The sequence below is a fragment of the Felis catus genome, chromosome F1 (assembly GCF_018350175.1).
Source record: "Felis catus isolate Fca126 chromosome F1, F.catus_Fca126_mat1.0, whole genome shotgun sequence".
Taxonomy (NCBI): Eukaryota; Metazoa; Chordata; class Mammalia; order Carnivora; family Felidae; genus Felis; species Felis catus.
In genome coordinates, this window is record NC_058384.1 from 65,491,150 (window position 1) to 65,634,876 (window position 143,727).

At 44.2% G+C, this 143,727-nt stretch overlaps 7 protein-coding genes across 8 annotated transcripts; 6 read left to right on the forward strand and 1 right to left on the reverse strand.

Moving 5' to 3' along the window:
• The first annotated feature begins 19,855 nt into the window (after positions 1–19,855).
• LOC101096536 (olfactory receptor 6K3-like) lies at positions 19,856–20,806 on the forward strand. Its single transcript, XM_045048395.1, has one exon. The coding sequence runs from the start codon at positions 19,856–19,858 to the stop codon at positions 20,804–20,806; it is 951 nt and encodes a 316-aa protein (XP_044904330.1).
• Positions 20,807–24,813: 4,007 nt separating this feature from the next.
• On the forward strand, positions 24,814–26,123 carry LOC101096786 (olfactory receptor 6K3-like). Its single transcript, XM_045048639.1, is given in 3 exon segments — positions 24,814–25,240; positions 25,243–25,769; positions 26,025–26,123. Coding segments are annotated over 3 exon segments (1,038 nt in total). The 5' UTR covers positions 24,814–24,828.
• Positions 26,124–31,781: 5,658 nt separating this feature from the next.
• Positions 31,782–32,883, forward strand: LOC101097042 (olfactory receptor 6K3-like). Its single transcript, XM_006943103.3, has one exon. It carries the CDS (start codon positions 31,936–31,938, stop codon positions 32,881–32,883), a length of 948 nt encoding a protein of 315 aa, XP_006943165.3. The 5' UTR covers positions 31,782–31,935.
• Positions 32,884–42,877: 9,994 nt separating this feature from the next.
• Positions 42,878–43,909, forward strand: LOC101100439 (olfactory receptor 6K2). The gene is given in 2 exon segments (XM_011291102.2): positions 42,878–43,485; positions 43,488–43,909. Coding segments are annotated over 2 exon segments (960 nt in total). The 5' UTR covers positions 42,878–42,947.
• A 10,279-nt stretch (positions 43,910–54,188) lies between these two features.
• Positions 54,189–120,302, forward strand: SPTA1 (spectrin alpha, erythrocytic 1). Of its 2 annotated transcripts, XM_019822344.3 has the most exons (52): positions 54,190–54,499; positions 55,486–55,725; positions 57,507–57,632; positions 59,549–59,689; positions 60,409–60,555; positions 62,589–62,722; positions 63,276–63,420; positions 65,565–65,719; positions 66,685–66,820; positions 66,921–67,022; positions 68,474–68,611; positions 69,205–69,315; positions 70,812–70,889; positions 71,037–71,192; positions 72,560–72,764; positions 74,449–74,630; positions 76,248–76,491; positions 77,973–78,095; positions 80,909–81,126; positions 81,938–82,030; positions 84,151–84,288; positions 85,057–85,208; positions 85,326–85,512; positions 86,999–87,100; positions 88,076–88,167; positions 88,942–89,086; positions 89,850–90,031; positions 92,008–92,107; positions 92,222–92,419; positions 93,218–93,361; positions 94,201–94,304; positions 94,911–95,073; positions 95,335–95,466; positions 95,967–96,104; positions 96,272–96,376; positions 97,671–97,879; positions 99,235–99,355; positions 100,104–100,225; positions 100,973–101,105; positions 104,804–104,902; positions 105,842–106,004; positions 106,650–106,726; positions 109,899–110,108; positions 112,578–112,874; positions 113,909–114,021; positions 115,192–115,209; positions 115,698–115,749; positions 116,721–116,908; positions 117,817–117,870; positions 118,255–118,401; positions 119,013–119,157; positions 119,671–120,300. In XM_019822344.3, exons 2-52 carry the CDS (start codon positions 55,489–55,491, stop codon positions 119,794–119,796), a joined length of 7,227 nt encoding a protein of 2,408 aa, XP_019677903.3. In that variant the 5' UTR covers positions 54,190–54,499; positions 55,486–55,488; the 3' UTR covers positions 119,797–120,300. The 2 variants fall into 2 exon arrangements, with proteins under 2 accessions (XP_019677904.3, XP_019677903.3); XM_019822345.3 differs by lacking the exon at positions 112,578–112,874 and having other exon boundaries at positions 54,189–54,499; positions 119,671–120,302.
• Positions 120,303–125,339: 5,037 nt separating this feature from the next.
• LOC101100692 (olfactory receptor 10Z1) lies at positions 125,340–126,748 on the reverse strand. Its single transcript, XM_003999608.2, has one exon. The coding sequence runs from the start codon at positions 126,297–126,299 to the stop codon at positions 125,340–125,342; it is 960 nt and encodes a 319-aa protein (XP_003999657.2). The 5' UTR covers positions 126,300–126,748.
• Positions 126,749–138,943: 12,195 nt separating this feature from the next.
• LOC101089999 (olfactory receptor 10X1) lies at positions 138,944–139,876 on the forward strand. The gene has a single exon (XM_023247470.2). It carries the CDS (start codon positions 138,944–138,946, stop codon positions 139,874–139,876), a length of 933 nt encoding a protein of 310 aa, XP_023103238.2.
• The last annotated feature ends 3,851 nt before the right edge of the window (positions 139,877–143,727 follow it).

Genomic DNA, 143,727 nt, shown 5'->3' on the forward strand with positions numbered 1-143,727 from the left:
GTTGAAAAACAATTTGGCCGTCTCTCACAGAGCTGAAGGCATAAATGCTCGACAACACAAAATGTTCACACCTAACGAATGATTAATTTGTGTCCCATTAACACGAGATGGAAGTATGTATTTAGAGCTGCAGCCACATAGGTTGATATGAATGATTCTCAAAAATATGCTGAGTGAATAAGCAAGTTGCGCAATAACACCTAAAATATCATCCAATTTACACAGAGTTAAATAGACAAAACTAAACACTGTGTTGTCTTTGACTGCATATCCACGCACTTACAGGGTAATGAACACAATATCCAGGTTAACGGTGATACGTAGCATTTGAGGGTTTGGGGGCAAGGATCGGATTGAGGAGGAGCGTTTAGTGGACTTCAAAGTTATTAATAATGTTCTTTCTTACCTGGGGTCATGGGTTCGTGTGAATGAGAGGTAAAAATGTAAAGCAAAATGGACATAGAAAGGTAAACTACTCTCTAAAGAAAAGCAAGAAGGGGGAAATGAAGGCCGTGTGGTAGCCCAAAAGCAACCATAAGTAGAGGGTGAGTATGTATTTTAAGATGAATGCATTTGAACATATTTATAAGCGGAAGGAGCAGACAACATAGAGAGGAAGCAGTGAGAAGATTCTTAAAATTAGTGAATTCACTCATTCATCCAATTATTTTTTTAACAATGTATCCATTCATCAAGTGCTTATCAGGGGTCTGTTTTAAAATACCACCTTCTTGGGGCGCCTGGATGGCGCAGTCGGTTGAGCGTCCGACTTCAGCCAGGTCACGATCTCGCGGTCCGTGAGTTCGAGCCCCGCGTCAGGCTCTGGGCTGATGGCTCGGAGCCTGGAGCCTGTTTCCGATTCTGTATCTCCCTCTCTCTCTGCCCCTTCCCCGTTCATGCTCTGTCGCTCTCTGTCCCAAAAATAAATAAAAAACGTTGAAAATAAAATAAAATAAAATAAAATACCACCTTCTTACATGCAAACATTTGTTGAATGAATAAATAATTTTGCTATAATTGATGGGTGCCACCTTAAGAAGGTGATTCTTTAAAATTATCTTAATGTTTATTTTATTTGTAAGAGAAAGAAACAGAGACAGAGTGCGAGCAAGGGAGGGGCAGAGAAAGAGGGAGACACAGAATCTGAAACAGATTCTTGAACCCACGAACCATGAGACCATGACCTGAGTTGAAGTTGGATGCTTAACCAATTGAGCCACCCAGGCGCCACCTTCATAAGGAGATTTATATTACAAACAGCATGTACTACAAATGTTTAATTAAAGCTTCATTGTATGAAATGAAATGAAATGAAATGAAATGAAATGAAATGAAGTGAAGTGAAGTGAAATGACATGGAGTGAAGTGAAGCGAAGTGAAGTGAAGTGAAGTGAAGTGAAATGAAATGAAATAAAATAAAATAAAATAAAATAAAATAAAATAAAATAAAATAAAGTAAAATAAAATACTACCTTTTTAAAAACTAGTCACTGAGTCAACAGTGTCACCCTTACTCTACCATGTATATTCCTTTCACTATCAGGGTTGTTGTTTTTGCTTTAGTTTTTGTTTTTAACTCAAATCCATTTTCAAATTCTGTTTCCTTTCTATATGTACTGCTGCCAGTCCATTAGATTTTTAACACTTCATACCTGTTTTATATGTCTTTTTTGTAAAAGAATAAAAATCATCTTGTGGTGTACGTTTTTTCTTCCTCTGGCTTTGCTCACCTGGAGGTAAATGTTAGACTCACGTTTTAGTTTAAATAAAAGAGAAAAAGAAAGAATGAAAGTATCCTTCTGGTTGTATTCCCCACTCATTATGTGGGGGAACTTGTCAAATCCCAGGTCTCTCCAAGGGCTAGCTCGTCAATACCTCTTTCCAGTGGCAGGAAAGGCATCTGCCACTGAGACCATCGAGGCATGCCACATACCCTCCGTGGGACCCCTTTGTTCTCACTCCTGCCACTACTGCTAATGGCTGTGTGATCCCCGGGATGCCTCTGAAAAGTTCTGCTGAGCCTCGCTGGGCATCTGCTGGCAGATTCTTCTATGTTGTTCTACAGGGTTGCTGTGTGTCACTGAACTACTCTGAAGCTGCTTCAGTGCAAAGTGGAGAAAACCTTCTGCCTTTGAACCACATTTTGTTAGCTTCACTCCTCTTGTTCCTCATCCTTCTTCTGTCTCGGCAGATAATTTCTATATAAACAATCCTCTCACCCTTTGGACAAGAAAGGAAACCAAGTTTTCCTTGCCATGTGGTGTCTAGCCAGACTCAAAGACCTGGCTTCCCAAAGGTGTGGCAACTTCACGAAAGGGGAGCATGGCAGCCAGGGTTCCCCTAATTAACCACAGGGGACATGGAGTTGCTTTCTCTGGGACCAGAGAGAACCTTTCTGAAGAGAGCCCTTCTCCCACTGGACGATCCCCTGAGACGCCCGGGGCTGTGCTTGCAGTCATAACTCTCCTGTTTGTAGACTGCACAACCACGGAGATGAGGACATTCATCAGACAGAGGTGGCCCCTGGGTTCTGGAAGAGGTGGCTTTGGGATGAGGGGTGGGCTCTGTACTTTGGTGTGTGCATGGGTGGCATTTGGGGCTGTGTGTTGGGGAATTTTATTTTTTCTGTTCGTTTTCAGTGCAGACCTGTGGAAGCTTGGTCTAGGCTTAGCAGCATGAGTGAGGCAGGGGGAAAGGCCCATAGCTCAGGGATGAGGGGGTTGGCGGATTTCCCAGGACTGCCAATGGTCATAACAAACATCATTGAATTTTGTCTGGGCCACTAGCTGTATGACTCTCTTAGCCTCCATGATTTCTGGGTTAACTTCTGATGCAGGAAGCTTGCGTTTTATTTAGTGGAATCAGAAAATGCCCTCAAGGTAAAGCAATGCCGTGGCAGCCAGAGGAGCCTAGTCGTTGAGATTCTAAAAGGGAGCTCCACTCTTCCGGAAAATACACAAGTCCAATTAGATACGATTGGAAGGCCCAATATTGCCTTCCTATATGCATCTCCCTTCCTAAAGACTCAAGTTTCTGAAGACCTGCCAATTTTCCTCTTTTCCACGTTTCGATTCCCTAATTCCAAAATGTACTGGCCCCAGAGCAAAATGTTAGTTTCCCTATTGATCTCCCCGCTGCCTCCGAAAGAAGAATCCAGAACATTGTAAAGTGTTAACTTCTGTCATGAGGAGTTTATACAGGGAATGACAGAACTGAGAGATCTTGGGATGTCAAAATGATTTAAAAGTCTCATGTGCATTCACATTATTTATCATGCTAGGATGTTTAGGCTTTATGCGGCAGCCTCTACGATTCACCTCCACGTCTGTTTTCAGACACAGTATTGACAGCTTTGCATTTAAGAAAGATTATTCCAGAATCTGAGTGGACGGTAAACTGGGACAAATCAAGTCTGAAAACAGTGAGTCTAGATAAGAGTAATTGAGGCAAGACACCATCAGACGCCTACATTACTTTTGCTTGTAAACTTCTGTTTTTTCTTAAGTAGACGTTTTGTTTAAGAAAATCAAAGGGAAATTTTGCCTTTCGTATTTCTCCTGTTTCAACATAGGTTTAATATTCTGCTGTATTTACAAAAAGGAAGAACGAAAAAAATTAAAAAATATTTGGCTGCCATACACCATGCTGACTCTCCGTTTGTTTAAACCCTCTGAAATTCTGCTTTCAGAATAACTTTATCTATTTTTTGTACCTATTGTCAGCTCGCAATTGCCTTGACTCTTTGGGATTGATATCAGTTGTTTTCTCCTTCGAGGTATTTATTTTAATTTAAAAGTTTTGAGATATGACTGGCACTTAACATCGTGTCAGTTCAAGGTGTGCGTGCCGGCGTGATGCACTTGTAGACTGCCGTGTGATTCCCGCCGCAGCTCGATTAACATCGCTCCCCCGTCATGCGACTGTGGAGTCCCCATCTCTGACAACTTCACCCCGAGGTGGTTTAATACAGCGAAGGCACGTCTCAGACTTCCGCCACACATACAAGCATTTAAGGGCAAACAGGCGCAGAAAATATTATCACACCTGTTCTTCGAAGTTCATGGAAGTCCCAACTTTCTTCTTTTTTTTTCTTTTTTATTACTGAACTATAATCGACATCCGGTCTTAGGTTAGTTCGGGGTGTGCGACACCGTGATCTGACACCTGTATGCGTCACGCAGTGTTCACCGCGGTATCTGCAGCTACTTCCTGTCACCATACACTGTCAATATGACACTGATTGTATTCCCTATGCTCTACTTGTCTTTCCCATGACTTATCTGATAACTGCGTGTTAGTGCCTCTTAATGCCCTTCATGCAAATCTCTGTACTTCAGGCTCTCTGATTATGAGAAGAAAGAAAAAAATCAAAGACAAAGTTAATCAGACAAAGTAAAGACAAAATTATCAGAACTCTTTCTGGCAGAAAAGCTAACCTGGTGAGATCAGGTGATGGACCGTCTGTTAAGGGAGGGGCACAGAAATGTATGTGTCATGGTCCTATTGCTATCCCCTCCCCTCCAGCCTCAGAGGCCGCTTGGCTTGTTGTGTTATTTTATCATTTCAGATGAGGGGGTAGGTATATTTCCCTCCAATCTACATATCTTGGTCACCTGGTTTTTTTGCTACTCCCCCCCCCCCAAATTCTAACATTCCGTATGCCACGGATTCTCAACTGGGGCGATTTTACTCCCTCTTCTCCCCTGCAGGGACACTTGGCAATGTCTAGAGACATCTTGGTGATCATGACTGGGGGAGGGGTCCATGCCACGAACACCCAGGAGGTAGAGGTCAGCATTGCTGCCAATCGTTCTACAATGGACAGGGAAGCTTCCAGCCTTTCACCTCCAGCAAAGAACTATCTGGTCCGAAATGTCAGTTGAGGAGATCTGCTCTATGCTAATTAATGAACCCTATAGTGTGGATACAGACATGGATATTTGACGCTCTTACAAAACCTGTTCAGTGTGGACTGCCAATTAGTCTTCGTTTAAAAATTTTTTTTAATGTTTATTTTTCAGAAAGAGAGAGAGAGGGAGGCACAGAATCTGAAGCAGGCTCCAGGCTCTGAGCTGTCAGCACAGAGCCCAACGTGGGGCTCAAACCCACAACCTCTGAGATCGTGACATGAGCTGAAGTCAGACGCTCAACTGACTGAGCCACCCAGGTGCCCCTAAGATACCCACTTTAAATGATCTTATTCTTACCCACAGAGGGGATCATTCTGTCACAACTCATTTTGTGTCTCCAACATTTCATCTCCAAACAATAAAGATGTCTACCGACTTAAGTTGTTTCTAATTTACTAGTATAACAAATACTCCAATGAGTCTTCGTATACAATATTTTACTCTTCAGAATATCTTCCTTGTGCTATTTTGGTGAAACGGAGGCTTTAAACAGTCTCAAGAGTCTCAATAAAAATTGCCAAAATGCCATTGAGAAGAGTCTGTACCAACTTAAGTGTCCGAACAGCAAAAATCACTTGCCTAGTTAACAGAATAGTTGATCACATATGGTGTCATAATTACTGCTAAGTATTTGCAAATTAGACAGGATCACCTTATAGCTTGCAGAGCCACTCACAGACACATGTCGGCACTGACTTTGTGACGTCTCTGTCATCTTGTCATCATCAACCCCATTGTGCTTATGGTTCACATTGTCTGAAGAATTCTGGAGTAGGTAGGTACTCTTGGAAGCTTGAAGGTCAAGTAGATGACCTACATAGGTTTGGGACCAAAACAAAAAATGTACACATCATGTAAACACATGTATGTGTCCCTTTTTAAAATTAACAGCACTATATTAAAATGCTCTGGGGGCGCCTGGGTGGCGCAGTCGGTTAAGCGTCCGACTTCAGCCAGGTCACGATCTCGCGGTCTGGGAGTTCGAGCCCCGCGTCGGGCTCTGGGCCGATGGCTCAGAGCCTGGAGGCTGTTTCCGATTCTGTGTCTCCCTCTCTCTCTGCCCCTCCCCCGTTCATGCTCTGTCTCTCTCTGTCCCAAAAATAAATAAAAACGTTGAAAAAAAAAATTAAAATGCTCTGTGTTGTGTCAGGCTGTATTAAAATTTCACACCAGTCTCACCTCAGTGTCCTTTTTCCTTACTGTTTTTCTGCCCCGGGTTGTTTCTCCCTGCCTCTCTCTCTGCCGTGGAATTTGTACTCACCATTACAAAGGCCACACACATTCTATCCCCTGGGATAAAGGTCTCTGCCTTCTCCCCAAACGACACTAGTAATTTTAGGGACTGAGGTAAACGTCTCTAGAAAAGTAAATGTTGGCCCAGCTGCTGTGGGAAACAGACCAAGGACACAGGGCAATTGTCAGGGGTTTCGTGAAGAGAAGGAAGGCAGCCAGCAGCTGGGGGAAGAAGAGAGACGTGTCAAGAATGGAAATGTCAGTAGCATAGCACACAAGAAGCAGATCTCAGTCACCTCCATCCCGGTAGCTGGATGAATTCTCGGGCCCATTTGGGGGTGCCGACCTGGAAGAAGAAGAGCTCACCTTAACCCCTCAACCCTTGGAAATGCAAATCCTTTCCTATATTATTGTGAGCTTTTTGAAACTCAAGAAGAAAGTTTTCTGTGTGAAGAAAATGGTACAGAAGTTTCTCTGGTTATAAAATCAAACTACATTTATTTGAGGTAAATATTTAAGAATCTAGTCCTTTGATATTTGAATTACTGCTTAAAAATCTTAGTATTCCAGGGGCGCCTGGGGGGCTCAGTCAGATAAGCGTCCGACTTCGGCTCAGGTCATGATCTCTTGGTTTGTGGGTTCAGGCCCCGCGTCAGGCTCTGTGCTGGGAGCTCAGAGCCTGGAGCCTGCTTCAGATCTGTGTCTCCCTTTCACTCTGCACTCTCCCCCCCAACTTGCTCTCTGTCTCTCTCTCTCAAAAATAAACATCAAAAAACATTTTTAAAAATCTTAGCATTCTATTTATAAATCTAATAGATTTTATCCCTCACTATTAAAGATGTTTGACAACTATTTCATCTGATTGATAAGCTTGGCGATTAAATCCTTTTAAACATTTCAATGATATACATTATTTTGTTTTTAAGAACCTCAATATTCTAACTTAAATAACAAAGCCTCTACAGTTTCTAAAAATCACCTTTATAATAAAGAAATAAAAAATATGACTACTGCGATATCCTTTTTTAAAAATGTTTATTTACTTTCAAGAGAGACACAGAGAGAGAGAGCATGAAGGGGGGATGGGGGGATAGAGAAAGAGGGAGACACAGAATCCGAAGCAGACTCCAGGCTCTGAGCTGTCAGCACAGAGCCGGACGTGGGGCTCAAACCTGTGAACCTGGAGCTTAACCGACTGAACCAACCAGGCACCCCTAATCCTAAATTCTTTTAAGTGTTTCCATCCTGTGATAAACATGGTGAGATCCCAATTTTAAATAACAAGCATAATATTTTGAATTTTATTAACTATAAATTTTACCTCAATAGAGTTGATTTTTAAAAAGTATAAATTACTTGCTCTATTACAAATTTAAAATTCGAACTAGAAGTTAGATTTGGTATTCTAATAGGTCAAACTGTTTTAAATAATGCAAATACACACAATACTAAATGCATAGACTTTTCTTAGGGCAAAAGAGAAATAATAGTTTTGATTCTATTACCTGTTTCTACAGTTGGCTCTAAAATCTTTCTGGGCTTAAAAGATGCTAACCCACTACAGAAATTATGATATGACCCATTTCTTTATTCCTGCAACAATTATTTACTGAGGCTACTATGCCAAGAACTGTTTCAGGTGCTTGGGATACAGTTGAGAACAATTTCCTGCCTTTATATAGCTAACACTGTGGTGAAGGGAGATGTTTTTTAAAATACATATTGGGAGAGAGCCAAAGCATAAGAGACTGTTAAAAACTGAGAACAAACTGATGGTTGATGGGGGGTGGGAGGGAGGAGAGGGTGGGTGATGGGTATTGAGGAGGGCACCTTTTGGGATGAGCACTGGGTGTTGTATGGAAACCAATTTGTCAATAAATTTCATAAAAAAAAAAGAAAAAAAAGAAAAAGCGAAAAAAAAATAAAATACATATTAATAGTAAACCAGAAAATTGGCAAATTATCTGAAACAATGTCCTGTGGGAAAAAGAAAAGAAAATATTGCAGGACAAGAGGGTCCGGTATGGGTAAGGAGATCATAATTTTAAGCAGAGTGGTCACGTTGGACCTCATTTAGTAGGTCACATTTGGACAAGGATTTGGACAAGAAGTTAGTCGTATGGTTATGTGGAGGGAGAATAATCCAGGCAGCAGGTAAACCTGGTGAGAGAGCCCCAAGGTGGGCAAGCACTGGCCTGTTCAAGGATTCAAGGAGACCACTGTGGTTGGAATGGAGTAGAGGTGGAGGGAGACCACTGCAGGGAGAGTGCAGGGAAATAAAAAAAGATGGAACCTCTAGGGCCTCAAAGGCTATTGTATGTATTTACAATTTCCTAATTTATTCTGAGAATGGGGGCCAGTGAGAGTTTGGAACACAGGAGAGTTATCCTGATTTAGAATTTAAAAAAACAAAAAACATGGCTGCTTCCTGTTGAGAAGACAATGAAGGGAGATACGGAGAAAGCTGGAGTCCTGGGGAGGATATTGCTACAATCCTGTGAGAGATGATGGTGGCCTAGGTCAAGATGGCAGCAATGGAGGTGAAGAAATGTGGCTGAATTCTAGATATAATTTGACAACAGAGCTAACAGAGTTTTCTGATGGATTGAAAATGAAGTGGGAAAGGGAAGAGTCAAGGATGACCAACTGGGATGGCAGAGATGCCATTAACTGAAACCAGAAGGGGATGTTGGGAGGGGAGAAATCATAAGTTTCGTTTAAGCATAAGTGGACTTTTGAAAATCTACTAAAAACACTGGGCAGGTGGGCTCATGAGCTAGACACTTGGGAGTGAAGGCCAGGATGAAGACATATGTGGCCATCATTAGCGTATATCATGTATCTAACGCCGTGAGACTGAAGGAAACCACCCAGGGTATGAGTTTTGGGGCACTCCACTGTTACAGATTTGGGGGAAATAGGGACAATCAGAAAATGTGACTCAGAAAGAGTGCCCAATAGGAAGAAAAAACCAAGTGTCCCCAAAGCCAAATGAACAAGATAAAGGAGGAAGAAGTGATTGACTTTGCCAAATCCTGCAATAGTCAAGTAAAATGAAGACTGAAAATTGGCCATGGACGTAGTCACCTGGAGGCCACTCTTGAACTCAATGAGAGAAGCGTGCATGAAATGTTGCAGGGAAAAACCCGAACTGAGTAATGCCATAGAAAAGAATCGAAGAGAAATTGGAAATTTCAAGTACAGATCATTCTTTCATGGAGTTTAACTGCTGATGAAAGCAGAGAAGGAAGGTATTAAGGAACAAGTGGGATCACGGAAATATTTTAATTGTGATTCACAATAAAGAACGTATTTTAAGTCACAATATAAGATCCACAGTCATACATATTCATTTCCATATTTGTAACAAAAACACTTTATAAAACAGTACTTACACTTACTCCATTCAGTGTTTCTTGTCTTTTGTATTCTTTTTTTTCTCCTTATTCTATTCCATTAACATTGGAACTGATTTCACCACCCATTAACGGTCGCAACCCTTAGTATGAAAACAAGAAGAACTCTAACGTAAGGAGTCTTTAACTCTGATTACACCTGTTTATGTGTGTGTTTCTGTTTATTTGTTTTAATTTTATTTGGTTAACATAGAGTGCAATACTGGTTTCAGGAGTAGAATTGAATGATTCATCACTTACATACAACTCTCAGTGCTCATCACAAGTGCCCTCCTTCATGCCCACCACCCATCTAGCCCATCCCCCCTCTTTCCTCTATCAACCCTCCATTTGTTCCCTGTCATTAAGAGTCTCTTGTGGTATGCTTCCTTCTCTCCTCTTCCCCCCCTTTCCCATATGTTCATCTGTTTTGTTTCTTAAATTCCATATATTGATGAAATCATATGGTATTTGTCTTTCTCTGATTTACTTATTTCACTTAGCATAATACATTCCAGCTCCATCCACATCATTGCAAATGGCAAGATTTCATTATTTTTGATGGTTTAGTAATATTCCTTTGTGTATACACCACATCTTCTTTACTCATTCACCAGTGGATGGATATTTGGACTCTCTCCATAATTTGGCTACTGTTGATAATGCTGCTATACACACTGGGGTGCACCTGTCCCTTCAAATCTGTATTTCTGTATCCTTTGGGTAAATACCTAATAGTGCAATTGCTGGGTCGTAGGGTAGTTCTCTTTTTAGTTTTTTGAGGAACCTGCATACTGTTCTCCGGAGTGGCTGCACCAGTTTGCATTCCCACCAACAGTGCAAGAGGGGTCCCCTTTCTCTGCATTTTCATCAACACCTGCAAAGCACATTTAATCTATACAGTTAATGCAATCCCTATCAAAATACCACCAGCATTTCACAGAGCTAGAACAAACTATCCTAAAACTGATATAGAGCCACAAAAGACCCCGAATAGCCAAAGCAATCCTGAAAAGGAAAAACAAAACTGGAGAAATCATGATTCTGGAGTTCAAGCTATATTACAAAGCTGCAGTCATCAAGACAGTATGGTATTGGCAAAAAAACAGACACATAGATCAATGGAACAGAATAGAAAACCCAGAAATGGTCCCACAACTATATGGTCAACTGATCTTTGAAAAATCAGGGAAGAGCATCTAATGGGAAAAAAAGATAGTCTTTTCAGCAAATGGTATTGGGGAAACTGGACAGCAACATGCAGAAGAATGGAAGTGGACCACTTTCTTTCACCGTAAACAAAAGTAAATTCAAAATGGATGAAAGACTAAATGTGAGACAGGAAACCATCAAAATCTGAGAGGAGAACTCAGGCAACTCTAATTACCTTTGTATACATATTTCACAGGTTGTTTCTATGTTTACTTTTGTATTTAATTATAGTTTCTAATTTATTTGTAAGAGAGTATTGCATGTTATTAAAAGCCACGTTGTACCTTAAAAAATGATAGTTTAAATGTGAGGAAGAAAATATACACTCTCCAACAGTACTGATGAGATGTCAAAATGGCACAATCTTTTCTAGAGTGATTTAACAAAATGTGTCGAAAGAATTGATAAACATCGACATCTATTCAGAAGTAATGCCAGAGAAGGCTTCTTTGATGAAGTATCATTTAAATTGACACTTGAAGACTGAGAAGGAATCGGCCAGGAAAGTACGTAAGGGAAATCATTTGTGCAAATGCCCTGAGGTGATTAAACAGCTGAGTGCACTATAAGAACCAAATGCAGATGTGCAGATGGGACAGAGGAAGAGTCACGAAATGAAGGCTAGAGGCAAAATATGCAGAACCTTGGAGGTCATGTTGTAAGATACTGGAATGTATCTCAATTGCCAAGTGAGGACCCTGGAAAGATTTAAGTAAGCAATTACATTCTTAGAATCACATTTCTATTGTATCGATAGTCGATCAGAGTGGAGCCAAGGTACAGGTGGAAAGGTTGGTTTAAGAAACCGTATCAATTGTCTTTCACTACAGAAAGGAAACATCCCCAAAATCAGTGACTTAAGACAGAAACTATTTGTCTGTTAATTTATGGGTTGACAATTTGGTCTGGAATCAAATAGGTGGTTCTTCTTGTCCTGGTTCACTCATGTATCCAGGGTCAGCGGCTGGCCAGGAACCCCGGGTGAACAGGCTGGCATTAGCTAAGACAGTTGTACTCTCTTCCCTGTGTTCTATCACCTTCCACAGGCTAGTGTGTGTTGTTCAGGCAGTGGCTGGTAAAAAACTTCTTATGACATTGCCTATCACATAGTCAACAATGCTATTGCCATGGAAACTGTGCGTTGGGGAAATGCAACAGACCTTGAAAAATGCGACTACTCTTTCAGAGAGTAAAGAGGGGGAAAAAAATCCCTAATCCAGTTGAAAGCAATTCTTCATTAAAATGTGGCTTCAGGAGTGACATCACCAAGATGATGACATAGGTTGTCCCTGACTTCACTCCTCTACACAAGAACAAATAACAACTATTCAAAAATAGGACACCCCTGAGAGAACCCTAGAGTTCAGGGGTGGGTCTGAAGCAGCCCTTCACCACAAAGACCGTGACCGGCTGCGGTCGAAGGGGAAGAGAAGTGTCTATAAATTGACCCATCACCCTTCCTTGCAGGCCAGCACATGGAGCAGCTTCCCTGAGCCTTGGGTTCCTCTAGTGGGAAAGGAGAACCAGAAAGGGGTGGCACACAACCATCAAAAGAAGCCATCAACAAAGTGAAAAGATGACCTATAGAATGAGAAAAAAACATTCGCAAACCATATATCTGTTAAGGTGTTAATATCCAAAATCTATAAAGAATTCATTCAACTAAAAAGCAAAAACGCAACCCAATTAAAAAATGGATAAAGGACCTAAATAGATATTTCTCCAAAGAAGATAAATGGAAGGGCAACAGGTACATGAAAGGGGGCTCAACATCACTAGTCATTGGGAAAATGCAAACCAAAACCAATGAGATATCACCTCACCCCTGGTAGAATGATCATCTCCAGAAAGACCAGAGATACCAAGTGCGGGTGAAGATGTGGAGAAGAGGGAACCCTCTGCACTGCTCAACCGTTGGTGGGAACGCAAACTGGTGCAGCCACTCTGGAAAAGAATATGGAGGGTCCTCAAAAAATTAAAAATGCAACTACCATATGCTCCAGCAACTCCATTTCTGAGAATATACCCAAAGGAAATGAAAACACCAACTCGAAAAGATATTTGCACTCTCATGATCATGGAAGCATTATTTACAGTAACCAAGACATGGAAACAACTTAAGTATTCATCAATGGATGAGCAGATAAAGAAAATGTGATATATATATATATATATATATATATATATATATATACATATATATATACATATATATGTGTGTGTGTATATATATATGTGTATATATATTAGAAATGTGATATATGTATATATATGACATAGGTTGTGAGATATATATATATATACGTATATATATCCACATATATATATATACGTATATATATGTATATATCTCACAACCTATGTCATATATATACATATATCACATTTCTAATATATATATATATATATATATTAGAAATGTGATATATATATATGCATATATATAGTGGAATATTACTTAGTCATGAAAAAGAGGAAATCCTATCATTTGCCACACATAGATGTAACTTAAGGACATTATGCTAAATGATATAAGCCAAACCTAGAAAGACAAGTACCATATGATCTCACTTATATGTGGAATCTTAAAAAAAAAAGAACATCTCAGAAAAGAGATCAGACTCTGGTAGAGGGGGAGGGGAGGGGAGAGGTAACTGGAGGAAAGTGGTCAAAAGGTACAAACTTCATTATGACATAGATAAGTCCTAGGCATATAATGTACAGCGTGATAACTAGAGCTAACACTGCTCTATGGTATATAGAAAAGTTCTTAAGAGGAGAAATTCTAAGACCTCTCATCACAAGGAGAAAATTTTCTTCCTTTTTTTCTTCTTTTCTTTGCATTGTATCTACTTGGGAAGATGGATGTTAGCTGGACATTTCACAGCAGATGTAAATCAAACTGTCATGCTGTGCCTGAAACTTATACAGCAATGGATGTCAATTTTTCTCAATAAAACTGGAAAAAATATGTATTTATATAATCTATTAATTCTGAGCAAATCTATCAAAGAAAGCTCATATTTTAAAAAGACTCTTGGAGTTCCTCTTACTCAGGAGAACCAATGAGAAAAGATCAGAGGAGGAGGTCCCACTAATTAATCTGTGGGGAAATGGGGTGGATGTTTTTTTCTCCGGTTATCGGGGGAAATCTCCGGTAGAGAAATCTTCCCAAGAGTATTTTAGAAACAGGTTACAACAGTCCACCTGATGAACTGAAGGGACTTCAGCCGCATAAACCCAGGAAAGGACCTCCTTCGTCTCTGCCAGAGGGTAAGAGAAAAAAGGCATGTGGGTCCAAGGTGCGGACTTGTCCTGAGTCAAGGAGAAAGTGAATTGCCTAGTGGGTAGAAGAAAAGGGCCCTTAGCCTGTGCTCCTTATGTTGACTTCACTAGCAAAATCTGGGGACATATCTGAGATTGCATGAATGGCAGAAAGCAATTGGGCTCAGGCAGGAGGAGATACATTTATAGGATTTAAAATTGGTGGTGATGGGGGTGCCAGGGTGTTTCAGTCAGTTAAATTTTGGACGTTGGATTCCACTCAGGTCATGATCTCATGATTTTTGAGTTTGAGCCCCACATCGGGCTCTGCACTTACAGTGTGGATCCTGATTGGGATTCTCTCGCTCTCCCTCTCTCTCTTCCCCACCCCCGTCTCTGCCCCTCCCCCTGCTCATATTTGCTCTCTCTCTTGCTCTCCGTCCCTCAAAAAAGAAAAAAATGGCGATGATGTTATATGTCTGGGGCATGATGGCTGAATAAGACTTTTCCCCTCAGATTTTTTCAAAATTAATTCTGATCCAGGAGGACACCATTTGACATACTGGTCTCTGTTCCCAGTCAGAGGACTGACTATAAACCAAATAAGGTCATGAATAAAGAGTGCAGACATACCTGAGTTTCAGATTCCTGAAAATCTTGTATCAGGGAAGTGAGTCAGACTGAACACAGTCTGGGCCCCCCCACCCCCTGACTAATGTTTTCTACCCGCCTTCCTTTCGCCTGGTGGGATTAGGTGAGCTCATTTTGTCTCCGTCCAGTCTCCAACAGATAAACTTCGAATTGGCACATTAATTTCTGTAGAGTAGAACATTGCTTTTGCCAAAACATAAGGACCCAGCTTCTATTAAAGAGGTTATGATCACTCACTTCGGAGAAATAAATTGAGATGCCAGAAACACAGTGAGACAATAACTGTGTCTGCTTGGGAGGGTCCAAGATGTCTCGGTTCGAAGACGGTGGTCGTGGTCACCTTTGTACTGATTTGCCAATGGAGAGAAGTATGAACCTTCTTTGCCTCTTCCCGGACTCTCTACATGTGTGCCAGGGGTTCAGCTGAGCTAAGAGAGAGCAGCAGATTGAAACAACATTGAGGCCGGATTAAAGTAACCGCCAAGCTCTTGATCCCTTACCGTGTTAGTCACTTACTGTGATAGCATGAGCTGAAGACAAAGAAAGCGCTTTCCTGCAGCGCATTTCTTATCCCCTGTGAAACTGAGCACTGATCAGGGGTCAGGAGCAGCGGCGCAAGCCCGAGGGTCATTTCAGTGTTGTGGGAGCCCTGAACAAAAGGATCCAGAAGTTTTCGGGACCCTGAGATGGAGAAGATACAGCGTGGACTAAGTCAGCTAAGTCCACTCCTCTCCCTTGTCCCCTGCAGAGGCATCAGTAGAGGTGCCTGAAGGGGACCTTGGTCCAAGGCTGCAGATACAGATGTAGGGGTACGCTTGCTGGGCTGACTGGAAACACACAAAGGGCATGACCGGCCAGAGGAGCCACAGTCCTCGCTGCCATCCCCTTAGAGTCTGTGGTGCACAGGCCAGGACCAAGTCTGGTGTCAATGGGGCGGCTTGCCCTGGGCGTCCTGCCTGGGAAAGCCTTTGCAATCGCCTGCAGTTAAGGCTGGAAATCATACAGGTTTTCTGCCAGGGGCCAGACTCCTCAGTGCATATGTAATTTTGAGGCGGAGACGAGAGTGGGAGAGATCTGTTCCCTTATTCTTATCCCTATGCCTTGGACTTTTAAGTCCTTTATTTGAAACGTTTGCATAACTTAAATCTTTTCCCTTTCTCAAGCAAAGCTGATTCCATCCGCTTGGGTCTTGGGCCAGCCTAACCTTTCTGGGACTTTCAATTCAGCCCTGTTCTTCCAACCTTTCTGGGTTTCTCCAAGCCCCTCCACTTACCTCTTCTAAGCTTCTCAGAGTCCAGAGGACCGAGAAGGGCAAGTCTGTTCCAATGGACTTCCCCAGGCTCATACCATTCTTCTTCTCTATTTGGCCTTGGCTTTATCAAGAGTGATGAGTCAAAGTTACTGCTGATGATTTCCCTACAGATGTGGGTCACTGCAACAGTCCATTCCCCCGGAACTGAGATTTTCTTAGGCAAAAAATACTTTCTTGTAAACTCTTCTGGCCTCTGCCTATTGGCCAGCTCCAAGGCTAGTTCCATATTTTCAGGTATTCATTAGAGGACCATCCCTATTTCTCAGTATCAGTTTCTGTCTTAGTTCATCCAGCCTGCTGTGACAGACGTGTCACAGACTGGAAGGCTTAAACAACACACATTTCTATCGAGCACCTCTGCAGCCTGGAAGACTGAGGCCCAGGTCAGGAAGATTTGGGGTCTGGTTTGTAGATGACTGCTCCTCTCTGAATCTTCACATGGCGGCTGACAGAGAGAAGCTATTTTTCTCGAGACTCTTAGAAGGGTACTAATGCCTCTCGTGCTCGTGACCTCATCTAATCCTTATTACGTCCCCAAAGTCCCTCTCCTAACACCATCACATTGGGAGGTAGTTCCAATGTGTGAATCTGAGCGGCAGAGAGCAAAACATTCGTCCCACAATAGTCTTAGCAATGGAATCATACAACGTGTAGCCTTTGACTTCTTTCCTTTAACACAGTGCATTTGAGACGAATCCACATTGTGTGTCTGTCATTCATTTTCATGGCTGAATAGTATTATACGGGTGTACCAAGTTCGTTTATCCTTTTACCAGTTGGAGGTCATTTGGGTTGTTTACAGTTTTATAAATAAAGCCACTATCAATATTTGTTTATAGGTTTTGGTGTGACCATAGACTTTCTTTGGGCTAAATACTTAGGAGTGGGGATGCTAGAGGGCATACATCCGTGTTTGATTTTACAAGATACTGCTAAACTCTCTTCCACAGTGGCTGCAGCATTCTGTGTTCCCAGCAGCACCTGCAGGAAAGATCTAATCACTCCACACCCTCCCAGCACTTGGCATCACCAGCTGTTTTGTTAAAAACAATAAGTTAATTGTTCTTATAAATGTGTGACGGTGATGTATCTCTTTGCGGTTTTAAGAGTTTTGAGTTTTCCTGTTTTCTGGAAATGTCTTTAGGCAGATGCATGTCTCACAAATACTTTCTCCCAGGGTGGCTTTTTTTTTTCATTCCTGAGGGCCATCAATTTTGATGAGGTTCAGTTTGTCAGTTTCTTCTTTTACATATTGAGCTTTTGATGTTAGAGCATCCACACTTTTGTTGTGACAAAGGTCATAAGGATGTTCTCTTCCATTTTCTGGGAGATACTTTATGGTTTTGGTTCTACATTTAGATCTGTGATCCATGTTGTGTTCATTCTTGGGTATGATGCAAGACTTATTTTAGCACACGTATGTCCAGTTTTCCCAGTGCCATTTGCCAAAAATACCTTCTTTTCTCTGTTGAATTGCTTGACCTTATATGTGAGTGTCTATTTTTGTACTCTCCTTGGCTCCATTGATCTGGGTGTCTGTTCTCCTGACAATATTACATTGTCTTGATTTCTTTAGCATTACAGTGAGTCTGGAAATGTATATCAGCAGTTCTGAGTCCTCCAAATTTGTTCTCTTTTATCAAGATGTTTTGCTTTGTCCCTTGATTTTTCATTTATAGTTTAGAATCGGCTTCTTGATATCTATTTTAAAAACCCACCTGAGTTTTAGCGGAGGTTACATTGAATGAATGTATACATTATATTATATATACAATCATTGTATGTATGTATACATTCTATATGCACATTCATAGGCCAGATGTTCTATAATGGCATATGTTCTATAAATGGCAGAAAAATGAATGGCAATTAATATCTTTAGAATATTTATAATCCTCTCATTTTATGAAAATGTGAGGGATTTGCATGTATAAGAATAATAAACATCTCCTAATTCTCTGTGGACACTTGATTTTCCAGAAGTTGCCGAAGTGATATTTGTCAGATTTAGTCTATATAAATAAAGCAGTTCTTAAAAGAACATTTTCAAGATATATACTTAGTTTTGTAATGAGATCTCTGAAAAATTTCAGAATGAGCCAAATATTTTCCATTGGCTCCATCTATGTTTCAAATGCTTCATTTTAATTTGGAATTTCAAATGATATTTTTTAATAAAGTTGTAAGCTTTACATTGATTCTGCTTATAAGTAATTTTTCAAGTAGTGTTAATTCAGGGGAAATATTCTGCTGCCTTCCTAGGGAATATTGGCATACAGCATAATCAAGTGTCCTAATTTCATTGTATGAGGAGTTTGTTTAATTTATTATTTTTTGTGTGAGACAGAGAGCAGAGGAGAAGGGTAGGGGGAGAAAGACAGAGAATCTTAAAGCACTCTCCATGCTCAGCACAGAGGCTGGATCGGGGTTTGATCTCACAAGCCTGGGATAATGACCCAGGTTGAAATCAAGAGTCAGACGCTCAACTGACTGAGCCACTCAGGCACCCCACGAGGAGTTCATTTTTAAAAGGCTCTAGGGGACCCTGGGTGGCTCAGTCAGTTAAGCGTCTGACTTCAGCCCGGGTCATGATCTCACAGTCCATGAGTTCAAGCCCCGCGTCAGGCTCTGGGCTGATGGCTCAGAGCCTGGAGCCTGCTTCTGATTCTGTGTCTCCCTCTCTCTCTGCCCCTCCCCCGTTCATGCTCTGTCTCTCTCTGTCTCAAAAATAAATAAACGTTAAAATTTTTTTTTTAAAAAATAAAAGGCCCTACACGATCTCAAAAGAACTTATCTTTCAAATTCCTTTGTGTTCTCAATATTTCTCTTTGGCTCATTTTCGATCCAGGTTTCTGAATTGCTGGGGAATAGTACCCAGTACACTTGATGAGATTCCTTGAACTACTTTTAGAGATCTCTTCATACTCCATGCAATTTCAAGGGACCCAAATTGTGCTGGAACGTCACATTTTGGCTCTCACCTTCTAATTCCTTGATGGTCTTTGTCAGACTATAAACAATCCATGCAGGGAGACTTAGCTAGCTCAGAAACACTCTCTGCTTCTTTTTAATATCTCTGGTGGACTGACATTTAGAAGCGTGATGGAAAGGTTTCAAGAACAGGTTTCTGAAGAGAGAACTCCCTGTTCACAGACTGGGCCCTCTTTGTTCTTCCAGAACCCTCTAAAGCTCAGTTTCTGGAATTTCTCTTCCCTCTGTGCTGGCCAGTTTCCACTAGCTTTATCTCTTCCACTGCTGGGAATAGGTTCCTACCATAGCTTCACGTTGAAATATTTCCCTAAAAACCTCACCCTTTCTCTAACTACACTCAGAATTCCTCTGTGGTCTGATAAAGGAACCGAATACCGAAAACTGGGGGTTTTCCAGAAAATGCAGAATACAACTTGACAATAACTGTGTAGACAGGAAAATAACTAAAAGTCTTGATCGTCTAATCTACAGCCAAGAAACATTAGAGAATGTATCCGGTATGTGATTCAAAATGATTTTGGGAATTCGTATAAAAAGTGATTATTAGTAGTCCCCCTAATATCTTACTTTGCTTTAGTTAGCATAGCTTATAAAGATGACCTTATGCAATCTTACTTATTTTTATTTGTCTCCTTCATTGGAATATAAGCTCCATGAAAATGGAGTGTTTTCTTCACTACTGAATTCAACAAGCCTACAGTTGTGTTTGGCACATAGTAGATACTAAATGGACATGTTTCATTAACCCAAGAATGATAGGGATAAATCATCTACCTAAAGCATTTCTTCCTTTGAATCTTATTTGAACCAAGAGATCTAACTCTTTATATTTCATCTAGGGACTGAGCTGTGTCTTTCTACCCAAAACACTTAAGGCTGTTGAGACCATGGTAAGAAATAACCGAACTTCGACAGTGACGGAGTTTCTCTTCTCTGGATTCCCCCAGTTTGAAGACGGCAGCCTCCTCTTCTTCATTCCTTTGTTCATCATCTACATCTTCATTGTGATTGGAAATCTCATTGTATTTTTTGCAGTCAGGATGGACACCCGTCTCCACAACCCCATGTACAATTTCATCAGCATCTTCTCCTTCCTGGAGATCTGGTACACAACAGCCACCATCCCCAAGATGCTCTCCAACCTCATCTGCGAGAAGAAGACCATCTCCATTACTGGCTGCCTCCTGCAGATGTACTTCTTCCATTCACTGGGAAATTCCGAGGGGATTTTGTTGACCACCATGGCCATTGACAGGTACATTGCCATCTGCAACCCTCTCCGCTACCCGACCATTATGACCCCCCAGCTGTGTGCTCAGCTCTCTGCAGGCTCCTGCCTCTTTGGCTTTCTTGTGTTGCTCCCAGAGATTGTTTGGATTTCCACCCTGCCTTTCTGCGGGCCCAACCAAATCCATCAGATATTTTGTGACTTTGAACCTGTACTGCGCTTGGCTTGTACAGACACGTCCATGATCCTGCTTGAGGATGTGATCCATGCTGCGGCCATCATCTTCTCTGTCCTGGTTATCGCTGTCTCTTATGTCAGAATCATCACTGTGACCCTGAGGATCCCGTCTGCCGAAGGCCGCCGGAAGGCCTTCTCGACCTGTGCGTCTCATCTTGGTGTCTTTCTGATGTTCTATGGCAGCGTGTCCCTCATGTACCTGCGCTTCTCTGCCACTTTCCCACCAACTTTGGACACAGTCACTGCACTGATGTTTGCCGTTCTTGCTCCCTTTTTCAACCCTATCATCTATAGTTTGAGAAACAAGGACATGAAGATTGCGATTAAGAAGCTTCTCTGCCTTCAGAAGGTGTTTAATGCACCTGCAAGATGATGTTACCTCATAGGCACCTCTCACTTTGGATGTTACTCTAAGATACTAAACCACAAAACTAGCATGTAACTCATTCGTTGTCACACTGATAGTTTATATTTATTCCATTTCTTCCCATGTTTGTTCTATTTATACATGTCTAATGTATCACAGACTACCTGTTCAGACATGCGTAGGTGGATAGATAATAGGGAGGAAATATGATGTTTAAGCCATTAAAATATATGCTGTAAACATTAATTTTATTTCTATTATGTAAGTATTATTCTTATTATTCCATAAGCATTAGTAACAACTGCAGATTATAAGATACAGTGGTTAAGAGCATAAGATCTATAGAAGAGAGGCTCACATTTTACTGGACTACATACAAGCTTTGTGACCTTAAACATGAAGTAGGTCTGAGAGGTGTTGGATACATCTGTTGCCTTGACTGTGGTGCTTATATGTGGTGTTTGCATATGTTCACACTCATCTATTGCACATGTTAAATATTTTCTTTGTATACAAAGTATACCTCAATAAAGTTGTTAAAAATAAAATAGACCATTTCATGCCACGGTAAACCATTAGAAAGGACATTTTTTCCAATTAACATTTTTTCCAGATCTTCTCATGTGATTTTTTTCTTTAGTTTGCATATAGTTGACCCATAATGCTACATTAGTCCCAGGTGTACAACATAGTGATTCAACACCTCTATACTGTACGTCATGCTCCCCACGACTGTAGTCACCATCTGTCATCATGCAGTGCTATGTTCCCTATGCTGGACCTTTTATTCCAATGGCTTATTATTATTTTGGAATTTCAAGAAAAAATATTGTAAGAAGTTAGACAAGGAAACTACATCCCTATGTCACAGGAAGAAATGTTAGACAAAACTCAAGAGAGAAAGAAAGCACATCTTCCCATCCAAAATTTGACACATAATTCCAAAGGGGATTACATGATAAAAGCAACTGGATTTGAAGAAGAAGAAGAAGAAGAAGAAGACGAAGACGAAGACGAAGACGAAGACGAAGGAGGAGGAGGAGGGGAAGGGGAAGGGGAAGGGGAAGGGGAAGGGGAAGGAGAAGGAGAAGGAGAAGGAGAAGGAGAAGGAGAAGGAGAAGGAGAAGGAGAAGGAGAAGGAGAGGAGGAGGAGGAAGAGGAAAATAACAACAACAACTCTGAGTTTTCAACAGAGCAGTGGATTGAGCACTTGGAATACAGAATAATCCTGTGAAAAGTGGTGAGACACTAACTGTAACTAGAGAGGTCAGCAGGACCCACATGGATTGTTTAGGGGAAGAGAGATTCACATGCATTTGTGGCATGAGAAAAAAAAAATGACATTTCCCCCTCACTTCACTATTGGCACAAAATCCCAATGACATGTCTGTTGTGAAATGGTCTTATTTTCTATTAACTATTTTTCAAGTTTTTCTTTCAGGTATGTTTCCTTCAAGACTTTCCACACGTGTGTGTTCATGTAAGAAGAGGAGGACCAACACAAAGTGCTCTTTGCAGGGCACCGGGTAGACTTACGAACACCTGGGGCGATAACCACAGTGGTGGAGAAAGTAGTTTGCCATGTCCGGAGATATGAGTACAATCAGGAAAAAATACTTCATGACGACTTTGATCCCGAAATCTAATGAGACGAGCGTACAATGGGGACGTTTCTGCTAGTTAACCCCGTGAGGGAAAGTGATGTTCTGCACTGGGGGACAGGGAGGGAATCCCCAATGGAGCCCGCTTACCCTTCTTGCTATTCCCTGGGGTGCCTGTGAAAATAACTGTAAGATCCCTTTTGGAGGGGCCAGAGGAGTGTCAAGGATGCAGAGATCCACACAGACAGGGGAGCCCCTGTAGTCTTGGGTAGAGGTGAGTGCAGGAGGCTAAGGCTTGAGAAAGAATTCACTCACCATGCACAAGAAAGTCATAGGCATTCCTGGGTGGATCAGTGGGTTAAGTGTCTAACTCTTGATTTCATCTCAGATCATGATCTCATGGTTCGTGTGTCCAAGCCCCGTATCGGGCTCTTTGTTAACAGAGCGGAGCCTTCTTGGGATTCTCTCTCCCTCTCTCTCTCTCTAAATAAATAAATAAACAAACATTAAAAAAAAAGCCTGAGGACTCAGAAACTTCAAATGTTGGTAGTGCATAAAGGCAAGTATAGCGGGAAACTTACTGGGCACAGGCATAAATAAAACAGGATACTCCATTATGATGCCATCCTTTGAGAGGTCAGTTTTTCCAGACTTGCTTAGGACTCTCATTAAAAGTGAATTGTCGGGAAAAAAAAAGTTAGAGGGGGAGGGAGCCAAACCATAAGAGAGTCTTAAAAGCTGAGAACAAACTGAGGTTGATGGGGGGTGGGAGGGAGGGCAAGGTGGGTGATGGGCATTGAGGAGGTCACCTGTTGGGATGAGCACTGGGTGTTGTATGGAAACCAATTTGACAATAAACTTCATATATATATATATGTGTGTGTGTGTGTGTGTGTGTGTGAATTGTCATACTTCCCTTTCCAAACAGTTTCCAAATTTCTTTTCTCACTTGTCCATGGCTGTCTTGTGGGTTTAATTCTAATTGCATCAAGAGTATGGCTTCCAAGTTAATTTATTTGACACCAACCATTTTTTTTTTACATGCCAACCCTGTTCTAGGTTACTGCCCTGAAGGAAGAGCCCAGTCTAAAGAAGGAAAAACAGGGGCACCTGAGTGGCTCAGTTGGTTAAGAGTCCAACCCTTGGTTTGGGCTCAGGTCATGATCTCAAGGTCATGAGATTGAGCCCTGAGTTGGGCTCGGCGTTGACAGTGTGAACCCTGTTCAGGATTCTCTTTCTCTCTCTCTCTATCTCTGTCTCTCTCTCCAACTCCCTCCCCACTCACTCTTGCTCTCTATCTCCCAAAATAAACGAATAAACATTTAAAAAAATAAGGAAGGAAAAGCTAGTAGTTGATGATGAAACATGATAAATATAATCCAGAAACCCCAGGGTAACAGTGCCCAATATTCTGGAGTGTTGACTATCTTCCTGACGCTACTCTAAGCCCTGAAAGTGTGTTTACACATATTGGCAGGGGCAGTGGGTTCGAGCGCTTCCTTAGAGATACGGTGCACGGATTTACATTCTGACTTCAGGCGAGCATCCCGCGGAAAAGGGTTTCACCTGTCTGTGCCTGAGTGTTCTCCTCTGTAAAATGAGCACGATCTTGCCTCCCTAGAGCATCTGGAGCATTAGGGAAAAAAATACAGCCTGTGCTTGGGGCGGTGCTTGCCACAGTGACTGACTCCATACCCAGCACACTATGCAATGCGGTTCTTGCTACTGTAAAGTGTTTGGCCATTCTCAAAGCCTTCCGTGCTAGTATTAATATTTTCTCCCGTCCGCCTCCGGCTTCGGCTCGGGTCATGATCTCACTCACGGTTTCATGGGTCTGAGCCCCCCATCGGGCTCTTCCCTGACAGCGTGGAGCCTGCTTTAGATTCTCCCTTTCTCTCTGCCCGCCCCTGCTCCCACTCTCTGCATCTTTCTCAAAGATAAATAATAAATTGGGGCACCTGGGTGGCGCAGTCGGTTAAGCGTCCGACTTCAGCCAGGTCATGATCTCGCGCTCCGTGAGTTCGAGCCCCGCGTCAGGCTCTGGGCTGACGGCTCAGAGCCTGGAGCCTGTTTCCGATTCTGTGTCTCCCTCTCTCTCTGCCCCTCGCTCGTTCATGCTCTGTCTCTCTCTGTCCCAAAAATAAATTAAAAAAATGTTGAAAAAAAATTAAAAGATAAATAATAAATAAAACACTTAAAAACATTTGGGGACTGCTGTTTCTGTGGTTGTGCCTCTGAAGGAGCAGGGAGAAAAAGCCAAATACTAGTCAGTGTGCACAAGAGTGTGAAATTAGAAAAGAATAAAACTTGCAAGTTATTTCCTGTTATTCATCCAAGTTACTTAGCTGTTCACCACCCGTTCTTCTCCGCCTCCTTGTGAGCTGGTGTGTGCCCTCTCCTTCATTCGCAGGGAGCTCTGCTGTGCATATGGGAAGGGGAAACCTGTCAGCCGTGACTGAATTCATCTTCACTGGCTTCCCGCAGCTCCAAGATGGCGGCCTCCTGTACTTCTTCCCCCTACTTTTCGTCTACACTTTTATTGTCATCAGGAACCTGATGGTCTTCTTTGCTGCCCGGCTGGACACCCGTCCTCACAACCCCATGTACAATTTCATCAGCATCTTCTCCTTCCTGGAGATCTGGTACACGACAGCCACCATCCCCAAGATGCTCTCCAACCTCATCTGCGAGAAGAAGACCATCTCCATTACTGGCTGCCTCCTGCAGATGTACTTCTTCCATTCGCTGGGAAATCCCGAGGGGATGCTGTTGACCACCATGGCCATTGACATGTACATTGCCATCTGCAACCCTCTCCGCTACCCGACCATTATGACCCCCAGCTGTGTGCTCAGCTCTCTGCAGGCTCCTGCATCTTGGGTCTCCTCATCCTGCTTCCTGAGATTGTGATGATTTCCACACCGCTTCTCCGTGGGCCCAACCAAATCTGTCAAATCTTCTGTGACTTGGTCCTCACGCTGAGCCTGGCCTGTACAGACACGTCCACGATTCTGGTTGGAGATGTGATCCATGCTGTGGCCATCATCGTTACCGTCCTAATCATTGCCCTGTTCTCTATCAGGATGGTCACTGTGGTCCTGAGGATCCCCTCTGCTGAGGGCGGGCAAAAGGCCTTTTCTACCTGTGCAGGCCATCTCGCTGTGTCCCTGATTTTCTTAGGCCACGTGTCCCTCATGTATTCACGATTCAATGCCACCTACCTCCCAGTCCTGGACACCACAACTGCACTGATGTTTATTATCTTTGCCCCCTTCTTCAATCCCATCATCTATAGTCTGAGAAACAAGGACATGAAGAACACGATTAGAACACTGTTCACCTTCAGAAAACGTTCGACACGTTTGGAGGTTAATTCTGAGCCACAAATCTCCTCCCCCCATCTTACTGTTTTCTGTAACAGATTTAAAAAAAAAATGAAACCACTCTATACATAGTTCTTTGTCACACTGAACTTTCTGTCTGTTCTCCTCATTATTTTCCCTGATATCTAGAAAAACACATTTATACTCTAGGTCATAGCTATTAACACTGATGTATATACGGTCAAGAACCTTATTATGGGGTTGATTTGCTTGCTTTCTTCTGAACGGTTGTAATTAAAGGAAAGCTCGCTCATCACTCCAGAAGCTGGCCGTGTGCTTCAGGCAATAGATCTTGGGAAAGTTCTCTATTTCATTATGGATCATGGATTACCTGATTAGGTTTGTTGGGAGTAGATATCTTTTTTTTTAAGTTTTTGAAATTAATTTATGTATTTTGAGAGAGAAAGAGAGCACAAGCAGGGGGGAGGCACAGAGAGAGAGAGATACTGTATCCCAAGCACTCCCTGCACTGTTAGCACGGAGCTTGATATGGAGCTCAAACTCACGAATGGCGAGATCATGACCTGAGCCAAAACCAAGAGTCAGATGCTTAACTGAGTGAGCCATCCGGGAGCCCCGGGAAGCAGATATCTTAAAATAATAATAATAATAATAATAATACTTAAGGAAGTCAAGTATACTTTCATTTTTAGTTGTGCAATTAGTTCTTCATTAGAATAATAAGGGTATACATTTAGTAAGACTAAATGATTCCTGTTGCCAGACATGTTCATAAGAAACCTACCATGTAGGATACTGTTGACACATATACACTTCAGTACACACAGATACACACAGAGAGGAACGTTAGCTATTGCTGGTCTTCCCGGGACTAAGCATCTTCATTTTCTTCAACACAAAAGTCTTCTTTGCATCTATGGAATGGCCACTTCAAATAACATGATTCATTTGACTTTCTAACCGAACAGCTCTAAAGAAACTTTTCCTCTCCTTGCCATATCCAGTGCTGTTGCCTGAAGTTTCTATCATAATTCATGCACAGCTCTTATAATTATCTTCATAAAACACACGTACAAAAATTTTGGTATAAAAATAGCAATTTTATCCTGTGTACTGAAATTTCCTTCCCCAACAGTCCAATAAAACAGCCCAAACCACGTGGATATTAATTTCTTTAGAGACCCAAAAGGCGCACAAAACACGAAACAACCCCACCTAGCTTACATCACAAGCATCCTTCCAGAGGGGGGGAAAGAAAAAACCTCTGTAAGTCCTGAAAAACAAAGAAAGGTGAAGTCAATAGACAAAATGTAAATAATCTCTTAAAGTCATAGTATATACGACACAAAATTTAAGGGAATTCAGTACAGGCAAGAGAAGGCCCTATCTGGGAAATATTTTGCAGGAATCTTTTTTGATAAAAGTGTTGGAAATTCCAGGGGCGCCTGGGTGGCTCAGTTGGCTAAGCGTCCAGCTTCAGCTCAGGTCATGATCTCGTGGTTTATGAGTTCAAGCCCCACGTCAGGCTCTGTGCTGACAGCTCAGGAGCCTGGAGCCTGCTTCGGAATCTGTGTCTCCCTCTCTCTCTGCCCCTCCCCTGCTCACGTTCTGTCTCTCTCTGTCTCTCAAAAAATAAACATTAAAAAAATTTTTTTTCAAGTGTTGAAAATTCCAAACAGAAGTGGGATTTTGATAGATATGCATTGGGATGGGGGCTCATGAATGGGTATCTGGAATGTTTCTGTTTATCAAGTGGGGACTTTACCTCTTCAACTCCTGGGTTTCCCTTGGTGGATGGCACGTGAAGTGAAGTTGGGACATCTTTGCCTCAAAAGTCCGAGTTTAGGATTCCACAACCAACAGAGAAGAGGCACGTTAGTGGCTGTGTGTCATCCACTTGGTTCGAGTCCCATCAAGGAAACCAGTTAAATTAAAGGGCCGCTGACAAAAGCAGCTGGAAATGGAGAGGGGGCCTGGGATGCAGTCACATACACACTTCAGTCCCACTCGGCCTCCGCAGCCAAACCCCGTGATTTTGAACTTGGGCCACGCTAATCGTAAATAACGAACAAACAAAAGCAGATAAGGAGGCAAGAAATTATCCAACAACACCTGTTCTCGACTTAGGATTGCACTTCACGGCTTCACCGTAGCCTGGCCAGAAAATTTGTATTCCTGTTCCGTGGGCAGCCAGAATTCAAACGGTCATATCCGCATTCCTGAGTTTGCAGGAGCAGGCATTGGAAAGACAAATGCACCACGAGGGCAGGAGGATCCACAGAAGTGGAGGACGTGTGACGCATCCCAGTGGCACCCCCACATACAAACGCTTGCTATTGTCAATTAGGTATCGGATAACTTTCCATCCTGAAGGAAAACAAATAAAAAGGTTTAAAAATGCTTCTGCCAATCTAAAAGTGTACTTATTCCTCCAAGTGTCACAAAGGGCTTCATATACCCAACTGTTTATATTTTTCATGTGGTACATTTGAAAAAGAGCAGGGAGAAGAATTTTATTTTTTTATTTTTTTATTTGTTTGCTTCAGAAAGCAACAAATCAGAGAATCAGAGAATAAAGAGGCTGTGCAAGTATGTTTCTCCACGTTGCTACCACTGGTGCCTGTTTGCCAACTGGACGTTCACTTGGGTTGCAGTGGGGCAACTCTTGACAATTCAAGTCCACGGTGAAGGCTGGTCTGTTAGGTTTAAAAAGGGGGCACTATGGTCATTCAACTATTTCCATTTCTAGATTTCCTAACACCTGGATAAGGACAAATACAGACAAATTAAACATTTCTTTTCTCTTTATTTAAAAGTTTTATTTATTTATTCTGAGAGAGAGAGAGAGAAAGAGAGAGAGAGAGAGAGAGAGAGAGAGAGAGAGAGAGAGATGGAGAGCATGAGAGGAGATAGGGAGAGAGAGAGAGAATCCCAAGCAGGCTCTGTGCTATTAGCACAGAGACCAACGCGGGGCTCAAACTCACAAACTGTGAGATCATGACCTGAGCTGAAACCGAGAGTAGGACTCTTAACCAACTGAGCCACCCAGGCACCCCAACATTTCTTTTTCTTAAAGTAAAGTAAGTCACTTTCCGTTCTTGTTAATTTATGCATTTTCTCATAGAAATAATTTTATTTCTAGAAACAGATGAACCACAGATTATATCTGTAAAGCAAACTTGCCAAATGTTGCTGATACTAAAAATCAGGTTAGTTTTCATGGGGGGGGGGAATAGACAATCTAGATAAAATTGCATATTCAAGGGAGCATATAAATATTTCTTAGCGATAAGATTTTGGTACTACACTCGAGAGAAACATGAAGGGAAAAAAATCTTCCCTGATAATTTTCAGTGGTTAAAAATAAACATATCTTACACAGTCGTCGTTAATATGAATTTATTTTTATAAAGTATTCTAAGTCACCAAATTCCATGATTAGAGATGAGAAGTCCTTCTTCCTAACATTGTGCATTCTTGAGCCAGGCTCCGTAACCACATTCACACGAGAGACGTGACCCCATCGCTTTGCTACCGTATCAGGAAACTTCTAAGATATTTTCCGTAAGAATGGTGAATAGAAAACGAATTAATATACGTGTTGTTGTATTTGGCAATGTTTGCAACACACTGTGAACGAAGTGGTATACAAGACCAATCTTTCATATATTTGTGGGGAAAAATAGAAAATTAAAGAATTCATCAGAATCCATAGGAATAATTTGAAGGAGAGCCCCGTATATGTTGCTGGAAGGAAAAAGGTGGGGGGGGGGGGTCCATCGTCTTCTTTAGTACTGGCTCACTTTTCCAAACGACATGTTTTCCCAGAAATTGTTTTCTTTTTTCTTCGCTACTTTATCCATGATACTTAACGTGCCAGTAAATCACCTTCAATGCTGTTCCTTTTTTAATTTTTTTAAAATGTTTTTATTTATTTTTGAGAGGGAGAGAGATGGAGCATGAGCAGGGAGGAGCAGAGAGAGAGGAAGACACAGAACCCAAAGCAGGCTCCAGGCTCTGAGCTGTCAGCACAGAGCCTGATGTGGGGCTCGAACTCGTGACCCACAAGATCATGACGTGAGCCAAATTTGGATAGCTTAACTGGCTGAGCCACCCAGGCACTCTAACACTGTTCTATTTCTTGTGTGTTTTTGTGAGGGTAGAGTCCTATCAAAGCTGTTCTTTGTATGGAACCCTCTCAATTCCATACTGAGATGGGAACTGACTGGTTAAATCATGACCAGTAACAAGAAAATGGTGGTAACAATGGTCACCAGGATCTGTGAGTCTTCCTTGGGACACTGCTTCTCCTCTGACCTGAAGATCTAATGAGAAGACAGGGCAGGGATGTCTGATAATTGACCCCATGAGGGAACAGATTGCTTTCTACTTATTACCGAGGGATAAAACCTCAGTGGAGTTCATTTTCCCTTTGGTGTCTTTGGTAGGATGGCTATAACAACACTTCCAGAGACAGTGAAAGAACATTCGGCAATGCAGAGACCCAGGGAAAAGGAAGAGCCCTCTGGTATTTTGCAGAGGTGAGTTTAGGGTCACTGAGGGCTGGGGAGAAATTATCCATTTTCTTTGCTAAGGATGAAACACATTCTAAAGACTCGGTGAAGACCTGGGGAGACTTGAATTTGGGCATTGGACTAGGGCTTCTGAGAAAGTTCCATCTTTGGAATTCTGGGCTCTGCATATTTTCAATCAGAAATTATATCCAGTTATTCAGACCATGTGATGGTCCAAGACATGAATGCTCATCCTCTCTTCTCTACCTGCCTTGATTCTGGATTTTTCTGGCTTTAATGAGTTTGCAAGTCAGATCCAAACCTAGTCATTACAAAAGAAGCTACTTTCAAGTGCTTAATATATACTAGGGGTCGTGAAAGACAAAGGCTCATCCTGCCCGAATGGAAGCTCACAGTCTAGTGAAGTTAAACAGAGAACAAGAATTGCAGTGAAACTTAATCAAGTTAATGGTAGGGGCCCTGCCGAAGACACAGAGATGAGAATAAACCCAGAGGTGTATGTGTACATGTGTGTGTGCGTATGTGAATGTGGGGAAGGACATGAGCGCACTTCTGACAGGAGGCAGTGGCTGAGCTGAAACCCAAAGGAAGCCAGTAGCATCCTGGTGAAGAAAAGCGAGTCTGAATGCCTTCCCAAAAGAGTGTTGGCCTTCACGAGGCAATGATCTCGGGGAATTGGAGGTAGACCCTGAAATCTGCCATCGTGCAGGAGGAGGGAGTGGCGGGTGGGGATATGCTGGGTGTGCGGATCTGAAGTCTGGAAACACACCTGTGCTGGAGACAGAGGCTTGATGCCTATGTATTGTTCATCCACAGACAGCAAGGAAAGACAGGACTTCAGGGGCCACAGCAGAAACTTGCCATACATAGCCATGTACCGAATGGGTAAAGAAGATGGGTCCATAACACATAGAAGGAAACAATGATATAACGAACACACGAGAAGAAGCCTCCATATAGGAACAGGGCGAACCTGGAGTGGGGTTGCATGAGAGCCAAGGGAGAAAAATCTTCAAGTAGCGGTAATCAGGAGTTTCTGGCACAAAAGGGTAGGCATAGTATAATAACTGAAACATTTATGTTGCTTTGTGGTTATCATGTCACTGACACATAGGACAAAATGTCTTCTGTAAGTGGAAGTAAAGAAAGAATTCACACAGCAAATGGTTGAGGAGTGAACAAGATCTGAACGAGATACTGTTAATATTACTGTTTCAGAAAGCCGATCTCGGAAAGAAATGAGAACAGATATTGATCATGAATGCCAGGGGCGTTGATACATTAACTCATGTAATACAACTCCAATTGGACAAATAGGTTTTCACCTACAGAAGAAGATGCTGAATCTCAGAGAGATTGTGGGACTTGCCCATTATCGCCCAACTAATAGGCAGCAGGATGAGAATTCAGGCTCAGTATGTTCGATATGTTCGATTTGAACCCTGGCTGTACTAATCATTAGCTATACTGTCTCCCAAATAAAGATTGCAGATACAGGCAAGCCACTGGTCATTTTGAACAGAGGAAGTGTCAAAACACACGCAAAAAAAACGCCACGTAACCAAAATACTGTTTATGTTTACACTGCATCGATTTCCTTCTCTGTTAGTTGGGTATAACCTCTCCCTTATTCACAGGAAGCTCTTCTGGGGATAATGGAGAGTGAAAATCTATCAGCTGTGACTGAATTCATCTTCACTGGCTTCCCGCAGCTCCAAGATGGCGGCCTCCTGTACTTCTTCCCCCTCCTTTTCGTCTACACCTTTATTGTCGTTGGGAACCTGATGGTCTTCTTTGCTGTCCGGCTGGACACCCGTCTCCACAACCCCATGTACAATTTCATCAGTATCTTCTCATTTCTGGAGATCTGGTACACCACGGCCACCATCCCCAAGATGCTCTCCAATCTGATCAGCAGCCAAAAGACCATCTCCTTGACTGGCTGCCTCTTGCAAATGTACTTCTTCCATTCACTCGGAAACACTGAAGGAGCCTTGCTGACCATCATGGCCATCGACAGGTACGTTGCCATCTGCAACCCTCTTCACTACCTGACCATCATGACCCCCCGACTATGCGCTCAGCTTTCTGCAGGCTCTTGTGTCTTTGGTTTCCTCATCCTTCTACCTGAGGTTGTATGGATTTCTACCCTACCTTTCTGTGGCCCCAACCAAATCCATCAGATCTTCTGTGATTTTGGTCCATTATTAAATTTAACCTGTACGGATGCCTCTGTGATCCTAGTGCAAGACGTGATTCATGCTTCGGCCATTCTGATAACGAGTCTGATTATTTCCCTTTCGTACATCAGAATTGTGGTTGTTATCCTGGGCATCCCTTCAGCGGAGGGTCGTAAAAAGGCCTTCTCCACCTGCGTCGCCCACATTGCCGTCTTCCTGATGTTTTTTGGCAGTGTGGCCCTCATGTATCTCAGATTCTCTGCCACGTATACGCCATTCTGGGACACAGCCATTGCTGTAACATTCTCTGTCCTTTCTCCCCTTTTCAATCCCATGATATACAGCCTGAGAAATAATGATATGAAAGATGCTATTAAGAAGCTCCTTTGCCCTCAAAAGGTGTTTCGTGTACGTGGTAGGTAACTTAGGAAGCAGTCTTCTATATGGATGGAACTTCTTCGCAAAATACCGACCCCACAAACACGAGAACTGAAAAGAATTATGCAAGTAGTCCAAATTTCTTCTCCATGAGTTGGTGAGAAGACTGACAGAGAAACTCCTATGAGGACTTACAGAGACGGCAAAAATACCGTTTTCTTTTCTGTATCTCTCATTTTGTGCATTTGATTTTAATTTGCTCTTTTACTTCAAGGTGGTTAATTGTATAAATATTAATAATACTCATAGATATTACCTTTCTTTGGTATCGAATCTCTTTACAAAGCTCCCAGTGACCTGATGGAGCCCATGGAGCCCACTCCCCATGACACTAAGGTGACGGGTCCAAGTTCTTTCTGGAAGCTACTGGACATTAAGCAGAAGCAAGAGCCTCTGGCACCCAGACCATAGACTGGATCCCCCATCTTTGCTTCCTTTCCAGTCAGCCTTGCTGGTATTTTTAAGATCTACATACTGGGGTGCTCTGTATGTGACGCTGTTGTGAACAGGGGGGTCACGGATGATGTGCAGTTGTGTTAACCCCGTAACTGTGAAAAGCAACTGAGTAGATCAGATCCCTCCCCATGGGAACTTAGCATCTCACGTAGGATCAGTGTGAGAAAATGTTGACATAATAAATGCATATGTTTACATCTATAGGCAATGAAATTTATTGATGATTTAATCCACCCCTCTAAGAAATTGTCTCTTTTCCGATATCAGTGCTAAAATATATATTTCGTGTAGCAGTTTTCCTCTAATACCTATGTGACTTGGTAATAAAAAGTGTTTAATTCAAAATTATATACTAAAACTTATTCATGTTTCTACAAAGTACTTAGAGCCATCAGTTTAATTATGGCAAAAATTGGATTGGATATGCAAATTATTTCTCTCTTTTGAACGTTTATATTGTTTCCTGGCTATCACCATTCTTTTTTTTTTTTAATATTTATTTTATTTTTTAAGAGAGAGACAGAATGCGAGCAGGGGAGGGGCAGAGAGAGAGAGGGAGACACAGAATCCGAAGCAGGCTCCAGGCTCCGAGCTGTCAGCACAAAGCCCGATGCAGGGCTGGAACTCAGGAACCATGAGATCATGACCTGAGCCAAAGTCGGACGCTCAACCGACTGAGCCACCCAGGCGCCCCTGGCTATCACCATTATAAATATGGCAATTATCTTTTTTTTTTTTTTTGCATAAAGTTCTTTCCATTTTCAAAAACTTCTGTCTCAAGATAAATTTCAAGAAGTTGACTCATTAAAGTAACATGCGCTGATATGTTTATAGCTGTTGGTAAAAATATTGTTTTTGCAAATGGTTGCACTAGTGCATCGATGGGGCACTTTCGGTACAACTTTGATTACATGGATTAAGTAAGAAGTCGAGCTGCTCTGCGAAGCTGCCAATTCTATCACGGACAAGGCGAAATTGTAGCACGACTGTAATAAAGGGTAGTGATAAGTTGCAGTGATCAACTGAGTTATTGGTCCCGATTCTTCGCATCCCCGTAACGGAATTACAAGTTCACAAATCTTCAGGGTGGGTGGCGTATACTTTTCTGCCCCATAACTTTGCATTGCCTGTTTTCTTTTTCTTTTCTTTCTGTCTTTTACTTTCTTTCTTTCTTTTACTTTCTTTCTTTTTTTTTTTTTTTGACTATTGGGGTGTCAGTGGACATTACGGGGGTTGAATCGATGCCTTTGTGGTTGGGTTCGCTCTGGTAGCTGCTTTTCTGGCAGGGTTGGACTCATGAGGCCATGTGCCTGGGAGGCCCTGGTGCAGAGAATTAGAGACATGGGGGGCTGACCTGCCCAAAGTCTGGTGCCTGGAGTCCAGAACCAGAACCCAAAGCCAAGAGTCCAGCCTCAGTCACCTTCTTGCAGCTGACGAGCAGACTCATCAGTAGGAGGCTAAATGATTATTGTTTTAATATCCATGTGTGAAACACTTCACAAGTTACTGCGTTCTGCTGTGCGTGGGCTTTGTTTGGCACCGTGCCAGCCCGGAATTGTCGAAATTTAATAACTAGTCCTTACTGTCTGAATCTTAAGATTGTCTGTTGGGTTGTAAGTATTTTAGAATCGTATTGTTAATTATTTCTTAATAATTCTATAATTTTCAGAAACATTATCTGCATCAAATGTGTAATTATTTAACCATGCCACCTGGTTGTGTGTGTGCATATGTGTGTGTGTGTGTGTGTGTGTGTGTGTGTGCATGCGTGGGAAAGATATTTTACACATTAAATGGATTTTTGCGGGGGACGCCTGGGTGGCCCAGTCGGTTAAGCGCCAGACTTCAGCTCAGGTCATGATCTCACGGTGCGTGGGTTCAAGCCCCACATCAGACTGTGCTGACAGCTCAGAGCCTGGAGCCTGCTTCGGATTCTGTCTGTCTCTCTCTCTCTCTCTCTCTCTCTCTCTGTCCCTCCCCTGCTTGCGCTCTGTCTCTCTCTTTCTCTCTCAAAAATAAATAAACATTAAAAAAAATTAATAGATTTTTTTTTTATCATTTAGAAACAGAGAAGGTGCTGGAGACCTGCAGTGGGGGGTTGGGGGGGGATATGCAGGTGGGCCATTCTTTGGAAAGACCAGTCTTTTTTCTATACCATTTTCCTCACCGTTTTTGTGGCTTATAGTCATCTTGCACTTGATCAGTATTTGGAAATAATGTTACAGCATTAAAGATTTTTTAAGGTAGAATAATAGTTAAATACAAAAGCTTTTAAAACAAGGTGAAAATAAAAAAACATATGCACGACATATTGAAGAATTGTAGAGATTCTACTTTTGTATTCTTTTTTAAAAAAATATTTTAAACTTTATTTTTGAGGGATAGAGCATGAGCAGGATAGGGGCAGAGAGAGAGAGGGAGACACAGAATCGGAAGCAGGCTGGAGGCTCCGAGCTGTCAGCACAGAGCCCTATGTGGGGCTTGAACTCATGAACCATGAGATCACGACCTGGGTTGAAGTTGGATGCTTAACCGACTGAGCCACCCAGGCACCCCCTACTTTTGTATTCTCATCGTTTGTTATACGTACATAAGCAAAATGTTTTGTGTTTGTCCAAACATAGCATAAAGTTCGTATGAATTCTCTATAGTAGTCTCTAATTAGAAACTGCTGTGTTAGGTAAATTGGTGAGCGTGTCTTTTTCTGAAACCATAATACCATTTCTTGTTGCATATTTGTTTAGTTTATTTGGGGTGAGAAAAAAATCATTTTCCTTAAAGTAAAAGATTTCTTTAAAAGAAGAACAAAGAAAAGAAACTTGGAAGAAAATCAGCATCAAATATAGACAAGTAATTTAAAATAAGATAAATGCAAAAGGCTCATAATCACATAAAGAGATGCTTAAACTCTGGGGCACCTGAAGCTCAGTCAGTTAAGTGCCCTACTCTTTGTTTTGGCTCGAGTCATTATGTCACAGTTCATGGGTTTGAGCCCCGCATCCGGCTCCATGCTGTCAGTGTGGATTCTCTCCCTCTTTCTGCCCCTCCCCTGCTCATGTGCGCTCTCTCTCTCTTTATCTCTCTCTCTCTGAAAGAAAGAAAGAAAGAAAGAAAGAAAGAAAGAAAGAGGCATGCTTAAACTCTTTATTAAGGCTCAGTGTTGGAGGGGATGTAGAGACAAAGAAACACACATACCCAGCAGGTAATATAAACTAGTGTAGCCATTCTGGAGAAAATTCTGGTAGAACTTAAACTCGAGTGTATCCTCTCTCCTAGTAATCTTGCTCCTAGGAATGTGTCCCAAATATATTTTCACACGTGTTAATAAATCAACATGCGTGAAGATGTTGGTTGGATGTGGGGAAGTTGGAAGCAATCTGTGACCTATGATGGGGAAGAGTTGCTTTAACTAAGATCAGTGAATATTTCAGAGGATCATATAGGTGCTAGATGGTGTGAACTCAATGAACACAAAGAAACCTACATAACTAAAAAATAATGCTGAGTGAAAAAAAAAATCAGCAATGCAACGAAATCAATCTGATACAATTGATGTGAACAAAAAGCACATGTACACAAAACACAAATGCTTGCTTCGCAAGGAAACATACCTACGCAAGATATCTTACGATTACAGTTAAGTAATTTAAATAGCTGTCTATGGAGAAAATAGGAGGAAGTATGAAAATTAAGGAAAATAAATAAAAACGTATTTCCATATAAATTTCTCTGTCTCTCTCTCTCTCTCTATTTTTTTTTTTCACAAAAGCAGATCACTGAGGCACCTGGTTGGCTCAGTTGGTTAAGTGTCCGACTCTTGATTTTGGCTCAAGCCATGATCTCACAGTTCGTGAGATCAAGCCTTGCATCAGGCTCTGCGCTGATGGCACGGAGCCCGCTTGGAATTTTCTCTCCCCTGTCTCTCCGCCCCTCCCCACACTGTTTCACTCTCTAAATAAATAAATAAATAAATAAACTCAAAAAAAAAAAAAAAAGCAGGTCTCATGCCATCAGAGTTAACAACACATTTGTATGTCTTTCCAAGTCACAGCACAGAGGTCTAGTATTTCCATATCAAACCAACTGCAGCATAGTATGTTGTATTATGGTTGTACCCCTTATCCCTAAGGCTGCAGATTTAAGTTTATTTCAATCACATCTAAGCATAAACATGTCACAGTGAAATCATGTCACAGTGAAAACGGCATGCATATGTGTAGACTGCGATCTTGTTGCAAGATTAATTCCTAGAAACACAGCTGCAATATTCAATAATATTCAGGATTTAAAAATGAAATAGTGCCAAATCACCATTCTCGATATCCTAAAAATTTGTATAGTCAGCAACATTGAGAGTTTACATTTCAACACATTACCTCGTGTAGCATGTATCCCTTGGCATATTCTTTGTCAATCTGAGACAAAACAAAAGGAATGCAAACACGTTTATTTGAGAATCACTGGAATAATACCACATATATTTAATAACCAGCGCAGATCTTTTCTGTTTTTCCTTTTAACTCTTAATTGTTATGTGTCGACAATTTTTCTTTTTCTTTTTTTTAAATATGCTTTTTTTTTTTTAAGTTTGGTGATTTATTTTGATGGGGCACCTAGGTGGCTCAGTCACTTAAGCATCCGACTTCACTCAGGTCATGATCTCACAGTTCATGAGTTTGAGTCCTGTGTGAGGCTCTGTGCTGACAGCTCAGAGTCTGGAGGATGCTTCGGATTCTGCGTCTCCCTCTCTTATCTGTTCCTCACCCACTTGTGTTCACTCTCTCTCTCTCAAAAGAAATAAGCATCTTAATTTAATTTTAAAGTTTATTTATTGGGGCACCCGGGTGGCTCGGTCGGTTAAGCGTCCGACTTCTGCTCAGGTCACGATCTCACGGTCCGTGAGTTTGAGCCCCACATCAGGCTCTGGGCTGATGGCTCAGAGCCTGGAGCCTGCTTCCGATTCTGTATCTCCCTCTCTCTCTCTGTCCCTCCCCCGTTCATGCTCTGTCTCTCTCTGTCTCAAAAATAAATAAACGTTAAAAAAAATAAAGTTTATTTATTATTTTTGAGAGAGAGAGAGAGAGAGAGAGAGAGAGAGAGAGAATCCCAAGCAGGCTCTACACTGTCAGTGCAGAGTCTGAGACAGGCCTCAAACTCATGAACCGTGAGACTATGACCTGAGTCATGATACCAAAGTAGGAAACCAAGGGTCGGTTACTTAACTGACTGAGCCCCCCAGATGCCCCTACATGTTGACAACTTTAATACTGAGTCCTTTGTTTCACAAAATTTCATTCATTGAATAAATGGATACGTATTTCATTGTTGTTATCATGCTTCAAAACGTTAAAAAATAATTTATACTTTCATATTGTAATTTAATGTCATTTATGAAAATAGTGGATTGTTCCAATAAGTCTAAAATGGCTGCAACTATATAAATTTCTTAGACATGATTTCATGTACTACTTGAAGGGAACCATTGCCTGCGTTTGGAATCGATGATACAGAATTAAATGTCATCATGGGTTGTCAAGTAAATTTGTTTCCATGTAAATAACCAATACCTTTTATAGAGTCTCCTAAAACAAACACAATGCTTAAAATTATACAGAATTTTAAAATTCGACTTAATTTCCAAATTAGTATTTTAAGGTGAACAAGGACATAGCAGATCCTGTTGGCTCGGTTGCCTAATCCAGGACCCACACCTAAACCTATTTTGCCCATGTCTCTGAAGGGGTTCCGAGTATGGAGATGTTGGCAACAATTTGCTAGGGTTTCTGGGAGAGCTATTGCTGGTGGAGTCCCAGCCGCACAACTTTTTTGCTGTGAGTGTGGAAACGATGCCTGGCACTTACAGATCTATTTTGCAACCTTAAGGAAAAGTCCAAGAGAGTGACTCATCTATTTGGGATCAAATAAGCAAGGAGCATTCCTAACTGATACAAATATAAAGAGTAGTTTAATTATAGAGTAAGAATTAACAAGCAGTCATTTTTTGAAGTACATGTTAGCATCCAGTTGAACTTGTCAATGAGAACACAAAATTTTTAGGAGAATGTGTTATTAACTGTCAATTCCCATGTCAAATATACTAAAAGAAAAATGTCATTTCCTACAATTCAGATTTGGGTTCCTAACAGCTGTTTTTAGTAACGGAACCAGAACTTATTACAGAGGAGTTTAGCCCATAACACAGAGAAGGAGAAATTCAAAGAGAGAATGGAATGTCTTATAGCTTAAAAGCAAATTTGCTTTTTCCTAAATTTGGCTTCATGGCTGGAAATAAGTAATCGGGATGGAAGTCTGGATCTCGCTTTTCATTGTTCCACCAATCCACTCCTCTCTGCTGAATCAACTTCCTTCAAATCCAAGTGTTGGATTTTCAGTAGTTTGATTCATTTAAAAGTCAACCCAACCAAAAGTACTACAGAAGAGGAAGTTTTTAAAAATACATTCATTCTGGGGCTCCTGTGTGGCTCAGTTGGTTGGGTGTCCAACTCTTGATATTGGCACGGGTTGTTACCTCAGAGTGGTGGGATCGAGCCCCAGGTCAGGTTCTGCGCTGAGTGTGGAACCTACTTGGGATTCTCCCTCACCCTCTCTCTCTCCCTTCCCTATTCTCTCTCTAAAACAAACAAACAAACAAACAAACAGACAGACAGACAGACAAACTTAGAAAAATACATTTATTCCAATGCTTCAGGCTTCCAGACTATCTCATTTGTCCTGGACTGGAGTTCTCTGGGAGTTCCCTGCGACTGGGTTCTCCTAATTACCAGGCTGAACTGTTTTTCTTAATTGGAGCTATTATGGGAATGATTGTTTTCTTAGTTATCTTCATTAGCCTATGTAAAATCCCCAGGAGAGTCTGTCTTCCCATGCTTGTTATGCTCAGAAAAAGATACACACATACATACATATGGGGCTGGGGCAGAGAGAGAGAGTTCTACAGGAAGCATCAGATCTATAAATCCCTACCTGGTGAAGGAAACGAAGTTCAGTTGGAGGACTCAGGGTAGAAACACAGCAGAAAGGCAAAGGCAGTTGGTCTTAGTGACTCTATATGGCTGGCAACATCAGGGTAGAGAAAGATTGAGTCTTCTCAATGTTTGTCCAACTTTGGAGTCCAACAGCAGGAAGGTCAGTGAATTAACTAATTTGGGGAAATTGAAGCTACCTAGGAAAAGAATAACCCACCTGCATAAGAATAGATAACCTTAGAGTGCACGCAGATACTGTGAATATCTGTTGAGATTATTTGGAGCAAGGAGAAATTAGGAGAAAACGTTGTAAGGCAAGTTCATACAAAGCATAAAAGTTTCCCAGGATTAAATATCAAAATATTAAAATTTCCCAGGAAACGTGTGGGATGTAAATGGGGCCAAAGCTTACGTGATTTTTGCTTTAAAACAAGTGAGCATAGTGATTAATTTCTGAAATGTTTCAGGTATCAATGCTTCAGGAATCCAATGAGATTTCCAGTTAGCTGTTTGGCGTTAACATCATTAACATTTGCACTAGATTTAGGATTACTAACTTTTGGATGAAGATAGGTGTGGGTTCAGTGGCTTCAACGTCAGGAATTTATTTTCTTACAATTCTGAGAACTAGAAGTCTGAGATCCAGGTTTGGGCAGAGTTGCTTCCTCATGAGGTCTTTGTGGTTTGTAGATGGCTGTCTTCCCCCTGAGTCTTCCTGTGGTCCTCCCACTGAAACTGTCTGTGTCCACATCTACTCTTCTTGGATGTTCATCAGTCATATTGGATCAGGACCCACCCGAGTGACCTCATTTTGATTTAATTATCTCCTTAAAGACCCTTTCTCCAAATAGAGTCACATTCTGAGGTCCCAGGGGTTAGAACGTCAACATGTGAACTTTGGGAAGATGGAATTCAACCTGTAACAGGTGGAGAGAGCAGGTTTGTGTCCAGGTGAGACCTCTACGTGAGAGGGTTCTGAAGAAAATGTGGATCACCGGAGAGAGACCCACAAATAAGGAATTCTGGAGCCACTGTAGTGAATGAGAGTAGAAGGCCAAAAGAAGTTGATAAGCAATCTTGAATAAATAAAGTCTCTGTGTGAGAAAAAAATATGGAGTAAGAAATAATAAACAAAGATAGAAAAAATAAACAAAGATAGAAATCTGGGAGGTGGAAGACAGAATAGCCAATGAGGGAAATCAGGATAGCATGATGTCAAAAAGGCCAAAAAGGAAAGACGTTCAACGATCAGGTGATTGACCTTTGGACATTAGTGGCAATGAGGAGACGGGGGGTGGGGGGCACTGGATTTTTAATCAGAAAGCCACTGATACACTTTAAGAAAAGAGATGTAGAGCATTGAGAGCAGATCATTGATTCAGAGGGTTTCAGGAGCGAATGAAGTCAATAAATACATATTAACGTATTAGGGAAAAATGATGTTGATACAAAAGAAATAAATAGTCTGTGTAGAGATAGTACTTTTCTCCCACGATAAGATTTGTGCCCATTTGATAGCAGAAAAGAGAGAATCAATGAAGAAAATAAAACAAATGTTTTCAAAAGGGAATAAATTAATAGGACCATATCCTGCAATGCCTTGAGTTTAAATTGCATTTCACAGAGCCTCCAGCCCCCCCGTCCACCTCCGCTCCCCATACAATCCCCCTGGAGCAGCTCTGCATTTATGGCTTCAATTAGCCACTTTCCATGAACTACGTCATTTGACCAAAGTCTTCTGTCACAAAACACACTTGAGATCCATTTTTTTAGAAGAGGGGGAAGGGAAGGAATGGGAGATTGTAGAATGACCCATCGTTTCTTAAAAAAAAAAGATGAACGGTGGTTTTTCTTTTCTGAATATTCTCTGAATAATTGTTAAATACATATTATGTATATTATGCATATATATATGGAGGGATGAAGGGAGAGAGAGAGAAAGAGAGAGACAGAGGATGTCTTATTTAGAGGCAGAAAGGGAAGGAAGAGGGTGAAATTCACCAGTGATGGTTTGTCTTTGGCATTAGAATATTCAATGAAATCATATGCCAAGAATTAGATGAGGAATTGGGAGTTTGAGGAAAGAATTTTAAAACCGTTTTGGGGAGATCGTTGGGGAACCAGTAAGACTTGAATACAGAAGAAACATCACCTAGCTGTTCCCTCACTGCCTTGTCTAATTCTTTTTTTGTCTAAACACACCTGACCAGTAGGATTAGCATCACCTAGAAATGTGTTAGGCATGCAAATTCTTTGGCCTTATCCCATATCGACTGAGTTAGAAACCTTCAGGATATAGACCAGCAATCTGTGTTTTAACAAGCCCTCCATATGGCCCTGATGCATGCTAAAATTTGAGAATCACTGGTCTAAAATGTTGACTCTGCTTTCTGCCTGGATATTTTTCCATACTACAACCTTAGTTGTAAGCATCTATGGAATATGGACTATTTCTTTCTTTCTTTGTCTTCCTCTGCATCCCCAGTACAGGGATCTACACGGTGCTGGCATTCGGTAGGCATGTTTACTTCCTGGCCAATAATCGTAGGCACCTCCTACAAGGCTTGAGTGAACTGGGAGTTGGAAGTCCTTGTTTTCAACTAGAAAATGGAGAGCCCCAATCAAAGTGCCGCTCAGGAGTTCATCTTCTCTGCTTTCCCCTATTCCTGGGGAAGTTCTGTCACCTGTTTTATTCCACTGCTCTTCATTTACACCTTCATTGTCATTGGAAACCTTGTCATCATCACAGTGGTCCAGCTGAATGCTCCCCTCCACACACCCATGTACTTCTTCATCGGCACCCTTTCCTTTCTGGAGATCTGGTACACCACAGCGACCATTCCAAAGATGCTTGCCAGCCTGCTCGGTGAGAAGACAATTTCCTTAAATGGTTGCCTCCTGCAGATGTATTTCTTCCATTCCACTGGCATCAGTGAGGTTTGTCTCTTGACAGCTATGGCCTTTGACCGCTACCTGGCCATCTGCAGCCCTCTTCATTATCCCACTATCATGACCCCCAGGCTGTGTGCCCAACTGACTTTAGGTTGCTGTGTTTGTGGCTTTATCACACCCCTCCCTGAGATTGCCTGGATCTCGACACTGCCATTTTGTGGCTCTAATCGCCTGGAGCATATCTTCTGTGACTTCCTCCCGTGCTACGCCTGGCCTGCACAGACACACAAGCCATCGTCATGATTCGGGTGGTGGATACTGTCCACGCAGTGGAGATTATCACAGCCGTAATGCTCATTTTCATGTCCTATGTTGGCATTGTGGCTGTAATTGTACGTATTCGGTCAGCTGAAGGCCGCCGCAAGGCCTTTTCCACGTGCGTCTCCCACATCACTGTCTTTTTGCTTTTCTTTGGCAGTGTGGCCCTCATGTACCTACGCTTCTCGGCCACCTACTCCTTATTCTGGGACACAGCCATTGCTCTGGCCTTTGCAGTCTTGTCCCCCTTCTTCAACCCCATAATCTACAGTCTGAGGAACAAAGAGATGAAGGAAGCTATAAAAAAACACTTGGGTCAAGCTAAAATCTTTTTTCATAAGACCGAGGACCTCAAGTAAGATCTAATTATTGGACGTCTATGTGGCCACTGGTGCCTTTTCACTCTCAGCTCTGTGATCTGTCCTTTCCCATCAGCTGTTTACCGAGACTGGTCTTACAGAGGTCACCAAGAAACAGAATTCCCTAATAACTGAATTCAATAGTTTCTTTTGCTCTGTACCCAACTTGACACATTTTTTTAGAGTACGTAATTCATTCATTTAAATTAAAGTCAGGTAGCACACAGTGTAGTATTGGTCTCAGGGATAGAACCCAGCGATTCATCTCTTACATACAACACCAATCTCATCTTGACAAGCGCCCTCCTTAACAAAGTCAGATAAAAACAAATATGTCAAGTGCATTGAGGAGGGCGCTTGACATATCTTTGGATCCGACTATGATAAGTAAGCTTTCTGCCACTCACTTTAGTCAAGATAAGTTGATTTGCTGGAAATGATCTGGGTAAACATTTAATTTTAGCATTGTCAAAGTATTTGTTTGTAAGATATGGTAATGGAAAAATTATCTTCATAAGACTAAGTTCTCTCCATGGTACTACCAATGGATACAGTTGAAAAATAACCCTAATTCCTAACTTGAATATTTATTATTGATAAATAGCCATATAGACATATTTCAGCAGGTCTTATTATGACTCCCCTGCTCCTTTTGTACCTTAGCAATGTTGTGCACGGTGAGTTCCGGTCTGGGTCAATAATGAGTCAAGGCCATCTTCGTGTGCTTGCGGCCAACTGTAATGTGTGAAGCTAGTGGAGGCCATTGTGGTCAACAGTAAATCAACTTCACGTACATTGGTGACCATGAGAAACTAGGAGAATGGGCAGGCCTCTGTAGAATTGACAGGGGATGAGACCCAAAAAAGTAGTTGGCTGCAGTTGTGTGGTGGTTCAAGACGATGACAAAGAATCTTAGAGCAAGAAGTTCACTAAATAATACTTTAAAAGCAAAAACAAAATGAAACAACACAAACAAACAAAACTTGGCCTTCAAAAAAGTGAAGAAATACAACTAATCTATTCATTAATGAATCAGTATTTTTTTTCATAGTAAATTGAAAAACTTAATCTTTGTTTTCAATGTCATAAAGGGTATTGTATTAATTAAGCAACAACATCGATAAATACTTATTGAATGGATAAACCAGTATGGCCATGCTGAATGATCCAGCCCACCGATCGCTGGTATTGAGAAACTCTTCCCTTTTCAATCTCTTTTCCCCTGGCTTTGAGGATGGTGGGCTCTTCTTGTCCTCCTTTGTTTGAGGGCTCTGTCTTTCTGACTTTTCTTACACGTTTCATAAAGGGTGATTTTCTCCAAGGCTCACCCCTCAGTTAGAATGTGATGAAGTGCTGCTTGGGTGGCCCAGTTGGTTAAGCGTCTAACTCTTGGTTTCAGCTCAAGTCATGACCTTGAGTTTGAGCCTCGTGTCGGGCTCTGTGGACAGGAGAAAGGGGAAAGGGCTTCTGAGAAAAGGCTAATACTATCTCATAAAGAGCTCAGATGGAGAAGAAAAGGTAAATGAGAGAAAAGCAAAAGCCATAGGTTGTGGGTGGAGATGTCTTGACAAGGGAAGTCTTCAGGGAATATTTGGCATAAAAAAAAATGAGGGAAAAGAGAAAAAAGGAGATCATTAGTGTTGCTGGGTTCAAGTAATGTATCTCTGTCTCACGTTCTTCCAGAGAAATCAGGAATGGAATTACTTCACTGACTGACTGACTACTTATTTTAACTGAATTTTCCCAAGTATAATATTGTTTGTTAGAGAATTGATCCACATAAATCTCCAGCATGGGAAAGGGTTACACGATTTTCTTATCTGTTTTTTCCACTTTTCAATTTTATATTATATAAACCTTTCCTAGATATTATCAATGTCCCTAAATATTAATATAGCCTAAAACTCTCTCACTTACATCTATACTTTTCCACCCCAAGCTGCTCTCCAAAGTGAGGCTAAGTTATTTCTTAAAACTTAGATCTGACCACTTCATTACTTTGTTTGAAATCCTGTGATTAGACCCACCCTACTCCAGATTGTGAGTAGAATTTTACTAAGTAATGTGTGTGTGTGTGTGTGTGTGTGTGTGTGTGTGTGTGTGTTGAATAAAGAAAATTCCAAGAGGAGGGAAAAACAAAAGCAAAAGAAACAGGAAAAGAAGGTTCATGGGGTGTGTTGACATTCATGTGTTACTTTGTAACACTGCTCTTAGTAAATCTTGGGGTCAAGTGGCTTCTGACTTGGTCAGCACAGGAACAGCCAGCTCATTCTTGTTAATTTTAAATATATTTCTTTTCCCAACAAGTGTGCTGCATTTATTAACCTTACTTTCGCTTCTAATAATAAAATAACATTTTATATCTTCACGGCTGTAATTATATTAATAATAACAATATTATATTAATAATAACAATAATACAATTTTCTACTTATTGGGCTTGCATTATATACAAGACATTGTAATAAATGTCTCCTGTATATATGTTACTTGATAACAATCCTAAGCGATGGGTATTACTATCATTCTTAGTATATAAGTGAGAAAACTGTGGCTCATAGGGTTTAAGTGATTCGTCTAAGGACACACATTTAGTTAGAGGCCGGACTGTGATTTGCACCCCGTTCTATTATTTCAAAAGCCTTGCTCTAGGGGTGCGTGGGTGGCTCAGTTGGTTAAGCCTCTGACTTCAGCTCAGGTCATGATCTCCTAGTTCATGAGTTCGAGCCCCACATCAGGCTCTGTGCTGACAGCTCGGAGCCCGGAACCTGCTTCAGATTCTGTGTCTCCCTCTCTCTCTGTCCCTCACCCGCTCACACTCTGTCTCTCTCTGTCTCTCAAACATAAATAAACATTAAAAAAATTTTTTTAAAGCCTTGCTCTTAACCACCATGTTATATTCCTAATATTGCATCGATGGTCCTGAGAAAACAGTGACATTCTGAGGACTTGCTTCTCAGAAGCTACTCAGCAGAGACCATCCCTGAGGTTCCCGTAGGTGCTATTGAAATACTTCACCTATTTCTTCAAGAAATGTCTAAAAATTATCTACCATATGCAGGGGAGAGTGATGTGTGTTGGAATAATGCTGGGACGAGGCACATTCTCTGATGTCTGGAAGCTCACGGACCGGGATCCAAGTTGAACAAATGCAAGGAGGTGAAATATTTACTTTGCTTTTCCTCATCCAGTAAGCAACCATTAAACTTCGTCCACATTAAAAAAAAAATCAGCATGCATAGGGTTAGCAAGGGTCTTCCGTAAGTGGTGGGACAGCATAGATTACTGTTATTAATTTACTGTTATTAATTATTACTGTAATTAATAAATTACTGTTATTAAAATATGGAGCTGGCTTCACATTTGTTCTCCTCGTTTGCATGGTGGAGTTCAGCTGTGGGACTACTCCTTAATCACAAAACAAGGTAAGAATAAAAACCCGTTTGTATTCAGGAGGATATTATTAAGGTGCCGGAGAATAGAACACAGGATGCTAATTCTCAGTAGCTTTGTACTATTAGTCGCTACTGCAAATCTAACGACTTGCATCGTTTTGATACTTAACTTCTGCCTGCTCAGCCCATGCACCTTTGACCCCGTGCTGTGTCATTCTTGGGAAGCTGCTACAAGAAATCAGAGATGTTGTCCACACTGAAGAACAACAGAAACTGCTACAACCGATGATGAAAAAGAAACACACAAGAGTTAGGGAAGGTCATCAAGAGGACGGGACCTATGACCTGGATCCCGGGGATGGGAGGTCCAAACCCCCTCCCCTGTCCTTGGAATGTGGGTTCCGTTGGCCCTTCCCCCTCTTGGAGGCCGGCCAAGGACCCAGATGCTCACAGCTGCTGGCCAGTATATGCAGCTGAACCCTGTTAATGCCTCACCATAAACTGTTAAGACCCTGGCGAGTGGGTACAGGAACCTGTAGCCGCCCAAGACAAGCCCGGTATGTAAGTTCCCTTTGCTTATTATACCCGCCACCTACCGACCTGGAGTGGCCCACCTCTTTCTGGGTCTCTCCTTGTCCTCCAAATATGGGGACTGGTCTCAGATTACACCTGCAGAACTCCCCGCGGTGGGGTGGGGGCTTGCAAACCAACACAGAGATGCTGTCGACTTTATCCTGAAAAGGTACTTGTCCTCCAACACTTGGAATCTCGGAAGAGGCTGCACTGAGCACGAAGGCCACCTGTCACCTCCCCCATCCTGGGCTGCCCCCAAAGTTTCAAACCGCGGCTGCTACTTCTGGGAATTGATCATACATAATTGCTAACCAACCTACCACCTTGTGGCCCGAGTTGAATGTTGGGATCAAATCCGAAGTATCTCCTGGGGCTTTGCTTCCATCTCGAGTCAGTGCTGGGGGCAAAGGGGAGGGTTACTTAGAGGGGACCTCCGTGCCTCCCTGCAGTGACCCTGCATCCACATTGCGAGGATGAGCCACGAGCCCTCCTCCTGCTTCCCACCTCATCAGTGTGCTTTTTAGAGTTTACTATGTTTATTATATATAATTACATACTGAAAAACCCTCATAAGTAATTCAGCATGTAATTTGAAGGTAATTATGTTCACTGTTAATGTTGTCCCGCATTTGTTTTAATTAAAAAAAATTTTTTTTAATGTTTATTTATTGAGACACAGACAGAGACAGAGCGTGAGCAGGGGAGGGGCAGAGAGAGAGGGAGACACAGAAACAGAAGCAGGCTCCAGGCTCCGAGCTGGAAGCCCAGTGCCCCATGCGGGGCTTGAACTCACAAACAGTGAGATCATGACCTGAGCTGAAGTCGGACGCTCAACCGGCTGAGCCACCCAGGAGCCCCCCTCATTTTTTTAAATCTCAGACATCTCATCTGCATGGATTTACTGAACAATTCATTACTGACCAGTTCTTACACATGAGGCATTGATAGTTTCTGAACAAAAGAGTTTCCACTGAAGCCCTGGAGAGAGGCCTGTAAAGGCACAATAAAAAGAAGTAATAACAAAATTCATAGAATCATAGCAGAAGTAGTAACTAGGCGGGGTGCCTGGGTGGCTCAGTCGATTGAGCGACTGAGTTTGAGTCAGGTCATGACCTCACAGTCCATGAGTTCGAGCCCCGCTTCGGGCTCTGTGCTGACAGCTCAGAGCCTGGAGCCTGCTTCCGATTTTGTGTCTCCCTCTTTCTCTCTGTGCACCTCCCCAGCTCGTGCCCTGTCTCCCTCTGTCTCTCAAAAATAATAAACAAAAACGTTAAAAAAAAAAGGAAATAGAAACTATGCTTGCAGAATCAAGAAAAACTTCAAAGAGAAATCCTGTTTCTTCTGAGACGTGCAGAACCTTTACTGTTTGTTTATTTACCTTTAGATGTCCATCCACATTCAATTTAGGAAAAGTTCTTGACACAAACCAAGGACAGACAAGGGACTGCTTTTAAGGAATACCTTGCTCTATTTCATCCCCAATAATGGTGGCATAGAACTTTCTCTGTGAGGAATGGAAGCTGCTTCCTAGGCAGTGTCCTCTCTTATTCCAAGTAAAATCAGGAGCTGACACACCCCGAATGTATTTGGGGTAAATGTCTTTTAAACATTGGTTCCGATTGAACTTTTGACACTTAGATAAAGTTATCTTTACTCTTTCTTTCTCTTTCTTTCTTTCTTTCTTTCTTTCTTTCTTTCTTTCTTTCTTTTAGAAAAGATTTATCAAGTGTCTATTGTCTATCAAATAAGGGTTGTTTCTTGCACCTTGAAGGTAGATATTTATCGCATGTCTTACCAGGGTGTTGTCCTCTTGGTGGGAACATATGGGCAGTTCAAGAAATCAGAGCACCACTTTTCTTTTGGAGTCTCTGGCTATCATCGCCTTTCTCTGAATGCCCCAGGTGGCTGACTCTCGCCTCTGTTCACATGACACTGGCAATGAGGAGGCTCATCTCTGGACCAGATTTTGGAAAGACCATAAAGCGGTGCTAAGTTTTCTCCAAAGTCACCTCAAAAGTAGCTCTGACATTCTTTTCACTGAAATTCCTCTGAACCCTTCGACACCAACTGATCAGAGCGCCGCATTATCTTTTAATTTGTTTCAGAAACGGGGAAGAGAGGCCGTAGTGGAAACTTTGACGTAGACATGAAACTTCCCTTTCAGTGACCGATTTACAAACGTCCCCATTCAAGTGGCTTATATGTGCAATTACGAACTATGCTTACGTCTTTTTGTAGAAAATCCGGTGTTACTGACATCACTTTGCTGTAGCACATGTATTTTGCATGCAGACAGCTCTCAGTGCAGGAGCATTAGCACAATCTTACACATGCAGTGTGAAAGTGCGGCCTCTGGTTTGTAAACTCCTCGAGAGCAGGCATCTTGCTTCGGTCACCTCTATGTTCCCTCTGCCTGCTAGAACTCTGTGTCCATGGAAAGGCTCAGTAATAGTTTGCTGAAAGTGTAAAGGGTTTTTTTTTTATTTCTTTAAATGTTTATTCATTTTTGAGGGGAGGGGGCAGAGAGACAGGGGGAGACACCGAATCCGAAGCAGATTCCAGGCTCTGAGCTGTCAGCACAGAGCCCGACGCAGGGCTCGAACCCATGAACTGTGAGATGGTGACCTGAGCCGGTCAGATGCTTAACCGACGGGGCCACCCAGGCACCCCTGAAAGTGTAAAGTTTTAGAAGAGAGATAGTCTATGCTTCTTGACAAGTTAGACGTTATAAAAAAGTTAAGGTATAGAAAAAACTCAGACGGTTCCCACACTCTCCAGGGTACGGCAGGGGAGGGCAAGTAATGGGTAAAGGCAAGGTATGTGATATATACACATACAGCAGTTTTTAAAGAATGAAATGAAGCCATGTCACAGATAGTCCACTAAAATTTCTATGACAGGCATATATTTAGATGCTAAATAGAACTTTCGCTGATATCATGGGGGCTCTAGTCCGTTAAATATAAGAACTAAACTTCATAGTTTAATCAGGGCTGTGAAGGAAATAATATGTTCAGTCTTGGCACTTGGCTCCTACTTCCCTTTATTTTAATGAGAAATAATATTTTTTAGTTGAGCTCTTCTTTGCCCCGAGTGGGGCCATGACACTGAACCTGCTATCTTTACAAGGTTTATGAGGACTTAGGTTTATACAGTTTCCTTTAGTGCTGCTGTACTCAAAGCAAATTATTAGTGGCTGGGAACATCAACCAGCTTTATGCAAGACTTTTAAATGATGCATCGCAAATCATCCTTGAAAAGATAAGCCCTTAGCTTTATGAGGGATTATCCCACAGCCCATCCCTGCCCTTTATATTCTGATTTTCAGAATTAATGATTCAGAATAAAATGTATGACCTGTAACTGAAACATAAAGTGAGTCATATAACAACACCCTGAAATAGGTAGATTAGTCATGACTGTCCCCATTATATACTTAACAAAATTTAAGCGAATTTCCTATGCTCATCAGGTTATTAAGTGGAAGAACCAAGCTTTCAAGTGAGATGTTTCAGTTTGAGATCCAAGGGTTTTGCCATTATCCCAAAGTTTCCTTCCTGCCTCAATCACATGGTTCATTGCAGAAAGAGCATGTCATAGGTTTTATTTTTCCTTATTCCATGCAGGGATACCAAGTAAAAAATAATAATAATAAAATACACAAGGGAGGGCGAGAGAAGACTGTAGTAGGGGGAAAAGAATTATATTTCTTTTATTGTAGGATTGCAAACTTGAATAATATATATCCCAAATAACTTTAGAAGATAGGCAGTGATAACAATTAGCATGGGGACAGTTAACTGCAAAGAGATCGTTTTATGTTTTTGAATTATACTATCTAATATTCTAACCCCTAGAAGAGACAAAAAAAAAAAAAGTAGAGACGTTTTAAAATGAGAACTAATTCTGGAAAAACAAAAAAATAATAATAAAAATGTTTTAAAAATAAACTAATAATGACCTTTATCCCATGGAAGAGAAGATTAGTCTTACACTAAAAGTAACATAGTTTTCCTTGTTGGTAGATGAGCTGAGAAAGTGGGACTCTGGAAAATCCACAGTCAACACGATAGGGGTGTTCGTGCCGCGGCTTGGGGCTGCTTCAGACTTTGGGGCGTGGAGCACCTCTGGGAGTTCAGGGCCCAGGAAAAGATCTGATAGCCAAAGGGGCCCCCGGGGAAGCTGGGCAGGGCTGATTAACCGCCGTGTGGAGTACAGATCTGCCCAGAGCCGATACCCACGACCCATGCAAGGGCCCTGCCAATCACCCCCACCCTTGTACCACTGAACTTGAGACTCGTCTCTGATGAAGCTATCAGGGTCGCCCTCCGCCTTCGTCTGCAGCCGCTCAGCCCTCGCTCACATACAGAGCAACACGCAATTTTAAAGACAGTACACGATTCTAAACCTCCACTCTATTCGCGTTCTTTACCTGAGTGTCTGGAATCAGAGTCTGTCTATCATCAGAGCCGATGAGCATTCTTGGAAAACTATGAAAGTGGCAAGAGGGCTCAGGGCTCCAAGGGTGAAGCCACCAGGATCTGAGATTTTCTTGTCATGATTCTCCATCCATCCCAAGGGCACCCAACAAGGGTGGCGCTCTGGGACAGCAGTGGCTCCGTCAACCTGGAGGGCCTGAGAAGATGGGCTGGGGGGGGGACATAGCTGGTAGCTGCCACACGGGCGGCCAGACTGCTGACAGAGAAGCTTGCACCAGGAGCCCTCCTGGCTGCCATGGTGGAAAAGTCACACAACACTGGGTTTTGATGCATAAAACCTCTTTCCTGACTCTTGTGCGTTTGCACATCTCTACCTGCTCTCAAGGCTATTGTTCTCACCCACTTTTATTTCATTATTTCATGGTGACCAGTCGTGCTGATGGGGCCCTGTTGTTTCCTTGGTCCCCAGGTTTTCACGTGGTTGTCGCCAGGAAGATTCTGGAATGGGACAACCAGCAACGTTGATGGATTAAGAGGAACTTGGCTAGAACAGATGGAGGGCAGGGTGGCATAACGGTGTTCCTCATGGGGACTTGACTCTTTGTTTACACGCACCCAAACTGAAAGCCATGGGATGGGATCCCTCTCAGACACCACCTCTGTTCTCATAAAAATGGGGATGATAATCCCTGCTTCCCAGAATCCTCTAACGATTGGAAGTCAATGTGAATTGATCATGCCAACATATAAATTATATGTACCTGAAGATAGGATAATTGATGGTGGTCCTTACATCTTAGATAAAAGTTTTTAAATGTCCTGTCCACCTCAACTCCAGTCACAAGTTCCTTGGTGCATGTGATATAACACATCCACTAAGATTTGTGTTGCTGCGTTGAGTACCCTGTTTGATTTGAATAGAATGAAACTGTACGGAAAAGTAAAGTAAGACTAGACGTTCAAGAAGAGAATTTGAAGCTCTCTCAGTTGTTTTGGGTGAAGAAGAGGGAAGAGGGAAATCAGAGGTATAGAACCTTGTTCTACCTTAATAGACTATGAACGCTTGGTTATTCAAGGTGGATCCAACCCGGAATGAAGTGTGGGTCACATACTTGGCTTGGGCAGTCCCCTGCTTTGTAGGAGGATCTGAAACCATCCCGGTATTTTCTCTTTGTTTGTTTCATTTTTGTAACGTGGCCAAAAAGGACTATGCCTTTGGAGAACTGTTTCTGCTTCCTTTACACTCCATTAAAAACAATTCATAAAACACGATGACTTTTATCCCACATTTTAGAACTCTGTCCCATTCTCAGATATTTTATTCGTTTGTCAAATGAGGTATGCTCATTTTTGTTCCTGAAATACGAATAAACACACACATGTCTTCCTTTCTCCATCCCTTCCATTTAAATGGTTAAGGGAACGGCTGAATGAGATTTTTAAAAACCCAGCCTGGAAGACCAGGAATACAATTTTCTTCCTATTTTCACAAAGGCTCTACGGCAAGAATTAGCATATCTTACTGATTTCAGGACTGTGAAAAATCTGCTTCTGTGTTTTCATGAAGTGGTTGAGTTGTATTTCCCAGAGATGGGTTGGAACAAGCACCTATGTGTGCCCCCAAGTTCTTGTAATTCTGCAGAGTCCAGAGAGCGGATGACCCAGAATTCCTTCATGATTTGCCATTCGCAGACAGAGCATCTAAGACGAGTCAAAGAAACAACACAGAATTATAACACGGCTTCTTTATCTTACGTCTATCTGTAATGGCTTTTGCTTTCTAACTTTTCATTTAAAGAAAAAACCCTCCTTTTATTTCCTATGAAATAGGAAATAGTTCCTCCTGAGAAACGTTTAGAGCTACATACAGTCTCTGAACCGCTGAGTCACCCAGCGACTGCCCAAGTTAACAGCTGCCTCTGCTGAACGTGTCTCCTGCCTTCTGAAGATAACAGAGACTCTAGCTGGTGGGAGTCTGGGCCCAGGGCTTTTCTTTTCTTTCTTTTTTTTTCTTTTTGACTCTTCCACATGCGTACCATTGCTTTCATTTTTATCGGAAGAAGACTAAACAAGTCCATGTGAATTCTCTCTCTCTTTCTCTCTATTCCTCTCTCTTCCGGAAACATTTTGTCTTGCCAGGTTCTTGACCTTTACGCAAAGTGAAACGCTTTCCAAAGGAAACCGTGAGTATGGAATTCTTTATGGCACAGTTTGTCATTGATATAATGAGGAAAGCAGTCCCGTTTGACCTTTCTGTACCGTCTTGGACAGAATCTGTAAGCATTGTTTCTTGGCTTTTAAGAAGTAGAGAAGATTGATTTTGACTCTCTTCTTGTGAGTATCCCGTCTTAAACCACGACCTTAAGCTTGTGGCTTTATAGCATGAAAATCTAGCGATGACCCATTTACACGGGTCCGTATACAGAGCAAGTAGAGAACTTGGAGGAAAAGAGTACACAAGAAAGATCTGGGTCTGTAGAGAATGAGTTGATTCTGTAGCCCAAGTAGTAAAAGCGATATACAGAGTAGCAATTATATTTCAGAGGAAGATTAAAATTTGAACTTGATATTCAGTGTCCTGGCAGAGGTAAGCTAGGGGAAACTGTGCCCACATCCAGATGAATGAAGGTAATCCTATGGAGATTTTTCAAGTTATTGCCCTAAACAGGTTGGTCCCACTTATGGTGTTTAACAGTATAATCTTTTATGTTGCGGAAGCCAATTACTGAGATGCTAATAATTTGAAATGTATGATAATTGGATGAAAGGTGTGCTGAACTTTTTGTTTGTAGTGTTTGTAAATATAAAGCAAGTAAAAAAGTGGAGAAGATTAATTTTGATTTAATTTGTATACAGAATGTATATATGATATATCCTAATTAATTTATATATATATTTCTATTTATATATATCTTAATTTATAGAATGTAATAGATGTTGGCACACATTTATGTGAAAAGTTGGGAGAATGTCCTGAGTGCTAAAGAATTATTAGCCAAAAGGGTAGCTAGATAAGGTTGAAATTATGTAGATACACTGGACCCCTAATAACAACAGGCTTCAAGACATCTGAATCTAAGTCCCACATGACTTGGTAAAGGCCTTGGTACATACAAAAGGGACATCACAGAGATTTGAGCACCAGTAAGAGAAGATTTTTAACTTTCAGGCTATGGAGACTAGTGGCCCAAAGGTGCTGGAAACTGCGGAGGCGATCCAGGAGAGACGGCGGGAGGTGCTGACTCGGTACCAGAGGTTCAAGGAGCTGGTTGCGGAGAGGGGTCAGAAGCTCGAAGAATCCTATCATTACCAGGTTTTCAGACGGGATGCAGATGACCTAGAGAAGTGGGTCTTAGAGAAACTCAAGATTGCAGATGATAAGAGCTACGAAGATCTAACTAACATACAGGTACTCAGTTGTTTGACTTCCCCAGAGCAGACCCTGAGATCTCCAGGGAGGGTAACATTCTTGTAATGTAAGTGCCTAGTTAGTTAACTGTCAGGAGATAATGTCACAGAAAGATCAGACTACCCATTAGGGACCATAATTCTGTTTCTAAATGGCCCGTGTCTTTCACTTCTCAAGCCTCAGTGCCTTATTTACAAGCGAAACTCGCTCTGTGAATGTATTCTTTTTTTTTAAGTTCATTTATTTATTTTTGAGAGAGAGACAGAGAGAGAGAGAATGGGAGGGTCACAGACAGAGGGAGAGAGAGAGAATCCCAAGCGGGCTCTGCCCTGTCAGCTCAGAGCCCAATGTAGGGCTCGAACTCACAAACCATGAGATCATGACCTGAGCTGAAACCAGGAGTTGGGCACTTAACTGATGAGCCACCCAGGCGCCCCTCTATGAATGTATTCTGAATCTGAAATTAAGCCATGAGCGAAACAGTGACTGAGAGTTCAAAGAATTTATGACACACTCTGTGATTTTAATATTTTGAGGTGAAGAAACGTCAGTGCCTCAGAATCAGTTGTCCTCCACCCTGCTCAGAAGGATAGGAGTAGAGTGGAATTTTCTGGGTTTCTCCCAAGGGAATATCCATGCCCTTCATAAGTCCACATGACAGGTGTCAGGAGGAGAGCTTTGGTGGAAGCTCCTCTCCTCCTTGTCCTACAGCATGCGACAGAGTCACGACCAGGAGAAAAGGTAACCTGCCTAAAAAGGGTACTTGAGGGGCGCCTGGGTGGCGCAGTCGGTTAAGCGTCCGACTTCAGCCAGGTCACGATCTCGCGGTCCGTGAGTTCGAGCCCCGCGTCAGGCTCTGGGCTGATGGCTCAGAGCCTGGAGCCTGTTTCCGATTCTGTGTCTCCCTCTCTCTCTGCCCCTCCCCCGTTCATGCTCTGTCTCTCTCTGTCCCAAAAATAAAAATAAACGTTGAAAAAAAAAAAGGGTACTTGATGTTGGAGAGGAAGCACTGGGTCAAGAACAAAGTGATATGGATTAAGTGCATCCATTTATACAGGCCAATAACAGCATAATCTGAGAAGCAAAAACATCTCAATCACAAAAAAGCCATTATTGTAATAATCACTTTCCTCATTGCGTTCAACTTTCCATAGCACTTACTTCCTCTTTTCTGAAGAGGAACAAATGTGGGGCATCTTCTCATTCCCACCAATGGCGATGGAGGGTATTTACTGGAAACTCCCCAAAGGCGATGGGAACAGGACAAAACATTTCTCTGTGGCCCTTGACTTTGAGCCTGGGGGGGCCAGGAGTGACCATTTCTTGTAGGATGTGACTCCTCCAGCCCTGAGCACGGGTCACCACTTAATCTAGGTTGTGAAGCAAGTAGTTCCGCCCGAAAGTAAAAAAAGGAAGAATATTTTTAGGACCCAGGGACGCTAGGCTTCATTAGCCATGTCCTCTGACTTCTTTTTTTTTTTTAAGTATACCCATACTTTATTTGTTTTATTTTTACTTTTAAAGTTTTAATTCACTTTTTATTTTTTACAAGTTTTTATTTTATTTTATTTATTTTTTTAAATATGAAATTTACCATCAAATTGGTTTCCAGACAACACCCAGTGCTCATCCCCACAGGTGCCCTCCTCCATGCCCCTCACCCACTTTCCCCTTCCCCCACCCCCCCCATCAACCTTCAGTTTATTCTCAGGTTTCAAGAGTCTCTTACGGTTTGCCTCCTTCTGTCTCTGTAACCTTGTCCTCTGATTTCTAAACTTCAGGGCAAGTATCGGAAGCATGAATCCTTGGAAGCGGAAATACAAGCAAAGTCCAGGGTCATTCCTGAACTGGAAGAGATCAGGGAAACCCGGTTTGCCGAGGGGCATTTTGCCCATGAGGACACCAAGGTAACTATACGACACGACTCTGGAAGAGATGAGTCCAACTTTTTATTACGTTATCAGAGTTTTCATTGATTATGCCAGGTATGCAGCTAGATGCAGCTGGCTTGGAACCGGGGTTCCTGCCTCTGATCTTCTACTGGGGTGGGGCAGGAAAAATGACCGGACGTCCTCCTGTTCCTGGGGTGGGAAAAGAGCTATGACACGAAAGCTATCCTGGGGTAGCATCACACTCCCCCTTGACCACCGCAGGATAACTTCGCTGAAGATCAAGTCCTTTTCAACCCAGTTCCACGTGTCCCAGATGACATGGCCTTCCCAAAGGTCATTTTATTTTTTTTTCTAATTTTTTTTTAAATTTTTCTTTTTTACAGAGACAGGGTGTGAGTGGGGGAGGGACAAAGGGACAGAGAGAGCATCCCAAGCAGGCTCCATGCTCATTGTGGAGCCCCACGCGGGGCTGGATCCCATGACCCTGGGATCGTGACCTGAGCCAAAATCAAGAGTCAGACGTTCAACCAACTGAGCCACCCGGGGGCCCCTCCCAGATGTCATTTCTGATTATTTCTTCTGACCTCAGGGTCCATGTTCCTTAGACTCTTCAAACAAGGGATGCTCTGCCATTTGAATCTTCTCTGAAATGCCTGTCTGTCTGTGATGCCTCCTTCTCTTCACAGCCCACGTGCTGTGACTACTATCGTAGTTCTGTACATCTGCTCCCCAAATCCCGTCTTCAGAAAGTCCTCCCTGAACACTGAGGACTGAAGAACATCACCCCTTTGGAATCCATTACTAACAGATCAACTCTTTTCTGACTTCATTCACACACTCTTCCAACATGCTTGTGTTGATAAAGTCACTTCAGGATCTCTTCTGCATGAGTGAGATCTTTCTTTCTTTCTTTCTTTCTTTCTTTCTTTCTTTCTTTCACTGAGTTTTTTTGTTTTGTTTTGGAAGCGTCAGCCCAGATTTACGTTACATATTTAAAAATTGGGTCTAGTCTTTCCACATTTGGCATACAAATTCTGGTCCATTTTACTGTCAACAAAATATGGTCAGAGAACACAGACTTTAACCAGAAGAGAACCTTATTGGAAAGAAGAGTCTGTAACGAGAAAAATCTCAAAACGTACCTATTGGTGTACAATTGAAATCGTTTTTGTGTCATTCCCAGCTTTGTGTGCCACAGATCCCCTACATCAATTACAATATCTGAGCCACGTTCGAAACCTTTTCACAACTATCGGAGTTACTGTGCTCCATCAGACTGCACCGCTATAGGATTCGGAGAGAAGTGTGGTCTGGGTGCTACCTTATGCCATGGACCAGTTGGAAAATATAAGATTCTTGCGGCCATAACACAGACGATACCTTCAGTTTTCAAGTTATGTAATACATGATCTTCTAAGCTAACCTGGCGTCAAAGCCTTCGACTGCATAGTCCAAAAATTCTCTCATGGTTTTGGTGCCATGAATCTCCACTACAAGTTAGCAAAACTGTAACTCTCACTCCTTCTGGCAAACAGTTCGTGCTAAGTTTCTTCTACGACTTGGCCAGTACTTAGAACGCCCTCTGCCTATCATGGACCTTTCCAAATCCTATCTGTTCCTCAAGGTTCAGTTCACATGAGCACTCTTCCATGAATCTTTGTGGCCTCCTGTCATGTGGTCGGCAATCGTTTCATCCTGTAAAACCTCAAAGCACGTTTACATTTTTTTCTCTCGTGGCAGATCACATCCGGCCTGGTTTAGCAGCTACTCCCGTGCATGTCGATTTCCTCCTGTAAATGTTTGTGGAGCCGTTAATGCACGGGCGGAAGACATTTTTATCCAGCCCCCCTGCCCCCCGGTGGAGCGTGCACCTGCCCCAGCTGCCCTAGGCAGGTGCGGTGTCTGAGCGGTTTTTGCCTCTCTTCCCAAAGGCCCATCTGGAACAGCTGCGCACGCTGTGGGACCTCCTTCTGGAGCTGACCCGGGAGAGGGGCGCCCTGTTGCTGCGGGCCCTGCGTCTACAGCAGTACCTGCAGGAGTGCGCGGACACCTTGGAGTGGATCGGAGACAAGGTGGGGACCGCGCAGGACACAGAGGACTTCCCGTTCGTGTCCCAGGCACCCCGCGGCCGTTGAACGCAGGCTATTCGTAAACCAGTCTGGGTGCCTGTTCCTGGACCCTGTTCCCGGAAAGTAGGAATTTTGGCAGAGATGTGGGGGAGACCACTGACATTACAATGTGGGGGGAAAGTGCTCCCGGCCTGTCCCCGGCTACTTTCCGTGCCCCTCGGCTTCTTCTCCTGAATTTTTGCTCTGACTCTGGGTCCAGGCTGGCGGTGTTGCCTGCTCCTTCCCTAAGGGCTGCCTCTCAGTACCTGTAACTATTTTTCTAGACACTGAAAGAATGATCCCGTAGTCAGGGCTGAAGATGACAAGTAAGCAAGTAAGTGCATAGCGCAGCCCTTTTGCGGATACTCAGTGTGTTGACCTGAGTAGAACCAGGATGAATTTATTTCTCATGTTCCAAAGTACAAAGGGTGCTTCCGGGAGCCTTGGCCAACCATGTCCCTGGTCTTTCTGGAAGATTACCTCAGAGAGTGCCATGCCCTGGGCCAGAGTGCTCCCTCCAGACACCCGCTCCTGCTTCTGGCTCTTTCCTCAAGGTCTCTCCCAGGCCCCACCAGCCCCTCCTTCCGAGATTTCCGGGGAGTGTGGGCAACGGTTGGGGGCATTTGAACTGCAGGAATTCTGAAACGTTTGCCGGTGACTCAACAGACTTTCCTGGTCCACAGGAGGCTATAGTGACGTCAGCAGAGCTGGGTGAGGACTGGGAACGCACAGAGGTCCTGCATAAGAAGTTTGAGGAGTTCCAGGCGGACCTGGAAACTCAGAAAAGAAAATTGGATGGAATGAACCAGTATGCCAACCAGTGTGCCGAGGTGAGATGGGGAGCAGAGGGTCAATGCAGGGAAGGGCTCCTGATAGCCAAAGCCTTCTGCCATCAGCAGGTGGGACGTGAGGGACCCGGGCATCGGGAGAAAACAAGGCTGCGTGTCCTTGTCGTAACAGGTCCGGGGCAACTTCCTCTCCTGTCCGGGTCCATCCCTTGCCAGTCTGTGCAAATAGAGGCGTGACTGGGAGGGAGAGCGTATGTGTTCACACCTGTGGGTGTGCCTGTGCACATGCGCGGAGGAATGAGACCCGCAACCGGGTAACTCCTGTGCGGAACACCAATCGGTCAACCACTCAGTTTTATGCAGCACCCTTTTCGTGGAGAAGAACCCGAATAAAGCAGCAAAGAATGTGAAATAATGGTGGGCTATTGTAATACGGACGATGTCATTATACATGATGTTTGTGAGTGGGGGAAGGAGAAGGGAGGCAGATTTACCTTCCTTTACTTAAGAAAATGTTTAAATAAGCTTTCAATATCTGAGCAGGCAAACAATTCGGTGTGGGGCTACATAACTGTAGGATGTGCCAAGAAAACCGGGAAGCCAGCCTGGTTTTATTTGTATATAAAGGAAATTTTATGTGGATATAAAGGAATTCGAAACTCCAAGCGTTGGCTATTGTGCTTTTCCGTGTGGTCTCATCCGCACTGCATCTCCAGAACCGCAACGATCTTTCTGTACTAACAGAACCGAGATTTCAGGACGAATGGGTGGGTACCTGAGGGGGGAAAGTAACTGACTCTCAGTTTTTTTCCAGGCCACGTTTCCAACAGTCTCTAAATTTTCTCTCTCCGCCACCTTTGTCTTGTTGTGGAAGTTGTCTAGTTATTCGGTGCTATCTCACAAACCGTCACAAAACTGAAAACAACAAACGTGTTACTTCTTCCGGATTCAGTGGTTCAGCTGTTCCGCTAGACAATGCTCCTGGTCCCACCTGGGTTTCTTAAGTGGCTGCAGTTTATTTGGTGGCTCAGTCGGGGCGGAGGGTCTAAAACGGCCTTGCCCCCACGTCTGCGGCCTTGGCGAGGATAACGAGGGGTTTCTCCACACGGTCTTTCATGTTTGTTTATGTGTCAGCGTTCCAAAGGTTAGAACAGAAGCTGAAAGTACAGGAACTCGTATCGTTTCTGGCACATTCTATGGTAAGCGAGTCATAGGCCAACCCAGATCCAAAGCGTGAGGAAACGGACTTCACGTCTCGAAAGGAAGGCTTCCTGGTAAAATAGCATGGCCATTTATCTAACCTACCACGGGAAGGATCAACACGGTTTAGAGCGCGTCCTCTGCTCTTTTGGACCGGGACCCACACAGCGCCAAACAGAAAGGACCGTCTATCCAGGAAGGAGAGTCTCGAAAATCCCGTCTGGAGCAGCTTCAGAATTGGGAATGGAAATGTGAAGAGACAGGGACAGGAGGAGCAGAAAGACAGACACGTGGGAACTACTCAAAAGTGCCAAGTGTCAACATAGGCTGATGCTGTTAACTTAACCTAGTATTCATTAATCTCAGTGCTTTAGATGCTTTGCAGCAATCCATGAAGTTTTTCTCCAAAATTAAATGTGGATACATGTGTGTATAATTCTGTATAATCTCTCAGTAGATTCTCGAAGGCGTCAGGACCCCAGAGGAGTTAAGAACCCCAGTAGCAGAGTTTTGGAAAATAGAGTCATATTTCACAGACAGGGCTTTTTCTTCCTTGGTTTTCAGGATTTTCAGGGGATTAGCAGGCACCAACAAGGTGGAATTCTGAAAATAACACCATGGCTGGGCAATGTGTGTTAATAAGGTGCCCCAGGGCTGCGAGTGAAAGAGACCGTATCTGGCTGCTTGGCCTCTAGATTTTGGTAATGTGGATCAGGTTAAAGCTAGGGCGCAGGGCTAAGGTGAAGATTGGGATCTGGCCAAAAGGTCGTTCTCCATGCCTGGCAAAGTACGAACTAGCGTGAAATGAGAAATGTCAAATGATTTTTGGAATAATCTCAGCTTTGCCTCACTCCCGCACTGGTCCCCTCCCACAGGAGAAACATCCCGACCTGCCCTTGATTAAGCTAAAGCAGGATGAGGTGAACACCGCCTGGAAGCGTCTCCTCAGCCTGGCTGGGCAGCGACAGGAGACACTGGCCAATGCTGCAGACCTCCAGCGATTCAAAAGGTACGAATCTGGCCCGCACATTATGGGAAAGTCTACGACAGCGCCACACTAATTGTGCCGGCCTCTGTCTGCTGCTGTGGCAATTACCGGCCAATCCCTCAAACCAAAGGAAATCATGTGCTTGCGTTTAAGGCAGCAAGGGAGAGCGTAGTTAAGACAGCTGTGACCCACCCCGTGGCCAAGCATGTGATGACTGGAGCCTAAAGCTATAAAAGCGCAGGTAAATTAGCGATAGAAAGGCTGCAGAGGCAAGGAAAGCATATTACGAACTGGATGGGAATGGAAGGTTGAGTTGGGAAGAAGAAAGACTCATGAAGAGCTGACCCAGATATGGGAAGCATATGCAGAGGCCCAATGACCAGGGAGATGCCCAGGCCCCTACATGTCAATGGAAGCCATTAAAAGCAAGAAATCTTCGCATTACTCTTCGATAGTGAGTAGGAATTCCAGGTAATTGCTGGCCGAGTGGACCAGCGCGGTCTTTGCCGTGTGTGTTGTTTGCCCTGTAATTCCTGACATCTTCTTTGTTGGAGCTCATGTGGCTGTCTGGCAGGGATGTGACGGAGGCCATCCAGTGGATCAAAGAGAAGGAGCCTCAACTCACCTCTGAGGACTATGGCAAAGATCTCATTAGCTCTGAGGCGCTGTTCCACAGTCACAAAGGTCTTGAGAGGAACCTTGCAGTCATGCAGGACAAGGTAAGCCACTGCTGGAAGAACGGCCAGCCTCCTGGGCTAGAAGAGGTATTTGCTGGCCATCTTGCCTCCAGAGGACACAGCAAGTTCATTATTTCAATGAGGGAGAAATTCCTCGGCCCTGAATATTCTTCTTGTTCTAGTTCGTGACTTATACATGGCCATTGGATATCCTTTAGTTTTCTTTAAAGATACACAATTTTTACATAGTCTTGTGTTTTTTTTCAATGAATTTTGTGATTTAAAAACAAAAAAAAAGCTACCTCCCAGAATAGCCTCCTAATCTCACTCTGTACCTGCAGCCAGGGAATCTTTTCTTTGGTCAAAACGCACTCGTCATTTCTAGCTCAAGCTTGCTTGGTTTTTTTCCTGCACTCGGTAGATAAGGGAAGACATTTCTTCTTGCTCTTCTATAAGAAACTCAGAGACACCTAGGGCACGTTACTAGGTCCACCTTTGGGTTTTCTTCTCCTTTTTTAAAAATTTTATTTATTTAAATTCAAGTTAGTTACAGTATACAGTATAGTCTTGGTTTTAGGAGTAGAATCCACTGATTCATCACTTACATAGAACACCCGGTGCTCTTCCCAACAGGTGCCTTCCTCAATGTTCATCCCCCATTTAGCCCATCCCCCCACCCACCTCCCCTCCAGCAACCCTCAGGTTGTTCTCTGTATCGAAGGGTCTCTTATGGTTTGCCTCCCTCCCTGTTTTTCTTATTTTTCCTTCTTTTCCTCCACGTTCATCTGTTTTGTTTCTTAACTTCCATATGTGAGTGAAATCATATGATATTTGTCTTTCTCTGGCGGACTTGTTTTGTTTAGCACAGTATACTAGCCCCATCCACATTGCAAATGGCCAGCTTTCCTTCTTTTTGATTGCCGAGTAATACTCCATTGTTTATATAGACCACATCTTCTTTATCCATTCGTCAGTCGATGTTTGGGAGCTTTCCATACTTCGGCTATTGTCAATAGCACTGCTGTAAACCTTGGGATGCATGTACCCCTTCAAATCGGCACCCTTGTATCCTTTGGATAAGTACCTAGTAGTGCAATTTCTGGGTTGCAAGGTAGTTCTACTCTTAACTTTTTGAGGAACCTCCATACCGTTTTCCAGAGTGGCTCCACCAGGTCGCATTCTCACCAACAGTGCAAAAGTGTTCCTCTTTCTCCACATCCTCTCCAACATCTATTGTTTCCCGCATTGTTAATGTTAGTCATTCTGACAGGTGGGAGGTGGTATCTCATTGGGGTTTTGATTTGTGTCTCCCTGATGATGAGTGATGTGGAGCATTTTTTCGTGTGTCGGTTGGCCATCTGGATGTCTTCTTTGGAGAAGTGTCCATTCATGTCTTCCTCCCCTTTCTTCACTGGATTCTTTGTTTTTTGATAAGTTCTTTATAAATTTTGGGTACTAACCCTTTACCTGAAAGCTGGAAGATGCGGGTCCCTATCCCTAGAGGAATAGACATAGACTTAGTACAAGCCCCTACTCCAGACTGACTTCCATCTTTGCTTCTTCCCCCTCACAACATCACCCATAAGTTCAACCAACTCCATGGAGTATGCACAGCAGTCAGCCCACTGAAGGGCCCCGTGTGCTGTGCCCTGACCGTAGCTCTGTCCCTGGAGCAGTTTTGTATTTTGTCTTACTTTTTTCTCCCGATAACAAAATCTCAAATCCTAGACGACATCTGATGATAGTTGAATATAATGATTCCCACAACAATATTTATGGAAACAGTGTAGAGGGTGGTGAGTGACAGCCTGAGGTCTAAACCTTGCTCCTGGTACTTAGTCACTAAATGCCTTGCACTAATAAATACCATCCCAGCTTTCGCATAAAAGGGGAATAAGAATAGTTTCTACCTCTGAGTACTATTTTCAAAAGACTGGAAAACAAGCAAACACGTGTGAAATGCTAAGCACCATAAGAAACAAACACGGTCAGTAAATTATTAATGCTGAAATAGCACGTCCGCATATTAACATAAAAGCCTCAGTGTACGTGTATTAAGTTATTAGTATTCATAGGGCTGCTTTCTCGGATCTCTCCCGTCAGACTCTGTCAGGGAGAATCAGAATGCTTGGATTTCCCACCGCGTTTCTTTCTCATCCCCTTTCTCTCTTTCTCTTTACCCAAAGGTAAAGGAGTTGAGTGCCAAAGCAGACAGGCTGATGCTTTCCCACCCTTCAGATGCATCTCAGATCCAACAAATGAAGGAGGAGCTGGTCTCCAACTGGGAGCACATCCGTGCCTTGGCGGCCAGCAGATATGAGAAGCTGCAGGCTTCTTATTGGTGGGAACCCCCTCCTCCCTCTTGCTCTCTCTCTATAGGGTCCGGGTATAACGTCAAAAGCAGAAATTAAGAGTGAAAGCGAAGACATGAGGAGGGACCCAGCCCTCCCGCCTCCTCAATGGTCGAGGCAAAAAGAAGCTTCATTTGTTAAGAGGAGCCTTCTGCAGGTTGATGTGACGGTCAGAATGGCACCTCCACTCACTGCACCCCGTCCGTCTTCTTCCACTTGCACAGTTGTAGGATGCTAGGAAGCTGCCCGGGGACCCGGAAAAGCAGCTAAAGAAACACCAAAATCCTGGCCCCAGTTTAGGCACCGAAATAAACTTCCAGGCTGAAGGGCGTAAAAATAAATCTGGAATTATTTCCTGAATGCCGTGTGGGCTGGCTTGCCAAAAAGCCGGGTACCATTTCAGTAGTTAATATTTATGATTAATCATTAAAACCCCAGAAGACAGTGTTTATCCTACTTTTACGATCCCAAAGTAACTGGTGAGCATTTAAATGTTTGACTAAGTAACCCTTTTCGTGGTTTTGTTTTTGTGAATAGGGTCAAGGGTGAGCTAAGGTGCATGAGGGCTCCTAACCCCAGCTCTGGTCCCCTTTCCTACCAGCTGCTTCCTGTTATTTACGTGTCAGGGCTTATACTTTGGCCTCGTTGGCCAAAGTGCTTTACTCCAGTTCAAGTGCTTCCGGGGTAGGTGTGACCTTGTGATGTTGGAGAAGCAGGGCCCCTGCGCCTCATCACATGACGACGCACCGGTCCGGGGAGTCTGCAGCCTGGAGTGAGGGACAGCCCACACCATTAAAGGAACAGGCAGTGCATCAGGGCAGTGGGAGGGGGGCGGAGATAAGGGTGAGGAGCATGTTGGACATCTCAGCTCAACCCAACCCTAACTCCAGGCTCCCAAGTCCGCTCACACCTACCTGGTTTCTCCTTCCAGCCCTTTACCTTAACTTCCCTGCAGGTATCAGCGCTTCTTATCTGACTACGAGGAGCTCTCAGGGTGGATGAAAGAGAAGTCTGCTCTGATCAATGCTGATGAGCTGCCCACAGATGTGGCTGGTGGGGAGGCCCTGCTGGACAGGCATGGGCAGCACAAGGTAGAGAAGAAGAGCCTCCCCAGGAGGAGGAAGGGGGAGGCGCCAAGCCCCCCAGAAGGTTTCTTGCTGAATTTTAAGACATTCCGTCTTGTGACCCTAGCACGAGATTGACTCTTATGATGACCGATTCCAATCTGCTGAGGAGACTGGTCGGGAACTGCTGGACGTCGGTCATGAAGCCTCTGATGAAGTTCTGGAAAAGGTAATCCAGTTTAACAGTGTGCGAAATTATGATACACATTTAGCCCCACTGAATCTCATGATAATATGGTAATCTCCGAACAGGACGAGGGTAGAAGTCGTATCAACCTCTCAATATTGAGATGCTCCCTTCACATATTGCTTTAGCTGAAATGAGTCATCCGAAATTCTCAGGACGTGAGGCGTGCTTCCTCACCTCTGAGCCTTTATTTCCTGAACCTACCAAGTTTCATCGACCCGCCTTCTACCTAATTCAAAACCTCCATACCATCTTGCCTTGTCATACTTGTGCTGTTTTATCGCTTTTCCATACTCGCCTCTAGACTGTAAATTCTTTGAGGACACTACCTATGCATCTTTGGATTCCCTAAGGTGCCTGGCCCACAGCTGGCTTTCTTCTCCCCTCTCGACAACCTCAAATCGCACTGATTTTTCTATACCTGTGTTTCTCAAATCTACATCAAATAACAGGAAAGCTTTACACAGTCTGAATCCCACCCGCTGAATAATCAGGTTTGCCATGATCGTCTCCTCCTGAATCGCAAGGACTCACCTCATCCCCCTGACCCCTGAGAGATTTTGCTTCAGACGCAGAGTCCCCGAAACTCCTTGGGATGATAAATAAAATAAGATTTGCAGCCTCTTTGCCTTTCATCCGATTCCAATCACAGCCTCCAGTGCTGGGGGTGGGTGAGGTTGAGATGGCCATAGTCTGAATTCACCCCGAGCTCTCTGGGAAAAATAAAAAATAGGGATTTTTGTTTTTTTAACAATTTTCTGCCAAAGGAAACCGAGATCCCTGCAAATGCACCTGTTATCCTGGGAGCCTGAGAAATCTGTGCTGCCTTTTTGCTGGACTTAGCACGGCAGCATTGCCAATAGACTGGGATTCCTTGGGCAGACGTGTGAGCAGGAGAAAAAGGCTCGCATGGGTTTGAGAATGTTACCTTTCTCTTTCCTTGGGGGTTCTTATTGGCTTTCAGAAGGGAATGCAAACTTCTCAGAACGATCATTTACGTGCTGTATAAACGTCACCTTCCTCCAGCATCCACCTTTTTTAGACACTGCACTTGGCTCTGGGGCACTTGTATTATCTAACAATCACTTGGAGTGATGATGCTGTCATGGTGTGCCCTCCTATGATCCTGGTCCCCATCCCCGTGCCCTCCTATGATCCCGATCCCCATCCCCACCCTTTAAATCCCTGTTCGGTGCAACACCTGCCACACTCTACTCCCCACTTCTTCCCATCGGAATTCATCTCTTCTCCTTCATTTCTACGTATTAAGCATATCGTTGTGCCTCTGTTGTGGCCTTTACCCTCATCTCCCTGCCACGTTGTTCACCTAGACATTGACGTCTTCAGAGAAAAGCCTGCTTCTTGTTCATTTGTGTGTCCTTCCGAAAGCCTGGCATTGACTGGGCGCTCACGTTGTCTCCTCCTTTCCAAAGATGACCATACTCACCAACGACTGGGCTGCCCTGCGAGGGCTGTGGGACCAGCGGAAGCATCAATACGAGCAGTGCTTGTACTTGCACCTCTTCTATCGTGACAGTGAGCAGGTGGACAGCTGGATGAGCAGACAGGAGGTAACGGGAGGGGACCCTTTACCACGGGACTGCCATCGGTCCCCTCACAGCTGCTGCTGAGGGCTGGGGCTTCTCCTAGGACCTGGAGGGTGATCCGTGGGGAGAAGAAGAGAGCAGCCCTTTCCATGAGGCTCTTAGAATTCCCTCATGAACAGAAGCCTAGAAAAATACCTAAATACACAGCAGAGAGGCTTTAACCGCAAGCCAACAGGAGGCCAAATGTGTATCAAATTGCTAAGGGATCAGGGATAGAAAGTTGTGATGAGTCAGGGTTAAGCAGAGATGTCCTGAAGGAAGTGAGGGGTCCTCTTGAGGCAGCGCTGGGGGCTCAGAATGGTGCCTGGATTGGCCGGGTGGATTCTACATGGACAGACCCAGAGACAGAGGTAGTAAAGGTGTGTGGGAGGATTAGGAAGGCATCCGAAGTTCCTGCTGTTTGAGGTTGGTCCCCACACACCATCCCACCATGTGCTAATCCCACCTTGCTCTCCCACCACCTCCCTTCCATCCTTAGTCCCTGTGTCAGAGGTGTTCCAAAAGCAATGATTCTCACCAGTGAGGAGAACGGAGTTGTGTCTCTCTGTCTCCTACAGGCCTTCCTGGAAGATGAGGACCTGGGGAACTCCCTGGGCAGCGTGGAAGCCCTTCTGCAGAAGCATGATGACTTTGAGGAGGCCTTCAATGCCCAGGAGGAGAAGATCACAGTAAGAAGCGCCCCCGGTGTGGGCGCCGCATCCATGTCTGTTTGCGTCATCAGACAACTCCTGTCCTCAGAGAGGACCACGTGTCCCTGCCAGGCATAACGTGAGGATTACTTTTAAAAGAGGAAACATCCAGAAAAGTATTCATACCCATCTTGCCGTCGCATTTCTTGTTCCACAAAGCGTTATTTCAAAAGTTTTTAAAGATTTTGGCCATTCGCATTTTCCGATGAATTGCAGGACTGCCTTATTTTTTCTACAGTGTGAATGGTTATTATTGGATCCACATCTGGTAGAGAACCATTACTTAGAAGTTTGAAAGGTATTTTACTTAGAATGTATTATTTATTTAGCTTTATCTTCTCCAGGAATGTCTCCATTTAGTTTTCTCTGGTATAATCTAGATGCCTAAGTAACATCTATGCATTCCTGTATATCCTCAGCTTTGTGTCTCCCATCTAATGCAACCACGGTCTTCCTGTGAAGCCTACGTTACAATGTCCCAGAAACTGGTCAACATATAAGCAGGGCTCAGACAAGTGCAGAAAGATTTTATTGTCTTTCTATGTCTTTGGCTGTCTCCTAGGCTGGTGCTGGCTTTTAACTCACACACGTCTGCATATAGGACCACAACCAACAGCAACAACCCTGACCATAAAATTCCAAGCCCTGTCTGTCAATCTTCAGTCAACCTGGAGATTACTATGGTCTCTTATCAATCCATGTGATCACTCTGTTGATTGTCACGGGTAAAAGCTAAAATAATTTATTCTTTTAAAAATGATATCATTTATAAATGTTTATTGATTTATTTTTGGGTGAGAGAGAGAGAATCCCAAACAGGCTCTGAGCTGCCAGCGCAGAGCCTGACGCAGGGCTTGAACCCACACACCGTGAGATCATGATTGGAGCTGAAGTTGGACACTTAACCAAGGGAGCCACTCAGCTGCCCCCATGCTTCATTTATTTTAAGATTACTTTCCTATTCCTGATCCCTTAACCCATTCTGAGCTCTAAAAATCTGAGGAGTTGATGAATGAATATGAGTAAACGTTTTGGATACTTGTTCCCATGCAGCTAGAGATACAGATGTATAACAGATAGGGGGAGAGAGGAGAAAGAGAGAGAGAGAGAGAGAGAGAGAGAGAGAGAGAGAGAGAGAGAGGGTGCTGGCTACCGGACATGACTATATCCACTGTGCATCCTCCTGAAAACTTCAGAATAGATCAACTATTCACCTTCAAGTGACACCAAAATGCATATACTATAAACTAGATTTTAAAAATAGTATGGAATAAATGGGTAATTAATTTGTCAGGTATACATTTTTGAAACGGAAGTTGTGACAGAGGTCGGAACTAGTACCCAGATCTCCGATCCCAAAACTTGTACTCTTCTCACACTTCCGGGCTTCCTGTCTACAGTTGGCCAAATGCTGGCCACTGACTCAGGGCCCCAGTAGAAAAACCACTCCAGTTTTTATCGTTTCTGTTTTTCAGACCTTAGACAACAATGCCACCAAGCTGATCGATAACGACCATTATGACTCCGAGAAGATCGCTGCTCTCCGGGATAGCGTACGTCCGAGGCCGCAGACGCACGTCTGCCTGCTTGTGCCGAGGGGCCAGGGGAGGCGCTGGGGGCATGGGCACTGAGGTGGGCAGTGAATCTCAGGTGTCCACATTTGGCTGTGCTGACCATGAGTGTGGTCATGGCTTTTGCAGCTCTTGTCCCGGCGGGATGCCCTACGTGCCCGGGCTGCCATGCGGCGCAGACTTCTGGAGGATTCGTGGCTTCTGCAGAAACTGTATGAGGACTCAGATGACCTAAAGAACTGGGTCAACAAGAAGAAAAAGTTGGCCGATGATGAAGACTACAAGGTAAGCGGGGTTTTCAGACCCTGGGCACACTCAGCAGGACTGAGTTTCGGGGGACAAAAGTCTTAGCGTGGAAAGGACAGTAGTGTTCAGCAGGTGAGCCTCCTTTACAGAGGAGCGTCATGAATCCCTCAAGACGCAATATCAAGCTGAAAGCCAAGAATCTGGCTTCTGGATTTCCCGTGCCCTGCTGCCTCTCACCTCTTCCCTGGCACAACTTCTAATGTCCTGTAACGTAACGGGGAAAGGGAGGGACTGTTTTTTATTCGGCTGCTTCTTGCCCCTTGGCCCCCTCTGCTGCTCTCCTGGGCACCTTCAGAATAGGAACACCCTGTGTCCGATCCCGGTGGATGTTCACGTTTACTGAAAGCTACTAGGAACCTAAATGTAACCTCAAGGTTTGACGTAATACAGAGTTACACAGTTTTCTATCTAGAAGGGAATGGCTCCTTATTTTTACTGATGAGAAACCAATACAATTTGAATTGGAAAGGGAATTTGGATTTAAATTGGAAAGGGAATTTGGATTTGAATTGGAAATTGCCCAAAGTTATACAGTTATTTAAAAGGCAGTTTAACAGAAGCGTTTGAAGCATGAATTCTGGAGAAGGTGAACCGGGGCTTGAATTCTCTCCCTGTTATGTCTCAGGTTATGCGACTTAGGAAAATTCTTGAGTTACCTCTGACCCATAGATTTCTCTACCTTGGGGTTGTGTAACATGCGTATTTTTCACTCATCGGTGTTATGTAATATAAACTATTACATACACGTATACATACTCATAAACTTCCACATTTACAGTCAAGGCTGGAATTAGTCTCTTAATTTCTAGGCCAATATCTATTCACAATATTTACTTTTCTTGACTTCATTCGGTCTTCAGTGTATACCTTGATCCTGAGCATCTTATCTGTACCTTTCATTTTGTGAAACTCCATAACCTGTGTTTGCATTCTTCAGAGGAGCTGTGCCTCCAGGGAACGGAGGGTAAACAGATCTTCTCCAGATGGGGCAAAGGGGTGAATGTTTCAAGTATCAGGACAGGAATGAGAAAAACTTGTCACTTTTCATGACGGTTCTCTGATTGTTTATACTTGCATGGCCTTATTCAAAATTAATCTTCAGGAGTTATCTAGGCTCTGTAGAAATACGTGTAAGAATCGATTAGCCACATGTGCTGTGTGGATAGATGGAGGGGATGGCCTGTGAGTTTGCTAACCTTCTCTGGCTCAGTACTCGGATCACAACTGTTGCCTTGTTTCCTTTCCTTAATGCCGTTGGGTTTACAGGGACAAGTGACCCCTATCCTCAAAATTCCTGCTCCCCATTCTTTAGATTAATAATTTCCTTGTCTTCGGTCCTGTCTCAGGATACTCAGAACTTGAAGAGCCGGGTTAAAAAGCAAGAAGACTTCAAAAAGGAGTTGCAAGATAATCAACGCCTGCTCAACACGCTGGAGAAAACTGGCCAGGAAATGATTGAGGCTAATCACTACGCCGCGGACAAGGTGACTGCTCGTGTGGCTGAGGTTGTCAGTCTCTGGAAGGAGCTGCTGGCAGCCATGGAGCAGAAAGGTGAGGAGCAAGGGTTTCGGTCAAAGGCTACTTCCTAAATTCTGAAACCTACCCTTTTCATCTCTGCTACCTTGAATGACCAACGGGAGAAGGAATGCCGTTTGTTGATCAAGGGGTTTTTACAATCCAACCCGAATTTATCACAGCATTAGATATGGACAGTTTTATGTTCTCTTCACGTATGTAGGTTTAAGTGAAATTACTTTTGTTTTCTTCACTTTGCTCCCACTTTTTTTTCTTTCTCCCGAATAAATATTCTGGAGCCATGAATCCAACATTGGCTACGCACCTAGAACTAGACTCCTTACCTCAAGTTTCACATATTTGGGTACTATAGATGAGACCAGATATTATGACCCGGGTTATTAACTTAGACATTAAGGCTGTCAGCACCACATGTGATGCTCCTGCTAAATTTATTCTTATGAATAGGGCTTGACGACTTGGTTTTTTTGCCTCCTTGAGAGTGTTCAGGCTCTGCTGTAAGCTCTTAAAAACAAATTGCCGCACATCTACTTGAATAATCTCTAGGCACCTTTAGCTTCCTTTCTCTAGAAAATCAGTTGTGAGCACTGGGTGTTGTATGGAAACCAATTTGACAATAAACTTCATATATTGGAAAAAAAAAGAAAAGAAGTTGTAGTGAATTGACACAAACAAAGAGGTTTTCCCATCAATAATCTCCTTGTTAGATGCAGACTCCATCTATAGACATGACTCTGCCCGAGTTATAGGAGAGATGTATCACGCTCATTCTGTTGGATAGCATTCTAATTTTGGGTTTAGGGGAAAATCTAACCTGACAGTAACAGTAAGACTTCACTGCTACTCCCCCCCATCAGGAGACACATAAATTGCCTCACAGATATAATGCAAATAATTGCTGTAAGGTCAAAGAATGAAGAGTTTAGTTGAGAACAGTGTGGATAATCAAGGCATTTTCTGGAAGAGATAATCGTGAGGCATGGCTCATGATGGGGACTAAGAAGGACTGGCAATGTTCTGAGAAAGACAATTATAAAAAAGACACCTCGAAATTTCGAATGGAGCCAATCCCGATTTTATCCTTCCCTGGAGAAACGCAGTACTTGGGTTTGGATTCCTTTGAAAAGGAGGCCTCATTAGAGAGTAACAAACGTCGTAGGAAAATACCCAGGATGGTTAAAATCTAATACAGGGGGACTGTAAGTCACCAGGGAATAAACTGATTGTGTACCTTTGTTTTGAGAATGAACGCTACCCTATTTAAAAACAAATGCCATCCGAGTTCTACAAATTCAAGGTGATTTTTTTTTTTGTATAACCACATCTGGGATGGTTATCTATATATTTTTTTCTCATCAGAACATCAACATGGGGCGCCTGGGTGGCGCAGTCGGTCAAGCGTCCGACTTCAGCCAGGTCACGATCTCGCGGTCCGCGAGTTCGAGCCCCGCGTCGGGCTCTGGGCTGATGGCTCAGAGCCTGGAGCCTGTTTCCGATTCTGTGTCTCCCTCTCTCTCTGCCCCTCCCCCGTTCATGCTCTGTCTCTCTCTGTCCCAAAAATAAATAAACGTTGAAAAAAAAATTTAAAAAAAAAAAAAAAACATCAACAAACTGTATCCCTCCTTATGTTGATGGAAGGTGTGCCATTGTGTAACGAGAAAGCGATGGCCCCTGTCTCAACCCGAACGCCTTCTTCCAGGGACGCAGTTGCATGACGCTAACCAGGAACTACAGTTCAAGAACAACGCGGAGGACCTAGAACACTGGCTGGACAAGGCAGAAGAGCAGGCTGCCTCCGAGGACTACGGGAAAGGCCTGGCAGACATCCAAAGCCTGCTCCGGAAACACGGCCTCCTGGAGTCCGCTGTGGCCACCCGCCAGGTGGGTCGCCAGCCCTTTGGCCGTGGTAGGCCGGGGCACCCCTACGTGCTCCGAGCACACTCGTGATAAGTAACTCTCGAAAGAAAAAGAGAGCGAGACACCAAAGGTAAAACTGCCCGAGTTTTAGCTGGTCAGCTGCCCCTTCCTCAGATCTTCTCTAACGTGGCCGTGGCGCTGGGTGCCCGTGGCCTCTGTCGGAACCCCGTGGCTCGTGGGGCTTTGTGGGCTCTCCTACCTTTGGCATCACACCCTCCGTGCCAGAAACTTGGGCTTCGTATTCCGGCTCGTCACTCACTAGTTAGGTCACCTCCGGTGTGTGTTTTCACCCGATTCTCACCTGTACGAGAAGGTTTGGACAACATTGCCTCCTCCTGTTCCGGCACCCCGGGATGCAAAGGTTGGAAATATCTCGAATCCCACTTCTTTTATGTTTTAGTTAAGAACACTGAAGCCCACAGCGGTGACGCGACTTCCACGAGGTCACAGAGAACGTTGCCAGCAGGGCGAGGACTATGATGCAGATACGTTAGGCTCTTAGTTTCGGGGTTATCCCCCTGACATCCCACCAGACTGTGACTTAAGCTCATCCACGGAGTGGTTAGAGTGTAGACACTGTGTGTGATGTTCCGGAGAGCCCGCTTCTAGCTGACTCACTTTCTCATCCCCCGGAATCCTAGCTTGTATTTTAAAATGACTGTTGTTCCCTAGAAAGTCCTACTGATCCGTCTTATTAAAATACACTTTTATGATGTCCGCTCTTTGGGTTAATTGGGACAGACCGAGTAATCTACAGGAAAAGAAAACTTGAAACAAACCCAGACCCTTTGGTTGCCCTCAGTGGTGGCGGGTCGGGGTGGGGGGGCGTTGATGGAGGTTGAAATGAGGTAACAAAAACAGCGACGTTCCTTTTGGAAGCCTCACATTTCATCCCCTGGGCATTGTTCCTGCTACACAACCAAGTTCAGCCTGGGAAGTTCCCGTGTTAGTTACAGCTGCAGCTCAGGTTGAGGGGAGAAAAGGAGAAGAAGGGGAGCCGAGAGAGAAAGGCTCCCTCTGTTCGGCTCAGGGCCACGATTTATTAACACTCCCCGGCAGTTAAGGCTCTGATTATTGTGGTTTCCCTGATTCCCTTGGCACGCTCTGTACATATTCGGTCTTTCTGCAAAGTGGCTTAAGAATTACTTTCCTATAAATAGCTCTTAGGTGAAGAAGGGGTCCTCAATCCAGCAACCCCTGCCACACTGTCTCACGGATGTGATTAGAAGTCGTCACGCGGTACCAATGGGAGTTGATTCTCCCCACGACCTCCCCATGCCATCCCCCCACACCCCTTTCTACTAAATGATGAAATTTCCTGGGGCGCCTGGGTGGTTCAGTCAGTTGAGCGTCCGACTTTGGCTCAAGTCATGATCTCACAGTTCGTGGGTTCAAGCCCCGCGTCGGGCTCTGTGCTGGCAGCTCAGAGCCTGGAGCCTGCTTGGGATTCTGTTGTCTCCCTCTCTCTGCCCCTCCCCTGCTTGCGCTCTGTCTCTCTCTGTCTCTCAGAAATAAATAAATCTAAAACAAAAAAAATTTAAATGATGGGGTTTCCTGACACCTATTCCGTCTCTCCCTCAGGATCAGGTGGACAGCCTCACAGACCGGGCAGCATATTTTGAAGAAATAGGCCATCCCAATGCTGGTGACATACAAGCAAGGCGGGAGTCCCTGGTGTCCCGGTTTGAAGCCCTGAAGGAGCCAATGGCCACCCGGAAAAAGAAGCTCATTGACTTTCTGCACCTGCTGCAGCTGTTCAGGGACACAGAGGATGAGGAAGCCTGGATAGAAGAGACAGAGCCTTCGGTGGCTTCCACCTACCTTGGTGAGTCCTTGACCATGAGTGGGCAGAGCCACGGGGGAGGTCCAGGGTGTGCAGACCGTTTGAGAGAGCTGGGACGCAATGGTGGGGGTGCTTTCAGGGTTTACTCTCAGCTTTCTCCCCGCACACTCGGGAAAATATTTTCCAGTCTTCCATAGGAGGTTTTTTAAAAAATTCATACTGAAAAGCTTACCTCCTAGAATAAGTCACAAACAGTGTTGTGAATGGAAGACCTCTGGGAAGAGCTGGAGTGCTCAGCTTTTCGCTACTTACTCTAACGTATTGCCAAGGTCATTGGCTGAGCAGCCACGGTTAGTGTTTAAGGTACCAAGTGATTTTGTTCGTAGCGTCAGTGCCTCCCTTTCGTAATGATCTGCGCTTCTGAAAGGGTAAAAGGGGGCAGAACAGCAGAGAAAGTACAGACTTCCTGTCTTTAAGGAGCTGTCAGTTCATCAGTGGGAGGCCACAGGTGGAAGGAGAACTCAGTGTCCACATCTTTGAGAAGCCGATGATGACGACAGTCTGGGAAAACTTCTGGAAGAGAAAAGACCTCTTTGAAGAGTCCATGGGCACAGTTTCTGGAAAGTCATTTAGTGGGAGGTATAAGGAAGGGACATTGAAGGAAGAGGGAGGAACCCGTGGACAGGAGACAGGGGACGGTAAAGTCAACACCTGGAACTCGGGAGCCAAAAAGGTGGAGGAAAATTAACCATGCATACCACTTAGGAGGTGCTTGTGAATGTTAACAGCAAGGGAGGCATTTATATGTCATTTCTAATCTTAACAAAGAAAACTTCAAGACAGATAACACACCATTTTCTTGGTGAAACAACCTAAGTTGGAAGATTTAATAACTTTCTGACACCCGTGGGTATTAGTCAGTGCAAGAGCCTACCTTTTAGAAAGTAATCTGATGAAAGACAATTGGTTGCAAGATATTGGAAGTTTTAGCTGAGGAGTTACTCGCCTCTCTACCTATCTTCCGAAGAGAACAGTGATTTATTTATTGTCTTTTGTAAAATGAGGAATTGAATCTTCTTAGCACAAAGAGGCAAGGGGAAGAACAACGCTGAGCAGAGTTAATTCAGAAAAATAATATAAATTTCGGGAAATGCACTCAGAGATCACAACCTCAAAAGAAGAACTTGTAGGTCGAAGAGTTACAAACAAGTAGACTTAGCCTCTTCTTTTTTTTTTTTTTTAATTTTTTTTTCAACGTTTATTTATTTTTGGGACAGAGAGAGACAGAGCATGAACGGGGGAGGGGCAGAGAGAGAGGGAGACACAGAATCGGAAACAGGCTCCAGGCTCTGAGCCATCAGCCCAGAGCCCGACGCGGGGCTCGAACTCCCGGACCGCGAGATCGTGACCTGGCTGAAGTCGGACGCTTAACCGACTGCGCCACCCAGGCGCCCCTAGACTTAGCCTCTTCTTATTCTCTACACTAGAACCACACCAGGCCCTGAAATTATTTTTCTTTGTAGGCAAGGACCTGATTGCCTCCAAGAAACTTCTGAACAGACACCAGGTCATCCAGGATGACATCGCCAATCATGAGCCACACGTCCGAATGATAACGGAGAGGGGAAACAAAATGGTAGAGGAAGGTACGATCGGTTCTGGTTGAACTGGCCAATCATCACTATGTTAAACTTAAGGGAAGAAGTTTGTTCCATTTTAGGGCTTCATGGGAATTGAAAGGTACAAATGATCCACCTTCCCCCTCAATGCAGAAATTCCCCTTGGGCATTTCTGACAGGTGCAATGATGACACAATGTTGTTTATATATTCCAATAATAGGAACCCTCCTACCTCACAAACCAGTCATTTCTATTTTCCAATTAAGCCAATAAAGAAAATATTTTATGCCAATAACCGATATATTCTCTAGGAGTTGCAGAATTTAGAATTGAAGTTCTAAAGCCCCATGAAACAGATCACACCCTTTCCCCACTTGGGAGCTTCCAGATCTGTGAAGACTTGCCTTAGGTTCCCAATGTCTTATAGTCTTGATGGCAAATAGCACCATTTATTTAAATCCCTTATTTTATAAGGGATTTATTTAAATCCCTTATTTTATATGACGCTCAAAACCAAGCATCAAACTCCAAGCAACAGTAGATTACACTGGGATTGTTTCTCCCTTGATTCAAGAATAAATTGGGGCCAGAAAAAGAATAAATTGTTGCCAGCCAGGATCCAGTTATCAAAAGTACAGTTTAAAATTCACATGGCTCTGCAAAAATTCAGATCTCAACGGTGATTCATTTGTGGTTGCTATGTTATTATAGTGATTCGCCTTATTTTTTTTTCCTTGAAATCTCCAATTGTAATTGTGGATTTTGTCTATTTCTTTCAGTTCTGTCAGTTTCCGTTTCATGTATTTTGAAGCCATGTTAATTGTGTGCGGATATATTTAGGCTTGTTGTGTCTTCTGGATGAATTTAAATCCTTAACATTATGGTATAGCTCTCCGTATCCCTGGTCATACCCTGAAGCCTACTTAGCACGACTCTAATACAGTCACACCAGCTGTCTTTGATTCATCTTTGCACAATATATATTTCTCTATCTCTGCTCGTACTCTGTTTCTTTATGTTTAAAGCAGATTTCTTGTAGACAGCATGCAGTTAAGCTTTGATTTTATGTTACACAATCTGATAATCTCTCCCTTTTATTGGGATTGTTTAGAACATTTGCAGTTAATGCAATTATCAAAATGGTTGCAATTAAATCGAGCATCTTGTTATTTATTTCTCCTTACCAGTTTCCACGGTCTTTGGGTTAATCATGTATTTTTTTGTGTGATTCCATTTTTCTCTCCATATGTGTTTAGTAGCTATAGTTCTGTGGGGTATGTGTCTAGGGGAGTTGTGTGTATGTGTGTTCAGTTTAGAGTAGTGATTCTCCACTTGTGGTTTTGTGGGTTTCATAATAATGCTAACACATTACTTGCCTTTTTCATAGGCTTTCTTTCATAAATGCACAGTGAGATTCCCTGCATGACGTGTGATAATGCCCTTTTGTTCTAACGGTGAATAGAATATACACTTGTCTATTCTTTTGTTTTAAAATTTTCCGTTTCAGTATCTGAAAGGGTGACTGTTAAATAATGTTTTAAGTTTATTTATTTATTTTGAGACAGAGAGAGAGAGAGCAGGAGAGGGGCAGAGAGAGAGAGAATCCCATGCAGGCTCTGCACGGTCAGAGCAAAGCCCACGTGGGGCTCAAACTCACGAAACTTGAGATCGTGACCTGAGCCAAAACCAAGAGTCAGACGCTTAACCAGACTGAGCCACCCAGGCGCCCCTTGCCTTCTTTTTGAAATCCATTTTCAGGAGACATAAAATTCTTGAGAGACAGCCTCTGTCTTTCCGTACGTTAAAGACACTGCTGAATTGTCTTCTGACTTTGCGGGGTTTCTGATGTAAAGTCTGCTCTCGCCACAATCTCTGCTCCCCCGTGTGGAATGTGTCCCTTTTCTCTCTTACCCTTTTATGCTTCTCATCGCTGATTTTCAGAAATTTGATCACAGTATAACCTGGTGTGCTGTTCTTCGTTTGTTGGGTATGGCAATCGCTGAGCCTCTCAGAACCCCCAAGGAAGACTGCATCCTGGAGCTGGTTTAGAGACGGGGCCACTACTGGGGTGCGAGTCTGCCAGAGCTCAGCTCACGTGTTGTAAACCCAGTGCACTTTGCTGGGCGCTGACTTTATCTGCAGCCCTGTGTGGGCCCCAGGGATGTGGGGCCTCCTGCTTTGCAGCCACCTTGTCCTCACCTGGAGGGGTCTCCTGACACACGTGTGCAAGGGGGCACCAGTCTAACCCGCGAGGGGACCTTGGCACACACCTCCGAAGCCCCATCTCTGTGTGGCACCCTTCTTCGGCCCTCTGCTCCATGGGCTCCGGCTGTCCCTCCTGCCCCAGCTCTGGTCTGCCTGCTCGGCCCGGTGTGACAGCCAGCTTCACCCTCCAGCACAGCCTAGAGACTGCCCCGTGCGTGGGGGGGCACATGTCATTTCTGCCCCTTCTCTCATGGGTCACGATCCTCTGCCCGTTGCCTGAACATCATCGGATCTTGCGATCTGCCCAGTTTTCTAGTTGTTCCTATGTACTAAGCACCTTCCGGGCAGAAGCAACGATCGGTTGGATTTTCTGTTTACTCTAGACGGTATATGTTTTTGGAACTCTGAGCAGGACCCACACCTGGGTATTCTGTTTCAGGTCCATGTGTTACAGACCACACCACCCCCCTCACCGCCACGCACATCCACCCATCCTCTATCATCGCCACACGGACTGCCCACGGTAGCGTCCTCCTACCTCCCTCTCTGTCTCTCCCAGGTCACCAAAAGGAGTGAGGTACGGTGATGTTAAGGAGGGGAGTACTCACCCTTCTTTTAACTAACTACTCCACAGGGCACTTTGCTGCAGAAGATGTGGCCTCCAGGGTCAAAGCTTTGAATGACAACATGGAGTCTCTCCAGGCTCGAGCAGCTAGACGGCAGAACGATCTTGAGGCCAATGTCCAGTTCCAGCAGTACCTGGCTGACCTGCATGAAGCCGAAGCGTGGATCCAAGAGAAGGCGCCTATTGTAGACAACACTAACTATGGGGCCGATGAAGAAGCAGCTGGGGTAAGGGGAGCATGGGGGTGGACATCGTCTAGTACGTACCAAATGGCATGAGACTGCGGGACAGCCGCACGCTCTGTTAGATTCTTTGGGGCTTCCAGAGTAAACACATTTGGCCTTCACCAGCTGGGATAACCTTGGAGTGGACACAGGTCCTAAGAGGTACACTACATTTTCCCGATCCCACAGAGATCTGTAGATTCCTTAAACATTATCTAAACCCGAAAAGGCATGACCAGAGAGCCATCCCTGTCTTGGTCCCATCCTAACCTTCTAAGGCTAGCCTTGGAATTTCACAAACCAACCATGGTTCTAACATATATGCGCTGCAATTACTTTATTGAAATAAAACCCGGCAGACATGTACCCTAAGGGTCATAATTATCTTCTAGGTCTTGCTCATTGCCTTATGGTAAGCCGGTATCGTATTTAGCAAACCTTCAGTGCTGGGGATAATTGCAGTGGGCATCTAAAGTATGCTAATGTTGAATCCTACACAGTAACGTCACTAGCTGTGATGTGTGTTGATAAAACACTTGTGCTATTTTGAGTTCGTTTTGATTAAGCAAATATATCGAAATTGTTGACCTTCTAACTCCTGTTTTCATACTCCTTGTCAATTTAGAGTTAGCAAAAGACCTCTTTATTATAGATGGAAAGTGTCTCTTACCGAGAATGAGGACAACCGATATAACCCGAGACTATAGCCCCACCACCCCCAGGAATGCATAGCATTCTTCGCGTTCTTCCTGTATTCGATTCTAACGCGTTCTTCCTGTATTCGATTCTAACGATCCCTCCTCAACAAATCCAGGCTCTTCTAAAGAAGCACGAGGCCTTCCTGGTGGACCTGAGTGCCTTTGGGAACAGTATGCAAGCCCTGAGGGACCAGGCGGAGGCCTGCCAGGTGAGAATTCTGGCTTTGAGATGCCAGAAGCCACAATCCCCACCAGAGGACACAGGACTCTCTTTATGACTGGCTTTTGCTTCCAATAACTGGGAAACAATTGCAAAGAAAATGCTAAATTCTAGGGTCCTTATCAGCAGAAATTGTAGCCTCTTCATAGCGTTTGCAGAGATTTAATCCGGAAGGGGTTCTCCTCGTAAGAGCGATCACGTTCTCATTGACGTACTCTTGTTTTCTGTTTCCCTTCCTTTTATATTCCCACTCCTATCCTTTATTTATATCTCATTCTTACAGTCCTTCCTGATTCCTTGTCTTCCTTCTTAGTTGTTTTTATACATTTATTAGATGTCTACCCGATGCAAACCGGAATAAAAAATAATCCCGACAGCAGGACAGTTCCAGTCTATTAGGAGATCAGAGATTTCAGCAAATAAGTGCATATAATAGATACGTGAACAGGAGAAAGGGTCTCAAAGAAAAGAGTGTTCCCCTCTCCTGAAATAAGAGTGTTGGAGGCTAGGAAGATCCTCACAGCTGAGGTGAACCGCTTTATCTGAGTTATTTTTTTAATGTGGTTCGCTGTGCAGACGAGGACAGGAAGGGCTTTTCTAGGCGAGAAGCACCGGGGCACAGAATGGCCAGGTGCATTTGGGATATGGCGCATGTGAATGGTGGAGAATGTGAGGCTGGCCCGGAGCCAGAGCCAGCAGTAGAGGCTTCTTCCGAAGAGGATGGGGGCGCCTCCTTGGGGTAGTGGAAGGAACAACAGAAACACCAGGAACAGCCTTTCTAAGGAGAGGCTGTGGACTCACATGCCAGGAGTAGACAACAGACGGGCGGTGTACGCCCAGTAACCATGTGTGCACAGAGCCTGCGTGCCCGCCGTCCTCGGCTGGCGCGGTGGAGCCTAAACGAGCAGACGGGTGTGCGTCTGTGTGTGTGGAGGACACGCGGTACTCGAGGGATAGAAAACCCGAGGGGCCTGTGAGGGGAGGTATACACCCTCCACTCTGATCTGAAGAAGGGGTGAGCCATTGCTTACAAAGGGGGGATCGTAATTTTTTCCTTCTCTCAGAGATGTCCTATTGGCAGAAAGTATATCGGTAGGAAATCAAATACCTTGGAGAGCAGGTTGCTTGCTAAAGAGAGATACAAGGTCTTTGATCTCAGTTTATGGTCTCAATTTATGAAATTCTGTGGCCTTTCCTGTGCTATAAGTCACCCATCTCTAAAAACAAAGGCCAGGGGACACCTGGGTGGCTCAGTCAGTTGAGTGTCCGACTCTGGCTCAGGTCATGATCTTGCGGTCCGTGGGTTTAAGCCCCGCGTCGGGCTCTCTGCTGACAGCTCAGAGCCTGGAGCCTATTTCGAATTCTGTGTCTCCCTCTCTCTCTTTGCCTCTCCCCTGCTCGTGCTCTGTCTCTCTTGCTCTCAAAAATAAATAAAACATAAAAACAAAGGCCCACATTTCCTTGACATGATAATTTAAGGGTTAAGAGGTTGGAAGGATTGGGGCACCTGGATGGCTCAGTCGGTTGAGCATCCGACTTTGGCTCAGGTCATGATCTCACAGTCCGTGAGTTTGAGCCCCACATCAGGCTCTGTGCTGACAGCTCAGAGCCTGCAACCTGCTTCGGATTCTGTGTCTGCCTCTCTCTCTGCCCCTCCCCCACTCATGCTCTGTCTCTCTCTGTCTCTCAAAAATAAATAAATGTTAAAAAAAAATTTAAAAAAAGAGGTGAAAGGATTGTCAGTGGAGGCCCAGGAAATGGAGAAGGTGATGAGAGATAGCGGGTCTTTCATTTTCTCAAACAATCTTCTGAAATGTTGGTGCATTTAATCCCTTATTACCTGCTTTACGAACTGGTGGCTTAGAACATTTGCCATGTTTCTGACAAACTACAAACTCACTTGCTCACTCTGTGTTCATGTTCCCCAGCCTGCCTGTCCCCTCTTGTATCAGGGTGGAGAATATCTCTGGGAGCGACACGTTGCAATCTCTTATGGCAACCGTGCGGGAGGTTCCAGCCCGAGGCTCTCCCCTCCGTTCAGCCCAGGGCAACCCACCACCGTTGGGTCCAACAGGTGCCTGACATGATCTGCTTCCCGCTTTCGTCCAGCAACAACAGGCTGCACCAGTGGAGGGAGCTGCCCGAGAACAGAGGGTGGTGGCTTTGTATGACTTCGAGGCCCGTAGCAATCGAGAAGTCACCATGAAGAAAGATGACGTCTTAACTCTGCTCAGTTCCATCAACAAGGTGAGTCTCCCTTCCGACCTTCTTCCCGTCGGCAAGATGGCCCTGCCATGGTCAACTCGCCCAACCTTGCCAGATACCCATGTTTTGGCCTCCAACACCTTTCTACTGCGGTCTCTCTTAAATCACTGTAATCTATTAAGTCGTAACTTTCTTCCAGATATCATGTAAGATCCTGTAGCTCTCTTTTGGGGTTACAACACCAATTACAGTGAACCAAACGAAGACCCAAAAAGCTTCAGTAATTAACCCAAAGACATATAAACTATGAATGGCAGGTCTGCGATACTAAACTGTCCCTTTCTTCTCGTCTCCTTGCTTGTCTCCCTTCCGTGCCAATGGCCCTAGTGATGGGACGCCAATGGTCGGGGCTAGGGGGACCCTGAAAAAAGAGAAGTCTTTTGTCCACTCGGTTTTCTTCAATGTGGCAGAGACGGGTCTGTGAGAAAAGTAACCAAATATTGGCTCTTTTCAAAAGAGCTCAAACAACTTTTTTGAAAAAGGAGGTTTTTGAAAACCTCCACCGTAGTTAAAGGTCTGATGTCACACGTCAAGATCCTTGATTTCGGAGGCTGACTTGAACAATCCCTGCAAGTCCTTATTTACCTCCTCCAACATCTGTGAAAATCACACGCCAGTCGTAAGCAGTGGTTTGCTTCTCTTGCCCTCGGCCTGTGCCTGTGCCTACAGGCTTCGTTTTGAGAGTTGAAGCCTCTCCTACCTGTGTTTTTCTGAGACCTAGGGAAGGAGTGGGGATCTCTCTCTCTGCAGGACTGGTGGAAGGTGGAAGCTGGTGACCACCAAGGCTTTGTGCCCGCTGTCTACGTCAGGAAACTGGCTCACGATGAGTTTCCCACGCTCCCGCAGCGGCGACGAGAAGAACCAGGCAGCATCACTGAGCGCCAGGAACAGATTGAGAAGCAGTAAGTTCTGGAGGCTGCCAACCCAGACAGTACTTGGCTAATCATTTCTTATTGGCAAAGACGCGTCTCATGTTTCGTGTCTCACGACGCCTTCCCCTTCTCCCTGGTTCCGCGCAGGTACCGCTCCCTCCTCGATAGGGCCGAGGAACGCAGATGTCGCCTGCTGCAACGCTACAACGAGTTCTTGCTAGCCTATGAGGCGGGCGACATGCTGGAGTGGATCCAAGAGAAAAAGGCAGAGAACACCGGGGTGGAACTGGATGATGTCTGGGAGCTGCAGAAGAAGTTTGACGAGTTCCAAACGGTGAGAACGAGTGACTTTCTCCTCTAGACGGCTTTCTGGAAGTGACTACTGTTTCCATTTATTCCACACCTGCCCCTAAGTGGTTGTTCAACTTCGCATTTGCTAAATATCCATCTCAGAGCTGCTGAGGGTCCCACATTTCAAATCCCTGTCTGGGTATTGGAGCTAGAAGGAAAACACAGAGGAGACTAGTCCCTGACTCAGCAGCCTGTGGTCCTTGCTGCTCCTAGACTCTTCTGGGACTGCTGGTCTCCCTGAGTTCTTCAGCACTTGCCCCACACTGCGCTGTGTTCTGGGAGCTCAGGTTGAGGGGGGAAGCTGGGGTGGGAAGGTGGGAAAACAACCTGACTTTACACTTACGCAGTTTCTTTTTTTTAAAGTTTTTATTTATTTATTTTGAGAGAGAGAGAGAGAGAGAGAGATGGAGAGACAATCCCAAACAGTCTCCAGAGCTCTCATCCCGGAGCCTGACATGGGGCTCAGTCCCACAAACCATGAGATCACGACCTGAGCCAAAATCAAGAGTTGGACATTTAACTGACTGAGCCAGCCAGGTGCCCCTACAGCTAGACAGTTTCTAAGTTTCTGCCTGCCTAAAACCCTCTGTCCTCTGTTCTCACAGATTTATTCCATACGTTATCTAGTGGCGAATATAAACCTCTCCTTTTCTTTCTTTTTCTTATGATGCCTTCTACATAGAATTCAAGGTGACATATAGATAGATGATAGATAGATAGAGGATAGATAGACGACAGATAGGTAGAAATCTGGGTAAACAGATGGATAGATACACAGGCATATGGATGGATAGATAGATGATAGAGATAGATAGATAGATAGATAGATAGATAGATAGATAGATAATAGGGATTATATGGATTGTATATACACACACAGAATACATAAGGAAAGAGAAAAGAGGACAGTGAAAGGAAGGGAGGCAAGGACAAAATTATAAAAGAACACCAAGAATGACACTCCCATGAGGAAGCTCGTGGCCTCCCACGAGGAGGCCTTTGTACAATGTAATGGACAATATCGTCCCCATAGGCATGGTGCTAAGCTCCTCAGAGCGGTTTCTTACAACATGACCTAAAACAAGCAGGTCACAGCTTAGTCTGTGAAATTCTATAGAAAGCAAAGGAATTTGTACTGGTTGGAAACCACAGTATGCGGCTCAGGGAGAGACTCCTTTAATGGCGTCACTTAATCCAGGAGAGAATTTTAAGGAATCTAGGAAATTGGATGTGCTCCACACTCCAGAAAAATAGAAGCTCCTCTTGCCAAGTTCGTGATAGCCACAGAGGGTCAGGGAGTTTAAAGGTAACTCTTCTTAGTGGCAGATCGGAGGGCATCTTCTTGTGCTTCGCAGGCGAGGTTAGCAGTATGTTTAATGTCTAGTCAAGTTGGGGCAGAGGTGAGCCGGAAGGTATGAAGATTCCTGAGAAGGGGATTTATACCGCTTTGGACAAATGTTCCCACCCAGGATCTGAAGGCCAATGAGCCTCGGCTGAGGGATATCAACAAGGTGGCGGATGATCTTCTGTTTGAAAAGCTTCTAACGCCAGAAGGAGCTCAGCTACGTCAGGTAAGTGAAGCTCCTTCCATTTCTCCTCACCGCCAGGCTGAGGTCTGGGGGTCTACGTCTCACTTAAATACATTCAGCGTCATATTCCACAGATCAGCTAGAACGGGCAGAAGGTCTCAAGCTGGCTTCAGATAGGGTCAGAGACAATAGTTCAAACAGTCTAACCATGTATATATTTAAACTGATCTGAAATCTATAGATCGCAGCACATACCTCCATCTTTTCTTACAAACACGGAAAATTCATGCCCAAACCCATGAATACAAAGAAAATGCAGTTAAGAAGCTCTGACGGTGGAAAAGGGTTAGTCAGGAAAGCTTAGTGGAAGGGACAAGCGCTGATGAGATCTGATGAAGGAAGGAGAAAACTATAGGTCAGTAGAGATGGGAGGTGGGGGCCTTCTAGACCTGATTTAGATCGGGACCTAAAATCATAAAGATTTTATAAAAGATCTGATGAACGTGAGTGGGAGGTCCGCTCCAGCTCTCTGGGTTGTCATAAACCAGGGAAGATGTGTCCTTTGCCTCTTTTATGGCGGTCGACATGGGGTGAGAGGGAGAAGGCGTGTGCATAGGAATAACTTGTTTCCTCTTTATAAAGAAGTACAGCTCTAAGTGGTTGTTTAGCTTGGTCAATCTAGGATGCAGAAATATGGTAAAAACTTCTAACTACCAAGGCAACGTATTCCATTCACCTTTTGGAGACTGTAATTAGTCTCTGCAGCAGCAAACATCGGTTGCTGGCCTAGGGTTGATGGTTCCACCCTGGAACGTCATTTGGGGAAGGAAAATGATCCCTTGCTTAACAGCATGAATGAGGGCCAAGCTCAAACTATCCAGGAAAGAAAGAAACCTGTGCAGTTTCGGAAGAGATCACGTGGAAACAGCCATGATGCAAGCCTCGTCTGGTCTTTGGACGGCGCTGAGCGACTTGCGTTAGCTTTCCAGCGGACTCCTGTGTGTCTGCTTCTTTCAGGAGTTGAATAATCGCTGGGACTCCTTGCAGAGGCTTGCAGAAGAGCAGCGACAGCTGCTGGGCAGCGCCCATGCCGTCCAGATGTTTCACAGGTGAGGAGGTACCCCAGAAAGGCCCCCAAGGCTGACGACTGCAGGGGACGCACAGCGGTCAGCACAGCACCTCTGAGACAGAGATAAGAGGGGGTTGGGCATCTCAGTAGTGGATTCCTTTCTTGGCACGCGGGATCCTCCCAGACAAGGAACTCTAATTTTCTAGTTCGTGGATCCCGGTGCATAATTCGCAGGCTGCATGATAGTTAATGCAACGGGGAGTAGACACAAGAGGTTTAAGTCATTATATTTCTGAACTAGCAGTAGGCAACAGGTTATCACATTGGCTCTGACTATCGATTCGGCCATTTTTTACATCTGATTCCAAATCTTTGTCCACACATCCATAGGCGAGTAAGCAAACAAACAAACAAAATGGTGACCGAATGCCTTGACCGTGTTTACGTGTATTTTTGAGTGTGCAGAGGAGACCAAGGAAAACGCAGACAGGTCTGGCTGCTTAGAAGGACTGAAGGTGGAAAGCCAGGAAGCAGTCAAGTGTGCACTCTGCAGCCAGGCCAGCTGGTGCAGACAGGCTCCACCAGGTGGCGGTGGAATAATCTTGGGAAAATGGCCCCCGTGGGGTTCAGTTTTGCCTATAGAGAATGGGAATGGGAATTGTACCTATGCCTCAGGTATTGGTGGGACAATTCAATGAGCCTACATTCTAGCACCTCGGAAAGGGTGATGGGGATGATGGTATGACTTCCTTGGAGCCACCTGGTCTGCCTGTGGAATCCACTGTCACTCTAGTCTTTTCCTCTCATGAACCAGAGAAGCAGATGACACGAAGGAGCAGATTGAGAAGAAGCTCCAGGCCCTCAGGGCGGCTGATCCCGGCTCAGACCTGTTCAGCGTTCAGGCCCTTCAGCGGCAGCATGAGGTCTTTGAGAGAGACCTTATGCCTCTGGAAGAGAAGGTGAGGTGTGCGCTCCCAAGCTGTCCCAACGTCCCCCCGTCTCATTTACACCTGTCCGTGCCCTCATTATTGCTTTCCTTCCCCAGTCCCACACTCTTCTACTTCTCCTTATCTTACTCCATACTTGCTTTTAGATCTGTCCCTACAGCAGGTGCACCAAAAGGACATGCCCAGGACCATGAACACAGAGGGAAAAGCATATTGCAATGACCTCTACTGTCCAAGTACCTCTGTAGTGGGTTCCAGGTGCCTAGACCATACAGAAGGCCCACAGCCTCAGACAGAGGGGGAACTGGCCACACCCAGGATAGCCTGGGCCAATCATATTCCCGTTCCCTCTGTGAGGAACTGACAGCACATAATCCCCCTCCACTCTAAAAAAAAGCCCCGGAACTTGCCAGATGCGCACTGGAATGACACAGGGCATCATGTGGCTTGGTATTATCGTGCAGAGCAAAAAGAGCACAGAAAATGTCCATATTGAAAAGACCTTCACATTAAAAGTCAGGACCCTTGGGGGCTCCTAACTGATGTTGCCACTGACCAGAAGAGTCACTTAACTGACACCTTCTTATCTTAAAAAGAAGGGTGATAATGTCAAGTTTGACTGCTTCTGGGAGTTATTGTGTGTACCCAAAGGGTTGGCATTATTTTATGAAGTAGTAAGATGTTCTTGTACCTCACTGATGTCTATTTGAGGAGTGGACATGGCCAGGGCTCAGAAGTGTTATTTTGCTGAGGTTCAGTCCTTGCACCTCCTCAGGTGACCATGTTGAGGGAGACGGCAGAGCGGCTCAGTGAGTCCCACCCAGATGCCGCTGGTGATCTGCAGAACCAGGGAATGGAGCTGAAGGAGACATGGGATGACCTTCTAGGGTGCACGGAGGACCGTAAGCACGACTTAAATGAGGCCCGGCAATTCTACACATTCCTCAACAGAGCCAGGTAAAGCTCCAGAGGCAGACTATGCCAAGTGGGGTGGGCGGTTTCCGTGTTTGGTCTCTACATAGACCTTCCAGGAGCAGTCTGAGTATAGGTGTTCTTCACGGCTGGTTTGGAGGGTATGTCCACATCCAGATCACACCTCTGGCAAGACAAAAAGCTCCAGCTCGGTAGTTCAAGCCATAGGATACCAAAGTTGGAAGGAATGTGACGCCATCTAGGTAAATCAAGTAAGCCTAGAGCATGGACGGTATACAGGGAGCTATGTCAGCAGCTGTAGAATATGGATGTTTTCTTTCTACTAGAAAGGACAGAGGAGCACAGATAACCATGGTAGAACACAACACAGCCCAAACACGCATCCTAACGAATGCGTGGAACTAGCAAACAAAGGCACAAGGATAGGAAAGGTGTACCATGTTCATGAAGCAGGGGCAGCTGGTGCAGCGGATCACATGTCAGAGGGGTCAAGACAAGTATCAAGACATAAGCTTAGATGTGTTGAGATAGAGAATTTCCATCACCTTGCTAGAGAGTCTAGACATTAGCATAATTGAGCAAATATACACTCTATCTGTGAAACAGTTTCCACATTCTGCCCCATCTCATCAGTCTCCTGGGAGGAGTGTTGGGAATTGAGGATCCAGAAAGTAGTAGCTCACAATGTAATACTTTTGGGAAAAAAAAAAAAAAGGAGGCAAGTTTTGGTAAATAGTTGCAGTTGCGCTTGGCAATCCCCTCTCCAATTCAGGTTCTCTGGAAAGCTATCATTTTTCATACAATATAAATAAATAGCATCCACAGATGCCCCCCACAATCATATATGTACTCATAGCTCTGTGTATATACAGATTCTGCTCTGACTTCAGATTCCAAGTCAAATGCTGCCTCCTTCTCTTTACGAAATCTTACTCTTCAATATGCAGAAATAATATCCCCCCTGTCCAAACAACTCTGACCTGATTCTACTTCTTTATGACCCTTTTGCTTTTCAGGCTGTTTTTGAAAAAATAGGTATTAGCTTCTGTGTTTTGTTTGTTTGTTTGTTTGTTTCTTTCAGTCTACAGTGTGAGCTCCTTGGAGACACAAATATGTCTCTTCTGCAATGTTTGGTACTTAATAAGCACCCAGTGAACCCTAGTTGTTTGACTAAGTGAATACATGAGTTTACAAGAGAAAAGACCCTTCTGCCTCAGAGTGGATGTTTGCTATTTCTCCCACAAGACGAAGGACGCTCTCTATGTGATGCTTAATTTGGGCATCACGCAGGGTTGCTAGTCAGGACGTTATTACTCGACATTACTCTCTGGGGTGATGGACTTTAGCTCTCCTTGTGATACCTCTTGACTGCTATTGGAGTAAGAAATGGGCCCTGGTCTCATCGACAGCATGGAGTGTGTGTGTGTGTGTGTGTGTGTGTGTGTGTGTGTGCGCGCGCGCGCGTGCGCGCACGCGCACGTGCTGGCAGAGCACGTACTAGATTCTTTTAGGAATAAAGTAAAAGCGAAGACATGCCTTCCTCGAGATTCCATAAAAGATTGATCTTTAAACTGAAGAAACCACTTTTTAGGGACAAGAATCATTACGAGTAATGGAATATGTGTCGGTCCAGGATTCGAGTGTCTGGGTTCCAGTCCAGATGTCTGTTTCGACTCATACTGCATAAGAACATCACTTACCTTCTCTAGGCTGACCTCCTCATCTCCAAACTGAGAACAAAATAGTTCCCAGAATTCCGTACAGGATTATTGCAAGACCTGAAAGAGATAATACATGCAAAGACGTTTTCAAACATGGAGGATTGCCATTATTAAGTCAAACAGTGAAAGGGCTGTTTGCAGAGGGCCTACGAAGCAGAGAAAGACAGATGGAAAGTGTTCCTCTAGAAATGTTTTCTAGAGAGGAAAAAGCCAAGGACAGGTAGCCCTGTAACAAGCTGTGTGGTCGTCCTGTCAATCCCAATATGTCTGTTTCTCTAGGGACCTAGAGAACTGGATGAGTGGCATTGGTGGCATGGTATCATCAGAGGAGCTGGCTGAGGATTTAACTGGCACAGAGATCCTGCTGGAGCGACACTCGGTAGGGGCTACAAAAGCCATAGGCGCCGATCACATGACCTCCCGACCTTCCCTCATCTGACGACTTTGACGAGATGTCACTGGCGTCACCAGTCTCTTCCCTTTTCCAACACAGGGGCATTATGCTGACATGGAGGCCGAGGCTCCCACCTTCCAGGCCTTAGAGGAATTCGGCGGAGAACTTGTAAGAAGTGGGCACCGTGACAGCCCTGAAATTCAAGAAAAGCTTGAAGCGGTCAGGCAAGAGAAAGGTGACTTAGAGAAAGCCTGGGATCAACGCAAGAAGATGCTGCATCAATGTCTGGAGTTGCAGGTAAAGCAAACTTCACACCGTTTAGCAGGATAGCCTCAGACCATTCCTTCTATGCTAGTGTGCATGGTTACTCCAGATGCATGCTCATTTCACCGGACGTACCACCCCATAAGCGCAAGGACATTCCTTGACTATCTGCCCCTGTATTCTCATCGTTGTGGTGTTCTCTGCTCTGATCCCTGTTAGAAGAGCCAAACAAAATGGGGGTCAGCTCTTGGCATGGGATGGGGTGATTATTATTATAATGTATTCATTGATTGAGAGTTTGGTTGATGATTCTTATTCTTACGCCACTGTGTGCGAAGCCCCGGAAACAGAAAGATTAGTGAGATAACGTCCCTTTTCTTAAATAGTGAAATTAGACATGTAGACAGCCGATTCTAGCACGGTAAGGTGATTCTTAATAAAACAAAATGTATGAATATTTTGAGGCTGAAGAAGAGGGACTGATTATAGCCAGTGAGGGAAGGTACGAGCGGGTCATTGACGACCGTGAGGGTAGTGTTTACGACAGTGTGAAAGAAATAACCAGCCAGCATCCACCAGGCACAACATATGGGAAACCTCACCCTGAGAATGGAGCCTATATAAATATATACTATAGCTTATTTGAAAACATAAGATGTGGTTTCAGGGAAGAGGGAAAGGTCCAGTAAAGGTAAGATTCGTGGTATGAATGTTTCTTGGGAGAATATAAGCACCCCTTACGGCATCTCTTATATCAGTATCGTAGGAGAGGGATAGATTCTGTCCTTGGCGCCCTGGATTGAATATAACCTCTACTTTAATTCCCCGTAGTTGTTCCATGGGAGCTGTGATCAGGCCGAGAGCTGGATGATGGCACGAGAGAATTTCCTGAGGTCAGAGAGAGCGGGCCCCTTAGACAGTCTGGAGGCCTTAATGAAGAAACGGGATGATTTGGAGAAAGCAATCAATGCCCAGGTAATAACAACCAATCTAAGAGTTCCAATAATAAATGTTAGTAATAATAACAGAAATACCAATACATACATGTCGTTTCATGCTTTGGAAATATTTTTTTACCAAATCTATTGTCCAGTTCGTTTCCATACAACAGCCAGTGCTCATCCCAGCAGGTGCCTTCCTCAATGCCCATCCCCCACCCTCCCCTCCCTCCCACCCCTCCCCCATCAACCCTCAGTTTATTCAGTTTTTAAGAGTCTCTTATGATTTGACTCCCTCCCTCTCTAACTTTTTTTTTTCCTTCTCCTCCCCCGTGGTCTTCTGTTAAGTTTCTCGGGATCCACATAAGAGTGAAACGTATGGTATCTGTCTTTCTCTGTATGACTTATTTCTTTAGAAATATTTTAATTCCCGTTTGCTTCTTACAGAAACCTCTGAGGTAGTTAGGGCAACTTGACACCGTGGCTTAGTCTTACCCAGGTCACACACGACATCGGAACGTCTTACTGCCAGCCCGGCCTTTTAAAACCTAACTTTTAGCATTGGAAGTGACTTTAAGTATTGCTTACGCCAACATCCCACCCAATGCAGGACTCACCCTCTATGATGGCCATGGGAGGAGTCTGTTCTTTAAGGGAGCTCAGTACTAAAGAGCCCATCTTAGTGTCATTCTTAATGTTTGTCTTCCTGTTGAGTTTAAATCCACCTTCGTGGCAGTCATGTACCCTCTGGCTCTGGTTCCCCCCCGCCGTGTGAAGCCACAGAGGGTGCCTCTGTTCTTTTCTAGGAAGGAGTCTGGGATTGCCCTGGAGGTCTAATCTCTAGGCGTCTGGGCTTTTTTCTTCTCCTCTGTCCAGGACAAGAAGATCACGGAGCTAGGTAATGTTGCGGAGCGGCTCATTGCTGATGACCACTATGCCAAGGAGGAGATTGCTGCTCGGTTACAACGGGTGCTGGACAGGTCAGGCCTGAGCAAGTGTTTTGTGAGCTAAGGAAAATGGAACGAAGGGACCTCTTGGCTAACATGGAGGATGGGGGTCACGCTCTGAGTCCTTCTCATTTCTAAATGCCTGAAACTGTCTTGACACTTGGAAGCCTTTCTGATCGAGAGTCACAGAATTAAAGTCATGGAAGGTAACTTAAAACAAAAAAAAATACCTGATTTAACCACTGTATCTCATATTTGAAAATAATGAGATTCTGTGACAACTAAGCCTATCAATATAATAAAACGGGTAATATATAGTAATATATGACCTTTGAAAATGAGGTCAATGGCCGAGCTGAGCAGGTGGAGGGAGTCCTCAACTTGGGGAACTCTTCTGATGGAGTGGCAGGCGTGTGATGGCAGTGAAGAAACCATGAAGGTAAGGGTTCTGCTCAGGATGGTGGGGGCCGAAAGGCACCTGAGGAGAAGTCTCTTCCTCCTTCAGTCTATAAATAATGAAAGGAGAAGGCACAGTTTGGCAAATGGCAAGATTAGTGGCTATGGCATCAAAGCTCAATATCACTTGGGCATTTGCCCTCGAGGGTCGAGGGCAGAGAGCGACCTAGCCTCCTCCTCCAGATGGAAGGCTCTCAAGAAACTACTGGTTGCTGAGCAGACAAAACTTGGTGACTATGCTGACGTCAAACAATTCTACCGTGACCTCGAGGATCTGGAGGAATGGATCGGTGAGATGCTGCCCACGGCCTGTGATGAATCCTACAAAGATCCCACCAACATTCAGGCAAGTTCGAAATGGGAATCTTGGAAAACTCTGGCATCCCCAGATTTCTGGATGCAGGGTATCTCCCTAACACTCAACTCTTCCTAATGGTTGAGATCCCTGCCCTGCCCTCAGGGGCTTCTGAGTCCAACGTGAAGGGGTGAGTCCTTCAGAAGTCACCACCTTAGTTATGACGGCACATTCAGTCTTTTCTTTTACCCAGAATGTATCTATCTCACTTCCCTAGATTCCAGGGTGATTTAGTTTCTGATTTCCTTTCAGAGGAAATACCTGAAGCACAAGGCCTTTGAAAATGAGGTCAAAGGCCGAACCGAGCAGGTGAAGGGAGTCCTCACCTTGGGCAACTCTTTGATTGAGCGGCAGGCATGTGATGGCAATGAAGAAACCGTGAGGGTAAGGGTTCTGCTCAGGATGGTTTGGGCTAAAAGGCACATGAGGAGAAGCCTCTTCCCACTTCAGAGTTTCTGTGGGTAGGGATGTGGAGCGTGTTCTGTGGTTACCGGTCTTCCCTCCGCTGCCACACAAAAGAAGTGAGAAAACCGTGAGGCTCAGACCTTACCACTTTCGTCAAACCCAGGACCTAGGGCTCTGAGAAAGCCTCAGACTTAATGCCCAAGTGATATCGTGCTGGCTTGGCGTCTTCTATCCTTCCTGCCGAGGGTTTTGCCACTTAGGCATCAGTCTGTGGAAGCAACCCAGGGCCCTTTCTTCAGACTTCCTCCCAGCACCTGCTGTTCTTTACCCAGATTGAGCACGACTGGCTTAAAATGGCCCTCAAGTGCTGGCCGACTTTGGCTAAGCCCTAACTCCTGGCCCCCTACCGAAGACTTTCATATTGTCACAGGACTCGGGATCCTAAAGACCATAGTAACCCCCAGGTTTCTTTGGGTCAGAAACAACTGCAGGAACTGCAGAGACAGTGGGACTACCTGCTTGAGAAAACAGCTGACAAAGGAGAAAAGCTCGATGAGGCGAGTCGCCAACAGAGGTTCAACACAAGCATCCAGGACTTTAAGTTCTGGCTCTCAGAGGTAATTGCACCTGGAAGGGCGGGGACACGGGAGCTTAGTAAATGTTGCCAGTTAAATGGATTGAACTTGACTCTCTTGGGGAAAGTTGGGGGACATGGTTGCCAATGTTGTTCTCCCTAAGGACAGGCTTCATCTGGAAGCTTCGCTGCATATCCCTTTATTTCCAGGCAGAGACACTGCTGGCCATGAAAGATCAGGCCAGGGATTTGGCTTCGGCCGGAAACTTGCTCAAGAAACATCAGCTGTTGGAAACGGAGATGTCGGCCCGAGAGGTAGGTGGTGTTGGAATCTCAGTCCTGTTGGCTGAATGCAAATGCTTCTGGCTTTCTTCCCTCGTCTCAGGAGGCCGTTGGGGAACGCTTTCTTGGCAAACCTGACCAAAACTGACTGGTGTCCTCAGCCAGCAGTTGTTACCTTCAGGTCAAATTCATGAGCTGCAGAGCTGTGGCAATGATCACTGCTAACCAATTATCATGAAACTGTAGATTCTAAGACTCCAGAAAGAGGGGCTTAAAGTTATCGTGTCTACCTTTGAACGATGCACGTATATAAACTCACTATCTTCCAAAGCTCATATCCGATCTGTCTTGGAAAGAAACTGCAAGTTTATTTTACATAATTACGGAGGGCAAAGAGATGAGAAGGGGACATCAGGTGCAATGAAGTTGAATTAAATATGCACTCTGGAATTTCCATGGAGAATTCCAGTGCATTCCAGTATCAAGCAGATACGTGTCTTGGGAGCAACGATAAACAGGTTGGCGGGTATTAATTTCATACTGAAGAATTTTAAAAAAATTTTTTAATGTTTATTTTTGAAGAAGAGAGAGAGAGGGCGTGGAGGGGGAGGGGCAGAGAGAGAGAGAGAGAGAGAGAGAGAGAGATTGAATCCGAAAGGGGCTTCAGGCTCTGAGTTGTCAGCACAGAGCCCAACGTGGGGCTCAAACCCACGGACTGTGAGATCAGGACCTGAGCCGATGTCAGAAGCTTGGCCGACTGAGCCACCAGGACACTGCTCATACTGAAGAATTTTATATTATCGATTTTATTTCACGGCAGAGATATGCACAGGAAGGGCAAGAAGTCAAATGCTTTCTAAGCCCAGATCTTTAGGACTCGATGATATTCCCCCACGACATCGACATCGCTAGAAGGGCAGAAAAACAGGCAGAACAGGCTGGGTGTGTTCCCGATGTGGCCAGCCTAGGAACGTTATGGTCACGTAGCTGTTCTTGAATACTCCTATGGATACATCTGCCAAATCCAGGACTACCGTGAAGAGGACAGTCCTCTTTGGACACACACTTACTCACACTCATTTTCCAGTTGGGGAGAGGAGGAAAATGCAAGGCAGAACACCACCAGGCAAAATGTGCGGTTTAAGGAATATAGTCTTGTTACTGTCTTTACCCTTATCCCATCCGAGTTAAAAGGGCGTATCATCAAATTATCTTCAAAAGCAATCTCTTCCACCCAGTCCTCGAACACGAACCAGTGGTAGTTGAAATCCAGAATGTACTCAAAGCCTGTGGGGTTCCATTCACTGAGCACCCCTGCACTTTCTAGGACGCTCTCAAGGACCTGAATGAATCAGCAACTCATCTGCTCTCCAGTGGGACTTTCAACGTTGACCAGATTGTGGAGCAAAGGGATAATGTCAATGAACGCTTCCTGAATGTCCGGAACTTAGCGGCTGCACACCACGAGACGCTGAAAGAGGCCTATGCCTTGTTCCAGTTCTTCCAGGATCTAGACGATGAGGAATCGTGGATAGAGTATGTACTACCAACTCACACTGTGTGAACGATCCAGGAGAATAGATGATCTGTTAAACAGGTTCCTATTTGCTGCTGAAATGAAGCGTGTCATTGTTTCTCAAAGTGATAGTACTTCTTAATCATGTCTGCCTTAGCCTAAATTTAACACTGGTTTTCTTTTTCTCAAATTCCCTCACTGGATGAAGGCAGAAGGAGACAGGCTTGGAGAAGTAGGGAGCAATTCACGTACACTCTGGGAACAAAATTAAGAAACCTTGTGTGTTTGTTCTAGAGGGTTCACAGTGTGTGCGATGTCAGAATGAGACAGCTGGGCCTTTACAGCTTAGTCAGCTGGCAACATCCTTGTCCTTATTCCCCGTTTATCCTGTGACTCGAAGGTGCCACTGAACTGGACACAGGACCTGCCATGGGTTGGTTACTAACTCTGCTTTCGTTGTAAAAAGTACACTTGGGGAAATCTTAGTAAATCAAATTATTTTCCCGACTTCCCATTTAACCTGCCTCCTCGTGCTCCTCTCGTACAAACCTGCTGATTCTCGCTGGTAATCAATGACTTAGGGGGAAGTGTTGTATATGGGGCAGCATGGAGGACATCTTAGAAAACTTTAGAAGCAATGAGATAATATGATCTTGTCTACGTAGCCCTGTCTTGTGCTTTGCGGCGATGTTCAAACATTGTTCACTTGGAAGCAATCCAACTGCCATGAGTCCTGTAGTATCAACTTTTTGCACCCATTCTACCTAAGTCACTATTGATATTAGTAGACAAAAATAATAAAGCCATGAAAGTCAGGTATGTGCATGGCTTCATTGATATGTGTGTATTAATGTTTTTGAAAACCAATCATTAACGTATGTTCTTGAGCAAAGAAGAAAAGGTGTGCCAGTAGTCAGGCAAGGGAATGAAAGGGAAGGCTCTTACAGCTGTGGGTACGGTGGGGATCAGTATGTTATTTTTTAATGTTTATTTACTTGTTTTGAGAGACAGCACACAAACGGGGAGAGGGAAGAGAGAGAGAGAGAGAGAGAGAGAGGATCCCAAGCAGACTCTGCCCTGTCAGCACAGTCAGATGCTTGATCTCACGAACCATGAGATCATGACCTGAGCCGAAATCAAGAGAGTCGGACACTTAACCAACCGAGCCCCAAAGGCGCCCCCAGTATGTTACTTTCCTTGGTGTTTGGACTAAGCCAGGAGCTTGGCAGAAAGCCTCTGGCACCAAATACCTTTGTGGTTACCGGAATTTGCCACCTCCTCACCCCCCAGCCACACACCCACTCTGAGAAAACCCTCGCTCTCGGATGGCCTCACACGTCTAAACTGCATTTGGGGTTTCCTTCCTTGGTCCCAGGGAGAAGCTGTTACGAGTGAGGTCCCAGGACTACGGCAGGGACCTGCAGGGCGTTCAGAACCTGCTGAGGAAGCACAAGCGCCTGGCAGGGGAGCTGCAGGCACACGAACCCACCATCCAGGTAGGAAGAGTGGAGGCGATCTCAAGCCCTCCCTCGTGCCGCAGACAAACGGGGTGAGGCTGCCTCACGCGGAGGTGGCCTGCGGGCGCACAGAGAGCTGGGCATGGAGTTCACAGGTGTTCTTCCCTCCTCTGCCTGTTGCCCCCTAGGGACAGAAGGGGTCTGTGCGGAGACCCATGTTTTCCCCTGGAAGGGGCACTTTCTTTTTTTTTTTTTTTTAATTTTTTTTTTCAACGTTTATTTATTTTTGGGACAGAGAGAGACAGAGCATGAACGGGGGAGGGGCAGAGAGAGAGGGAGACACAGAATCGGAAGCAGGCTCCAGGCTCTGAGCCATCAGCCCAGAGCCCGACGTGGGGCTCGAACTCACGGACCTCGAGATCGTGACCTGGCTGAAGTCGGACGCTTAACCGACTGCACCACCCAGGCGCCCCTGGAAGGGGCACTTTCAACACCCCAGGCACTGTTGCTGGTGTTAGGATGCAGGCTGGGACCTCTGGGAAAACTGTACTTGAGCCGAGCCATAAGGGAAGGAGACAAGTCTGGGTCCGGCTCGGCAGCAGGGTCACCCTGCGAGCGTGAATAATCCAGAAAGCGGGTCATGGAGTGTAGCCTGGTGCGAGCACTGGAGATTGTAAATGATGTGGAGGGTCGGAAGGGCTGGGTACCTCGTTGGGGGAACGATGACTAAATGGAGACAGAGGGAGAGAGACCGTGGAGTAGTGTGACATGGGGGTGTGTCCTTCAGAACATTCTGGATGCGGCAGAGAGGCTGGGAGACAAGGCTGCTGTGGGGCGAGAGGAGATCCAGGAGCGCCTGACTCATCTTTTTCAACAATGGGAGAAGCTCAAAGAGTTGGCCAGCACTCGGTGAGTTGGGGATCGGACAGAGGCCGTTGTCTTCCTGGATTGTTGGTATTGGGCTTAGCATTGGCTGCTCTCCCCAGCTCCCCGTCTCTGTTGATCTTCAAAGTCCCTGTCCAGATGTCAGTGTTCCAGTCAGCTTGCCCCCTTTTGCCCCGGGGAAGAGGTCAGGCGGCTGCCACCCGCCGGCTCCTGCGCTCACGGCTATCGTGGTTGTCCCCACATGCCAGCCATCCTTCTCACCGGGCCGTGGCCCCCGGGTCTGTTTTACTTTGTATGACCCACCCCGCTCCCAGGCTTGGCCCTATGTGCAGCCCCTAGGAAGCAAAGAACGAGGGGTAGATTTCCTCCCTTGTAGCCAGATGGCCAAAGCAAATAATTTCTGCCTATAATTCCATACCTGTTGGCGGTAGGAAGATGTGTCTTGCTGGGGAGTAGAAGGAAACATCTAGCTTTTTGTGGTGCCTTCACTATATAAGAGGCAGCACACAGAATAGAAAGAGACCTTAGCTCACTGACACTGTTCTCCAGCTGGGCACTCGTGTTTGGACGAGGCTTCCTCCCAGCAGCAAAGACTCCCAGGGAGCAGGAGATGCCACAGAACAGGACTTCTGCGGTCAGGGCCTCCCCCTGTTCACAGGAGCTCAGATCAGATTGTCCTGTGCGTCTGCCTCGTGCGGCTGTGCTGCTCAGTATAGTCCCCCGCGTGCTGGCTTCTCCCCATCCTCACTGGGGTTCACTGCCCTGTTACAGAGGGCTCCGACTGGAAGAATCCCTAGAATACCTGAAGTTCATGGAGAATGCTGAGGAGGAAGAAGCTTGGATCAGTGAAAAGGAAGCTATGGTTGCCCGAGGGGGTTCTGGGGACACACTGGCCGCTACTCAGGTGAGTAACAGGCTGAACGATTGATTTTCTTCCCTTGGATTTGAATATTTTCTTTCTTTTTTTAGAAAGCATATTTATTTATTTTGAGAGAGACAGAGACAGAGACAGAGACAGAGAGAGAGTCCCAAGCAGACTCTATGCTGTCAGCACAAAGCCCAACGCAGGGCTCAATCTCATGAACTGTGAGATCATGAGCCGAGCAGAAAATCCACAGTCGGACGCTCAACCGACTGAGCCACCCAAATGCCCCTGATTTAAATCTTTTCTTAAGTAGTCAACATTTTCATCCATGAAAAGAATCGTTTTCCTGGTGGGAGAAAACGATGACGGAAATATGGGTACTCCTGCCAATTTTAAATATGAAAAATCAAGGTCCGAGGATGCAAGCAACTTGCCCAAGATCACAGAATCAATAGTGTGTGAAGACAGGACTCAAGTCTCAATCCCATGATTCGTGAGTTCAGTCCTTCATGCTTACAGGCCTTCCCTCACAGAGGTAGGTTTCCTAAAGATTCCCTCAAATACTAATGTTAGGCTTAATTGGAAACATTCTCATGCCTGGCCACTGGTTGCATTTTCCAGAAAATCAAATTTTAGAAGGGCGACCTGGCAGATAGACTAGTTCTACAACTTAGAGACACCCTTGTGAATACAGTATTGAGTTTTCCAATAAAGAAATGACCAAGTGGTCCATGTGATCTTGAGTTAAGATGGAGTTTTAGAGCTTTTGATCTAAAGCTGATCTAAAGGTGATCATAAGATAATGATATTCTTGGGACCTTGAGGTCTCCACCTAGTAGCCTTAAAACTTAGGGATTTACCGAGAAGTCTCTGTGGAGATTCATTCACTCTTACGTGATGACATAAGCGAAGGCTCACACCGGCGATGGAAAACTTAAAACCTGCACGTGGCATGAAATCCCCACCACTAACTCCTCTCGTTTGAAACGTCTTCTGGGACATGTGCACACACTGCACATGTATGAGTGGTTTAAGCTTTCGTATCAAACATTCCCAAGGCTTTGCTTTTCAAAATCAAACCTTACGTTTTGAGAACTGTAGGTACCCGTGCAGTTGTAAGAAGTAATACAGAGAGGTCCTATGTGCACTTTACTCAGTTTCCTCCCGTGGTAACACCTGCCGGCCCTTCGACACTGACAGAGTCAAGAGGCAGCACGTCACCGTCACCATCTTGCAGAACACCGTCCTCCCTCTGCCTCCCCCTTAACCCCAGGCAACCCCTAATCTACCCTACGCCTCTGTAATTTTGGACGTATGAAGAATGTTGTATAGATGAATGCATACAGTCCGTAACTGTGGGCAGTTGGCCTCTCGCACAGCATCGTTCCCTGGTGACTCGCTCAGGCTGTGTGTGACAACAGTTCATTCAGTGCTATTGCCGGGTGGTATGTCATGGCGTGGATGTCACCTGTTGAAGGGTGTCTGGGTCGTTTCCACTTTGGAGCTGTTACGAGTAAAGCTGCTATCGATATCCATGCAGAGGCTTCCATGTAAACGTGAGTCTTCCTTCCTTGGGCATAAATGTCCAGGAATCCAATTGCTGTAGGATCACTGCATATTTGGTTCTGTAAAAAAAGTATACATGCATAAAAATATAAAAAAGTGTTCAACTGTTTCCAGAGCGGCCGTACCGTCTTACCCACTCGCTGGCAGCGCGTGAGTGATGGCGCCTTCCAGCACATTCTTGCCAAGAGTTGGTACCGTCACCATTTTTTTTTATTTTACACAATCTTATAGGAGTGTGGTGTATCTCCTTGTGGTTTCAATATTCGTTTCCCTAATGGCTAATTTTTTGTGTGCTTATTTGCTGCCTTATTTTCTTCAGCGTAATGTTTGTTTGCTTTACCTGTTGACCTTCCGTGCTTCTGTGTCAAAAATGCAAACGTTTGGCCTCGCCCAAGATCATGAAAAGCTGCTATGTCTTTTTCTAGAACTTTAGAGATTTACGTGTTCATTTTAGGTCCATTAGCTGTTTTGAGTTCACTGTCGTCTGAGATGAGGCATCGGGTGCGGTTCATCTTTGTGCCTGTGACTGTCCAGTGGCTCTTTGTTCCGCAGGTGTCCCTCCCGGCCAGCCTGTCACTTTCACACCCACTCATGCTGTTCTATTTGAAGTGCGGCTTTTGTAGACCACATATAGCTGGGTCACATTTTTAAAGCCATTCAGCCAATCTTGATCTTTCGATAGGTACACTCAGACCATCACATTCAAAGACTCATTTTAATGAAAAGTTTTTGCAGTAACATACAAATTCCAGGAATAGATTTTTATGAGGATTTATTGCTAATAATCTTCACCATTACCTTAAGATACCTATCCACCTAGCCTTTCTGTGTCATCTTTTATCAAGAAAACAATTGGTCCTCTGGGTTTGGGGGTTCTTGGACCCGTATAGATTGGCAAATATAAGAAAAGAGAGTTGCCTACCTGTCGTTGGATTTAGATTTCCTGCCCCCAATCTCATATTCTCTCTTTGTTTAACATGTGAGGAGAAGAGAAGATATTTCTGATCAACTTCTTACAACTACAAGAACCATAAAAGATATATTTAAAGTTAAGTTTTAAGCTTTGGCCTTATCAACTTTTAACACAACATTGAGGAGGCTACTTAGGACGTAGGAATATATTTGAAGGAGGGACACCTAGACTTTATTTAAAGGAAGCATGGATTAGATGTGAGGCACCTGAGCTGTCCACAGTGTCCAAGGGGAAGCACAGAAAAGATATTGGAAACAGAAGGAGATGGGGTTAAAGAGACTTTATTTCATATATTGTGTGTACGTAAAACACAGCTAAATCAGTCTATCTTATATTGTGGATCAGTATCCAATCTCCATGTACAGTTTCTGCATAAAGATGAAATATACAGTCATCCAATATCATGTAGTGCACCTTGTATTTAAAGAAATAACCATGCCTAAGAACACCTTGTATCCTGAAATTCTTTTGTTTGCAAAATGTGGCAGTTAAAAAGCGTGTTAGTCATACAAAATCCATTTCTTCCTGTGGCCCAGGCTAGTATGTGGTATAGAAGGAAAAGTGGGCAGGTGCTTTGGGGACAGGACCAGGAGGAGGCAGCCAAGCCAGCCCAGGCCCTCGAGGATGGAGGGTGGTGGTGGGCAGGGCTGCCTTGTCTGGAAAACACTCGGGAGAATACAAAGAAGGAGGAGACTCACTGCTTCTGGGCTTTGTCCACAATCCTTTCCCCATCCTACCAGCAGCAGTTAGACCCAGAGAAGTTCAAGACTGAGATTCAAAACAGCTCAGCGCCTTCTTTACCTGCCTTTATGCCCACTCTTAGTATAGGATGATACTTACTCTTTTTCTGTGAGATACAGCATTTCATGGAATTATGTACATTTCAAAATGGAGGAATCCGTGTGTATTCCCTTGACCAACACTCTCATTCCAAAGTCCAGAAAAGCTTACGTTCACCCTAGTAAGTTAGAAACAGTGTCACTGTATTCTTTTACTTCTTTCTTTTCTGGTAAGATTGCCCTTTTTAACAAGTGGAGAGCTTTGGGGGAGGCATCTAGTGGCACTGTGCAGGAAAAAGTGGACGCCCCCCTAGCGTAGCCAAATCGTTCCTGTGAGTTGCATCAACGGGAGTCAGAATATGGGTGGGTTAGATTGTCCAGGCTTGGATGTGTCGATTCTCACGGACTCATTTCCACAGAGCTTGCTAAAGAAGCACAAAGCATTGGAAAATGACTTTGCCGTCCATGAGACCCGAGTGCAAGATGTGTGTGCTCAAGGAGAAGATATTTTAAATAAGGTGAGTACTTCAGGGATTCCAGGCCAAGATCATTTTCCTAAAGGGATTGGTCCAAAGGGATTGGTCCAGAATCACGAGCAGTGCTAAAACCATACGCTGAATTTTATTTTATTTTATGTTTTTAATATTTTTACGTTTATTTATTTTTGATAGAGAGAGACAGAGCACAAGTGGGGGAGGGGCAGAGAGGGAGACACAGAATCCAAAGCAGGCTCCAGGCTCCGAGCTGTCAGCACAGAGCCCGACGTGGGGCTCAAACTCCCAAACGATGAGATCATGACCTGAGTCGAAGTCGGACGCCCAACCGACTGAGCCACCCAGGTGCCCCCATACATTGAATTTTAATAATCTCTTCCTAGCTATCTTATTTTTGTTCTGAGCACATAATTATCTGTTCAGTCGCTGTTTTTTGGAAATTCTTTTTTCTAGTTCTTACAGGCATATCTCTCAGATTTCCTTAAATCCCCTGTTGACCCTCTTACTCACCGTAAGACATTTATAAACATCTTATCGCGTGCTTTGGTTATAGAGTATTGTAAAAACATAAAGAAGTTCTTCGTGCACCTTTAGGGAAGAGGACCACACTGAAACCCCTTTGTAATTTGAGAATCATTCTTTGGTATAAATGCTTGTTTTTATGAACTCTCACTGATCTAAGTACTATACAGAGATCCTTAAACAGAGGGGACTCCGGCTAAGAAAGTCACACTCATGTGGCCCCACCCAAGAAGATCTTCTAAATGCTAGAGTGGAAGTAACCATCCTGGCACGGATGAAAAATACAATAATACGATAATTGCAGTCGACCCAGAGGAGAATAGTTACGTATTTGTAATGAGAGAGATGCCACCTTTTTATCATACTAAAGAATTCAACTTCTAGCCATGGACATCCACCAATGTGTATCTGTTCCTTCTCTTCTCCATCTTGGTGTCTCAGGAGAAAAGTCAGCACACGGAGAAGGTAGCCACCAAGATCCAGACTCTGACCGAAAAGATCCCTTCTCTGGCTAAGGCGATGGCTGTTTGGAAGTTGCAATTGGAAGATGATTATGACTTTCAGCAGTTCAACTGGAAGGCTGATGTGGTGGAGGCCTGGATAGGTATGGCATGTGAAGGCCAAGGTCCTTGGGTGTGAGAAATGCTGGTAAATTCCATCGGTAGAAAGATTCTGCAGTTTTCTCACTTCCGGTGAGAAGAGAGATGCTCCCTCATCACTCACTCCTACCCTTTCTGGACATAGTTACACTCACATGTGCATGCATGTGTGCATACACACACACACACACACACACACACACACACACACACATTCATCCCTCCCCCCCACACACACACACACAAAATCATGCTGAGGGGTGACTGAGGACCAGAATTCCATAAAACACATTTTTGGGGAATTGGTGATTTCGCATGTGATATTCAGAAGGGCAGAGCTATAGCAGAACATTCTAAAAAAAAAAATAGCGTGTTTGATTGTTTTTAACTCATGCCTGATCTGCAATTTTCCTTTGTTTTCCAAACCACGCAGAAGTGTTGGTCCCAGCTCAGCTTCAGTCAGGGCTGCACTTCGTAAGTCCAGAGAGACCACCCATCAGCCCCCCACTGCTCCCATATTCCAATAAATGACTCACTCCCGGAGTCAGGAGGTTCTCTAATGGCTTGTAGGGAATATTCCTTTTCTCCTTACCAAAGCTGATTCAGGAGCAACCGTGTTTCCCCTCTAATTAATCGTCTTTGCTCTCTAGCTGAGAAGGAAGCAAGTCTGAAGACCAATGGCAATGACACAGACCTCACTGCATCACTTGCTCTCCTGGCAAAGCAGGTAAGGACAGGGCTGCTCGTGGGCAGGTGCCCATGGTGACCACAGACCACGTGCACGGAAGCTGAACACTAGGATTATTCCATTCCCCAATTCTGTGGTTTTACTGTCTGTAGGACCTGCAATATTGTTCCTCTTTTTCTTCCCCATATGCATAATTTGCTAGTTTTTTTTTTCTCTCTCTCCCTCCCCTCAGTCTTGCTGCTGCTGGGTGTGCATCATTTTTATCAGAGAACCAGCTTTAGGGTTTTTTTTTTATTGTTCTCTGTTATATCTTTGGATATTATCCCACTCATACCTTTTTATATCTTTCTCATTTTCTTTTTCTTTCCTTGGGATTAACTTCTTTCTTAAAAAATTCTCAAGGTGGATATTTATTTAGATTATCAAATATTTAGCCACTCCTTTCCTAATATTTTGATATAAGGATATGAATTTCCCTGTAAGTAAAGTTTTAGCAGCACCTCACAATTTCATATGTTACTTTTGTTATTTTCACTCAGTTAAAATGCTTCTGTCATTTCTAATTTCTTATTTAACCCATTGGTTATCCCATATTGTATTTAGCTGAATTTCCCAACACTTGGAAATGTTCTTACTATCTTTTTTGACATTTATATCTTGTCTAATTCTACTTTGTTTTAAAAACACACCCTCTATTATTTTAGAAGCTTGGTGTACATCCAGAAAATAGTCTGTTTTGGTGAATAGTCTACGTCCAGTTGAAAAGAATGTGTACTTTGCAGTGTTTTTTGTTACCTGTCAGGTTTTGGTTGTGAATCGTGTTGCTTAAATGCTCCATTATTTCTATATATTCTGAAGCTAAGTTAAAGGTTGTGTTGACATTTAGAATTATGAGTCATCTTGATGAACTGAATCCTTTTTATTCTGAAATGTTCTTTCTAATAACATTTCTTGATTTAAAGTCTACTTTTTCACAATCTAGAGTACCAGTGTTTTTTTGTTTGTTTGTTTAGTGTTTGCAGTCCATATTTCTATCCTTTGGTTGTTTTCTTTTTTACATTTATGTCTCTATATTTTCTAATTTTTGTTGTTTAATTGATACATGTATAGAATGCAAAATGATTACCCTTGTAGCTGACACCTGCCTCCCATCACATAATTGCCTCTTCTGAGAACATTTCAGATCTACTCTCTTAACAAGTTTTAGGTGTATAATACAGGAGTGTTAGCTGCAATCATCGTGTTCTACGTGAGATGCCCAGAACTAGTCAATCATTTAGTTGGAAGTTTGTATCCTATGACCAGTATCTCCCATCTTCCCCCCCCCCCCCAGCCCATGGCAACTACCCGTCTGCTCTGTTTCTCTAAGTCCAGCCCTTCTGTATTCTACGTGTGAGTGATATCAAGTGGTGTTTGTCTTTGTCTGTCTAGCTTATTTCACTTAACGTACGCGCTCAAGTTTCATCCAAATTGTCACAAATGGCAGGATTCCCTTCCATCTGGCGGCTGAATAATATTCCATTTTATACACACATCACATCACATCACATCACATCACATCACATCACATCATCTTCTTTGTCTGTTTATTTGTTGATGGACATTCAGGTTGTTTCTGTATCGTGGCTAACACAAACAATTTTGCAATAAACATGGATGTGCAGAGTATCTTTGTATTTTAGATTGTCTGCTATAAATTTCACAGTGAGGATTGCTTTATTTATCTAATTTGATCATTTTGTTGGAAGGGGTGAGTCTATTTACATTTGAAATTTTTGTAATGTTTATTTATTGTTGAGAAAGAGACAGAGACAGAGCGTGAGCAAGGGAGGGGAAGAGAGAGAGGGAGACACAGGATCCAAAGTGGGCTCCAGGCTCCGAGCTGTCAGCACAGGGCCTGATGCGGGGCTCGAGTCCACGAGCCATGAGATCATGACCTGAGCTGAAATCAGACGCCCAACCGACTGAGCCACCCAGGCACCCCGAGTCTATATACATTTAAAGTAATGTAACTGATGAGTATTTACTTATGTTTATGATTTAACACTTCCATCCCCCATCCAACCCCTACTTTTTGGTCAGGGACTGAAATGATATGAGACATAATTTCATTTTTTGGGGTGGGGAGTTGCCTTTTTTTCATTGGCTCTTACTCAGGCCTTTCAAGGGTTTAACTAAACGCCTTTCAGGGGGGCTTCCCCTCTTTGTCTTTTCAACTCAGCGCTGTGAGATTAGCAAGGAGCCTACTTAGCATCTTTGACTTTTTGCTACCATTTCTGCTGGGCTTCTAGGACTCCTGGCCTGTGCAGTTTAGGAATCTGTAGACGCCTGGAGGAGAAAACAGACAGAATATCGAACCTATTTTTCTGCAGTTCTTTTTCCACCCTGGCTGCCCAATTCCCCAGAAACTGTCTCTTTAGCCTCCTGAGATTATCAAGAGCTCGGAGCAGCTGCATTGCCCTCAACCTCTTGGCCTGTGCAACCTGCACGTCATAGGGAAAGGTGACAGAGAATATTACTCTGACCTTAATACTGTTTCCTCTTCTCTAGAATTTTGATCCTTTGAGGTGTCGTTACCTGAGTTGCATTCTGCTGTCTCAAACAGCTGATGTTTTGTGCTTTTATCCAGCAGTTATAGTTATTCTCAAAGGGAGAATTAATCATATGCAAGCCACCCTATTAAATCTGGAAGTTCAGTATCCAGAACTTTGTGATGTTGATTTCAACACCGCGCACGCACACACACACACACACCATGAATCGTGATCTAACTGAGCCCCGCAAGAGGTCTGTTGTCGGTGTGTATACCTCCAAGATCTCTGATAGTGCGCTGTCTGCTACCAATCAGAGCACAAAACCTAACAGAGGACTCAAAAGAGTCTTAGAAAGGATGCGAGCTGGAGGAAGCATTTAGTTTTGACTCAAAAAATGCGGAAGATCGTCCCATGCTCCCGTATTCCCTTAATGTTAATATTACACCTACCCTAAGGTCTGGTTATAAAACACACATCCACTCAAACTCAGCCATACTTCCAACCACAGACATTCACTTAAGTCTCAAAGTTACGTCTCCTTCTGCTTGGTCATCACTCTAATCCTTTCCTAGACCTTGTCTTGTCCATGATAAAAGATCTGGTAGAACCCAGGTGTGACTGGCCCTGGGAATCTGGGTTGTATCTCCGCTCACAGCTTCTGTCTGGGTCTTTCCCAGGACACACTGGATGCCAGCCTACAGAGCTTCCAGCAAGACAGGCTGTCGGAGATAACTGACCTGAAGGACCAGCTGGTGGCCGCTCAGCACAGCCAGACCAAAGCCATTGAGGAGCGCCATGCTGCCCTGCTGAGGCGCTGGGGGGAGCTGCTGGAAGCCTCTGCAGCCCACAGACAGAACTTGCTGGAGAAGCAGGTTCCCCTAAAGAAGGTAAAAAGAGAGAGAGAGAGAGAGAGAGAGAGAGAGAGAGAGAGAGAGAGAGATGAGCCATAATCAGTCGTCCACTATCTGTATATTCTATTAGCCATGGAATCCAGAAATAGATACTGGAAACCCAGTTTGGGTAATCTAGAGACATTTGAGTGACTGCATGGAAAGGATCAGAAAGGCATTCTTATTTTTTTAATTTTTTGTTAGTTTTTTTAATGTTTATTTAAGAGACAGAGAGACAGAGTATGATCAAGGAAGGGACAGAGAGAGAGAGAAGGAGATACAGAATCCAAAGCAGGCTCCAGGCTCCGAGCCATCAGCACAGAGCCCGATGCAGGGCTCGAACCCACCAGCCATGAGATCACTTAACCGACTGAGCCACCTGGGCGCCCTGGCATTCTTACTGAACAAGAAGTTATTGGGGTTTTTTTTAGATTGATAGGTTGTGTTTTTTGTTTGTTTGTTTGTGTGTTTGTTTGTTTCTTTTAAGACTGACTTGTCAGTTGTCCAGCTGACTTGAGAGAGAAGCCAGGCACATGTAGTAGAAGAAGTAAGTGGGTCAAAGGGTGAAAGGTCCTAGTGTTTGAAAGAACTAAACTGACAGGCAGGAGGTAAGGCTGTCCTTGGACTTTTCTCTAGCCCAGACACAAGGAGCACTCAACCAATAAAACCTGAGTTCCCACCTTGTGTTGATCTTTCTTGGCTGGGAGACCTTGTATATGTCCCTTAACATCTCTGAGCCTTGATTCCGCCATTTATGAAATTGGATCATATTACGACTGTTTCCTGCTGGTCTGTTATGACTATTAAGAGATAACGGATCTGAAAATGCAGTGCAAACCACTAAGTTCTATGTAAGTATAAGCGATGAAAATGTTCTTTCTAGTGGTGGCCGCTAAGGTATTGGATGTTGATCATAAAAAATACCAATAATAAAAGGAAGTCAGGATGGTCAGTGACATTACTGAGCACTCCTAGGCCATAAGTATTATACCGGGCAGCAAGTTAAGGCAGGCAGGGGAATTAGGAAACAGACGCACGGACAAAAATCAGTCAGTCTGGATGCTCAGCTAACTACTCTGTTGGTATGGAACCTACAGAAATAAATCTTAAGTGAAAAATTAAATCAATTTGGGGGCAACTTTACACACATATATGCATTCTAGATAGAAAGATGCTTTACCTTCTGATTCTATTTAGCTTAATTTTTGAACTGCAAAAAGATTTGCTATTTTATTTTCTGATTATAAAATCTTTGTAAAATACTCAGGTGATCCATAATATTACAAAAATAATACGAAATACTTTATAGGTTTTTTTTTTTTTATTTCCTGTATAGGAACCAAGTCAATTTCTCTGTACTGGTCTATTTTTAGCATATACATTGCCCAAATGAGTACAGGGTAAGAGGTAATGGTGAAGTACCTTTGTAATCTCCCTTCCATTTAGGCCAATTTTTTTCCTCTTTAACCAACATATTTGGGGATGAAAACTCATTTTCATATTTGCTTAAGATAAATCTCTTGGGACGTATAAACTGCTGAGTATGTATGTATGTATGTGGGTATTTTAGAGGGAAGGAGAGAGAGAGAGAGAGCATGTGGGAGGGGCAGAGGGAGTGAGAGAAAATCCCAAGCAGGCTCCACTCTGTCAGCACAGAGCTGGACATGGGGCTTGATCCCCCAGTGCGAGATCATGATCTGAGCCGAAATCAAGGGTTGGATGGCCAACTGAATGAACCACCCAGTTGCCCCAAATCTATGATACATTTTAAGTCCAAAACTAGTTTTGATCACCAGTGTTTGGAACAATCCATGCTATTTCTGTTGTTCAGAAATTCAGAGAATTCAGAGTCATCGAGAGCATATGGAGAACGCCAGACAGTAACCTAGGAGTAAGGGTACAGACAAGAGGGTGGGAGCTGGGTTTAAGCAGGGGCTTCAAGCACGAGCTGAGCCCTGAACAAGTTCTAGAAGGAAGGCAGGAAAATAACTCAGTACAGACAAAGAGACATCAGAGAGGTGTGGATAGACTGGCCTAGCCCATAAATGATTTGCTTATTCAAACGTTCATCCATGCATTCATCTAACACTGATGTTTGCACGTTCCCTGTGTGACAGGTAGAACTGGAGCACAGACTTCAGAATAACAAATTGTGAAATCGTATGGCTGAAAATGACCCTCGCTTCTTTCGGACTCTCGGAGTTAAAACAATGCTAAGAGTCCTTCCGCCTCCTTACGTGCAGACGGTGGAGGCCTCGGCTACTCTCAACCAGGGCGCCAGGCCTCGAACTCGCCTGCCCGCCTGCTGAGCACATGGTGCTCGGTGGTTTCCGTTCTTCCCTCCCACAGCTGCTGACCCGCCTAATATTTGAAGATGGGCATTCTTTTTTTTTTTTTATATCCTCAGTCTTCTCTTTTGCTGAGGGGTTTTATCGGGCAAGATGGAGGTGACTTTTTCTTCTGCAGGCTGAGGAGCTGTTCATGGAATTTGCACACAAGGCTTCCGCTTTCAACCACTGGTGTGAGAACGCCAAGGAGGACCTGTCAGAGCCTGTGCACTGTGTTTCCCTGAACGAGATACGGAAACTGCAGAAGGACCAGGAGGCCTTCCTGGCCTCCTTGGTGGGGTCCCAGTCGGACTTCAACTATTTGCTGGAGCTGGACCAGCAGATTAAGGCCTTAGACGTGCCTTCCAGCCCTTACACCTGGTTGACGATGGAGGTGCTGGAGAAGGTCTGGAAGCACCTACATGGCATCATCAAGGTAATGGCACACGGCAGAGACATTCTTTTGCTGTGGCGAGCATGACCACCTAATTTAGTATACAAGTTGGGGGGCCTTTTGAGAAGGAAAGGACGCTATTAATAACCACGTTGGGACAGCAATGGAATCTAAGAAAATGTTGGAAATATATCCACGGTAAGGTATAGCCCTATGCCCCAGAGCTCAGACACTCTCATGCCTCCGGGTGGTGAGCAGTGATTCAGGGAGGCGAACACAAGTTCCAGGAGGTGGCTGTAAAAATGGGCCATGGAGGGGCACCTGGGCGGCTCTGTCGGTTAAGCGTCCGACTTCAGCTCAGGGCTCACGGTCCGTGAGTTCGAGCCCCGCATCGGGCTCTGTGCAGACAGCTCAGAGCCTGGAGCCTGCTTCGGATTCTGTGTCTCCCTCTCTCTCTGCCCCTCCCCTGCTCATGTTCTGTCTCTCTCTGTCTCAAAAATAAATAAAAACGTTTAAAAAAAATGGGCTATGGAAAGGCTATGTATATATGTCCACAGTCTCTAGAATTCCCCCATCCAAGGCACGCATTTTATACATACCTCCAAAGTGCCTTTTTTTTATGTGTTTGTGGTTGTCTGTCTATAGTGACATTTATCATAGAAACTGGAGAAGATCTTAAAAAGCTTAGCAGAAAAATTTCATGAAAATATCACCAATTTTAGATGGCAACTCTCATTACTACCTTTCCCTAAAGGAAGGCTGCTTTCCCTTAAAAGGCTCCTTTTATGTTCATTTAAATGAAAATCTCACCCAGAAAACAAATGAGAAGAAAGATGATTTGCCTTTATTACTAGCTTATTTGTCACTGGGCTTGGTCTTACAGATGCGTGATGGGAGCTTCCTTCTCCTTCGGGGGCGAGGAGAGGGCGGGATGACGTAGGAGCATGTACTACATGCTTCCGGAAGACAGGTTAGATCAGGGGAAGACGTGCAGCTGAGAATAGCTACAAAGCAGCTATTTTACCGCAAAGAAAGGTCTTCAGCGTTCACTCTTCTCTCTGTGATTCGGGGTTTAGGAACGGGAGCAGGAGCTACAAAAAGAGGAGGAGAGACAGGTCAAGAACTTTGAGATGTGCCAGGAGTTTGAACAGAATGCCAGTGCCTTCCTTCAGTGGATCTTGGAGAACAGGTGCGTGGTGCTGTCCCCAAACCCATGATCCCTGTGTCACCACAGGGGTGAAATGCGTGTCTGAGGAGAGTAGGGGAGGGGGGGGTCCCACAGGATTTATGGTGTTCTAAAATCACCAGATCCTGTCTGTGTTTTTCATCTGGAATTGATGGTTTTCTAAGTCAGTCTGTGCAAAAGCAAGAAACGAGAATTTCGTGCCACTGCCCGTCGTGTTGCCTTCCATGTTGTCCCCTTGATGCTCTCATTTTCCCCCCTTGCCTGTGATTAAAGTCTAAAAACCATAGCAGTCCCTTACGTTGGCACTTTACAAAGTGCTTCTATACCCGTCACCTCCCTTAACTCTCAGAGAGACCTTGAAATGTGCACAGAGCCGATTCGATTATCTCTGTCCCCAAGTGTGGGAAGAAGATCAGTAGACGAGTTGACTTGCTCCAGGTCACATGTGTACTTATGGGCACGACCAAAGGCGGAGCCTCCTGTGAACACCTGCTATGAAGCTCTCAGGCTACCCCATCGCTAAAAAGAAGCCGTGGTGAAAATCAGTGAGATAATAAGTGCGGGCTGCTTTTATTAAATGCAGAATGTCCTATACATGACAATAACATTTGTCACATCTTCCGGGGCAAATGATCTGGAAAAGAAGAGACTCGGAAGGTATAATACGTTAGCATAAATGTCAAGGTTTGTAGGCCGTCTCCAGCAGGTGGGTCAGAAATGTGGTCAAAGTGGTGGTTTCGACAGTCCGTGATATATACCGACTGCTCCCACAAACCCAGCAAGGAAAAACCAGACAATGAGCAGAAAGCAATCCTGTGTCATGGCCGAAACTCACGTGACAGAGGGCAGAGAAAGCAAAGTGCATCATCCTCTGCCTCTGGTGTGGTCCCTCCCACCCACCCCCGCCCCCACCCCCAGCAGTGTGTCCCCGACACCTCGCATGGTCACCTGACACCCGAGCTCTTCTCCATCCCAGGACAGGAGGAGCCGCACAGAGGCTCCTCTGAGGGGGCGAGACTCTGGGGACAGTGCAAAACAGGTTCCTCTTCTCTGGTTGCAGAAGATTTAGAATATTTCTTAGATCTGAGGAAAGAAGATCGTTGAAGTCATCCATGTTAACACGTGGTTTCTCTTTTCTCTCTTCTGATCGCTGCTCCCGACCTCCACGCCCAGGGCTTATTTTCTGGATGGGTCAGTATTTTGTGTTACCGTGTTTGTTTTGTCGTAGATGTGTCTGTTATATTCTGGAGGCAAACGGAGGACGCAGCATGGGGCATCTTTGCCATCGTCACCATCAGATTGAGATGGCACCTACGTGGAAGCTTGGGGTGGAAAGAGAAGTACAGGGTACATCATCCTGCCCTGTACCCCCCGAGGGGGAGACTTGCCCTTGTTAGGTTAAGGGTACGTCCCAGAGTAAGAACCAGGGGGACTACGGCAGCCTTCTCACAGGCACAGAAGAATGGGGACAGACCTTCCTTCCCTTCTCATCTGTCCAGCAACTTGCTAGCTGACAGAAGGGTTTGGTTTCATGAAAATCTGGTGGGAAAATTCATTCTGAAGAGGCCACTATAATACGATACAGAGGTAGAGAGACGTAGGCTGTCGGAATCAGTCCGTCTGGGTGAAATCTTGACCTCTGATTTTCTGAGTAACATTTTCCTCTGCTTCTTCACTAGGTCTTTGCTCAAAGAGACGGGAACCCTGGAATCCCAGTTGGAAGCAAACAAAGTAAGTAACGTTGAGCATCAGCCGAGGATGTTGCCAGAATTACAAGGAGTGACAGGAAAACCGGGAGAACTTTTACGTGAACCTTTTAGGTAGTACTTTTAGGTACATTTCCGGGCCTGAAGGTCAAGAGCTTAAGGTTCTAGCCCCAACCCTGCCCGCCATTTGCATTCTAACCATTGACTGACACTTCACGGACAAGGACATCGGTTCACTTCAATGTCCGAACCTGTACAATGGAGTTCATAATGCCTACATCATTATGATTAAGATGATGATTACGAATGAGAGCCGGGGTGCCCGGATGGCTCAGTCAGTTAAGCGTGTGACTTCAGCTCAGGTCATGATCTCAAGGTTCAGGGTTCGTGGGTCTGAGCCCTGTGTGGGGCTGTCTGCTCTCGGCTTGGAGCCCATTTCGGATCCGCTGTCCCCATCAGATCTTTCAGATCCTCTCTGCTCCTCCCCGGTGCCTGTGCACATGCATGTTCTTTGTCTTTCTTTTTCCCCTCTCTCTATTTTTGAGAGAGGTATAAACTTAAAATAAACTTAAAAAAAAAAAAAAAGAAGAACAGACACAGAAGCTCCGGGCCTACGATCTGGAGCATTCCCCAATTTCTGTTGTCATTTGACATGGGAAAATAATACGATTGAATGTAGAGGATCTCTCGAGGCGTCCTGGAAGTGCTACGCCTCTCTCCTGCAGCACGTAACTGCTGACTCTTAGACTTCTATATGGCAGGTGTCCAGAATGACAGACGTCCCATCACTTAACCTTCCCACCATCGCGTAAATGAGGAATACAGAAGCGGACCCCTTGAGCAGTTCATTTTTCACAGAGGACAGGAAGATGCCTGAAAATCATTCAGGAGCAGGCAGGGGAAACCCAAACCCATCAGCTTCTTAATCTTCTCTACCATCGCCTGGTTCGGAGCTACCCTGTGTGACCGCTCTTTCCTTTTGTCGGTCTTCTCTAGCGGAAACAGAAGGAGATTCAGGCCATGAAGCGCCAGCTGACCAAGATTGAGGATCTGGGAGACAACTTAGAAGAGGCTCTGGTCCTGGACATCAAGTACAGCACCATCGGGCTGGCCCAGCAGTGGGACCAGCTCCACCAGCTGGGAACGCGGATGCAGCACAACCTGGAACAACAGATCCAAGCCAAGTACTGTGGACCCGTGACCAGGGCTGGGCAGGGCGTGGGTGGTACTGGGTGTCAGGAACTTAGTGAGCCCCAAGGGCTAGAGTTTGGGGTACTGTTTATAAAAGAGCTGCTTCGGAGGTAGTACGCACACCATCTCCAGACTAATCAATATTCTCTTTCTCTCCCTCTCTCTCTGCTGCCCCACAGAATGACGATTTCTTTTTATATGGGAATCTATTTTGAGACAGGAGACAGCGCCCCATCCCCCTGAAGCTATTCGTCATTCAGTTCTCAGAGTCCCTTGTTCTTACGCGAGCTCTTCAGGAAACAGTCCCTTTTGTAAAAGCCTGTCTCAGATGTCTAGAATGCAAGAAATAGTCAAGGGGGAGAGCCAGAAGGGCAAAATTCGCTTGTTTTTCTAAATAATTACGTCAAAGCAGCTTGAGGTGTTGATAACAATGACAGCGTTATTATCTAGACAAGGGATTGGCAAGCTTTCCCTGTAAACAGACCAATCGTAATTGCGTCAGCCTTGGAGAGCCATGTCGTTTCTGTTGCAACTACTCACTCTGCTGTTGTAGAGACAAAGGGCTACTAATAACCCGCAAATTCATGAGCATGTACGTGTTTCAAGAAGATTCTATTTATGGACACTGGAATTTGAATTTCGTGCAACTTTCATGTTGAATGAAACACTTTTTTTAATTATTTCCAACCACGTAAAGAGGTAAAAAACCCTCCATAGCCCATTAAACTGTGCAAAAGCAAGTGGCAGGCTAGATTTGGCCCACGGGTCATAGTTTGCCAAGCCCTGAACTAGATGATCTGAATAGCATGTTATCCACCGACATCCCTCTCTCTTCCACATGGCAAGCCTTCTGATGTTTTTCCGTTTCATTTCATGGGCCAATTCATGCTTTTCCTTTCAGAGACACCATAGGTGTGAGTGAGGAGACATTGAAGGAGTTCAGCACAACCTATAAGTGAGTAGATCTTCATAGTTGACCCGTTCTTTGCTTTCCAACACATTCAGAATGAGTCTCCAAATAACTAAATTTGTCCCCTCAGTGTGGCTTGGTAAGATCTTAAATGAAGATCTAGACGTGTTAATGAGCCTCAAGTCACGGCTTTGAATGTGTCTATGAGAAGTCCTGGACTTGAGAAAATGCATTTCTCTCGTGCTCCCCATTTGACTGTCTTTACTCCATCCACCGGGTTAAAAATAGTGCAGAAACACAGGCAAGCTCTCCACTCAGCCCTCTGAGGACCTGTGGCACGTCAAAGCCTCAGCCAGTCCCACAAGAACTGTCCGTTTCTGTTCTTATCTGGTTCTCCATGGAACTTGATAAAATGGTTTTGTTCTTCAGACATTTTGATGAGAATCTGACGGGGCGCTTGAGTCACAGAGATTTCCGGTCCTGCCTCAGAGGACTCAACTACTACCTGCCCATGGTGGAGGACGATGAACCTGAGCCCAAGTTTGAGAAGTTCCTGGATGTCGTCGATCCAGGGAGGTAAGAAGGAGACTGAGGGAATGGGGCTTGGAGACCAGGGCAGAGAGTGAAATGATCCCTAAAACATGACTCTGTTAACTCATCTCGGGAATAGGAAGACACAGACTGTATAGACATGAGTTGGGCAGCCTTTTCTGCCTCGGTAGGATCAGCTCCGAAGTGCATGGCACTGATTCCAGCTCAGGCACAGCCCCTGCAATTTGCTCGATTCCTGCTTTTCACTTTTCATCTATGAATTTCAGTTCGTTCTTGAGAGAAGCATCTTTCCCTGTAAGGTCCTAGGATACCCAAGTGGCGGGGGTGGGGTTGTGTGCGTGGGGGGTAGGGGGTAGGGGAGACAGTCATGAAGGTGCTAGTTCTTTCCAATGCCAAGGATGCCACAAGACCAGAAATTGAGGCCTTCGATTCAATTTGAAAAGCTTGAAGCGCCTGGGGACTGGGGCTGGTAGAGACTTGCAGACTGTGAGGGGCATCCGGCCAGAGGGCTCCCCCGGGAGCAGAGGCTGGGGCCGCGGAAGCAGCATTGGCTTAGCTGCAAGGGTGTGGGAAGCAGGGTCAAAACGGAGATCGCAGCCCACGTTCTCAGAGAGCTGAGCCCATTCGTTCCCCAGGAAGGGCTACATCACCCTGGAGGACTACACCTCATTCCTGATCGACAAGGAGTCAGAGAACATCAAGTCCAGCGATGAAATAGAGAATGGCTTCCAGGCCCTGGCAGAGGGCAAGGCCTATATTACCAAAGACGACATGAAGCAGGTCAGATTGCAGTTGTGTCCACAGTCGCTGTGTTCCCATCGTATTCCAGAGCTTGCTTACTTGGGGCCGGGGCGGCCTCCCATTGGCAGCTACCCTCCCCCACCCACCTTTTGTCCTCTTGGCTCAGACACTCTACTGCACAACTTGTCATTTGCTTACTCACCTTTCATTTTGTCTTGTCCCGGCCTAAAAATGTAGAGTCATCCTCTAATGACTGTAGCAGTCAATTCCAAACCTGAAACTCAATTTGGAAAACTGTTTCCTATCCCAAAGTTTATGGAATGGGATAAAGTGTGTGGTCAAAGTGAGAGGGGAGCCTCTGGGTCGGGGCTGGTTGAAAAGATGGGCTGGTCTTACTCCTGGGAAATTACAGATTTCGGAGAAGGTGTGCGGTGGGAACAGGGCAGGCTGCTGCTTCTAAGTCTCTGCGGTCCCTAAGGTTCAAGGCCTATCGCCAGCCCCAAGGAGTCAGCTGTTTTTCATCCCTGGGACTGTATCTCTGTTTTGTTTCAGGCCCTAACCCCAGAACAAGTGCAGTTCTGTGCATCACATATGCAAGAATACGTGGACCCGCGAGGCCAAAGACACCTTGCTGGTTATGACTACGTGGGCTTCACCAGTTCCTACTTTGGCAACTGATAAACAGCTTTCCTGGGGTCGTAGAAAATCTTGGTGTGGTGGGAAGTACTGGGGGAGGAAGGAGACAGGCAAGTATGGGGGGGGAGGGAGATAGTCGTGTGTGTGTGTGTGTGTGTGTGTGTGTGTGTGTGTGTTACACTTATTAGAGGACCTGGAAAAATCTCAAGCTGGAGGATATAAGGCATTAACAGAGTTGGAGGAGAGGAAGCATCATGGGCTTATTTCTTATGCAACCAGTGACTACTCAAGGGTCAAGTTCTTTATTTTTTCTTGTTGGAGTCTACACATTCTTTATTACTTTGTTTTGTTCTGATTGCGGAATAATTAAATAAAATATTTCCTTTTGTAAAAAAAACCCCTCATATTTAAATATTTCTTTTTAATAGGGCAATATGAAGTAACATGTTACACACGTGAGCTTCTGTATTTCTGAGAATCACACAGCCATCTAAACATGGGCAGGTAATTACACTGCAAACAAGGGCCAGGGTGGAACGGATAAAGTCCAAGATGAGTCACAAAGAGCTTCTCTTGAGTTTTGGAACATGTCTAAATTCTTACCTTTGAGGGGTGCCCAGGTGGCTCCGTCCGTTAAGCGTCCGACTCTTGGTTTCGGCTCAGGTCACGATCTCGCGGTTTCGTGAGTTCGAGCCTGGAGTCGGGCTCTGCAGTGACAGCACGGAACCTGCTTGGGATTCTCTCTGCCCCTCCCCCGCTCACTCTGTCTCTGTCTTTCTCAAAATAAATAAATAAATAAATAAAACTCCTACATTTGGAAATGAAGATATTTGACATCCTGGAGAACCCCAATACTTGTGTCTGTAGAAGAAGAAGAAAAATGCCAGCACCTGTTTTCCTCTTGATCTGTCCCTTTTCCATACTTCTCCATGAGAGAGGATGTCAGTCTCAGAATGGTGAGATTCTGGCCAAACAGGGCTTCCTTTTGTACTCTGTGTCCTCACGTTTGCCCTTAAATTTTAATGCGATGATGAGATTATTGGTTTTGATTTCCTTCTGCCTCCCATTAGAGAATTCTAATTCTCTAAGAAGAGAATTAGTAAGAAGTAGTAGAACTGTTTCCAAAATTAAGAATTAAGGAAGAAAAACAAGAAGAGGGGGGTGCTGTCTCCAAAAGGTGTTCAGGCCAAAGCTGACGTTCTGTCCAGACTTGTGAAAGCCGATGGTGTCGTTTGCTGGAGAGAATTCTTAGGTCAGTCAGCCTTGTACCTTGTGCTAGCATCCCGCACGGTGTCCGTGGCCAGCCCCTGGATATTGCTACCTGATTATCGCCTTGTCCCAACTCATCCTTCACACAAAAGTCAGTCCTTCCTCAGCCAGGGACAAATTCTGTCCCTGGAGCCACTTAAGCGAATCTTTGGTTAAAACCAAAAAGCTATCTTTGCTGCTAATAATGTATAAAGCTTTTTACTAAGTTTTACTTAAACATTTGGAGACTACTGAACATGAAAATCAAAACGGATTTGAAGAAAAAAAACCACTTGATTATGAGTTACCAAGAATGGTTGCAGTTGACAAAAACCTAGCCCAATGGACCATCACAAACGGTATCATTAATATCACACTTACCAAGAAGTAGGGAGACCTTAACAAACACGTGCTCGTAATGAACAAAGGCAAAGGTAAGTATGGTTCCATTCTCATCCCGAGCCTCCCCCTCCCCCAAGTATCTGCAAGGCCTAAATCAGATTATTAGGCATGATGGATGATGGGTCAAGAAATGCTCTTTAAGGCAAAGGACTATTAGCATTTCATGAAAGATATTGGGTCATATTGAGGCCAGAGGAGATAATATTTATCTGATGAATCAACAAAAGACCACAAGAAGATGATGATGTCAGAGTCACATACAGCTCCCTCTGAAGTCAGATTCTGACCACCTAGGCACACAAGTACAAATGGAAATGCAGGGAGCAGCATACACAATTTTGTTGGGTCTGTAAATATTCAACTTTTAACAATTAGAACTCATATCAAATGTCCCTCGTGATTTGGGTTTAAGTTCCACCTAACTGATACTCTAGTTTTTTTTTTCAATTTTTTTTAACATTTTATTAATTTTTGGTAGAGAAAGAGAGAGAGACAGAGCTGTCAGCACAGAGCCTGATGCGGAGCTCGACCTCACAAACTACAAGATCATGACCTGAGCCGAAGTCAGATGCTTAACCAACTGAGCCACCCAGGAGCCCCAATACTCATCTTTTATTAACTTTCTGTTCACTAACTTTAAACTGGAGCCTTTGACTTAGTCCTATTAATTCTTTTCTTTACAACATATAGACTGAAGCCTGTTTCTGAGCCCCAGCCCTACAGCTACATCCGTGGGTGTTTTCATGATCCCTACTGCTCAGTTGTGTCTCTATAACTCTTCCACTCCTAAAAGAATGCTCCCCTGTACTTTTAATGCACCTCTCTGACACCAGGCATTTGCCTGGAAGCTGTCAGATTTCTGTTTCCTGTATCCAGGCCGGTTTCCCAATCTGCAATCCTCTCAAAGCCCAGGATCCGGATTCCTGCTTTCTCCAGTCAGATGCTGTGCCAGGCAACAGCCCTGTACTCCTGCTTGTCCAGTTAAATCATGGAATGCAAGATGCAGGGCACTGCTGGTCCCAGCTTCCACCAACATGAACAGGCGGCCTCAAATGATGCTGTCTGGAAGCTCCAAACAATAACAGATGGCTGTAAGGAGTGCTCTGTGCGTGGCAGGCTCTGTTTTGAAAACTTTATAACAATCTTCTCCAAAAGAGCCCTAGAAATCAGATGCCACTAGGGGTGCTGGGTGGCTCCGTGGGCGAAGCAGTCGATTTCGGTCCATGGCATGATCTCATGGTTTGTGAGTTTGAGCCCCGGGTCGGGCTCTGTGCTGACAGCTCGGAGCCTGGAGCCTGTTTCAGATTCTGTGTCTCCTTCTCTCTCTGCCCCTCCCCTGCTCTCTCTCTCTCTCTCTCTGTCAAAAATAAATAAACATTTAAGAAAAAGAAAGCAGATCCTGCTATCATCCCATTCTATGGCTGGGAAACGGAGGCACAGGAAGGCAAAGAAGCTTGCCCTAGGTCACGTGTGCAAAACGTGACAGATCAGGGCTTTAACCTCAGGAAGTCAGATTCCAGACCCTCGTCGCTTAATGGGCTCCTTAAGGACCATGAGTTGGGCACATGTGGTCGTGTTCACATCGGAGGGGCCTCTGTTTTGTTGTGTGTGTGTGTGTGTGTGTGTGTGTGTGCGCGCGCGCGCGTGCATGTGCCTGGAAGGATGATTTATTCTTTGTAAGAAGCACATGGTCACTTATTTAACCAAAGGAGGGAATTTGAATCACCTAGAGTGATTCATAAACTCTTTCTGCCTGGCCCCACCCCAGGTCAGTTGTAGGCTCTGTCTGTAGGGATGGCTCCCAGGGACACCTATTCTGAACAATCGTTCCACCCCCATGTGATTTTTACGTCCTTCCAAACTTAAGACTACTACATTTGGAAGTCAGTAGGACCTTTGAGTATTATTAATTCTTGGAACATCTTTTCCCACCACTGCTTGGTGTGCATTTAGGGAATGCTGTGCTAGATGGACTGAATCGATTTGGGAAATGAATTTGCTCAGGCAGCCTCGGTGCAATGGGGAGATTACTCCCAGCCCGGAGTGAAAAGGATGCGAGAGTACCCAACTTCTCTCCAATGACCCAGGCCCTTTCTGCCATCTGACTAACTCTCCTACCTCTCCCCAACCTGTTCTCTTCTCTGGGATCTGGCTCCCTCCTTCCCAAATTTAATTTCCACAAAGTTCTAACTGGAGTCTGTGTTTCTTCCCTGAGAACATAGAAAAGTATGAATTCTCATTTGAAAAAAAGTCCCCCCAATATGAGTTTCTCTCAACTCTTGCCCCCCCACTGCTCATTCATTGCTGAATTATGTGAATTCGGCATTTTCAAAACCTCTTATGTTTCATAATTTTCTTCAGCTTCCAGCCCCACTCTCCACGTTCTGGTCTCCATGCCTTTCTTTATGATGATAATGATGGATTTCTTACTGATCTCTTTGCCTCTTTTTTCTCTCTGCTGAGATCTGTCATCCTCTCTGCTGCTGGATTAATCTTCCTGAATCAGTTTCCAGACGCCACTCAGCTCTCTGCTCAGAGGTTTTACGGTGTCCTCTCTCCCACTGCCGAAGGCATCAAGGCTGAAGCAAGGTATTGAAGCTGCTCTCCGCGAAAAAATGCCTTCACCCAAGCCAACTTCTCAGCACCACTGGTGATGCATTTTCAGCATCTCTGGACAATTCACCGAACTCTGACACAGGCCTAGATTGCCTTGCCATTGAGACTTCAGTTACCCAATTTTCTCTTTTAGCAGATTCTTCCTTCCCACTGACTGCATTAAAACTTACCCATCTGTGAAGAACAAGTTCAAGTATCACCTTAGACACAAAACCTCTGAAATCCACCGATGTTAACCTTGAAGTCTCTGATTCTCCACGGAAATTAACCTCTCCCCAAACTAAAAGCTGATATTATGTTGCTTAGCTCGTTGTCAATAACAGCAACCGACATTTATGGGAAGATGACTATGATCCAAGTACTGTGCTAAATTCTTTACATGCATGGTTCCGTTTAGTTAGCCATGCAAAACCACCAAGGTACAACCATTTTACAGATGAGGACGTTGAGGCTGAGAAAGGTAATGTAACTTACCCAGCATCACACAGTTAGTTACAGGGCCTGCATTCAAACTCCTACCTGACAACCGTGTGAATTCATGATACCTTTACTTACCCCTAAGAATGTCTTTACTTACCCCTAAGAATGTCTGTGCACGAAATATTACAGGTGGAAAGTGTAATACACAGGACAGTGTATCCACCGCAGTTTCTACAGGACAGTGTCCGTGCTAGGGAGTGAGCCAAGCAAGGAGGTCCTTAACACCAGAGATCATGAGGCCAACACAGGGCACAAAGAAACAATGAGCCAGAGATAGATGGGACAATAATATAAAAAAAGATGAAAGGCACCCTCTGGGGGAGAGAAAAAAAAAACCTACCTTTTCATTTAACAGAACATTCAAACGAATCTGTCAAATAGATTCTCAATGAATTTCCATCTTGGAAGAGCATTATAGGTAGGATAGTCTAATTATGCAGTGATTTTACGAACATCTACAGTATCCCTGATAGGGCCCCAGCCAGCCTTGCTTTGAACTTGAAGTGCCAAGCTGCTCTCTGTTCAGCCGAGCTGGAAAATTCTTAACGAATGGGGTTTCCGTGGTGGCGGCTCTTAGGCCGAAAGTGGAAATTCAGATTCTGAGCTCAGTGGGAGTTAAGCACCATGGACAGAGCAGGAAGCCCTGCTCCGCTCCCCCAGCAGCCCTCCCCCCCCGCCCCCCCCCCTCCACCCCGGGACTGTAGGCTTCAGGATTGGGCTCTCCCAGACGGTTGGGGATGGGACAGCTTTGACCTGAGACGCAGAGTATGTGGCCGGTTGGCCTGGGTTCCTGTTCTCAGTCCAGCCTACGCAAAGGAGGCTGAGCCACGGGAGAGCCTTCATCCTGCACCCAACAACCTCCCTTGGAAGGCACTTCTCAGGGCTGTTTGCACAGCCCGATTCCTTAAACTATAAACAATAGGGTTGAGGAGAGGGGTCACCACAGTATAGGTGACCGCAATCAGCTGATCCCGCTCAAGAGAGTAACTGGCTTTGGGCCTCAAGTACATGAAGGAGGCACAGCCATAGTGGATGATGACCACTGTGAGATGTGAGGCACAGGTGGAGAAGGCCTTCTTCCGCCCCTCAGTGGAGGGGATCCTCAGGATAGCTGCCAGAATGTAGGCGTAGGAGATGGTGATGAAGGAGAAAGAGACCAGGAGGACCAGCAGGCTAAGGATGAGGATGCCCAGCTCACTCGGGCCTGTGTCCCCACAAGCCAGGCTCAGCACTGGCGGCGTGTCACAGAAAAAGTGCTGGATCTCGTGGGAGCCGCAGAATGGGAGGTGGAAAATGACCAGTGTCATTCCCAGCCCAAAGAGGTACCCACTCAGGAAGGAGGTGCCAACCAGCCGGGCGCAGAAAGGAGGATCCATGCGGCTGGCATAGTGCAACGGGGCACAGATGGCCACATACCTGTCAAAGCCCATGACGGCCAGGAGGAAGCAGTTGGTACAGGCCCACGAGGCAGAGAAGAACATCTGAGCAGCACAGCCCTCATAGGAGATGGCCTGGCCCCCCATGACCAGGCTGGAGAGCATCTTAGGGATGATGCCCAAGGTGTAGCAGGTCTCAGAGAAAGACAGGAAGGAAAGGAGGAGGTACATGGGGGTGTGCAGATGGCTGTCCAGCCTGATGACCACAATAATGAAGACATTGCTGGTCAGGGTTACCAGATACAGAGAGAAGAAGAGTGCAAAGAGCAGGAGCTGAAGCTCCCCGAAGCCGGAGAAGCCCAGGAAGACAAAGCCCCTCCAGGCGGTTGCATTGGTCTGCCCCATCCTCGGTGGTACCCTCATAGATGTGTGGATCCCTTCCCCCTTGTCTATAGATGCCCCGTTTCTTTACAAGGCAGGATGAGGTGGGTTCTCATTCCTTTGTGCCTGTTGGAACTCAAAAAGATGGCTAATTTAGACAGCCATCAAACCTCAGAAAGGTATTTATCTCATTAGAGGCACAGATATGTGGACCCATTTCACATGCACGTATATACATGCACAGGCATGCACAAAGGCACACAATGTGCACACATGTGCACACACAGACACACACGTGTACATGCACACCAGGTGCAAAGCCCTCACACATAATCATGCATATCTCCTCAGTACACCGCACGTTCACCATTAATGACCATATCCACAAATCACAAATACATCAGGCATGCTATAAATGCACATCTATTGAGATAGCACATAAATAAGTAGATGTGTGCACCACACATATATTCATACCAACATCATATATACACCCGCATAAGAATATTCACGTGGACACATACGCATCGCTTGTTAGAACGCGATGGGGGGTGGCTTAATGGACATTGTTTTATGATTCAGGCAGCAGAACCGAGACTAGAGGAAAAGTGTCTGCGTCCTAATCTAACAATCCTTCCCCTAGTGACGACTCTTCTCAGACACCGTGGGACATGCACTCCCATGAACACGGAGCTCAGCAAGAATCCCTTGTCTGTGTCGCTCTCCCAAAGTCTTTTCCATGTGAGTCCACGCCTCGCACTGGAGGAAGCATCAGAACTCAGGGAAGGGGCGGGTCCCCAGCACACCGATCAGCTGCCAGGGGCTGCCGCTGGGAGACCGGGCGGGGGGGGGGGCTCTCTACTCACCCTCACCCGAAGAGGCTCATGGGGAGGCAAGCCCTCCTTCTCAGCGACCATGCTCTACGCGCCGCCCCGCCACCCTGCCTGCAGGAGAAGAGACCTGAGATCCATCTCAGAAACTCCTGCTGTGGGCAAAAGGCGATGTTCCCAGGTTATACCAGGACAGCTTCCACACCTGTGGACCCAGGAGGTGAGTCATCTCTGCTTCCATGGAAACAGCTTCTCTCTCTGAGGGTCCCCTGTCCCCATGGGTGTGATGTCAGGAAGCACCTCTAATGGCTTTTGCCATTAGCTGTGAGTATTCTTTTGGGGAAAGCATAAGAGGAACCGTGAACAAACAGATGCTAGCATCATTATTCAAACAACAACTCGATATGTGCTAAATATTATATTTATTATTTTCACCTGTCAAATCTCTTTTAAAGCTTCAAATGCCCTGGTGAAAGAGAGTTGACAGTCGCATTTTATGGAAGAGGAAACCAAGCCCAAGAGAGTCTAAGTGACCCATCCAAGAGCGCAGAACTCAGATTCAACCTCTTAGAGTCTCCCTGTAAGATGTATACTAAGAACACAGGAATTCACCTTCCCCTGCTGTTGTCTCACGAGCTGGAGATGACTGTTTCTGACCTGTGTCCAGTTTCACAGGTCATACTGCATGCTCACAGTATGAGAGCACCCTCATTTCCCAGGTTTACCCCCTTCACCTATCCTCATCTGTCCACTCCACTTTTTCACATGCATCTTTTTAAAGCTTATCTATTTTTTGAGAGAGAGACAGAGAGCAGAGGATGGGCAAAGAGAGAAGGAGAGAGAGGATCCCAGGTAGGCTCCACACTCTGAGTGCAGAGCCCGACGCGGGGCTCCATCCCGCGAAACGTGAGATCATGACCCAGGCTGAAATCAAGAGTCAGGTGCTTAACCAACTGAGCCACCCAGGTGCCACCAGACACATCTTTTCAAAAGGAACCTTACTTTATTTCCATCTTTCTGCAATACTGCAATAACTGTACCCAGATTTTTAATCCATCCGACAGATCATCCTGAAACCTGAAAATATCCAGAAATTCCAGGCTTCGTCATCTTGTCTAACTCTTCGCTCAATGCGCATTGTTCTGAGTACACCAGCAGTGTGAATCCACCCCTCCAATACACATTTTTGCCCATTCGCTGGCTCAGGAGAAATGGTAATGATGATTGTTAAAATGCATTCAGTGCCAGACATCTTGCTGACTCCATTAGACGAATTGAACACTCAAAATATTTAAAGATTATTCTGATTACCCTCCCTTTTTGGATAAGAAGACTGAAGCATAGAAAACGTAAATAACTTACTGAAGAGAAGGTGACAAGGGCCAACACGACAACAAGTGGCCTCAGGAACACTTCTCTTCACTACCGTGTCATTTATGGTAACCTGCATCAGTCAGAAGGGTCCACAGGGCACCTGAGTGGATCAGTCGGTTAAGCATCCAACTCTTGATCTCAGGTCATGATTTCAGGGTTCTGAAGTTCAAGCCCCACATCGGGCTCCTCACTGGCAGCACAGAACCTGCTTGGGATTCTCTCTCTCTCTCTCTCTCTCTCTCTCTCTCTCTGCCTCTCCCTGCTCTCTCTCAAAATAAATGAATAAACTTAAAAACAGGAGTTAAGGGTCCAAAAGATGAGCAAGACATGGACATTAGTATAAGAGTACAACTATTGGCTTTCTAGCAATTTCCCTAGCACTTGGTATTGTTTTGTCTGTCGACTTAGAGACTGTAGCATGCATTTTTCATTTAAAACATTCTACATAAATTTAATGTTGAATGATTTCCAGTAAAATATGGAAAAGTTGCAATGACATGACTCTATTTACTTAAATCCACCAACACATTCCTATAATTTTTAAACAGTCATATGCCTTTTTAAAAAAATTAAGATAGTACTTAACACGTGCGTATATAAACTTTTATATTTAACCTCGCATTCAATTTCAGGGTTCTTCGTTCTCCCCTGTGTATCCAAGTTACCGTGGGCTTCATGTTCCTTCAGCCTTCTCTTAGTATATCTTACACTGCATGCTGGCTAGCAACTCTCCTCATGTGTGTTTATCTGAGGATTTTTTTCATTTTGCCTTCATTCGTGAAATACAGTTTTGCAGGATAAAAAATTCCTAGTCCATGGAGTACCTTTCTTCCTCTTCCCCTATGTCATTTTCAGTGTCTCTGTCCTCCCTAATTTCTAATGCACACACTGCCCTTAATGACATTGTCATTTTATCCTATGCAAATTCTCCTGTTGTTTCAACATTTTCTCTTTAACTTTGGCTTTCATCTATTTGTGTCTGGTGTGTTTACATATGCTTTTGTGTTTTTCTTACTTGTGATTTATGGAACATCATGACTTTCTACCTCATTCTGTTCTACCAAATTTGGGCAGTTTTCAGCTATTATTTCTTGAAATATTCTCATCCCCTGTATCTTTTCATTTCCTTCTGATCTTCCCATTACACAAATGTTGGACTACTCGATATCGTCTCAAAAAATCTCTCAGAGTGGATTCATTTTAACCCTTTTCTTCCGTCTTCAGATCAACTTATTTGTATTGTTTTATTTTTCAGTTCATCAGTCCTTTCTTCTCTCATCTCCAAAATTGAGCCTATTTAATGAAAAATAACGTATTCCATCAATATGTAAAAAGAATAACATTTCATGACAAAAGGGGATTTATTCCAAGGAATCAGGACCGATTTACTATTTGAAAATATGTTGAAACCATTCACTAAATTAGTCAAATTAATGGAAAAAAGATAAGCTACTCATCTCAATATTTGTACAAAGATTATTTGGAAAAATAAATACTATTATTATATGTAAAAAAAAAAAACAACAACTCTGTTCCTACTTAAAACTAAAGCACATCCTTCCACATTGTAAAATATTGAATTCTTTTCCCTTGGATAAGCAGTCTGACCACTCTACACAACATCGTGCCGGAAGACCAGACCAGTGTAATAATATCAGTAAAAGATAGAAAAGATGTAATAATTTGAAAGAGATGATAAAACCCTTCATTTGCAGATAACGTGACTGAGTACCTAAAAAATCTTACTAAACCCATAGAAGGACTACAAATACAATAAGTACACTTAGAAAGTTCTCAAATCAATTGCTTTTCTTCATATTAGTCACCAAAAATAAGAAATTCCCTTTTTTGTTGAAGAGAGAGAGTGTGCAAGGAGGAGAGAGGGGCAAAGAAAGAGATAGGCAATCTTAAGCAAGCTCCAAGCTCACTGTGGACCCACAGCTAATATTATCCTCAACAAGACTGGGATGTCCATTCTCACCATTACTATTTAACATAGTACTGGAAACCTCAGCAATCAGACGACAAAAAGAAAGGGCATATAAATCAGCGAGGAAGATGTCAAATTTTCACTATTTGCCGATTACATAACACTCCATGTGGAAAACCTGCAAGATTCCACCAAATAATTGCTAGAACTGATACATGAATTGAGCAAAGTCACAGGACATAAAATGAACATACAGAACTCTTTGCCTTTCTGCACACCAATAATGAAGCAACAGAAAGAGAATTCAAGAAATCTATCCCATTTATGATTAATCAAAAACCGTAAGATACCTAGGAATAAACCTAACCAAAGAGATAAAAAGATCTATATGCTGAAAACTAAAGAAAGCTTATGAAAGAAATTGAAGAAGACACCAAGAGAAGGAAAAACATGGATGCTCATGGATTAGAAGAACAAACATTGTGGAACTGTCTATACTACCCAAAGAAATCTAAACATTCAATAAAATCCCCATCACAATAATACCAGCATTCTTCACCAAGCTAAAACAAACAAGTCTAACATTTGTATGGAACCAGAAAAGATCCCAAGCAGCCAAAGCAAACTTGAAAAAGAAAATCAAAGCTCGATTCATCACAATATGGACTTCAAGCTATATTATGAAGCTGTCGTCATCAAGACAGTATGGTACTGGCACAAAAACAGACACATAGATCAATGGAACAGAAGAGATAACCCAGTGATTGATGCAAAAATGTATGGCCAACTAATCTTTAACAAAACAAGAAATGCCAATTTCTACAAAGCTAAAGTCAGAGTGAGTAAGCATATTGTCACACAGAGACTTGTATAATTATGTTTTAGCTGCTTAATTCATACTTATTGAAAACGTAAAGCAGTGCAAATGACCATGAGCATGTGGATGCCTAAACAAGTTCTAGAATATTCATGCAATGAAATAATACCTGGAAATAAAAAACAAATAAATGTGAAACAACATGCAAAAATCTCAGAAGCATTAGGTTGAGTAAAAAAAATCCACAAGCAACACCATTCACACCCTATGTGTCCGTTTCTGAATCCAAAGAACAAGAAAGTTTTATAACGGTTGTTGACATCACCTCCCTGATGGTCCCTGTGGCTATGATTGGAAAACAGCATTAAGGAACTTGCTGAAATGATAGAAAAGTCCCAGGTCTTGAACTCACACTTCTGAATTACCAGTGGGTCAGAGGACAACTCAAAAGAGAAACACAAAAATATATATCTTGCCACAGATGACAATCCCAAACTTTTGAGATGCATCAAAAGCATCTGTTACAGGAAAATTTGTATTGATAAGTAACACTCATTGTGAAGAAAGAAAGATCCCAAATACATAGCCTATCTTGACACTCGACAGAACTAGAAAAAGAATGCACTAAACCCAAAGACAGCAGAAGGAAGGAAATAACAAAGATGGGCACGGAAATAAAGACCAGAAAGTAGAGAAGATGGATGGAATTAGCAGCAGGGGTGTTTATTTGTTGGTTGGTGAGTCTTGGAGGGGGTCTGATTACTGTCTCCAGGTTGTAGACTCCAGCAGCTCTAAGACTGGGGGACTTAGGCAACAAGACCCAGGGAACTTGTCACTATATTGTGCTTTGGTCCCCAAAGCCCCGAGCTGCTCTTACCCTTTCCAGCGTTCAGGTGTGTCTTCTTCGGTAATGCCCAGAGTTTTCAATTGTACTAAGTTGGAAGAACGGGGAAGGTCTTTCTACTCTGGGGTCTGACAACTATCGTCCTCAGCTCTGTGTTATCAGAACGTTTCCTAAATCTACCGAGTGAAACCTGTATCTGGGACCTTTTCACAGCTAGGCAAATAGAGGGATAAGCAGATAGATAGCTGTAGCTGAGCATGCTGCAGGCTCAGAGGCTTTCAGTAAAAATCTACTGGCCAAGGTGATTGAAATCAACAGGGTTTTTATTTTCCCCAAACTTCTGAATACATCAAGCTAGGCAACGTGTTTGCAATTAATAGATAAGCAATCATAACTGATAATCATTTTGTAACAACTGGAAAACCCAATTATGATAAACTTTTCAGAAACTGAAAAAAATGAATGTTAATGATCAATAGTGAATATGTTTTCAAGTCAAATAGAATCCATATCATTGTTTTGGAGAAAGTAGAAAAAGGAACTGACAAAATTATACTCCAATATATTATTAAAAATAACTTTTGATGATAGACCATTTGGGTATTAAGGAAATATAACTTAGAAGGAATTCAAAGAATTGAGTAGCACTGCTTTTCTAGAAAAAAAAAATTTTTAGAATAAAATTGATCCTGAACTGTCTCATTTATGCAAAAAAAAATGTTACTCATTGATGTATAAGGTAATTTGTAAAGCACCGCTTCTATTCAGGGATAATTTTACATTGAAAAAAATTATTTTTTTAGTGTTTTATTTATTTTTGAGAGAGACAGAAACAGAGTGTAAGATGGGTAGGGGCAGAGAGAGAGGGAGACCCAGAATCTGAAGCAGGCTCCAGGCTCTGAGCTGTCGGCATAGAGCCAGACATAGGGCTTGAACTCACAAACTGAGAGCTCATGACCTGATCTGAAGTCGGACACTTTGAGCCACACAAGAGCCCCTTACACTGAAAATTTTAATTTTCACATTTAATCAGATTTCTACTTGGACATAAATTATGGTAAAAACATTTTTAAAAATCAACCTATAAACATTTTTGTTGCAGAGAAGTATGCTAAGGAGACCAATGAAAACCATATACAAAACAAACAAACAAACAAATGAATATATAATTTTGTGCACATATGTCAAAGAAGTTCATAGAGAAAAATGAGAATATTTTTTAATTGGAAGATGTAAATAACAAAACAGTGTTGCATCTAAATGGCATTGAGCCTGGCTAGCTCAGTCGGTAGAGCATGAGACTCTTAAATGGCATTGAATACTTTTTTTCATTTAAAATATTTTTTAAATGTGTATTCAGTTTTGAGAGACAGAGAGAGAATGCAAGTGGGGGAGGGGCAGAGAGAGAGGGAGACACAGAATCCGAAGCAGGCTCCAGGCTCTGAGCTGTCAGCACAGAGCCCGACGTGGGGCTTGAACCCACAAACCATGAATTCATGACCTGAGCCGAAGTCCGATGCTTGACCGACTGAGCCACCCAGGCACCCCTGAATATTTCTTTTTTAAATGAGTTATAAAGAATGGAGTGAACATATCAATATATGCTATATGGAACTTGATATATGTGGTGATTTTAATTTTAATGAAGAAAAACATATATATATATATATACACACATATACATATATTTACCTACTCACATAAAGGAATATAGGGACAGCTCTCAATGTAAAGGGCACTGCCCAGGCCAACTGCAGTGACCGTGGCCAGAGGAAGGAGACGGGCTGGTCATGTCTGTGATGGCTCGGGAGTGAATGCAGGGCGAGCTTCCCCACGCAGAACTGTGTGGTTTCAACCCCTGCAGGCACCCGAGGGCAGAGCCCCTGGTTTCGTATCAGTTTGCCCAGCTGTGTGGCAGAAGGGAAGGGGGCTGGGGGGTAAAGTATAAAAGCTTTCAGAAAACCACAAAGTGGAGTCAGACTGGAATACATTCTGCCAATATCTCGCGATCTTGAATGTAGGCATGAGGTAGGTTTTAATATTGGACGCAATGATTTCCATTTGATTCTTCTTTAAGATTGTTACATATATTCAAGAACTTGTTAGTTTACATGTAAATTAGAATATGTTTGTTGTTCTCTATAAAAAAAATTGGGAGGGGGTTTTAAAAGGATTGCAATGAGCCCATACATCAAATTGGGGATCAATTTTGTTATTTTTTTCTAGTTTCTTGAGATAGGAATTTAAGTCATTTCATAGAGACCTCTCTTCTCCTCTAATGTGCTATAAATACCCTTTCAGGAAGCTCTAGCTGCAACCCACACATTTGGATATGTTGTCATTTCATTTTGCATCAGTTTATTAATTATTTCTTTTTTTTTGAGATCACCCTTACAACCATGGATAGCTTCATATCGTTTGATCTCCATGTGTTTACAGATTTTCCTCCCGTATTTCTGTTCTTGATTTCCAACTTGAATCCAACATGGTTAGAGAGCCAGATGTCCTCTCTATAATTTCCCTTTATATTTCTGGCAAATAGATAGATTAAGGAGTGCACCTGTTGTGATGAGCACGTGGTGATGTGTGGATATGTTGAATCCTATATTGTACACCTCAAACTAACATGACACTATATGTTAACGAACTAGAATTAAAAAGAACTTAAAAATGTTCTTGTCATTTGTCTTGAGGCCCAGGGTATGATTTTTCTTGTGTGATTTTTAGGATAGGTTACCTATGCCCCTAGGCCCAGCTGCTGATGCTGCTGTGGGCAGATGAGGCCTGGCTGCCTGGGGTAAGGTGGGGGCTGACGCGGCAGGTCCAGCCAATAGGGTCCCCGCTGCCATCGGCTGTGGGTCTCCCCTACTAAGTCCCTGCTGCACTTCCCCTTTCTTGGTCCCTTGCCAGAAAGCACATCTGTGCTTTTATTTATTCATTTTGCCTTTGCCTTTGCCTGTGAACATTTTCCGATTGCAGGGTGCAGAGCTCTCCACACCCCAGCTGGACTACCTGAGGGATAAAAAGAAATCCTTGGAAACCCTCTGGGGTGGTGTTCTTCAAGCGTGGAGACCCCTGGCCATTCCATCTTCCATGATGCCTCTTCCAGAATCACATTAGGACTGTTGGAATATTTCCATTTTTTCTAGTTGTATTTAGAGGGCACTGCAGAGAAATGTGAATATAGACCACTTTCATTGAACTTGAATGGACTGAAGATGCTAAGAAATTGACAAAATACTTGACTAACTTTTAAAGCATTTTATAATTTTAACATTCCCAACAATGGTCTATGAGTTCCTCTACTTCCAATCCTAACCAACGCTAGGATGGCGAGGTTTTTTTTAACACATTTTAAAAGTCGTGTAGTAGAATCAAATTGGTTTCATGTTCTTTCATCCACCAAGGTACAATTTCCCTGTAAGAAGACGCCATTATAATTCTCTGAGTTCCTTCAGAGTACAGTCTTCCAACATCGTAGGCCCTAAATACCCAGGGGTGGAGCTGGTGATGAGAGGGCCAGAGTGTGAGGGAGGGGGAGAGCATTATGGATGCAGTTCACTCCCCTCCCTGCCAAACAAAACTCAGGAATTAGCATGGACTGGATAGGAACTCTGCAAGCTCTAAATCCCCAGAGATTCCAGGCAGAGGTTTCCTGGTCACATGTTACAAAACAGCCCTGGAACTAATGAGAGAAAATGACAAAGTTGAGTCAGAAAGTTCTCCTGCTCCCTCTGATGCAAGAAGAGAGGAATCCCTTAGGGTCCCCTAACCAGAGCCAAACCTCTAGAGCTGAGGACCCACAAGTGCTAATGATAATCAGACAATATCTCCAAACCGGTGGAAGAAAAGGTTCTTAACTGCTGTGATTCAGGGAGTGGTAGAATCAGATCATGACACGTGTGGAAAACTCTAGGGCCACAGAAAGCTAAGGCTGGCACCAAATCACTTCCCAGCTGGGGAAACTTAGATCCAGAAGGCACAAGGACTTTGCTAAGGTCACTCAACTAGCAGTGACAAAGTTAAAACCACAGGCTCTTAGACAATGGCTTTTATACTAAGTGGATCTCTGTGTCTTCTGAGCAAAGAGCAAAGCAGTCTTCCCACAATGTGAAGACCATCGTTGAAGAATAGAACCCTAACACTGAATTGGCTTTGGGGCGCTGATAACATACACAAGGTAGGAAACTCTTGTAGTGAATGGACTCTGCACTTTCTCCAAAGTACCACTTCTCTGCGACTCTGGAAAGGGTTTTGTCAGTGGATCCAGGTTGCAAATTAAATTTGATACAACTTGATTTGGGGACAACTTCTGACATCGTTGAGCATAGGGTGGGGTATAATACACCATTACACACACACACACACACACACACACACACACATTCAGAATATGTCAGAACTAGGGGAAGATTCTGAAATTCACACTCTTCTAGTGATGACTTACCAAGTAGGCATTTAACTCACAAGTAAAGTAAGATTAAGTAAGAAAGGCTGTCTTGGAATATGTATTACTGATTCTTTGCATTTTCAAACTGTTTCTGAATGAAATGATGGATTTGAACACAACCCCCCTGGCTATTTAGGAGGGGATATGGCGTATGGTGTGGAATCAGACCGTCCCGCAATTCGTATGTCAAAGAGCTTCAATTTTGCCCCATGGGTCCCAGGTACTAACAACAATCGCTTTGCCAATATTCTCTCCTCTCACCCACTTTGGGGTACTTAGGCAATCTTTTGGTTCCACTATCCATCTAATTGCTCTACTGACAGGGTTCCTGTGGAGAGTCTAGAGAATGTGGAAACGTCAGTGTGTACAGTGTTCTACTGGGGCAGGAAATCTTCACAATCGCTCATGATAACGGAAGGGCGTTTGGCACCTAGCATTTCTGAGAGGGGAGACGGTCTTCTGAGACAATCCAGAGTTTTCACAAGGCTCTTTCAGGGCAAAGTGGAACAACAATCTGCAAGTGTAGGTGGGCATCCCAAGGAGTTTCATGCTCCATTTGGATGCTGAGGAGATTTGCCTAAAAGGCCTCAGAAGGAAGTCTGAGGGTGATTCAGAATACAGCCTTAGGCAGGAAGGCAAAATAATGCTCTCGTCTTCTTTTGGGGATATAATTACTCACTTATGGAAGGTGAGGTGTGGACACGGGGCGGGGGGACATGAAACAAGAAAGGAGAAAGGATGGAGGGAAGGATGAGTCACATGTCAGGGGAGACTGAGGAAGAAGGAAGTCATGTCAGGTCGAAGAGGACTAAAGAATCCAAGAGATCCCAAAGCGAGAGGCCACATGGCTGCATATTTCATTGTGAAATGTTATAATTTTACCATTATGTTTATTTTTATATTTATGCATATTGATTTATATGTTAACACTATTGACTTATAGTTCAGAACTTCTTCAAAAATAATAATAAAGATTCAGCCCATTTTCCCACTGCTTCTTCTGTCTGTTGGTGACCAGCTTGACTCTGCTGATGAAATGCTTAATCTTAGCCTCCACCATATCTGCTTAAGACTGGAAAGACTTGTTATCTCCAGGCTCAACATTCTGCCCGATGCCGAATAACAAGGTAAAACAGAAACTGTTTTAGATTCAGCCTCTTTGCGATCCCTAACCTATCCGTGCACGTGTATTGGGAATCATTACCTTCTTCAAATGCTCCATATGAGCACACGGAGACATACAGAGATCTATGACTCATAGCCTTTTTACGGAAGGAGAAAAAAAGATAAATTGTAAGAATGTACAATTCAGTGAAAACATTGGCTTCTCGCTACAAATATGCCTCTTCATAGACACAGCTCTCTTCTTGCTAAAAAGAGGGAAATAATCTCAGCTGCCATACACATTCCACAGCTGTCCTACACACCTCTCAACTACGTGGTCATGCATAAAGCCAACCAACATTAGAAGGAAACTAGCAAAACGTAGAGCCCATCAATGCTAGTTATTAAATATATTGACATGTGGCAGAGGAAACACGATGGATCAACATAGTACAAGGCTGAGGGAATGTGTCAAATGCACGGAAAAGCAGCAGATTGTAGATTTCAGAGGAGGATGAGATTAAAAGAGATGCAGAATATCAAAGAATCTGTAGAATTCTAGGGCTGACCTTTTTGGGAATCTGAGCATGGCCCTGAAGGAATGGGAAAATCTCAGCTGCACCTGCACCGAATTTGGATAAAAAGTCTGTTTATCGGTACCATCCACATACTCTAATGAATCGCTATTAATCTGGAGGGTCCTGGAGAATCCGATCTTCCCTCTCCTCAGAGTACAGGGAAGGGAGCATGTTTTTATTTCTTTCATATATGGGACCTAAATGTCTCCCCCAAGAAGAGTTCATGACTTTGGGCATCCTTACGATTATAAGCCATTGTCTACATTTGGTCCTAAAATTACTAACAAACCCACTATGAATCTTCACCCACTGGATATTTACAGACAATATTCTGTGTGCAAGTTGCTTTGTCAGACCCTGACTCTGTCTATTTGCTACTTGGTAATTGTTTTATAATCAGAGTCTGATCCAAATCTGGCTGACCTCAGACACCTGAATTTCCTTTATCTAGACATTAATTACAGTATTTTTCCTCTTATGATATTACGAGCCAATAAACTCTGCTAAAACAATAAGCCACAAAGAGTCTTCTGTCACCCACCAAGCGATCAGAAATTGGACCCTTAATAAAGGTATAACGAATTAAAAATTAGAAAATCACATAAGCTTCATACACATGGTGTTTTGCCACACAAATTGAAGAATCAACTGGTCATCGTAACTCCCTGATCATCTGTCTTATTCACACCACAACCTTCCAAGAATAACGGAGAGTTGAATATTTACTTGTTGTTTCTTTCACATTTCAGACATGCCACAATGAAGGCCAACCAGTCAGTGCTGAAAGATTTCATTCTTGTGGGCTTCTCCTCGTACCCACACGTGCGGACATTCCTCTTCGTGCTCTTTTTTGGCCTCTACCTTCTCACCCTCACGGGTAACCTGGCCATCCTGGGTCTAACTTGGGTGGACAGATCTCTCCACACCCCTATGTACCTCTTCCTCCGTGCCCTCTCTTTCTCCGAGACCTGCTACACGCTGACCATCATCCCCAAGATGCTGGCAGACCTGCTCACTGAGAAGAGAAGCATTTCAGTCCCGGGGTGTGGCTTGCAGATGTGTTTCTTCCTGGGACTTGGTGGCACCAACTGCATCATCCTCACGCTGATGGGGTACGATCGCTTTCTGGCCATCTGCCACCCTCTCCGATACCCACTGCTGATGACCAATGTGGTTTGTGGGCAGCTGGTGGTCTCTGCTTGGGCCGGAGGCTTCCTTATCTCTGTGACAGAGACTGCACTGATATTCGGGGGCTCCTTCTGCAACCCCAACCTCATCCACCATTTCTTCTGCCACATGCGGGCCGTGGTGAGGCTGTCCTGTCTAGACAGTGACCTCACCGAACTCGTTGTAACAATGGTCTCAGTGTCAGGTTTGATGGGTACCTTCCTGCTCATAGTCACCACTTACATTTTCATTCTGTCCACTGTCTTCAGGATCCCTTCAGCCGAGGGCAAGCAGAAGGCTTTTTCTACATGTGCCTCTCATCTGACTGTGGTCATCGTCCACTTTGGCTTCGCGGCTATTGTCTATCTGAAGCCAGAAGGCTCGGGAGGAGATGACACACTCATCGCTGTCCCTTACACCGTCATCACCCCTTTCCTCAGCCCCCTCATTTTCAGCCTCAGGAATAGAGACATGAAGAATGCGTTCAGAAAGCTGCTGGCAAAGAGGAGTTTCTGGAATACGTAATCCCGGATTGTAGGTGCATGGTTGTCTGTTCCCTGATGTCAGCAGGCATTTATCGTGTGACGTCAGGAGAAGCCTTTGCCATTGACCTATTACCAGAGGTTGGCACATGGAAAACCAGAGATAGTCTGGGAGCTAAACCATCACAAACACTTACTTATTAAGACAGTTGTTCAATTACTTCTACTTCTACTGGCTGTTCCTCAAGATGGTACCCTTCTACCAGTCGGCCACTGGGCATCCTGCACCATTAATGGCATTGGAAGAACAAGATTGTGGAAGGCAAAAACAACCCCTGTGACCACAACACTAAGAGATGCTTAAAAATATCTAAAGATACAGGGACAACTGGGTGGCTTACTTGGTAGAGCATCCCACTCTTGGTTTCAGCTCAGGTCATGATCTCATGATTCATGAGTTCGTGCCCAGCATCGGGCTCCATGCTGACATGTCAGAGCCTGCTTGGGAGTATCTCCCCCTCCCTCTCTTCCCCTGTCCTCCTCACTATGTATCCCTTTCTCTCTCAAATAAATAAACATTTAAAAAATATCTAAAGATATAACGGTTAAGGAATGTTTTTAAAACAATGTTGTAAGGTGTTGGGGCGCCTGGGTGGCGCAGTCGGTTAAGCGTCCGACTTCAGCCAGGCCACGATCTCGCGGTCCGTGAGTTCGAGCCCCGTGTCAGGCTCTGGGCTGATGGCTCAGAGCCTGGAGCCTGTTTCCGATTCTGTGTCTCCCTCTCTCTCTGCCCCTCCCCCGTTCATGCTCTGTCTCTCTCTGTCCCAAAAATAAATAAACGTTGAAAACAATGTTGTAAGGTGTTGAGCTGTGCCTCCCAGGAGGTAAACCATTTCTCACAGGTGATACACTATGTAGAAATCATCAGCAGTCTATTGTGCATATCTGGATTGGTGTGTATATTGGGAAGTCTTATGCCATACTGATTAGTGAAGGTTTTAAAAAACACTGTTCATGACTGTGTCCTTCAAGTGACTGTCAGAGGCTCACTCTGAATAAACAGGGTATCTTGAAACATTGATCCAACAAGCCAATAAGGCAGTAGAGTCTGCATGACAGGCAGAGTCCCTGGACGAGGGTTGGAAATAACCCCCACTTTCTTCAAAACAAAGGTATTCAAAGCAAATGTCTAACAAAAGCACATGTCATGATATCGAAGGATTCGACGTTGACGTGTATTGTGGAACAATTCTGGCAGAGATGTGATGTGCAATGAAAGAAACCAGAATCACTCAGCATCCAATCTCGGGAATTTTCTGACTTCTTTCCTCAGTTCTGTTGGTAACCCAATTTGTGCTCTTTCCTGTGGGATGTAACCTTTGTGAAGGGGGTTCATGTAGATCCAGGATATGACAAGCGTGGGGACAATGTCTGTTCCCCATCATTTACAGAGATGTTATAAAGATAAATGAGAAGATGGATAAAAAATATTAACAACACAGTGGTTACAGTTACCTCTTGCCATGATTCTATTTTCTTCTTTAGGATCAGCTGTGCAGGCAGAATATATCCCCTCATCAATCTGTTCTCACTGCCTCCATGACAAGATTTTTTCCATTTTGGTTCCACCCTGAGAACTGACTATCTAATCTAGGGAAGCCATAAAATCTTGTTGATAGATGCCAACAATTTACCCAGTCCTGGTGGTCATAGGAAATATGGTGAAGTGTTAACTATAGTTCCTGCACTTGAATTTGAACTGGAACCAGTTAACCTTCACCTGCCTGATATGGTGACTGTGGAGGCATTGCTACTTGCCTACTTAATATTTATTGTAGAGATAGAAATAAGAACTTGAAGGGGAGCTGGAAAATGCTTCTAAAGAAATCATGAATCAAATAAAAATTCTTGCAAATCCTTGAAAAGTGGTTTGAATTGGAGAATAGGAAAACACTACAAGTCAAAGCTGGTGGGACATAGCTTTTCAGTGTTTACATGGAAATCCATGGTCTCCAAAATGCATATTAGAGAAGTTCACAGACTGAAGGTTAATAACCTAACTCCTCTCAAGAGTCTGGGAAAGGAATAAAGAACGAACAAAAAACGATTGTAAAGAATAAAATGAATTGGTAAAAGCAGAAATTAATTAAGTAATAGTATACAATACAGTGGTTCAAAACGTCAAAAGGTGGATTGTTGAAAATAATAGTGAATCTATTGTCCCTGGGGAGACTGATAGAGAAATTAAGACAGGAAATGCAACTAGACAATGATGGGAATGAAGATTGGGGCGTTTCTCTGGTCACACCCACATAGAAGACGAGACAATCCTGTGAGTGATTTCCTGGTCATGGCTTTGAGAACGTACACAAAGTGGGAAAATTCCTAGAGATCACATATTAAAGCCGACCTGGGGAAACCAGCTGTCTAATTCTCAAGAAAGAGAATTTTAATTAATACATTCTACATTAACAACAGACAAACCAACTAACCTCTGGAAACCTTAAGCTTCACCAGGAGATTCTGCCAAAATTTTAAAGTGGTTGTTACGCCAAACGCACCCAAAACGTTCCCTGGCACAGAAGAGTAAACACCCCCAACTCAGGTTTGGGGCCAATACCATTTAGAAACTGGATTTGGAAATCACACTCAGGAGCATAGACGGAGAACTCGTAAGTAAAACTCAAGGTGGATTCAGTCTAGAAATGCAAGTTTGGCACATTTGAAATAGAGCTGTAGAATTAATCATGTTACCCAAATAAAGGATATTAATCGTGTAATTAATTGATGAAGAATTGCTTACTTTAATTGATGAAGAATATTATGGGATAAAATGTAATACCCATTCAGGGAATGAATAAAAACTAGCATAATAGGAATCAAAAGAAATTTCCTGAGGCGCCTAAGTGGCTTGGTCGTTTCAGTGTCCAGCTCTTGATTTCGGCTCAGGTCTGGTCTATGAGTTCCCCAACTTCCCATCTTCACCAACACTAGGATGGCCAATTTAAAAAAAAAAAATTCTAAAAGTGGAGTAGTGAAAACAGATTGACTCCATCACCTTTTCCCACCAAGGTACTAATTTTTGGTAAGAACAGACCATTCCTTGTAATTCTCTGAGTTCCTTCAGAGTACAGTCTTCCAACATCGTAGGCCCTAAATACCCAGGGGTGGAACTGATGATGAGAGGGCCAGAGTGTGAGGGAGGGGGAGAGCATTATGGATGCAGTTCAGTCCCCTCCCTGCCAAACAAAACTCAGGAATTAGCATGGACTGGATAGGAACTCTGCAAGCTCTAAATCCCCAGAGATTCCAGGCAGAGTTTTCCTGGTCACATGTTACAAAACATCCCTGGAACTAATGAGAGAAAATTACAAAGTTGAGTCAGAAAGTTCTCCTGCTCCCTCTGATGCAAGAAGAGAGGAATCCCTTAGGGTCTCCTAACCAGAGCCAAACCTCTAGAGCTGAGGACCCACAAGTGCTAATGATAATCAGACAGTATCTCCAAACCGGTGGAAGAAAAGGTTCTTAACCGCTGTGATTCAGGGAGTGGTAGAATCAGATCATGACACGTGTGGAAAACTCTAGGGCCACAGAAAGCTAAGGCTGGCACCAAATCACTTCCCAGCTGGGGAAACTTAGATCCAGAAGGCACAAGGACTTTGATAAGATCACTCAACTAGCAGCAATAAAGTTAAAAACACAGGCTCTTAGACAATGGCTTTTATACTAAGTGGATCTCTGTGTCTTCTGAGCGAAAAGCAAAGCAGTCTTCCCACAATGTGAAGACCATCGTTGAAGAATAGAACCCTAACACTGAATTGGCTTTGGGGCGCTGATAACATACACAAGGTAGGAAACTCTTGTGGTGAATGGACTCTGCACTTTCTCCAAAGT

Bases quoted from the DNA above. Each gene is read 5' to 3' on its own strand.
- LOC101096536 (XM_045048395.1), top strand. From the start codon at position 19,856: ATGGTAAGAAATAACCGAACTTCGACAGTGACGGAGTTTCTCTTCTCT.
- LOC101097042 (XM_006943103.3), top strand. From the start codon at position 31,936: ATGGAGAGTGAAAATCTATCAGCTGTGACTGAATTCATCTTCACTGGC.
- SPTA1 (XM_019822344.3), top strand. From the start codon at position 55,489: ATGGAGACTAGTGGCCCAAAGGTGCTGGAAACTGCGGAGGCGATCCAG. The intron at 65,720-66,684 runs GTGGGAACCCCC...ACTTCCCTGCAG, and splicing joins AAGCTGCAGGCTTCTTATTG to GTATCAGCGCTTCTTATCTG. The intron at 119,158-119,670 runs GTCAGATTGCAG...GTTTTGTTTCAG, and splicing joins CCAAAGACGACATGAAGCAG to GCCCTAACCCCAGAACAAGT.
- LOC101100692 (XM_003999608.2), bottom strand. From the start codon at position 126,299: ATGAGGGTACCACCGAGGATGGGGCAGACCAATGCAACCGCCTGGAGG.
- LOC101089999 (XM_023247470.2), top strand. From the start codon at position 138,944: ATGAAGGCCAACCAGTCAGTGCTGAAAGATTTCATTCTTGTGGGCTTC.